The sequence below is a fragment of the Lampetra fluviatilis genome, chromosome 54, assembly GCF_964198595.1.
Source record: "Lampetra fluviatilis chromosome 54, kcLamFluv1.1, whole genome shotgun sequence".
NCBI classification, from domain to species: Eukaryota; Metazoa; Chordata; class Hyperoartia; order Petromyzontiformes; family Petromyzontidae; genus Lampetra; species Lampetra fluviatilis.
In genome coordinates, this window is record NC_136328.1 from 1,625,001 (window position 1) to 1,726,169 (window position 101,169).

At 51.3% G+C, this 101,169-nt stretch overlaps 2 protein-coding genes across 3 annotated transcripts; one reads left to right on the forward strand and one right to left on the reverse strand.

Moving 5' to 3' along the window:
• The first annotated feature begins 1,529 nt into the window (after positions 1-1,529).
• SCRT1 (scratch family transcriptional repressor 1) lies at positions 1,530-7,442 on the forward strand. Its single transcript, XM_078879542.1, has 2 exons — positions 1,530-2,252; positions 6,216-7,442. The coding sequence occupies exons 1-2, from the start codon at positions 2,093-2,095 to the stop codon at positions 7,115-7,117; spliced, it is 1,062 nt and encodes a 353-aa protein (XP_078735668.1). The 5' UTR covers positions 1,530-2,092; the 3' UTR covers positions 7,118-7,442.
• A 23,164-nt stretch (positions 7,443-30,606) lies between these two features.
• Positions 30,607-93,874, reverse strand: CPSF1 (cleavage and polyadenylation specific factor 1). Of its 2 annotated transcripts, XM_078879551.1 has the most exons (39): positions 93,720-93,874; positions 92,110-92,278; positions 91,230-91,257; positions 90,836-90,969; positions 90,067-90,147; positions 89,716-89,867; positions 89,101-89,247; positions 88,010-88,149; positions 87,155-87,265; positions 86,547-86,640; positions 85,575-85,662; positions 84,942-85,061; positions 82,413-82,461; positions 81,045-81,139; positions 80,838-80,912; positions 78,701-78,781; positions 78,307-78,408; positions 77,696-77,707; positions 77,376-77,492; positions 76,136-76,277; positions 71,584-71,759; positions 69,728-69,867; positions 68,421-68,613; positions 66,925-67,134; positions 66,432-66,521; positions 65,711-65,875; positions 64,768-64,920; positions 62,837-62,953; positions 61,814-61,904; positions 60,881-60,965; positions 60,015-60,156; positions 59,018-59,170; positions 56,248-56,424; positions 55,549-55,615; positions 52,162-52,209; positions 48,352-48,510; positions 44,877-45,006; positions 43,973-44,111; positions 30,607-32,890 (listed from the first exon to the last, which is right to left on the reverse strand). In XM_078879551.1, exons 2-39 carry the CDS (start codon positions 92,251-92,253, stop codon positions 32,843-32,845), a joined length of 4,395 nt encoding a protein of 1,464 aa, XP_078735677.1. In that variant the 5' UTR covers positions 92,254-92,278; positions 93,720-93,874; the 3' UTR covers positions 30,607-32,842. The 2 variants fall into 2 exon arrangements, with proteins under 2 accessions (XP_078735677.1, XP_078735678.1); XM_078879552.1 differs by lacking the exon at positions 77,696-77,707.
• Between the last annotated feature and the right edge of the window lie 7,295 nt (positions 93,875-101,169).

Consider the following 101,169-nt stretch of genomic DNA (forward strand, 5'->3'; position numbering starts at 1 on the left):
TCACGGCCATTCACGCGTAGCTGCTGCCACCCTCCCCCCCCCGTATATATCCCAATAGCAGCGCATGTCGGTGGCTGCCGCAGTACAGATGGATGAACCTCTGCGGTGCGTGTGTGTACGGCGTGTGTGCGTGTGTGCGTGTGTGCGTGCTGTGTAGTAGTAGTAGATAGACTGCGTGTGTAATTACCAAGCTCCCGAATGTTCCTCCTGGGGATGAGCGTCCCAGTGGTCAAGTGAAGGACATTGTGTGTGTGTGTGTGAGAGAGAAAAAAAATAGAGAGAAAAAAACCCCACGACTATAACGTGAATCAATATTGCTCGGATAGAGAATGACGGCGCTAATGACCAAAAATGTGCTTATTCTCTCAGTATTCTAATTTTTTTGTACGTCCTTGGATAGGATGATGATGATGGCAGTGGTTATTACGTACGCAGAATCACTCCTCCTCCCTCGGATCCTCCGCTCTCCGTTTATTGGTCCATAACCCCGCGTATATAAAATGCCACTAATGTCCAACTCAATTCAAGGTCTTTCCCGCGGCTAACAAAGGCCATGTGGGGGGGGGGGGACGTCGCCTTCGTGTCACGGCGACTCGGAGAGAAGCGATGACGTAACCGGCGAGACGCGAGGCTTCGAGGGCCGTGAGAGAGACTCTCTGCCCTGATGGATACGGCGCGGAAAGGGGGTAGTGAAAGAAAACAACAACAACAACAACAACACGTGTGTGTGTGTGCGTGCGTGTGTGTGCGTTGTGTGCGTGTGTGTGCGTGTGTGTGTGCGTTTGTGTGTGTGTGTGTGCGCGTGTGTGTGTGTGTTCCGTTGTGCCTCGCATCCGCCGGAACACGTGCGGCGCGTTCGCGATGGATGCGCGGCGGCTGGCGGAGCGCGCGACTCTCCAGAGCCACGCGGCGACGGAGGCGGTGGAGGCGTCAAATCAAAAATAAATATGAAGCGAGCGACACGCCACGCACGGAACGCTAGACGAGTAAACGAGCGAAGGTGGTGGTCGTGGTGGTGGTGGGACAAGCCAGCGCTTTTAACGTCCATAGCCCCGAGGCCGGGTTCAGTTATATTGTAGTCGTGAGTCTATCGATCAGGTTAGCGGAGCGCTGCATTTGTGTAAACACCGCATAGCGGCTTGCGTGCCGCTACGAGAGCGTCCTACAAAACAGGGCAATGAGCGCCGCCGCCGCTAGCGCGCAGCAGCAGCAGCATGTACAATGAATGGCTCTGCAGATAGACTCCCCCCCGCTACATCCACCGCCCCCCACATCATCGCCATTGGAGCAACGTCACATACACCCAGCAAGCAATGCCTTCCCACTCACTCCAGCCAGCCAGTCAGCCACACATCAAAAGCGCCCCCACCCCACTCTACACCCCCCCCCCTCCACCACTTTCTGCCCCCCCACCACTCCCTCCTCCTTTCTCACTCCACCACCACCACATGCACCCTCCCCATCCTCTCCTCTCCCCCCCCCCTTCTCCTCCTCCACCCCCCCCCCCCCACCACCACTGCCGCCGCACACACTCCCTCTATAGCCTCCCCGGCTGGAAGATCGCACGCTCCCATGGGACATTTGATGGATTAGAGTTAAGCATTTCCATTCCGAGCCTACCACCTGATGGCAAGGCGGGTATATAGGCTCTGCCGCTGACATCATCCCCGGCACAGTAACAGACGTAGGACCGCAGAGAGGGAGAGAGAGAGTGGGGGAGAGAGAGGGGAGAGGGAAATAGAGGGAGAGAGAAAGAGAGATAGAGCGGGAGAGGAAATCGGAACGTACACACACGTCCATCTACACGCACAGGGTCGCGCAGAGGAGGAGGGGGAAGAGCGCTCTCCTTGGTGCTGAACGCAGCCCGTGTCGCTGTCCGTGGTGCTGAACGCAACCCGTGTCGCTATCCGCTCTGCACGCCCCGGGTGGCTGTGCCTACTATCACGCAACCTTGCCTCGTCAGCACAGCAGCAGCAGCACGGGGTAACATACACGTAACGCGACAGCAGACAGACAGCAACAGATCGGCAGAGAGCAACGGCGGAGAGACAGCACAGGCGGCAAGAGGCACAGCACGGGGCGCCGAGTCACAATGCCGCGCTCTTTCCTCGTGAAAAAGGTGAAAACGGACGATTTCCTGTCGTCTTTCTCCAGTGCCATAGTGTCCGACAGCAGCCTCGATGCGCCCTACATCCACTCCCGCTCCTTCTCCGACACAGGGACCAGCATCAGCGTCCGCGTTACGCACAATGGTGAGTGCAAGCGCCGTACCCCGTACCCCCCCCTTACTGCTGCTACTGCTGCGGCCCCGACACAACGCAAGCCACATGTGGGTAGTTGTCAGAGACCCACTGTGTTTTTGTGTAGAGGTCGCAGCAGCCTTAGTAGCTGTTCGCCGTGTGCGCGCGTGTATTGTTACGGCAGTCTGATGGAGTGGTGGCGCAGTGGTTAACACACTGCGCTACGACCCCCCCACCCCCCAATCTGAGTTCGATTCCTGGCCGCGGCTAATATCAGTGGTGATTCTCTGAACCGGTATTGAGCCTGGCGGAGGTCAATTCAGCCGAAATTCAGTGTCTCGTGAAACGTGTAAACACCAGTGCTGGGAAGACAAAGGCAGCCGTGCGTGGATTAACATTAACATTAGATGGTGAGTGATACCTAAACCAGCCCGCCCCCCTTCATTTAAAACCAACACGCATTGACCAGCTTGGTGAAGTATGGTCAAACCACTCCCCCCACCCTTCATCCAGCAGTGGATAGACAAAGGAGCTGTCGATGTTAACGAGTTCCAGTACCACAATCATGCGATGCCTCTGTCGCGTGAATCCATAAAATTCCTCAAGGCCCCTCGCACAGGAGGCTGCTGCTCCACAATGTTTGGCCATTCCCCTTGGGAGTCGCCGGGTTCCCGATGTCAACGTGTTGCACACGCGGACTGCATGCGGACTGCATGCGGACTGCATGCGGCGCGCGTGCGGCGTAGCGGTGTAGCACACAGCGCTACCAACCCGGCCACCCGAGTTCGATTCCCGCTCACGGTGACAATTATCCCGCGATTGTCTGAACCGGTCCTGGGCCTCCGCTAGGTCGACCCGGCCTCAAATGATTACCCAGGGCGGTGTGTAAACATCAGCACGGTGGAGACGAATGCGGCGGTGCGGGCCACTCGCTCCCCTCGTGTGGGCTGGCCGTGCCGGCGCGCTCACTCACACCACTTGCGCCAACGGCGTGTTGTTAAGGTCCATACGGGGAGAATATGTGTCGATGTACGAGTGAGCGAGTGCGTGGCGCTGTGCGTGCAATCGCACACGGCTTGTTTGGCCAATTCCCCGTCCGATCGGCGCGAGTATGTCCGCATGCTCCTCTGGGCCTCGCGAACGCCACGAAACCGCCGCGTCGCTTTGTGCACTTGGCCGCTGTCTCGGGCCTTGCGCGGGTGAAATGCGCATTGACGTGCCAGGCTCACGGCGTGGGCAGTTGGTGGCTGTACACTCCCGCTTACGTAACATCGGAGTGCCCGTGCCCTCGTGTGCGTGTGTGTGTGTGTCTGTTGGGGGAGCGGTTAGCGCGCTGGGCTCCGAACCCGGCGACCCGAGTTTAATTGCCGCTCATGGCCAACAGCAGTGACAGTGATTAACTAAATTTGAGTCTAGGTAGACTCAGCCTCAAATGAGTACCTGGTGTGGTGTGTAAATGTCGCCACTGGGGAGACAAAGGCGGCCGGGCGTTGTGCTTTCCAAACACCCTGTCGTGTGCCGGTGCCGGCCTTCATAGGTGCTCGCTAACAGCACTTGCCCCAACAGTCTGATAAGGCTATACGGGGGGTCTTTGTCTTTGTCTTTGTGTGTGTGTGTACACGTGTGTGTGTGTGTGTACACGTGTGTGTGTACACGTGTGTGTGTGTACACGTGTGTGTACACGTGTGTGTGTACACGTGTGTGTGTGTACACGTGTGTGTGTACACGTGTGTGTGTGTACACGTGTGTGTGTACACGTGTGTGTACACGTGTGTGTGTACACGTGTGTGTGTGTACACGTGTGTGTACACGTGTGTGTGTACACGTGTGTGTGTGTACACGTGTGTGTACACGTGTGTGTGTACAGGTGTGTGTGTGTACACGTGTGTGTGTGTACACGTGTGTGTGTGTACACGGGTCAGTGCTACCCTACCCACCCAGCAGAGACCCGAGTTCGATTCCCGCTCACGGCAAACATCGGTCACGAATATCTGAACCGGTTCTGGGCCTCTCGCCTAGCTCGACTCGGCCTTAAACGAGTACCCTACCCAGCGCGGTGTGTAAACATCAGCTCCGGGGAGACAAAGGCGGTGCTGGCCACTCACACCTTCTCGTGTGCCTTCATAGGTACTCGCTAAGACACCTTTCCCTCAAAAGTCTGTGAGAGGCAAAATGGGAAATGTTTATTTGTCTACTGCGTAGCTTCCGTGCGTTTATAAGTTAATATTAACGTCGTTGCGTTGTTTGTTATTTCAAATTGTGTTGCTCTATGTGTGTGCATTCATACCCTGTGTGTGTGCATATATAATCTGTGTGTATGTGTGCATACACTCTGTGTGTGTGCACACATCACCTTTAACTCCCGTCTCTGTGTCTGTGTGTCCCATGTACGTATACTGTATATGTGAGTTTATTAATCGTAAAATTTATTGTTGTTGCTGCTGTATTGTTGTTGTTGTTGTTTGTGTTTACAAATCGTGTACCAGGTGGTTGTGTTGTCCTCGCCTTCATGTAGCACGCGTGTGTTCCTCTCATCGTCAACGCATTCGCGCGTGCGTGAGTGGGTGCATCATTGACGCATATCTGAACCGGTCCTGGGTCTCCCCTAGGTCGACTCAGCCTCAAATGAGTTCCTGGTGCGGTGCGTAAATATCGCACACTAGGGAGGCAAAGGCGGTCGGGCGTGGGGCTGGCCACCCACCCCCTCGTGTGCCGCTTCGGTCTTCGCTAACAGCACTTTCCACAACAGTTAATCAAGGCTATGCGAGACGTCTTTGTCTTTGTAGCAACAATGGCTTTACTACGACGCAGCTACTCTTGTTGCTGTTGTTGTACTGTTGTTGTTGTTGTCCTGTTGTTGTTGTCCTGTTGTTGTTACACTATTGGTGTTTGTATGAACCAACTGTGTAGCCGGCGATCCTGGTTTGATTTCAGGATGAGGATAACTTGGGTGGCCAATTCTCTTATCAACCTTGTCCCGAAGCCTTGCACGGAACGAGTGCACTGACGCGTAAACACCGACACTTAGGGAGACAAAGGCGGCCGTGGGAGTGTCGTGACGCTGTCACCCATCGCCCTCCACATCGTGTGCCGTCCCGGTCTTTAGATAGGTGCTCGCTAACAGCACTTGCCCCAAAAGTAGGCTTATGGCTATCAGGGGGAGCTTTGTCTTTGTACGTTCATGAACCATAAGTAGGCTTTTCAACAATTGCTGTTGGTCTTCACCGTATAGAATGCGACGGCTTTGTTATCTGTATACTATTGCAAATTCCGTCGACAAAGGCGAAGCTACTCTCTCGCGAGTCTGAGTACTCGCTGTATATAAATAATATCATAAAGACTAAAATGTATCGCCATGTACTTCTGTGTGTCCAAGTCTAATGGACACGCCGCGCTTCGGCGAGGAAGGGCCATGAATTATTAAACGTGCGGAGGCAGAGCAAGCCACGTGCAGCGAACACGTTTTGACATCTTTTACGCTCTCTCTCTCTCGTTCCATCTCTCTCTCTCTCGTTCCATCTCTCTCTCTCGTTCCATCTCTCTCTCTCTCGTTCCATCTCCCTCTCTCTCGTTCCATCTCTCTCTCTCGTTCCATCTCACTATCTCTCGTTCCATTTCTCTCTCGTTCCATCTCTCTCTCTCGTTCCATCTCACTATCTCTCGTTCCATCTCTCTCTCTCGTTCCATCTCACTATCTCTCGTTCCATCTCTCTCTCTCGTTCCATTTCTCTCTCTCTCGTTCCAACTCACTATCTCTCGTTCCATTTCTCTCTCGTTCTATTTCTCTCTCTCGTTCCAACTCACTATCTCTCGTTCCATCTCTCTCTCGTTCCATCTCACAATCTTTCATTCCATCTCTCTCTCGTTCCATCTCCCTCTCTCTCGTCCCATCTCTTTCATTCAATCTCTCCCTCTCTCTCCTCCTCCGGTGCCGTTACCACCATCATCACCACCACCACCGCCACCACCACCCAGGCTACATCAGCGACTTCATCGCGCCCAGCATGTACGGGGGAGAGGCGCTGGACGGGGTCAAGATCGCGTCCCCCGAGTCGGCCTACTCGACCGCCAACAGCGACGACTTCAGCAGCGGCGAGGCGGAACAGCCGGACAGTCCTCGCTCGGACGCAGCGGTGTCTCTCATCGACGCCGACACCGCGGCGAGTGACGGCTACGCGATGGACGCCTTCTTCATCACGGACGGCCGCTCCAGACGCAGCAAGTGCAACGTCGCTGCCTGCGACGGTAGAGCAGGAGGAGGAGACGGCGGCGGCGGCGGTGGTGGTGGTGGTGGCGACGGAAGAGGGGGAGACGGCGTGAGAGGAGTCGGAGGAGTCGTCGGAGGAGGAGGAGCCGGAGTCGGCGGTGCGAGGAGTAGCGGCCCATCGGCGGGAGCCAACAAGGAGTTGGGCGGCGGGACGCAGCTGAGACACACGTGCGGCGAGTGCGGCAAGACGTACGCCACCTCGTCCAACCTGAGCCGGCACAAGCAGACGCACCGCAGCCTCGAGAGCAAGATGGCCAAGAAGTGCCCTACGTGCAACAAGGTGTACGTGTCGATGCCCGCGCTCGCCATGCACGTGCTCACGCACGACCTCAAGCACAAGTGCGACGTCTGCAGCAAGGCGTTCAGCAGGCCCTGGCTGCTGCAGGGCCACATGCGCTCGCACACGGGCGAGAAGCCCTTCGGCTGCGCCCACTGCGGGAAGGCGTTCGCGGACCGCTCCAACCTGCGCGCGCACATGCAGACCCACTCGGCGTTCAAGCACTTCCAGTGCAAGCGCTGCAGCAAGACGTTCGCGCTCAAGTCCTACCTGAATAAGCACTACGAGTCGGCGTGCTTCAAAGCCGGTGGGAACAGCGAGGATGACAGCTGAGAGAGAGAGAGAGACGACGCCGCACCGCTACACCAGCGGTAGCCGCAACAGCCACCATCGTCACCGCAGCCGCCGTTGCCGCTGCTGCTGCTGTGAGAGATGATGAAGCGATGATGGAGATGGGAGTGAATAACAAGCAAGGAGCGACACCCGCTGGGAAGTTCTGTTGACAGCAGCAGCAGCAGCAAGATGATGGTGATGATGGTGGCGGTGGCGGTGGCGACAGAAGGAAAACAGATATGCAGTTTATATTTCAATCATTATCTTCCAAAAGAGCGTTCTTCCTTTTTGTTTTGAGTAATCGAATCAAATGACACAGGTCTTCCAATGGAACCAAAACATTTTGGTTGTGTGCGTGCGTGAGTGAGATAGAGAGACGGAGAGTTCGTCGTTTTAATTTCGCATTCCTGATTTTTTTTTTAAATCAACTTGCAAACAGTCCAAGTATTATGAATTTCCGAAGTCAAACAGCTCCACCCGTCGGGCTGCCCGTGTTGGGTTACGAGCAAGGTTCCACCACTGCCCGTTTTGTTTTCAAAGGTGGACTGGTAGACTTCTCTGGTTCGCGGATATTTTATACTCGGGTTCAACTCGTAAACCCCCGGTCTTGACTCAAGGCCACGTGTTTTTATGAAACGGAACTCTCCCCCACCACCCCTCCCACACCCACCCCCCCCTCCCCGCAATACTTCTGCGCGTGTAGTTGTGTGAAAGAGTCTGACTGGGCAACGCTCCCCAGCGTCAGTCAGTCTCATCCAGGGAATGCTCAGCATCGCGTAACCTATACGTCCATCACTGCTCGTACCGCTGTATATTGTACGTTGTGTTGACAACGGGAATATCCGTGTCATGTGTCTATCCCTGCATCACAAACAACCTCACCACAACCCCCAACCTCTCCATGTCAGCCTCTCTGTCCCTATTGTCTGCCTGTCTGTCTCTCTACCATGCTTTTGTCAGTCTCTCTGTCATTGTCTGTCTGGATCTGACACCGTCTCACCTCTGTCTGTATTTCAACATACATGCCTGTCTGTTAATGTCTCTGTCTCTGTGTTCCTCTAACCCACAGAATCATTTCACCCTCACCCCCAAGCCTCACAAAATGTTTCTCTTTTAAGGGGGCAATTTGAGCACCCCCTCTCCCCTCCTCCCTGTACTCCACTCCCCCGATCGCCCCGTCCCCCACCCTCTTTTTATAAATGGCAAGCCGTGTTAATGAGCAATACAGATAATATGTAAATGAGTGCGTGCTAAGCGTCTGTTCGTTTTTTTTACAATAGACGCTACGAATAGGGTAACTCTCCATCGACTGCACTTTATGTTACATTTTGCACCGGCGTTTATTTCCTTATCGAATGCTATTTATTTATTTCGTGTATTTATTTATTTAACATTTATAAGAACAAAACATCGATTACGTTTCGTAAAGCCAAAACGTCTTTCAGTTGCGCGTGGAATGCCTCTAATATAATATCCGTATTGTTTGTTTGTTTTAATATACAAACGCGTGAATATGACTCTATGTTTGATTTAGGTGATTAAGCATCTTTCGTGGAGTTCTTTAGCAACCACGATTTTTCTTTTTTTTTGCAAAGCGTATTCATAATCCACGTGACGTTGATTTCGAGCATTGAGTCTTCCACGGCTGTTGGCTGGCTGGCAAAACAAATAAAAAGTAGCAAGCCTGATCCTTTTCTTCCAATCCTATAATTTGAACTCCCCTTGAGAGGGAAGAGTTCCGATTATTTGGGTGACCAAAAAAACCCACCATTCTTCCAAATGCATCGGCAGGTATTCATCCCCCATATTTTAACCGTTTCCTACAGATTAATTCATTGATTGGTCACCATATTCTCGATAATCGAGTGCAGCCGCGTACAGTGAAAAAGAATTAACTACAAATGAAAGAGAGAAACAAAATCAAGAGAAACATTTGTACATACTTAAGGGCAATAATTGTGATGTTTACTTTCTTAAAAAACCTTACGGGGGAGAAAAAAAAACCTAAAATTAAACAAAAAAAGATGAAATGACAAAAAAATTATAATCAGATAATTGAAAAAAATGAAACCTACACGCTTTTTACAGTCACCAGCTCTGAATGCAGTATTTATTACAAGTTGTATAACCGCCACATTTAAAGTTTACAGCAATTGCTATGTTATTATTGTTGTTGTTGTTATGAATTATTGTTACGATCATTATTATCGCTGGCTGTACTTCAATTAATAAGCATTCGGTCCCCGCAAATAAAGGGGAGGCGTTTACTTTGTATGCCGATATAGAAGTGGTAGCTCCAGTGTGAAGGGTTCAAATATAAGCAGCATGCGGAAGGCGTCTCGACCCAATGTGATGATGATGATGAAACGAGTGGCCTGGTCCTTATTAACACCGAAGAACAGCTGACGTGTAGACCAGGTATATTCAGTATGGAATTTTAAAAAAAGAAATGCACTTGTAATTCATCCGAATGCCTGTGGTTAAGTCACAGTTCCCCCGTTTAATATAACGCGTACACGTAACGAGCTGTCCGTCTCCTAGCATGCTCTATCGTATGATAATGTGTAAATACCCTTTCACAAATGCATATCAGAAGAAAAAAAAAGAGTATGCCGCTAATATACCTGTTGTTAATGTTCAACCCGTTTGGGAATGATATCGTTTGGGGTTTGTTTGCGTTCGTTTGTTTTTGTGTTGGGCATGCCATTCTACAAGTATCTTTGTTGCGCTGTATATCTGTGAACTAGCGTCTGTTGCGCCTATATTTGTCGATACTAACACAGGGTTTATATAGACCCCCCCTCGCCCTCCCGATCTCCCGCACCCCTACCCCCCCCTCCCACAAAAAAAATGTTTTCGCTTCCGAGGCAGAGATGGTTGTCAACATCACCATCACCACTAACCCACGTGTCTACGCGTCGCTCGAGGCAATGCAGCCGACATGAGTTCGCTCTCTGTCTGTCTGTCTCAGAACCAAACTGGTCTCCTAAGCGATGGTTCACCAGCCCATGCCTCCCTTCATTCATTGCCACACGATGGACAACCTCCACAGCTCAACAGCTGCACCACGGCTGCCTGACGACTTAATTAACTCTCTAATACCATAATGACAATACTTTTAAGCGGGGTTTTTTCTTGTTGTTGCAACAATCAGCTTGTTATTTATTTAGTATTTTTTGTTTATTATTATGAAGAGTTCGAGCTGGTATTCGGTGTCGCCATCTGGTTATTTTGACGCATTTAGATCGTTGCCATGAATCGGACGCCCCTTGTTCCGCTTGGGGCCCTGAGTCATCTTGCTTCGTGTGATGTCGCCAGGCGCCACCAACTGAGTGCCCTCACTCCCTACGCCACATCCCATGTGCAGGTGGCCCCCTCCATCACCCCTCGCTTGCGTTGGTAATACTTACAGACAAAGATTCCCCGTAGAAGCCTTAACAGACTGATGGGGAAAGTTTGCTGTTAGCGAGTAGCAGCACCTATGAAGGTCGCCACGGCTCACGAGGGGGGTGGGTTGCCAGCACAACGCTCGGCCGCCTTTGTCTTCCTCGTGGCGACGCTTGCACATCGCACCTCGTCTGAGACTGAGTGGAACCTACGGGCGGCTCAGGAACTGGTTCAGATAATCGTCGCTGGCGTTGACCGTGAGCGAGACTCGAACTCGGGTCTCCGTAGCGCAGCGCGCTAACCATTGCGCCACCACCCGCTTAGAGAGCCCCCCACACACGAGCGAGCTGATCTCCACACCGACGTAGATTATATCACATAACATACATAACACTCTGTAACACCATTTTTGTCTCTGGGTAGTGTTATTTTTAAATTGCTAATGCCTAAAAAGTATAGAAAATGTATATTTTTCCCCGCGAACTTTGCTTTTGTGACCAGGACTCTACGTGAAGGAATGACACAAATGCACACCACGTTTTCTCATTGAAAATAGGCACATTTCAAAATATTACTGTCCTGGTCACAAAAGCAAAGTTTGTGGGAAATAATAATAGCCATTGTCTGTACTTTTGACGCATAAGCAATTAGGAAATAACACTTTGTACCAAGGAACAAGTTGTTGTTTTGTTACACAGTGCTATACTGTCCTTTCCAGCTGCCGGCTAAACGTGACGTGCATCATCATGCCTCAGTTGAGTCGCTTATTCGTCCGCTTGATAAAAAAAATATATAACGCGACACACCGATAACAGAGCAATTGTGACTTAAAGGTTTATTTTCTTGTTTCCCGCTATGGAATCTGCTGAGCCCGTGTTGATTATCCGAAGGCAAAGATAATCCCTCCTCCCTCCCCTCCACTCCCTCCCCTCGTGTGTTGGGACGCAAACTGAACGCGCGACGTGCACGGCAGGAACAAGCTCGCGTTGCCGCCTGGTCTCGCTTGGCCACCCAGCCCACCCCCGGCCTTCAGCAAGGGCCCCCTTCGTGTTGCCCGAAGGTCCGCTTGTCCTGGCTGGAAATCTAGAAAAGTCTTCCCCGGGGAATTATAAAACATCCCGGCTTGTTATTAGTAATAATGATAACAACAACAACACCGCCGCCGCCGCCATAATAATAATAATGCAGCAGCAGCAGTATTCAAGGCAATGTCATTACACGTAGCTCTTCTCTCTTCCAGCACAACGAGATTAGTATTATTATTATTCATCTTCTTCCAATGATAGGTCCAGGTTGTTCTATTGTTGAAGGACCTCAGAGGTGGCAACCCTTACTCGGTACACAAGAGGCGGAGCTCACGCCATGGCCATCCAGGTGTTCGGCCACTCAAAAATATCGGGAGGGAGAATCAAGGACATTGAAATCAAATGCGTTTTGTTTGCTCGTCGTCGTCGTTGTTGTTGTTGCGGTTGCGGTGTGGCCACGAATGGGGATTTGTTGAGTGGCGCGTGACCGCTATTTTGTATGTGAACCCGTGCGAGGATTTTCCACTGTGTGAAAGCCAAGTTTTTGGTCACGCAAGTGCGTATCTACACAATTGCCATGCACGCAGGGTATAGGAAACGGTGGGGGGGGGGGGGGGTATAGGTAATGGAGGAGGGGGTGTCGGTAACCTGTGGGGGGGGGGGGGGAATTTACAACATGCTCAGAAACAAAGATGACGTCGCCAGCCTGTGAGTTTGTGTCGAATATGGACAGATGACGCGCACACGAAGACACACAAAAGACACAAAAGACACAAAGACAGACAAAGACACGCAAAGACACACACAGACACACAAAAGACACACGAAGACACACAAAATACACAAAGACACACGAAGACACACAAAGACACACAAAGACACACAATGATCCCTCGTATAGCCGTAACAGGTTGTTGGGGCTGGTGCTGTTAGCGAGCACCTATCAAGGCCGGCACGGCACACGAGGGGGTGGGTAGCCAACAACCACGCCCGGCCGCCTTTGTCTCCCCCAGTGCTGATGTTTATACACCAGGCACTCATTTAAGGCTGAGTTAACCTAGGGGAGGCCCAGGACCGGTTCAAATGTTCGCCACTGTTGTTGGCCGTGAGCGGGGAATTGAACTCGCGTTTCGGGGTTCGTAGCGCAACGCGCTGACCGCTGCGCCACCGCTCCTTGCCAGAACACACAGATCTCTCATTAGGGGCCGTCCATAAATGACGTCACGCACCTAGGGGGGGGGGGGGGTCAGACATTTGTGACGATGTGTGACGAGGGGGGGGGGGGTGAAAATGTGACGTCACATCAAAATGCACAACTTTAAATAGCTATAGACGACACGTTCTACTTAATTAAGTATACTTTTTAATAAAAGTTTTCTACTACAACATCAGAGTGCAACGCCACATTAAATACGCACTACAATGACAATAGTTTAAAGCGATTTAAACGCATGTTTTTTTTGGGGGGGGGCAGAGCTTTGTGACGTCATATTTGAGGGGGGGGGGGGACTGACTTTGTGACGCCGTGTGACGAAGGGGGGGGGGGTAAAAAATCGTCAAAAATCGCGTGACGTCATTTATGGACGGCCCTTTAGCAGCAAGGGTTGTTGTCTGGTGTTGTTCGCTCGGCCGGCTTGAGTCACGCACGCGACTCCACCCCCCGGCGTCGCCTCCTGCCGCTCGCTGAGACAGATTCTGTCAAAATTGGTCCCACGAGCATCGCGGGGGGCGGGGGGCGGGGCCAGGGGAGGTAGGGGGCGGGGCTATGAGAGGTAGGGGCGGGGCTAGAGGAGGTAGGGGGGGCTAGGGGAGGTAGGGGAGGGATAGGGGAGGTGGGGGGGGCTAGAGGAGGTAGGGGGAGGGATAGGGGAGGTGGGGGGGCTAGGGGAGGTGGGGGGGGCTAGAGGAGGTAGGGGGAGGGATAGGGGAGGTGGGGGGGCTAGGGGAGGTGGGGGGGGCTAGAGGAGGTAGGGGGAGGGATAGGGGAGGTGGGGGGGCTAGGGGAGGTGGGGGGCTAGGGAGTTAGAGGCGGGGCTAGGGAGATAGGAGGCGGGGCTAGGGGAGGTAGGGGGCGGGACTAGGGGAGGTAGGGGGGGGGCTAGGGGAGGTAGGGGGGGGGGCTAGGGGAGGTAGGGGGAGGTAGGGGGGGGAAGGGGCCCTTGTTGTATCCACACCGTCAAAGTATTTTTGTTAAAATAAAACGCCAACCAAGTGTTACGTTAAAGTCCGTCGTCGTTCGCAAGTCGTATTCAGCATCCGATGGTGTTTGTTGTTTGTTGTGTTCACAGTGGAGGGAATACGACGAGCTGTTAAAGCTCTTCTGTTGCTTCACACGTGTCCAGGAGTGTCACGGATGCCCGGTGTTCTTTCTTAATAACGCGGCGTGATGCAATGTGCACGATGTAAGGGTGCGTCTGTGCGTCTGTGTGTACGTGCGAGCCGAGGTGATGTAATAACGCAAATAATAAGCCTTATAATAATGACAACAACGATGCATTGTTATGGTAGTGTACATCCATGTGTGTCACGCCACTGATGGGTGAAGGCCTCCTGCCCATCCTGCTCGTGTTTGTCATGGGGGGGTGTGTTTGACCATACTTCACCATGCTGGTTGGTGGTGGTGGGGGGGGTGATGGTGTAGGGGGTTGGGAGTGGGGGGGGAGATGCCCAGAACCAGTTTCAGATGTCACTCACCACAGACCGGAGCTCTGCCCGGGAATTCGAACTCAGGTTGGCAGTGGGAACGCTGCATTGCCGCTCCATGCTATGCGATCTCATCGCCCCCCTCCCCCTCCCACTAGCCCGATGCAGTACACAATATAGACTGTAGCTGATCCAGGCCTCGTCACGACCCGAGCCCACACTTAACCCGATCCGCCTCGCCGGTGTCGCTGCGTGCCGGCACGCGTGTGCGACGCAGAGCGATCATCGTGCGGAACCCATCCGTCTGCTTCCATTGGTAAACGCACGCGCGTTACCATTTGTTGACACTTTCAAGCAAAAAAAAAAACTGTCGACGGCGTAGCGCATTTTTTCTTAGTTTATTTGTTTACAAAATAACGCAAAAGGCCGAGATCCCTGCCCCGTGGAGCCGTTTAGTAGACTCGAGGCAAAAGCGATGTTAGGGGCTAGCTGCGTCTTCACACGGAGGAGTGCGGTGCCTTGCACCACGCCCGGCCGCCTTTGTCTCCCAACACACTGATGCTTACACACGCCGCCAGGTACTCATTTAAGGCTGAGCCGAGGCTGAGGATCGGTTTCAAAATAATTGCCACCACACACACACACTCATTTGCATGGCCTTATAATTGTAATCTTTTTTGTAAGAGTGTGCGTGTGTGACCTGGTTCCAGCGGTCGCGCGTTGGCCGCTTGTTGACGAGATTTCGCGGTTCGAATCCGAGAGGCATCCCCTGGTTAATCCCTAGCGTGGTATATCGACCGTGAGATAGGTCACAGTGACGTCACAGCGGAGAGAGTCCGTGACGTCGTTCAGTGCGTGCCGCGACCTCGTGGCGTGGCACACGATCTGCGCACGGTCCGTTCGACTCAAGATTTGAATGGATTCAGATTTTTTTTTTTAAAGATCCAGTCGACAACCTTGGCTAGACATGAAAGCAAATTAAACTGCAGTACTTATTCTGGAAGATAACAAATTACTGATACGTTTTCTTTTCGCGGTTGTTGCCGTTCCACCTCTCTCCGCGGTGTTTTAGAGTTGCACCACGTGCTTGCTCGCCACGATGTGCCGACGTTTCGCTGCACGTGTCGGAAGCTTCCCGAAAAACACGTGGACAGCGGAACGTCGGTCATCACACCAAGCAGCAAACGCGATACAACTCCCCCCCCCCCTTCCTCCCCCCCACAAATAATCTCAAAATCTATAACTACATCGAAGAGATGACCAGACAAAATTATCCAGCCCAGGCCAATCTGTGCAAGTCGGATTCAAACGGACTCGTGACTTCCATTCTCGGCGTGGATACCCTGGAGTTAGAGAGCGAGATTCTGTCGGAGCGAAGTGGCGTTGTCGTTGTTGATGATGATGACGACGACGGGCAAGAGGCGAGAGCTGGAGGCTGGGCGCGTGGTGTGGCCGGGTGAATGGCGAGTGGGCTTGCTAAGGAAGAAGTAGATGCACAGGGAGGTGTTCACTGTTGTGGTGCAGTCAAGCGGTGTGTTAATTGTGAAGCGGGGAGTGGGCTGGGCTGCTGAGTGGGTGGGAGATTGGATGTAACAACCCACCCCTCTGCGTCTCCTCCCCCCTTTCTAATTAACATGAACAATTAGAGAAAAATTGCACGGCTTGAGCACGTTTCCTTATAAGGGCTGTCCCATACACACGCGCCGTGCTCGCGTGTAGCCCCGTGCCGCACGCCGAGAGGGCCTGTGGAACGTGGGACGCATTTTCAAGCGGGTAGGTAATCACCCCCCGAATGTCAATCTCCGAGCGTGCGAATTGCGTGCGGCGATTATCTGAACCCGTTCTGGGCCTTCCCCAGGTCGACTCCGCCTCAAATGAGTACCTGGTGAGATGCGTCAAACGGCGTCACTCGGGGAGACAAAGGCGGCCGGCCGTGGTGCTGGCCACCCATCCCGGCGTGTGCCATGCCGGCCTTCATAGCACGTGCCCCAAAATTATGTTAGCGCAATGCGGTGGATATTTGTCTTTTTGTGAGTGAAATGTACCTCGCCATTATTGGCTGAAACATTTGTATTTAGTTTCCGGAGCACAGCCCGGCTGAAACTGAATCTCTGTTCCATGATATTTTTTTTCAAATTATGATTAAAACATAATTAACGTTCCCCGCTTATCGCTTCGGGTTTTGATTCCCCAGGAGCCAATTCTGTCGACATTGGCCCAAAGTGAAATCGACTCGTGCGTCTGGGCGATTAGGAGCGAACCCCTTCGGGCGCCCACATTTCAGCCGAGCCGGGGGTGACACCGCCACGGCCAGCGACTCTGATTGGCATTACCGTACACCACTTGACAGCCGCGCATTCGCTTATAGTGCATCAGAGACACAAAGAACCCACCGCCCGCTGCCGCATAACCTTGACAGACTGCTCTTTTACACGTCGCACCAAGCACTCGTTTGAGGCTAATTCGAGCTAGGGGAGGCCCAGGACCGGTTCAGATAAATCGTCACTGAGCGGGAATCGAACTCGGGTGGACGGGGCGGCTGAGCGAGCGGCGTGCTAATCGCTGCGCCACGGCTCCCCACACACGCGCAGGGGATAGCGCCGTGGTGCAACGCTTAGCGCGCTCGACTCGCAATCCCGAGTTGAGCCCGTTTCGATCCCATACCCCGGCGCTGCAGTCGAAACGGGTACAGCGCGGTTCAATCGGTCAGCAGGTCACGTGTGGTGGGGTAAAGTGTGGGTGCTCCCACGTCCCCCAAAATGTCTGACCAGCGTGGAAGAGTAGGCCAAAATGCCCTCTACAGGTGTTCTCCGCTAAGAGCTCCCTCTCTCTCTCTCCCTCTAGTGGAGGCCACTGCCGCCAACAGTGGCGTGAGCAGGCACTTGCAGGGCTGCGCCTTCGCCTTGATTTATTTAAATCACAAGAATGGCATCATAAGTTGAAACAATCATCCGCGCACGATTTTGCAACGCGTTCGAATGAGCGTTTGTCTTCACAAGTATTTAATTAGCAATACCGTAGCCGACAGGTAGCTGCTGTGAGGAGGGGGGGAAGATGCGTTTTCATGTTTGCAACGTGCAGGTCCTGCACCTGTACACAGCGAGTCCTCGCTTAACGCGGTAGTAGATGCGTTCATGAAAAGTGCCACGTTAAAAGCGAAAAACGCGTTAAGCGAAAACAATGTCCTCATCACTAATGTAGCCATGAAGTTTGTCGAGATACGATGTATCACTTCGCACGCCACAGAGTGAGGCGGCGGGACAAATAACTGAGGGTACACCGCCGCGTTCCTGTATCACTACGCGTACTGTAGCGCTCAGCCACGCAACTCAAGAAAGTAGATCGTCGTCGACCGCTCAAATACCGCATTATAACGGTGCGCGTTTCGCGTTATAACGGTGCACGTTTGGCGTTATAACGGGCGCGCATTTCGCGTTATAACAGACGTGCGTTTCGCTTTATGCCGGTGCGCATTCCACGTTGTACGGAAAGTGTTCCCGAATGGAAGAGCCACCGCGTTGCGGCGAAGACGCGTTGCTGTGTGAACACCGCGGAGTGCCAAGCGAGGACTTTGTGTTTACACCGCTCACTGGGACACAACAATCAACGGGCACCTCCCGCTGTGAACGCGACCCACCATGCTGCCACTGTTCGCGGTGGTAGTGTCTTACAAATTAATTGAGGCTTTCTCTCCCTCTCTCTTTTCGTTAATCGCGTCTGTTTATTTATTGCTGTTCATGTTATTGTTGTTCTTTATGATGATGATGGTGATGCTGTTGTTGTGTTATTCTCGACTCACTTTGTATTTCGAAGCAACACGTTTTGCACTGTTCTGCAGGGATTGAGCCCCCGCCCCCAATACCCCCCTACCCTCCCCAATTTTAGCCGGGTCGGATAAATACGCGATATGAAACAAAACGAAAACCTTGACAACACTGCCATAACAAATATTGCCATATAATGCACGCGGTGCTTCCGCTCTCCGACACCGGAGTTGTGTAAATATGATTCTCTCTCGATATGCCATACCATGCCACGTGACCACGGTTAATTTATTATCGGGTACAAATATTTATCGGGGTTCCCCCCCCACCAACCCCCCCCCCCCCCCCCCCATTTGCCTTCCCCCCAACCCCCTCGCCCACTCCCCGGCGCCTCGACAATAATATTTTCCGGAGCTCAGCACCAGACCGACGGACAGCTCCGGCGATGAAACGTAACCGCTGCATGTTTAAACACCATTGCAAGCGCCTGCCACCGCCGTTATAAAGCCACAGCATTTCAGCGTTGTCAGGTTTCGGTAGAGTCCGAACCTCGGTGTCAAAATAGTTGCTTGGATGTTGCGCAAATATATGCATGAACGTCACGGGAAGGGAGCATGTGTACGTGGAAGGGGAGAACGTGTGTACGTGCGGTAGCCCTTTTGTAAAAATCCACTGCTGGATGAGGGCCGGCACGCGGGTGCAGACGCCGTTCGGTCGCCGGGGGGAACGTTTGACCATACTTCACCACGCCGGGTCTGTCAGTGTCGGGTTAGCGAAGCTGGGGGCAGCAAAGACGTTTGGAGCAGAGCGACGCGACTACAGTTCACGCTTGCTGCACTGCCTCTCTGCTGCCCACAATGTATCCCCCCCCCCCCCCCCCACGGCCGTTCATAGCAACCTTTGGTCGCCCGAACAAGCAATAGCCAGGCTCAAGACCTGCGTTGCCTTCTGCGCACTCCGGGTGATCGACGTCGTGGAGGGGAAATGTGGATTTATGGATCACGCAGAGGGGGAAAGGGCCGTCGTGTGCGCGTGGCAACGAGGTGGCGTTTTCAGTAGGCAGTACAGCAAGTGGGAATATCGACAAGAGTCGCGTCGAAACGATTCGGATGTTTAAGCCTCCTCGAGCGCGTGGGTGTTTTCTCCGGGGGGGGCGGGGCGCGGGGTGGGGGGGAGGGGGTTTGGGGGGGGATGTTTCTGCCCACTTGCAAAAAAATATATATTCGTGACAAACAAAAAATATGGAACTGGCCAAACATCCCAACGCAGGAGCCTCTTGATGAACGAGTCACGAGACTCAGAGAGGTTCCCGTGGGTAAATTGTTGCTTAAAAGTAGAATTTGTACTGACGTCTTACGTTGAGAGAAAGTGAAAATGCCATACATAGCACTTGCACGGTCAGAGTTGATCGATTTGATTGAAAGTGTACAACACTCGGTCAGATATCTGTTGGGAAATCGAAATAAAAATCACGACCATCGTTAACTTTACCTTTGAACAGAAAAAAAAAACATTGTTGTGCTGACGTTTCGGGCAATGGCTCTTCTTCAGAGTTTTTAAAGAGCGGGCACAAAGCCTGGCGGGGCACCTGGGCGAGCTCTTACGCTCACTGCAGTGCGATGGGAAGTGTAGTCAAGGTTGACATCTGTTTTGTGAACGAGGGTCATTGCTCGAAACGTCAGTACGCGTCGGCGAAGGGGGTTGGGGATGTGCGCGGGTGAGGGCTCGCGAGGGCCCATGACGACGTCGCGATGTCACCGCTCGTCGCTGATGTCAGCAGCCGCTTCGGCTCGGCTGATTCATGTCGGTAGTGCGCTAACCACTGTCCCACCGCTCCTGTTGGAAGGCCGTGTTAATTATGACGAACGTGGAGGGGGGGGGGGCTTCAATCGCCCACCGCGACGCGTGACGCCGATTCGCATTTGACATCCGCGTGCGCCAAATCGCGTGTCGTGAAACCCTCCTCCACCCGACGCACAGCCCGGCTGGCAAAAGCTGTCGCCTGGCTCGGCCACTGTGCCGATGTATCACCGCCGGCGCTCTTTGAAACACATCGGTGGCGTGTGAACAGATCACGCGCGCCGGGGAGACAAAGGCGGGTCGGTCGTGGTGATGACTACAGCGGCCCCCCTCCCAACCCCGCCTCGAGTGCCGTTTTGTCCTCGATGGGTTTTCGCTAACGACCAGTGCCGGATTAAGCAAGCGCGGGGCCTGTCGCAAATATGTTATAAAGGGGCCCTAAATGTTAAAACATCAATATTAAAACACAACGTATTTTTTACTTGCACAGTGAAGTTATTCTATTTTTTTATTTGCTATACAGCCAGATAATGCGACAAATCGCTAACTTTAAACATCCAGTCGTTCATAAAAGTTGAAGGCGGTATAGTACTATAGTAATACAGCAAGTGCAGAATCACTGAACCGGAATTGATAGCTTGAAAGCATTTAGCGCGGGGCCCTTGAAAGTGCGGGGCCCGTAGTATATGTAGCTACATGTGTAGCTACTACATGTGTAGCTACTACACATGTAGCTACTACTTGTGTAGCTACTACTTGAGTAGCTACTACACTGGTAGCTACTACATACGTAGCTACTTGTGCTACGAGGATAATCCGGCACTGCTAACAACAGCACTCGGAACCGAATCGTCTGTTGCCTGTCACGTGCTCTTTGCGTGTGCTGTGTGTGTGTCGTTTTGGTAAAATCCATTGTCTCACAATGCTGAGTCTCTAAGAGCAATACAAGATAAACATTTGGCGTCCACGTGGACTAATGAGTAGCCGAACAAATAATGCCTCCTTCCCATATTTGTCCGTCCCAACAAAGATAACGAGATATCTTTTTTACACATCCCATCAGCCAAACGGCCTTGTCCAGCCAATAGGGTTCTTGTCGATAATAAAATAACACACGTGGCAGCTCACCAGCATCGCTTTTCAAGTATATCCTGGACGCTGCTGATGAGCCGATGTTGAAGTGCCAGTTTGCTTGGAATGAATCAGCGCTGCTGCTGCTGCTAAAGTCGCGCACTGCCACACACAAGGCCGTGTGGCTTGAACGAGTCGTGTAAAACAAATATTAAATACTCGTGGAGCACTCCTCTGTGTGTGTCACGTGGTGTACTCCTGTGTGTGTCACGTGGTGTACTCCTGTGTGTGTCACGTGGGGTACTCCTGTGTGTGTCACGTGGTGTACTCCTGTGTGTGTGTCACGTGGTGTACTCCTGTGTGTGTGTCACGTGGGGTACTCCTGTGTGTGTGTCACGTGGGGTACTCCTTGTGTGTGTCACGTCGTGTACTCCTGTGTGTGTCACGTGGGGTAGGTACTCCTGTGTGTGTCACGTGGGGTACTCCTGTGTGTGTCACGTGGTGTACTCCTGTGTGTGTCACGTGGTGTACTCCTGTGTGTGTGTCACGTGGGGTACTCCTGTGTGTGTGTCACGTGGGGTACTCCTGTGTGTGTCACGTGGTGTACTCCTGTGTGTGTCACGTGGGGTACTCCTGTGTGTGTGTCACGTGGGGTACTCCTGTGTGTGTCACGTGGGGTACTCCTGTGTGTGTCACGTGGTGTACTCCTGTGTGTGTGTCACCTGGGGTACTCCTCTGTGTGTGTGTCACGTCGTGTACTCCTGTGTGTGTCACGTGGTGTACTCCTCTGTGTGTGTCACGTGGTGTACTCCTGTGTGTGTGTCACGTGGGGTAGACCTGTGTGTGTGTCACGTAGTGTACTCCTGTGTGTGTCACGTGGGGTACTCCTGTGTGTGTGTCACGTGGCGTACTCCTGTGTGTCACGTGGTGTACTCCTCTGTGTGTCACGTGGAGAGACAAACATGGGGGAGTATTTGTACTCTCATAACGTCATAAAGCCCTCTTCGACAGGGCAGTTTTTCGTTAAAATGTTCAATCAAAACGAACGCATTGATTTACACACGCGTGTACAGTATTTATGAATTGCCTGCGTACTTAATGTGTGTATTTATTAACCGACTGTGAAAAAAAATCACGGCGCTGCGAGTCAGCACGACTTCGTGGCGATATCGACTCTCTGTACGCGTACGCGCGCGCGTGTTTACGTGTGTGTGCGTGTATGTGTGTGTACACGCATGCATGCGTGTATCCGGCACCCCTACGAGCGCGTGTGTTGCTGTATACGGTTTGTCCAACTCGCATCATCATCATCGTCGTCCGCGCCCTACATTACTAAAACAACACGAGCCCCAAAATAAAACCATAGCCGAGCTTGACCGCCGCTGCTGCTGCTGCTTCTCACGCGACCATCACCGGCGCGGAGAGCACGTGGGCCAACTGGAGTCTGTGTGTCAACACACTTCGAAATAATAAATTCGTTGATAATACCTTGAAACAAAATGTGAATTCTTTACAAAACGAAAAAAAGAGCGGACAGCGTTAACTTCACTGTTGACATTCGGAAACAAAATTTTTGTTGTGTCACTTATACAAGTTGTTTGGGTTATTTTTGTGTGTGTGTGTAAAATAATGTCACGAATATAACAAACCTTGGGCGTTTATTGTACCAATTGGATGACATCACCGAACTGTGTGTTAGTTGCGTGGGTTTCCAGCTAAAATGCTTCATCAGTTATGTCGCTCTGACGTCAGCATGTCTCCATGGATTATAACGAACTATGTGTTAATCAATATTATATCTACAGTATGATTATATACCCTCTCTCTCTCTATTGCGCTCTTAGATCCTCCTACCTCTGTTGGTTGTGTTTCTCTGTCTCTCTGTTGCTTTCCGTGTGTGTGTGTGTCTCTTATATATTCAGATTTCATTCATCTCTGTGTGTCCTGCCTCTGTTCCACGTGTCTATCCGGATGTCTTCCATTTGTTTATCAGCCAGTCTCTCTCATTGCATGCCCTATGTATGTCCGTCTTGTCATACACGTCTGTCTGCAATACATAGGTCCGTTTGTCTCTCTGCGATATCAGCTGTCTCTCTCTCTCTGTGTGCTGATATCCGTCTGCCGTTCTGTCCGTCCCATCTGTCGATATATACGCGCCTGTCTCTCTGTTATTGTCTCTTTATACATTAATCCGTCCATCTGTTTGTCTGTTCGCTTCTCTTCATAAACATGCCTTGTCTCTCGTCATTGTCTCTCCATCTGTCTGTCTGTGTGTGTCTCTCTCTCTCTGTCCGTCTCTATTTCTCTCTCTGTCTGAATCCAGAGGCCTCAGAATGTTTAGCACGCAAACTGTTCCACTCACCAGCATGTTGTTAGCGTGTATATTTTTCAGTTTTAATCGGAACAAATAGTAAAAAAAGTTTTGCCATTGGTTCAACAACAATGCCAAATAAACCCTTTTCAACCCGAGACCCATATCCGCTGCTCTGTGATGTTGAGACATTCTGGTTCTGGGTGAGTGGGGTGGGTGACTTATCACGTCGTAGCGAACACTCACGCAGATGACTCTCAGCTGGTTGGCGATAGGCGCAGCACCTGCAATTGCCTGCGAGCGCCACTGCCGGCGAAATGGCCTCCACTAAGAGAGCTCTGCATAACCGCTCTGCATGTTGCGCGTGTGTTTTTTGCCTACTCTTCCACGATGACCAGGCGTCTTGGAAGAAGCATGGATACCCACACTTTTCCTCACCACACGCAATCTGACGATTGACTAAATTCGGGCCCCCCCCCCACACACTGGCTGCTGTTGCGTGGGCAGAGGCTGTGGGGGTGTGGGGGTGTGGGGGGGGGACAATTTAAAATCTTCCCCCATTGTTTTCAACTGCCGCGCCTGGAGATCGGTCGACCTCTCCATTGTTAAGTCCAGCGCGCTGCTAACCATCATTGCACCGCAGCCTTACAAATCTAAATCATCATCATCAGCAGCAGCTGCTGCCCCGCCGGTTGTGGAGGCGAAATCGACGCACGCCTCCCAGGCACGTGACCCCGGCCACGCCACGAAGCGTCGTCGATTGCCGAAGCTGGGCACGCGCACGCACGAGCACGCGCACGCGCGAGCACGCGCTCGCACGAGCACGCGGCGTGAAGAGGGGGGAGGGGAACGCGTGGACCAGAGACGTCATCACATTTGACTGCTGCCCAAAGTGAGTGGTGCTTGGGCAGGGCGCACGTCACGGCTAGGAGAGGAGGGGGGGGTAACGATGATTGACCCGCGGCTCTGTATGCTGAACTTCTTTCGCACCGTACGTAGCCAACCACGCGTGGAGCGACGACAACCAATCGAAGGCGAACGCGCCCGCGAGATCCCCGTGGGAATTTGGTCTGTTTGTGTTTTGTTTTGCTTTATAGACCCACGCCGGCCAGACGTCTCGGGAGAGGTGACGGTACCCACACTTTACCCCACCGCGCGCTACAGGACTTGCCGTCAGGACGCGCTTCGCGGTGCGCCCCATTCACACCCTGCCGGGCGGACGAGGGGCGGTGCGGGTGTCATAAACTCGCCCCCCCCCCCCCCCCCCCGTCGTTTCCATCTGCCGCGCCGCGAAATCCGAGCGGCGACGCCCTGAACTTCGCAAGTCCGACGCGTCGCTGGCCGTGTCCGTACCCAGTGACGGACACCACGAGGCGTCAGTTGGGACACGGGCGGCCGCGCCTGTCGTGCGGAGTGGCGTTTGTTGAATTTCAAAGGGCACGTTCGCAAGTACGCGGAGGGAGCCGCGGCAATTGTGCGTCCATCACCGAGTGCGAACTATCTTCTGGAGTCAAAGATGTGTTAGAGGCTGCGCGCGGTCCGCCACTCGGCTGAGTCGTGGTGTCCTCTTCAATTAATGGGCTCCTGTGGGCAAAATGGGATTTTAATTGAGACCGCGAATGTGCGGCAGATCTTGGCCGTGGCCGGTTATCTCAGAGATCGTGGGGCTGATCCTGAGATTCAAATGCGGGTCTCAGTCGCACCCGCGGTTCAACCGGGCGCGCAAATTGCTGAGATCAGGCGGTGGTCGTCTCAGTCGGGTCACCAATGACTGTACACACAGGAGCGCGTGGGTTCGATCCCGACCCCTGACGCCTGCTGCTGCTGCTGTATAGTTGGAGTTTGCGTGTCTCTCTCCCCGTGGTCGCGTGGATTTTTCTCCGGGTTCTCCGGTTTTTCCCTCCACATTTAGAAACACAAGTATAGAGTATGTGGCTGATATACATTTCCACGTGATGAGCCACTTCGTTGAGCTGTCATTTGCGATTGCCAGGTCGCTTCTAAAAAAAAGAGCTACCCACGTGTTGACATCTCTCTCTCTCTAACCAGGTAGAATAAAACAATTGTTTTAATTTCAATTGTTTTAAGTAGGCGAATTGCAGCTCTGAGAATAGAAATATCGGTTTGACTTCTCATTCGACGAACATCGATCGCTGTCACACGGTGGAGCGGGTGAGAAGTGAAAAAGAGCTTCATAGCTCATCAGATTTCATCAGGATGAATCAATATTATTAAATTTCGATTTAAAGGTTTCGTGACTGCAGGGATTCATCTTCTTGGTTCTTTCGGTAAAGTCACGTAGAAGGGAATTATTTGATTACTTCCCTTCTACGTGACTTTACCGAAATAACCAAGAAGATCAATATTATTACTCTAAAATGCCGCTCTCTCCACTGTGTGTGGACCAGAGGGCGCCTGAAGAAGGGGTCTCGGATGTAGCTCTGTAGAGATCCACTTCCGTCGGCCGTTCACGAATAACGCGAAGGGCTCACGCGGCTCTGCGAGGGATCTGAAAGGGAAACTGCGTCCCGTGTCACGACACACACAGCAAGAACAATCGGAACAAAATCGGCAAGAGGGAAAACGCCAACAACAACAACAAAGCAATTTGCCGACATTCCAGTTCTGAAAGTGGAAATATCACACCGCCATGGGACAAGCAGACCGGCGCTCACGCGATTGCCTGGCTTGCCAGCTTACTCGGAATTCTATAATCCACGTCTGAGAACCGAGAGGCGGTCACGGCTGTTGGGGGGGGGGGGGGGAGTTGGAGGGAGGGTGGAGGGGGAAGCCTTCCCTTGTTTCCCGGCGTGTGGCTTCGGTGATAACTGAGCGGTGGCGCAATGGTTAGCGTGCTTCGCTGTGAAACCGGCGAAACAATAGTTTCGCGGTGGTCTATAGCCGAACGTTGGCGCATCCTTAAAATGAATACCTTGGTGCCGTGTTTGGGGAGACAAAGACGGCCTGGCGTGGTGGTGGTGATGACCCTCCACAGTCGTATTGCGCCGTGCCTGGCTTGCATAGGCGCTCGCTAACAGAGCTCTTGCCCGAGCAGTCTGTGCAAAGCTGCGCGTGGTGGTTGGGGGTGGACGAGTGGATGGGTGGTGGGGATCTTCGTCTTTGTGCCGTCAGAGTGCACGGAGGGGGGGGGGGCGAGTCATTCCAGGGGGATGCTCCATGCATAATGTGGCCAGATGATTGCCGTGGCCTGCACGCGGGGCTGACCCAGACACAGAGGGAGCAGGAGGAGTGGGAGGGGGGGGACGGTTGCGATGGGGGTAATCGGTGCATTGGGGAGGAGTGGAGTGTGGGGGAGGGGTGGGGAAGCGGTAGTGTCGTGGTTAGCGCGCTGCACTTCTGACCCGGCGAACCGAGTACGATTCCCGCTCACGGCCAACATCAATGACATTTATCTGAACCGGCCCTGGGCCTCCGTTAGGTCGGCTCAGCCTCAGAAGCGACCTGGTCATAAATCGTAGCTCAGCGGAGTGGCTGCTAATTTATAGCATCAGGCCAATTACTCTGAACGCGTAATGTTGAATCTGAACGTGGAGGGGATACAACGACAAAAACATCCGCGTGACCGCGGGGAGAGAGGGACACCGCGAACTGCGCGCGCGACCCAGGGCTCAGCTGATATTTGAATTTGGCGGTGCGCTCTGACCGAGCTGCACTGACCGCTCACCAGAGTTCCGTTTGACACCGCACGCGTTTGACTTTGACTGTCAGAATGTAGACGGGGGGGTGGAGGTGTGAGCCTTGGGTTGGGTGGTGGGAGTGGCTCAGCCTCCCCCACCTCCTCCTCCTCTCTCCCCCACCCAGCCAGTTGCGTGAGCGGCTGCCCCGCGGCGCTCACTGGGGGCCTTCTGTCGGGGACCTTTTGTGCGACGAGTTTCGACACCCCTGGGGCTATGGGGACGAAATTATTGTTACCAACCCACATTGCGCTCCTTCTCGCTGGTCCCCGATCCTGCACGTTACAGATAGAGCACAACAATAATAACAATAACAACAACAGGGTCAGACAAATATCAGCCACTGTTATTGACAGCCCATGGTCAACTCCGGCAGCGCCGCAAGTGTTTGGTTCACGGGGAAAGTGTGGCGGCCAAACCTGGCCCAACCACCACCACCACCACGCCGGTCAGTGCGTCAGCCAAATTTGTGTTAAACTGATGATTATTATTACAATGCAAACGTGGTGGCATTCCGATGGCTACAAAATAAACGGACTCTGGTGACTTACGGCTGGCCTGGTCTGAATCTAAATGAACTCCCGGTGCAGTCAGTTTCGCCGTGTTCACACTGGCTGTGCGTGACGTCTGTGTCGTGGTCATTGCCCTCCGCCGACCAAGTGACGATTGTTTCAACGGTCGTGGACCTTCCCCTAGGCCGACTCAGCCTCAAATGAGTACCTGGTGCGGCGTGGAAACATCGCCACCGGGGAGGCAGAGACGGTGGGGCGTGGTGGTGGTAGTCACCCCCACCCAGTCTGTTGAGGCTCTACGGGGGCGATCTGCGTCGTCGTGTGTCGTTGGGGAGCGGTGGCGCAGTGGGTTGGTCATAGCGCACTGCGCTACGAACCCGGCACGGGTTTCCGAGCTCGATTAATTCTCGCTCACGGCCAACATCAGCGGCGAATATCTCCCTTAGGTCAACCTTTGAATGAGCGTCTGCTTTGGTGTGCGCGCGCATCATCGGGCCACCCGGGAGAGACAAAGGCGGCCCCGGCGCGATCGCTGGCCACTCCCGTGTGGGTCCCTCGAACGTTGCGCGTCCGCTAACAGCACTTGCCCCAAACAGCCAGTGCGGGCTACACGGGGGACCTTTGTCTGTGCGTGCCCGTGAACAAATACGTCGCCTGGCCGCATTGTACATCACGCTGACGAATGATCGCCGAGCGCGCGGCACCTCCCACGGTTACCATTGGAGCCCGTCTGTTCATTATTCCTGAACGCTCCACTTCACGTTAATCAAGTAATCAATTAATAATAAAGCGTTTACTTAATTATACACGTTGCTGTTTCGTTTTTTTCCCCCCTTCTCTTTTGCAGCTGTCTGGTGGCCTTTGCGATCTGAATTGTGAATGGATATGCAGTACTCCCACGCACTCTCCGGTAACATCGTCATCATGAGCCATGATCAATCCACTGCTGGATGAAGTCCTCCCTCCCGCACCCCCACCCCACCCCACAGGTCGTCACCTGCTGCACACGAAGCCAATCTCATCGCTCCAGCCACCGCACACCACTGGCACGCGTTCCGAGTCCACGACCTGAGTCATCCCGAGAAGCGCATCGCGACTCCCTCTGTTGTCTCACGCTGGCAACAGCACTAACACCCAGGCGGGGAGTCACACGCGCGACGCCTCTCTCCTCCTCCTCCCTCCCTGGTCGAGAAGAATCTCAGCAGTCGCCTGGAATATCGAACAAAGGACGCAAAGATCCCCCGTGTAGCCTTAAACAGACTATATTCTCAGGTTTTTTCGGTAAAGTCACGTAGGTAAAACATTAAAAGTAATGAAAGTAAAATAAAACAAAACAAAAATAAAATTCACGACGTTTCGGAGGCAACACAAGTCTCCGTCATCAGGTGGGACCGTCACAGCCAGATTAGCTGCATCAAGGTCTTGATGCAGCTAATCTGGCTGTGACGGTCCCACCTGATGACGGAGACTTGTGTTGCCTCCGAAACGTCGTGAATTTTATTTTTATTTTTGTTTTGTTTTATTTTACTTTCATTACTTTTAATGTTTTACCTACGTGACTTTACCGAAAAAACCTGAGAATATGAATCATTGCAGTCACGAAAGCTTCAAATCTAGACTTAAACAGACTGTCGGGGCAAGTGCGAAGGCCGGAACGGCACACGAGGTTGGTCGCCAGCACCACGGTCTAAGACCGTTCAGACAGCAGCCACTGGTGCTGATGGCATTGAGCGGGGATCGAACTCGGCTCGCCACGTGGTTGCTGCCGTTCCCGCTGAAATTCCTCCTCGCGCCTCCGAATCGTTTTCTCTCATCGAGAGCGCGGGAACACCGCGCAGCGTGTTACAAGTTGAACGTCAGCATCGTCACTCGTGATCATTCCGCTGCTGGATGAAATGCCTCCCCAAGCTCCCGCCGCCATCTCGCATGCTCTTGTGATCTAACCCTTCCAGCGCCAACACGCGAGCTGATTTCATCTCCCAATCACCGCGATGACAGCCAGTGGTCAAGACTCACATCTCGCTACCGTGCGGTGCCACGGTGGCTAGGAGATGTTAACTACCTCGCCCGGTATACAGGAGGTCATGGGCTCGATCCCGACCCTGACGCCTGCTGCTGTATATCGGGAGTTTTCATGCTCTCCCCGTGGTCACGTCGATTTTTCTTGGGGTCCTCCGGTTTTCCCCTCCACATTTAGAAACACGCGTTTTAGAGGACTTGGCGGCTATACATTTCCAGATGATGCCAAGCCACCGCGCGTTGGACTATCGCGTGGACAGGTCGCTTCTGAAAAATAATTTTGCTTCGGGGGTCTTACCTAGTAAAATAAAAATGCTTAGTTTAGTTTACTAACACAATACTAACATCGCCTGCCCGCCCCACCGATCATTTGTTTAAAAAGCTCACATTTTATCTTGGCCATTCGCTTCCTCTTCCCTCTCATCGCCCCTCCACTCCTTCCCGTCCCTCCCTTACAGCCCTCTCGTGATCCCCAAGTCCACCCCCCCTATCGCGGTCACCCATTCCTCAACCCTTGTAGCACGCCCCTGCCATCGACACCATTACATGCGGTCGCCGCTTTGTAAGCTCCGTCAAGCGCCTCGAGTGAAGGCGCTCAGTAAATATAAATGGAGATTAGATTCCAGTGCGTTGGCAACTGCTGAATGACGCAAGCTTGCAAAATGCCTTCAACGCGCGGCACTGGTCAAGGGTGCCACAACGTGCGCAAAGAAGCGTGTAGAGGTTACACGCCCGGAATTACAATGACGACGGGAAGGACAGATGCGGGGAACAAATCAGAGAAATGATATTGACTTGAGGACAGCAGGACAGCACCGATACGTCGCTAGACCGGGCGATGGTCGATGGACAACACTGGCGAAAGAATGACAGCGGAATGAGGAATGAGTGGACAGCCATCGTAGACACGGAGCGAAGTGATGAGCTCGTCTGCAGGATTGAGATGGCTTTGTGAGACTGTGAGAGATGGTGTCAGCATGAACAAAAAAAACGGAACTATTTTTTATTTTACCGGGTAAGCCCCCACCGAGCTGCGATGTAGCTCTTTTTCAGAAGCGACCTGGCCACAAACGATATCTCAATGAAGTGGCTGATCATGTGGAAATATATAGCAGCCAAATACTCTTCAATACATGGAGAGGCCTTCATCGAGCAATGGAAAAAAACAATGGCTGGTGGCTGGTCTGAGATGGCTTCACTCATCTCAATAGAAACATCCGTAAATGTTTATAAATCCAGCTGCACAAGAACGGAAAGATCGGTGCAAGTTTCAGCCACACAGTTTTAATCCGTTCGGCAGCAAACGGCCGTCATACAAACAAGGTATCAAAATGACAAGATACATCTTTTTTCGCGAATAATAATATTCACAAGCAACACAAATGACCGCCGACGTATCGGCGCCTGCCATTTATATTGACGCTGCCCCCCTAAAACAATCACGGCTCTCGCGGTTACACTTTCGTTCCGACCCCCCTTTTTGCTTCCAGCGATTCATCGCAGAGCTGGAAACAGCCGTGCGTTCAAAACACAGATGGCAAGCGAATTCTCCCCCCCCACCCACAACCCCCAGCGCGCGAGAAAAATGAATTCATCCAAAGACAGAGAGAGAAACGACACGAGTTGCCGGCGACGTCTCTAAATCTTTGTTTTGGATTTCCCCGCAATTGAATTCAGTGCGCCTGGCCAGAGCGTAACTGGACGCGCTGTGCCCTGCACACTCGCTCGCTGTGGAACATCGCACACGGAGGAGGAGGCCACGAGCTCGGCCACTCGCAGGGGTCGTGCCGACGGTGGGACGGAAAACGGCAACCAGTTTTTTTTTATATCGATACACAAAAAGAGCCACGCGACATCCGTATGTACACCACGCACGCGCTGCACGCGCTACTCAAGTACGTTGACCAGCAGTGGGAAGAGTTGCCGCAGGTGCCACTGCTGGCGGCACGGGGGGGGGGGGGGGGGGGGGACTTGCGGTGGAAGAGGTCCGCACGTTTGACCTGCGCGGCACGCGACAGTCGAACCGGGGGGGGGGGGGTCGAGGTTTCCCACCACCTTTGTCCAACCGGCCGTGTAAGTTGGTGCACGAGTCGAGGTCATCGGTAGGCGATGGGGAAAAGCGTGGGGGGGGAAACTCCCGCCTCGTTCTTCCGAGATGTCTGCCCGGCGTGCGTGTAGTCGGCCAAAGTGCGATCGACAGAGGGCTCTCTCTCTCTTTCGAGCTCCCTCCAGCGGAGGCTCTAATTGCCAGCAACGGCGTGAGCAGGCTATTGTAGGGCTGCGCCTTCATCTATTCTCTTTACAGCGAGAAACAAAATTGAAATTACTCACTTCAGAGTGATCCTGTTCAATGGCAAAGCCACAGACTACCCCCTGCCACGAGACGTTTGTCTAGCAGAAAGGGTTTTAATTTTGCTCGCAACAACAAAAAATCAACAACCACCGTTTGCAGGAACCGCGGCAGCAGCTGTTCCACTTTGCTTAGGAATTAGAGACTCGATTAAGCCACTGCGAACGCACCCTTATATATACACACACACACACAAGCTGTGAATTCATTAAAAACGGCTGTAAAAAAAAATGACACTAAATTGCCTTTTTTTCAATTCACGAGCGACCCCTTGCGTGTAAGCCGATTTGCGGAGTCACCTGCCGAGGCCGCGGCGTCGACCGCGGAGCGCGAATGTCGCTACGACACCCGCACACCGCGGTCGGGCTCTCGCGCGCGGCGCGGCGTGAAAACGCAATCCAGATGACCCCCCCCCCCCCCGTTGCGACGGCCACCGCAACAGCCCGGAAACCCCCCGCTACTCCGCGCGCCGCAGCCATTGCGTACGCCCCCAACGGAGAGAGAACTCGTCCCGAGAGACGGAGCCCGTCCCGCCGCGGAGACTGAACGGCGGGCGGGGTCGCGCTGCGGTTGGTCAGTTGGATTGCGTGACCGTGGGTGGGGAGAGCGGAGGGCAACGGTGGCGACTTGGTGCGGCCTTCATCCAGCAGCGCATTGCTCACGGCTGCTGCTGCTGCTGCTGCCGCTGCTGCTGCTGCTGCCGCTGCTGCTGCTGCTGCCGCTGCTGCTGCTGCTGCCGCTGCTGCCGCTGCCGCTGCTGCTGCTGCTGCTGGCGATAACGACGTCGACGACGAGGACGACGAGGAGCGATGCCGACCGCGAACACGCGCGTCGCGGGCGCGCAACCCCGACACATTCGGACAGACGCGAGTCCCGTTGGCGTAATCGGGATGAGACGCCCCGTCGCGTCCGAGGAGGCCGGAGTCGAGCGTCCCCCCACGAGGCCCCTTTTGCCGCGTCCGCCGTTAAGTCGTCGGGCGCGATGCGTGTCCAGGCGCGGGCTCGGCGGGAGGCGAAAGAAACCGCTGGCTCAGCAGCGGTCACCGCGCCGCTCATTACCATGCCTCCCACGGCGCCCCCCTCCACCCTCCGCTGCCACTACCACCCTCCCGCCCGCCCGCCTGCGCCGCGGCGGCGGCGGCCACAGGTTAGAAGTGAGCCGTCACGCGGTCGATGTCCAAAATGTCTTCAATTATCTGTTGAGAAATAAAATACGCGTTTAATCAATTCCGTCAATTAATCAATTATCTTCCGACTCGCTCCCACCACTCCACCGCACACACCCTGCCACCCCCACTCCTCTTCTGTGGGGGGGGGGAGGGGGGAGCAGGGGAGGGAAAGACGAGGTTCTCAGACACTTGATTTGTCCCGTGTGTGTTGTGCAGTTAGTGAGCATGTGAGGGAGGGTGCGTGCGTGCGTATTTACGTGCCGTCTGTGGTGTATGCAGTTGTCTGTGGTGTGTGTGGGGAGCGGTGGCGCAGCAGTTAGCGCACTGCGCTACGAACCCGGCGACGACCCGAGTTCCATTCCTGCTCAGGGCCAACATCAGTGACAAATATCTGAACCGGTCCAGAGCCTCGCCTAAGTTGGCTCAGCCTTAAACATGTACCCGGTGGAGTAAGGTAGACATCAGCACTGAGGATGGTGCTGGTCACCCACCATCACCTTGTTCATTTGCCGTGTCGGCCTTCAGAGGTGCTCGCTAACAGCACTTGCTCCAACAGTCCGGTAAAGGCTATATGGGAGATATGTCTTCATGTGTCTATGTATGTATGTGTACACGTGTGAATGACTGAAAGCCAATCTGCGTTCGTGAGTGGTAAACACACACAGGTGAATCACTGTGCAATACATTAATCCTTTCTTCGTTTCGTACACCTCGCGTTTCATCATTATCACTTAACGATCATAGAACATGGATACGCATGCGGCTGTCCCTGTGAGGCACAAGGTCAATGAAGTAGCGCCGGGCCCGCGAGCGAGTGTTAGTCAGCACGGGGGAGACAAAGGCAGCCGGGCATGGTGCTGGTCACACCTCCGATTAGCACAGTTGGCTATGTTCGGTGTGAGAGAAGTGCAACATAAAGTCAGTAGGGCGGGCAATGTTGCTTCCAAGATAAGTATTTTTTTCCGAGAAATTTGATCACATTTGGAAAATGCAGATCGTGACGCCGGCAAAGATCTGTTTCGAATAACGTTGCCGTATTTTTGCTTTAACGTCCGCTGTGAAAGCAGGCGGCGCGTCTTATTTTTGTCGGATGCAACATCCCTGCAGTATTAACCAGGGCGGCCGCCGGGCTCGAACCGCACACCGAGACAACAAGCTGGGAAACCGAATCCCGCCAAGCTCCGAAAAGGGCCCAGGAATGTACCCAGATGCCCACCACCCTCCCGTCCTACAACCCCCGCAAACATCAGGCCGAGACGGATCAATATCGGACAAAGTGGAGCGATTCATCCGCGCTTGCGATAAGCGGCGGAGGAGGGGTGGTGAGTTACGAGGGCTTGGGAACTGATGAAGGTGACGAGAGCAGCACGGCCGAGAGCCGCACCCCTTTTCCTGGTGCGGCGAGGGAAACTCCGGCCGGAGGTGGGGAAAAAAGTCTGCGAAGAGTCGCCCTCCGCACGTCTGTCGGCCAGAGGTCGCAACCGGGTACCCGATACCCGAACCCTACCCGATACCTGGCTACCCGTACCCGGTACCCGTTTGCGACCCTGGTGCGGCCGGGTACGGGTAGGCCGTGAGTCACTGGTGAGTAACTGTTTGTCACTCATTTCCCAACGTCTTGTCTCTTCTCACAATTCAAGTTCCTAGAATCAACCCACCCGCGCCTGCAACATGGCTTCATCCCAGAGGTCGCAATCGGGTACCCGTACCCGTACCCTACCCGATACCCGGCCGGGTACGGGTAGCCAGGTATCGGGTAGGGTACGGGTACCCGATTGCGACCCTGGTGCGGCCGGGTACGGGTACGGAATCAAAACCCGTTTGCGACCTCTGCCAGGGGCTGACGTCCGTCCTTCGTCAGCTGGGCCAAGAGCCTCCGAATGCGTGGCTAGGTGGTGGTGCTTAGAGGCGATTTATCGAACACGTCAGTGGGGAGGGGCTCGTGTAACCCACGCAAGCAGATGATCGGTTTGGTTCCAACACCGAAGGGTTCGAGCGAGGGAGCCGTGCGGTCATGGATGGGTATTGTGTCCGGGGGAGGGGGGGGGTAGCACCGGGGGGCTGACGGGTGGAGGGTGGCCATGAGAAGACCTCGGCACAAATGGAGAAGGCGCCCCCCGCCCCCCCGCCTGTCTGCCTATGTGCCTACCTCCCTCTCTGGTTTCATCATTCCATCCCTTCTATCCTACCTCCAACTCTATCTACCTTGTTAATGTACCTACATCTCCCTCCCTTCATCCTCAGGCAGCGCTGAGCTGAGATCGTGGGGTTAGAATACAGGCAGCGCTGAACTGAGATCGTGGGGTTAGAATGCCGGCAGCGCTGAACTGAGATCGTGGGGTTAGAATGCAGGCAGCGCTGAGCTGAGATCGTGGGGTTAGAATACAGGCAGCGCTGAACTGAGATCGTGGGGTTAGAATACAGGCAGCGCTGAACTGAGATCGTGGGGTTAGAATACAGGCAGCGCTGAGCTGAGATCGTGGGGTTAGAATACAGGCAGCGCTGAGCTGAGATCGTGGGGTTAGAATACAGGCAGCGCTGAACTGAGATCGTGGGGTTAGAATACAGGCAGCACTGAGCTGAGATCGTGGGGTTAGAATGCAGGCAGCACTGAGCTGAGATCGTGGGGTTAGAATACAGGCAGCGCTGAGCTGAGATCGTGGGGTTAGAATACAGGCAGCACTGAGCTGAGATCGTGGGGTTAGAATACAGGCAGCGCTGAACTGAGATCGTGGGGTTAGAATACAGGCAGCACTGAGCTGAGATCGTGGGGTTAGAATGCAGGCAGCACTGAGCTGAGATCGTGGGGTTAGAATACAGGCAGCGCTGAACTGAGATCGTGGGGTTAGAATGCAGGCAGCACTGAGCTGAGATCGTGGGGTTAGAATACAGGCAGCACTGAGCTGAGATCGTGGGGTTAGAATGCAGGCAGCACTGAGCTGAGATCGTGGGGTTAGAATGCAGGCAGCGCTGAGCTGAGATCGTGGGGTTAGAATGCAGGCAGCGCTGAGCTGAGATCGTGGGGTTAGAATGCCGGCAGCGCTGAGCTGAGATCGTGGGGTTAGAATGCAGGCAGCGCTGAGCTGAGATCGTGGGGTTAGAATGCAGGCAGCGCTGAGCTGAGATCGTGGGGTTAGAATGCAGACACAGCTCAAGGTCAAACTGGGTTCTCGAGTGTAACAAGTTAATCGGTGTTCTCTGCCTGGTCACCACGAAGTGCGCAATTAAACTGCGTTATGATATTTTTTGTATGAATCCGGCTAAATTCCAGCTCTAAGAAGGAACAATAGCGGTCTGAACATCACGTCGTGGTAGAGCAGGCGGGAATTACTGGCCCCCGAGAAGTGTGACCTATCGAAGCGAAGACGGACTCAGTTCGATAAATTAACACAAAGCACGTAGTTTAGTAACGGCATCTTCTGGAGCCGTTTCTCCGAGGCCAGGCGATGCTCTGCTTTCCTGCTAGTGTTCCGAATGGAGACGAGTTCACCTCCAGCGAGACGATGCCGAGAGTGCGATTGGAGAAAGAAAAGAAAAACTGAACTCGAACCACCTGCTGATTGTGAAATGGAAACCGATTGACATCAGCATGCGAGTGGGTTTCGACTACGGTGATTATCGCTCATGCATTTTAGCTTGCGGGCACTGTCGGAAATGAAACGCCACACCTAGCGACGGGCCGCTCGTTCGACGCGAACAGGCTCGCCCCAGGCGGAGGGGCGGCGCAGTGGGTGGCAAAGTGGTTGGCACTGTGGTCCCGGTGACCTTGGTTCAATTCCTGGGCCGTGGCTCATCAGATGCCATCAGAGGTAAACTGAACAGATCCCCCCCTTTCCACTCCCACTTGCCCCCACCCTTCCCTCCTTCATCAACCCGCCACTGACCAGCGCGGTGAAGTATGGTGCGAGCAAGCAATTGCAGGGAAGCACCTTGACCGTCTTATCCTTTAGTGTCCGAAGCCATGTGCCCCAGGCTGTCGAACCCGAATAAGAGAAGCTTCATTCACTGGACCTTTTATTGGTGGCACACTCTGGTGACATCACCAGACAGCTGCTAAAAGTCAAGAGAATGTTTCTGTTTGACCAAGGAAGCTCCCAAGAGGCGGAACTGCGGCGCGATAGATCACACGCACTGCACCACAAACTTCGCGCCTTTGAGGTTGATTCCTGGCTACGGGTAACGTCAGTGGCCACTGACAACTAAACCCGGTCCGAGGTGAACCATCGCCCAGCCCCTCACTCTCCACCAAACCGCATTGACCAATGTGGTGAAGCATGGTCAAACAAACACGCACTACTCACAAGGCAAGTGGGGGGGGGGGCGGGAGTGGGGAGCCTTCATCCAGCAGTGGATTGTAAGGTTGGTTTGCCGGGTTCGTAGCGCAATGCGACAACCGCTACACTACCGCTCCCCACCAAATCCCACTCGCCCACACACAATCACACCCACGCACGCCACCCACCCACCAGCAGCAAGGCAATGCTATGGGCTGTAGGGACCGGCGGGGAGTGGGGGGGGGAGAGTTCGGGGGGCAGGAGGCCTGGATTGTCAGAGGGATGTAAACTATTACGTTATTATTTAGACCATCGTGCAATTAGCAGTGTTGCTGAATAAGCCATCGAGTCGACGCTCGGCTGAGCACGCGCTCCTGGGACTGGCAACGCAAGGTGGTGTCGTCCCGAGCGTGCCGTGCGTGCTTCTGGAGAGGCTCCCCCGGGCACGTGGAGCTGAAACGTCGGGACGTTGTCGCGCCAACCGACGTGCGGAACGATCCGAACGCCGCACGGGAAGCCGACGCAGCGGTTCAACCTTGGGGAAACCTGCGTGGTGGCTCTGTTTTATTGTGCACCCGCTCATGGTCGTGACACTAGTGAGCAACTGTTGCGATGACGGTCACATCTTGGATCCGGTGACCAATTCGAATGGAGGTGTCCCTCGCTCTGTGCGTTCGTAGCAGTGTATTAGTAGCAGATGCGTCCCAAACAAAAGGGGCGCACAAAGCGAAATCTCGTGGAGTGGACCGCACGCTCACCCGGCCCACAATGCACCGCGCGAGGAGACAGCTGCCTGTCGAATAGCACACACAGTACACACACACAGTACACACACAGTACGCACACAGTACACGCACGCAGTACTAGCACGCAGTACACACACACAGTACACACACACCACACACAGTACACACACACCACACACAGTACACACACAGTACATACACACTACACGCAGCACACACAGTACACACACACAGTACACACACACAGTACATACACACACACACTACACGCAGCACACACACACAACAAACGGAACAAACAGTGCACCCACAGTACACACACACAGTACATGCAGTACACACGTTACACACACAGAGTACACACACAGTACACCCACAGTACACACACAGTACATGCAGTGCACACAGTACACACGCAGTACACACACAGTACACAACGTTGTCCCACGTCCGACCGCATAGCCACGTGTAGAGTGCATTGAAACCAACGCGGTGTAGAGAATTTCTGGGTAGAAATAGGTTAGCCGCGTGGACGACGCAAAATCGCACAGACCGAACCCGCGCAGAGCGAGGGAAACCTGTAATTGCCGCTGCGCTCTTAACCCTGAACCCTGCCCTGCCCCCCTCCCTTCAATGGAAGGGGGTGGCAGGGCAGAGTTGTCAGTGTTCTGCTCAGAGACCGCACTGTGCCCCCTTACTCAGCACGGCCTGCATGACGGTCAATCGCCGCAATTCGTATGCAAATGGGCCCACGTGCGTGTGGAAAGAGAGCATCAATTCGCATGTTAATCAGGCGCAAATTCGTTTGTCAATTATGTCGAGACGCACTGAATTATCGTTCGGGGGGGGGGGCGGTGGGTGGGGGGGAATTACGGGAGGACGCATTCAGAATATTTGTTTGGCTCGACTTGCGCGGCGATCGGCGGGGGAGAGGGGGTCATAACCTCTCGTCCTCACGGTGTCTTCCGTCTCTCCCGCAAAGTCACCGGGAGTGCGGGTCAACGTCAGCGTGACGACAATTGGCACGCTGCCCCCCCCCCACCCCATCCAACCCCACCAACGCAACACGGAGGAGTGCGTTCCACATCGAACACGAATGGATGATGGCTTCGATGGCTTCGATGGCTTCGATGGCTTCTCCCCCCACATATTCATAAGTTCGTCAGAACGCAGGTTTCGGCTGAATTCATATGTGAGAGCCGTAAAAGCGCCTAACTGGGGGGCCTTTACGTTGAGTGTGCAGCGCGGCAGTTTGCGTGATTCGTTTCACGGGAAATAAATAAAATAGCAAAATCAATGAACGCCGGCGGTACGAACGCAGGCGATGGGACTGCTGCAGCGCGCGCGCGCGTGTATGTGTATGCACGTATGTGTGTGCGCGTATGTGTGTGCGCGCTCGTGTGTGTGTGTTTGCGTGCGTGCACACGGTGTGCTTATGCTGCTTGCAAGGTCACTTTAGCAAACACCTCCGCTGCACTGCTGCGGGAATTGGGCTTTGACGAAATGTGTCTTTTGGACGAGTCTTCTGGGACTCATCGAGCACCGCAGAAATGCGGTTTGTAACGACATTAACCATTTCGCCTACGACGCTGCGTGGTGTATGGGTGGGTGGGTGGGTGGTGGCGATTTGACTGCGCCGAGGCAATGCAACACTTGTTTTTCCTGTGCGGACGCCGCGTGACCTTTACGTGTGCGAAAGGCGGGCACAGACACATCCGGGGATGGCGGTTAATTAAATAAGCAAATGAATCCGCGGAAACGCAGCCCGCGGAAAGGATCGCCGGGGCGTACACCGCACGGCACGAGAGTGAAGCGGTCGACACTTCTGAAGGCGGAAGGGTTAATCTTAATAAAAATATGTATCTCCCATCAACCGCCCCTCCTTCGCAGAGATGGGGCTGAGAAAATTAATGGAAGCTGTTTATGTAAGAGTTTAAGCGCGTAATTTAAGAACGCTTCCTCGGGGGACGCAATAATCGACGTGGCCAGGTGTTCTAATGGCCGAGAGGTATTCGGCGATAAAACTTTACGCGTTTCCACGTGAAAAGTGTAAAGTAGAAAAATAAACAGCCTCTCCTGATTACATAAACTTTAATGTGTAATTAAGAAGGTTCGCGTACAAGTGCGCGACGGTTTAACGTGCGGTTTAATTGGGCTGCAATAAATAATTGACTCGTAATTAAAAGAGCAGACGGGTAAAGGAGTCAGACGTGGGTTGCGAGGGTTTTCGCCGTTATCCGCGTCGAGGAAAATGAATCGGACTGCAAGAGGGGGAAAAAAAAACCCCGAACCAGGGGCCTGGCCGATCGATAACGTAGCCAGGGCACGGGGAAATCATTCCGCAATTTGCCAACTTTGTGCAATTGTTTCTGTCACCGGCTCGCGAGCGTGCGTTAAATTCCCAGGCGGTGAAGCCTCCAAGCGCACACCCACGCACGCACAGGTGCACGGATGCACGCACGCACACCCACGCACAGGCAGCGGTATGGATCTCCCACCGGTTGGCCTGTTGAGGCAAGCGCCTGAACCGACATCTATTAGGGTCAGTCACGGCTCGATGTGCGGTGGGGGGGAGGGCAGAGGGGCGTGGAGCCGGGACTTCACACGCTCGGCTGCCTTTGTCTCCCCAGTGCCGGTGTTGTTGAAACACCTGCACCTGGTGTTCAATTGTTAGGCCGAATTGACCTAGGGGGAAGGCCCGCTTTGGGCACAGACACCAATTTGGCGCTGATGGTAATTGGTACCGGGAGGAATTGCGCTTCGGTTGCTTGGGTAGCGGCAGCCACCACGGCGTCGCTCCCTTGCAGACGGCCGTGCACACACGCACACACGCACTCAATCACACGCACTCAAACACACGCAGACACGCACACACGCACTCAAACACACGCAGACATGCACACACGCACTCAAACACACGCACACACGCACTCACGCACTCAAGCACACACAGACACGCACACACGCACTCACACACACCCACTCAAACGCACACACGCACTCAAACACACAGACACGCACACACGCACTCAATCACTCAATCACACGCAGACACGCACACACGCACTCAAACACACGCAGACACGCACACACGCAATCAAACACACGCACTCAAACACACACGCACACACGCACACTCAAATACAGGCATCCACACAAATGCTCACACTCAGTTGCACCACATGCACACACTCAATCCCATTCAACAATGACAAAGATCCCCGATATGGCCTTTTAACACTGTTGGGGAAAGTGCTGTTAGCGAGCACCTATTAAGGCATGCATGGCACACGAGGGGGTGGGTCGTCAGCACCACACCCAGCAGCCTTTGTTTCCCCGAAGGCTGATCTTTACACACTGCACCAGGTCCTAATTTACGTCCGAGTGCACCTAGGGAAGCGGTCCAGGACCCGTACAAATATTCGTCACCGATGTTGGCCCTGAGCAGGAATGGAACTCGGGTTGCCGGGTTTGCAGTGCAGTTCGACAGCCACTACACTAGAGCTCCCCACTAAATCCCACACACACACGCACACATAACACGCAACATTCAATCACCAACATTCATACACACACACGAAGACAAAGATCCCCCGTATAGCCTGTAACAGACTGTTAGGGCAAGTGCTGTTAGTGAGCACCTATGAAAGCCGGCACGGCACACGAGGGGGGTGGGTGGCCAACACCACGCCCGACCGCCTTTGTGTCCACACCGCACCAGGTACTCATTTGAGGCTGAATCAACCTAGGGGAGACCCAGGACCGGTTCAGATATTTGTCACCGGTGTTGGCCGTGAGTGGGGATCGAACTTGGGTCGCTGGTTTCGTAGCGCTAACCGCGACACCACCGCTCCTCAACACACACACACACTCACACCCACACACGCCACCCACCCACCAGCAGCAAGGCGATGCTAGGGGCTGTAGTGGGGGCTTGCGTCAAGGTGGAGGAGGTAGGGGGGAGTGGGGTGGGGGAGAAGATCTTGCGGCGTCTCCACACCGACGACGTGCACCGCTTAAGCGTCGTCGCGTCAATTCCGCCACGCGTCAAACCCGAGAGGAGGCAAGGGTGCAGGGGCGTTAAAGCAAACGCTGCGCGAGTTAGCGGGGCCTCCAATGCGCAGCGCTGCCCTTAGCTCCGTCGGTCTTCTTTGCGCACATTCGGCGCTTTGTTACGGCTGCACCGATGCGACCGTCGGAGGAAACGGTGCAGTCCGAAGTTCAATCTGTGACACTTGCGGCACATCAGCTCGCTGCCCTGTACCCGGCTGAAAAGCCGCACAGATGAATTGTTTTTCTTGTTTGGACGTGTACAGCACACCCCCACCCCCTACGTATTCAGCCAGGTCCATATGAAGAAGACCATCGTGAGGGAGTGGGGCGGGCGGCGTGAGCGGGTGTGATTGTTTCGAGCGCGGGCGAGTAGCCGTGGGGGGGTTGGTAGCGTAGCGGGTAGTTAGCGCGCTGCGCAACGGGACCCGGCCACCCGAGTTCGATTCACGCTCACGGACACCAATACCAATGACGATTATTTGAATCGGTCCCGGGCCTATCCTAGGTCGACTCAGCCTCAAATGATTACATTGGAAAGTGTGTAAACATCGCCACTGGGGAGACAAAGGCGGTCAGGCGTGGTGCCGGCTTCATAGGGACTACTCATTAACAGCACTTGCCCCAACCGTAAAATAATACGTTACTTCATTCTGATTCTTAGTGCAGCTAAAGGCTCAATGTCACAATATGTGTTGCACTGTAGACCATGCTGTTCCTCTACTCGGTGAACTCCTATAATTGTTATTACTCGGTTTCGTTTTAATTAGTTTAACTCCACATTTTAATCGACCGAATTTGACGTTCAAGTGCGCTTTAATTTGCTGAACTTGCAGCTGTTTGCGGTTACGATGTCTGCAAATTATGACGGTTACTTCTGTATTTTTACTTAGTGCAAAATAACACTTTTCTGTGACTGTCAGTTCTCGAAAATCCGGAGTAATTAGTAGAGGGGGGGGGGGTGTGGAGGGTGGCCCAGATGAGACCAAAACATAAATTATGCTAATCACACGTAAATGAGGCCGTAAAAATGTTTATGATTTACCTCCAATGACCTGAGGTTCTATTTTTTGCGCACGACAGCAATATACTGAGCAAATGTGTTTTTTTTCTGCAAACATGGTTAATCTGCACCCAGATAATCCGCCCACAGACAATCGACAATTGACCGAATGTTGGATTTTATTTTACTCAATGGGCTCTTATCCGGTTTTGATAAGAAATGGAATTGAAAAAGTTAATTTGTGCATGAAGACACTTTGACCTGGCCGTTACTATCATCCCCGCAAGGCCATTAATGTTAGCCTTGTAATGAGTCATTCCTGACACAATTTCATGAATTTCAATAAAGGTCACGCATCGATTCATAACCTGCTGCGTTAGATTTTCGTGGCCGTGCTGCTGCATGGCTCTTCGTCGCGTTGTTCGGATTGTACACGATGCCCATTCGGTTTCTTGCAGAAGCTCACGGCGCGTGGCGCGAAACGTCGGACAACGCACGGTACCAACCCGAACACACGTCGAGAAGGGATTCATCAACGGAGTTTCTGAATATTGTGGTGCATAGAGAATCTATAGTGGTTTAAATCTATGTGTAATTCCAATGCTAGACGAAGTCCTGTGTTGGTCAGAGTTTTTTGTTGTTGTTCAACCAAATTTAGTCAGGATAGCTTGGTGAAGAACGAGAAGGCATGATCATTTCAATTATCACTCGCCCATTCATGTTGGCTATGGCAGGGAATTGAACTCAGGTATGTGAGTTCACAGCGTAGTGTGCAATCCACTGCACCCCCCCCCCTGCCCCCACACACCCGCACAAGGTATAATTCAGTTGAAACACGAAGCAACAAAAAATTATAATAAATGAATCACGTGCATGATTCAATGCACGGCATTGTGAGCATGTTAGTCAATTTCAATCAATGAATCGTTACGTCCCCCTAATTAACGTTCACCCTGGAGACGCGGGAGGAGGGAGACGTGGGGGGGGGGGGGGGGGCGGGGGGCCGTGTCCTCCGCAGAGACGAGGCGAGCCTCACCGTGTCGGGGGTGGTGCCGATCTTCTTGGCCAGTTCGCTGCGCTCCATCGTGCTCAGGTGCAGGTACTTGAAGAGGAGCTCCCCGTCCAGGACGTTGCGCACGGTGTTCTGCAGCGTCCGCCGGTCCGAGTGCAGCATCCTGCACGGGGCGGCAGGCAGGCGACGGCACAGCACGTGGTCAAGGGGCCGTGCGCGCGATCAGCGTGACGAGCGTGGGGGCAAGGGGCTCCACTTGACAACCACCATGAGAGCTAATTCTAGATTTGAAGTTTTCGTGACTGCAAGGATCCATACTCTTTGGTTCTTTCGGTAAAGTCACGTAGATGAAAAATATAAATAATAAAATGAAAATAACTAAATTAAATCACGACGTTTCGGAGGTAACACAAGCTTCCGTCATCAGGTGGAACAGCCAGAGCAAAATGACTTGTATTATTATTTCTCATTTACGTGACTTTACCTAAAGAACCAAAGAGTACCATTGGAGCTGTTGTGGGGAGCGCCCCTACAGCGTTACATTTTTGAGACCAGGAGCGTAACGATGCGATGAGGTAAGAGGAGCCGCGATATATAACAGCCTCTAGGTGCGACCGTGCGAGACAAATTAAATGCGCCACGGTGCGGAGATGTTAACTCCCTCGCCTGGTATGCAGGAGGTTGTGGGTTCGATCCCGACCCCTGACGCCCGTATATTAGGAGTTTGCATGTACTCACCGTGGTCGCGTAGATTTTTCTCCGGGTTTTTCCCTCCACATTTAGAATCACGCGTTTAGAGTAATTGGCTGCTATTGATTTCCACGTGATGACAAGCCACTTCGTCGAGCTATAATTTGTGATGTCCAGGTCGCTTCTGAAAAAGAGCGACACAGCTCAGTGGCCTGGGCGATGGTGAGCGTCGCCGTACCGGAAGGCCTTGGGGTTGAGTCCGGCGAGGTGGGGCACGAGCGTGACGAGGGCGTTCTGCAGCATGAGCAGGCGGCGATACGTTTTCTCCGCCATGGGCAGCAGCAGCCCCATGCCCCCGTCCAGCGAGGCTGCGAGACAACAGGAGAGGCATGACGGTGACGGCAGAAGAGGAGGAGGGCTCGCGGTGGCCGCTACTGCACCCCAATTTTCCGCTGAGCACACACACACACACGAGCCGAGGCTGAGACCGAAACACGGGAGGCCGGAAGGCGGAGCGGCATGGGTGGTTTTTAACGCTGGCTGTAACCAAACTACGATGTGCTGGGGGCCTCATGAGACACCTGAATCTGGAATCGGTGGGGTGAATAAGAATTTTTTTTGTTGGACGAAAATGATTTGATGTTTGACGTCCGCATCTCGATTCGCCGTCTGCGGTGGGGCTGGCTCGATTGCAGATACTATGATAGCCGAACCGACCCACATTGACCAGAGTGGTGAAATATGGTCAAACATCTCCCATGACCGTAATGGCATTTGAAGGCCTTTATTCAACAGTGGATTGACAAAGGGCGATCTATGATTACAATGACATGTTTACGCAGCTAATGACAAAAGCCTCTTATCTGCTGTGACGTGTACATTCAAAAGCTCATCACATTCACGAGGGAAGGATGGACGAACAATGAAATGAATGGAAATGAATTAACCGGGTGCCGATATGTGCTGAATTTTACGGGCACTTTAAAGTGAGCTAGCCACGCCGATCCGAAAAAACGAAATCCGGGATAAAATCGTAGGAAAGATTCCTGCTGAAAATGTTTTTTTTTTTTACACATTAGTAAGCATAGGTGAGCCTTAAAAACTTGAAAAGCCAGGAGCGGATCGAGTGTGTGTGTGTCGCGCACCAGGCAGTAAACAACACGGGCGTGCAGAGCAACACGGCTGCATGATAAACCGGGCCAGGCTTATACGCGGCGGTGGCGCGGTTGAGGCGAGCCATTAAAAAGACAGAGCGGGGATGGCTTGTGATCGATCCCGACCGCCCGGCACACACTGAAACGTCGCAAAATACTTTTCCAGGCAACTATTCCTTTTGGCTGAAAGGGAGAGAGTGCGGAGGGAGGGGAAAAGGAGGACAAAAAACCCCATTATACGCAATTGTCTCAGCCATCCAATTACGCAACTGCCAAAACGCTAGATTTACCAACGCAATAAACAATATTTGCTGTTGCGTTCATAAAACAGCTTATTCCCGCGTGCGTCGCTAATCCGGCGACCGAGCCGCCAGGGTTGACGTGGAACGTTGGCCACCACGCACTGTCGGCACGGTCTCAACGTACGTGCAACGTTCGAAACGTTACCCTCGCAAACAAATGACTGCCGCGCAAAGCCAGTTGGGATTTTTTTTTACGAAACCTCCCGTCCGGATTTGTGCGGCGCATCGGCCGCTCGAGCTCTCGCGAATAAAAGTGAAATTAAATGTCACCTGTACATCCCACCCCTCCCTCCCGCAAATTTTTTTGTCAGTCGTTCAGCTTGCAAAACGCACATAAACATAGTCTGTAGTATCGCCATTTCGTGTGTGGTGAGGTAAAGCGTGGGTACTCCCACGTTTGTCATGACACAGTGTAGAAGAATGGGCCAAAATACCATCCACTAGCGCTCCCTACAACACTTCCACATCCGCATATTAACCGTCAACTATCGCAGACAACTGGAGTTGATTGGCGAATTCACCATTCCGTCAATGCTATTTTCGCGGAAATCAAGACGCACAAGAGAGGAGTCAAATGAAGATGAAACAGGATGTCGACTCCACAAGACTGCTCTTCGGCAAAGGAGGTCTCACCCCACAGCCCCCCACCCCCCTCGCCAACCCCAACGACCGTCAAAGTCAAGGGGCACTTTACGGTGGATCTTAAGAGGTAGCTCTGTGACATCCGCTTCCGCGCGCCTTTAACGCCAAAGGGGTTGCTTGCGCTGCATTGCGACAGATCCGAATGGATTATTTGTCTTGTGACGGGACGCCGATAGCGCCATCGGGATAAAATTGGTGGCGGTAAAAACAACAACAAATGTAACACCACACATATATAAAAAAAAGAGGAGACATTTCACTGCAATAGCACAATTAGGACAAAAGCAGTGACAGATCCCAGCACGTTTAAAAAAAAAAATAACGCCTTGCTGCACATAGGCAAAGCGTCCGTGTGTGTGCGCGTAAGGCTGGAACCGCGGGAGGTGTCACCACTCGCGTTCAGAGTCGGAACGTTTCATCTCAACCACAGCCTTAGGTCTCGCCGATGACAACCTGCGGAATGATGGACAAGCGTTGTCGCGTGTGGATTTTATGTCGTCGTTCCGTTAGTCGCGTCGTCGATTTAAAAAAAAAAAAGCAGTCGGGCGTTAATCCAACACTAAGTTATTCAACGTTGGGGTGAGCCGCAGGCAATTCCTCCACGCCCACCCTGCCTCCCCCACCCCATATATGGTTAGGTCATCCAATCATTCAACTTAGAAAATACTTTTATTAACCATAAATAGCCAAGTCACATCTTTGGAGCTCGTCGTTGCACTGCGGCCTCTGTTAACGTCTCCATTCAGTTCGTCTCGTCACGGTCCGACGTGCTTTGCTCTGTTGTGTGTACGTATGTTGAACTTCTTTCACACTGTACGTAATCAACCGTGAAACCTCAATCTGCTGGTCAATCTCCACGACCAGCAGGTGTTTGGCAAAGGGTTGCAAATTATCATTCGTGATACGTCGTAAAATAGTGCATCGCTTGCTTAACATATTCAATGCAAATTGATTCAACATCTTATATATAGAGGACCTGCAGAGCTTGGGCTGGAGGACAGTCAAAATCATCGTCCCTGCTTGATAAGACTTTGTCGACTCACTGACAAGCAATCGCAGCGCTGCACCTTTACCTTCGCCATACATACATCGTTGACAAAAGTTTCACACTTTGTTGACGAAGAGTGTTTTCGCCACTAAATTACTAAATTACATTGCCAAAATAGGCACCGACCGTGCCAAACGTCTAACAAACTGTCGAGATGAACTGCACTGCCTGACTGGAACTTGGCCGAGAGGGCCCAACAATAACCGCTTGGCTTTGTGGCCCCCTAACGGGCACGCCACTTTTCATAAACGACAAACTGCCGGGGATTTATTAACGGAAACGTTCGTGTCATTAACCCTATCAACGATGAATCCACTAACAAAATTATAATAATAGTTTAAATTTGTAAAGGCGCCAAAGGGCACATCGTTCACTCGCTCACAAGAGAAGAGAGAATGACTCAAGAGGCACGACGACCCACACACGTGAATGAAGAAAGGCAGCAACCGGGCGGCGAGCCGGCGTACAATTCCCCGCCCCTCAAAGGCTCTGCGTTCCTTTATACACGAAGGTGATATCGGCCAAAACTGAACCCTGGCGGCGTGGGCGTGGGATGGAGGCGCTCACCGAACCACGTGACCTGCTTGGTGTCCCACGAGGAGGCGCCACGGCGGCTGGTGTCGGTGGGCTGCACGCGGCACGCGGTGCGCCAGAGCGTGTTCACGTGCGCGCCCACGTTGAAGTCGGCCCTGCGCAGCAGCCTCGTGCCCCCGTAGCTCTCGCGAGCTGCGCACATCAACAACGACAGTAGTAGGTTTTTACCCTTTCATCTGGTACAAAAACTGACACCTTTATACAAGGCATCATGTTTGCAATAACCACAACACAAGCAGTCAAAATGCAAGCAAAAAGAAACAACTCTGATGATGATAATGATATGCACTGTCCTTGAAGTTGATTGGTCCACACCCGAGACAGCTTTTCTTAGAGCCTAGTCCCCATTGGTGTTGGACCAGATGACGCCAAAAGGCGTACAACTCAAAGACAGCGCACTACGAGACCTCCTTTACCAGTAGCAAAATATAGTAATATGTTTTTGTACCAGTTACTATATTTTGCCACTGGTAAAGGAGGTCTCAGTGTAAACGGCAACGATGTCGTCGTCAACAACAACAACAACGGCGGCGGCGGTCACCGACCACTAGGTGGCGGTGACTTTACTGCGGCACGGTCTTGCGTATCCAGCAGTGACTAGACCGGGACTGTTGACGATGGTGAATGAGGGTGACAATGACCGGGACCAGTTCGAAACCACTAAGTGGTGCAGCCTAATCGTGGACATTTACAGCCACCCGTCTGTCAGTCCACTTCTGGACGAGGGCATCCCCACGCACGCTGTGCGGGTTCGTGGGGGGATATTTGACCATACTTCACCACGCTGGTCAGTGTGGGTTGGCGACGCTGGCAGGAAATGCGGAACAGCAATTTATTTTGCTGCACGGCCCTCTGCCGAGCACTACGCCTCCCGCACCTGTCTCTTGCACACGGTGGGTCGCCCGTCCTGCAAACGCTATCCTGGCTCAACCCCGCTTAGCAAGCCAAGTCTGATGGGGATCGGGCACGCTCCGGGTCATTTGGTCACAGGCAGCCTCGCCGGGCGATGCCAAGTCTACCGACGGCGGATGGATGTATGGAAGAGGATGATGACGACAATGACTCTTGTGCCATCGATGAACATGATGATGATGGTTGTGGTGGTGGTGGCCATGCTGTGGGCAGGGCCGTCCATGGAGGAGGGAGGGGGGCAAATCCCACCGTGTGGAGGCCCTCCCTTGACGCCTTCAAACTCAATCTGATAGCGTGACGTTGAAGCGTGGGGCCCCCCAGAGCGTGGGGCCCGGGGCAGTCACCCTGATTCACTGTACTCCAGGGACGGCTCTGGCTGTGGATAGTGGTGACGATGATGATTACGATGGATCTGTGCTGACCCCGGCTCCCCCCCAATGAATGAGTGCGCATCAAAGTCGCATACCATATAGTACAGTTGCATATTTAAGGTGTACATTTCATAGCACATTACAGCATTACAAAGCGTATAAACAACAATATCTTGGAACACACTGTGCGGTTATTAACACACGAACGGTAAGGGGCGATCAGTATCTCAAACTAGCGCAGCTTTAAAAAAAATGTGTCGCAGCCGTGCACGGATTATATATTTTTTTCCCCAGCTTCAAATGGCAGAGAGTAATTTATCTTAGTCTAATGAGTCAACATCTCACCACCCTTCCCCCCCCACCGCCCCTCCCAACCCAACCCCCCACACCCCACCCCCACGCTTACGCACACACACACAACAGCGCTTCGGCTGCGACATCTTCAAATCTCAATTAATTGTAGGGCGCACGCGCCTGGGATAAAAATGTGCTCAAGTCAGCAGCGCCCCCCCCCCTTACCCTTAAGACAGCAGCCGCTCTCACGGCCTGCCAGGCCGCAAATCATTAACAACAGCAACAAAATAAGGCCACCGCCAAACGAAAACAATCGAACCTTTTGGTGATGCGCCGGGCTCGCGTGCGACGCTTTGCCGTGTGCCACAGGGAAAAAATCAGGGCGTCCCTTGCATTGCGTTTTTAGCAGTGCCCATTTGCGCTATCTTGGCAGCACAAATTCTCGGCGCTGCGGCGAAGGTAAAGCTGCAGCCCCCACAGCCCCACAAATCCTGCCGAATTCCCGATTATTATTGGCGCCACGGTGGTGAGATGTTAACTAGCTCGTCTGGTATACAGGAGGTCGTGGGTTCAATCCCGACCCCCACGCCAATATATTTGGAGTTTGCATGTCTCTCTCTCTGTTTTTTCTTCTCTGTGTCCTCCGGTTTTTCCCTGCAAATTTTGATTCAACGTGCGTTTCGAGCATTTGGCTTCTATAAATTTCCACATGATGATAAGCATCCTTCTTGACCAGGTCGCTTCTGAAAAAGAGCTATAGAGCTCAGTGGGCGGTACCTTGTGAAATAAAAGAGTTAATAGTTAATAGTCTTTCCTGTGCCACTGCTGCTGGAAGAGCCCCTCCAGAGGGTATTTTGTATTTCATTGAATGGGGTTTCTCGCATTGCGGTGCCATAGGAAGCTTTGCGTATTAATCAAATCTAATTTGGACTCGCACAGCGTCTCTGCGTGTGACTGCGTCGCAAGATGCTGCGCTTTCTGACAACGTTTGCAAGAGGTGGGAGTAGCCCGCACTTTTCCCCACACCACACAGGAGCCTGCTGATCGACTGTCGGCTTTCGCGACCAAATATTATCCATAATAGAGCTGCCACCTGATGGGCTGGTTGCAATTACCGGTGAAACGTCGTACTCGAACGGTAAATGTTGCGGTGCTGAACTAGTAACGAATTGGCGTGTTTTGTTTACGTGACAAACCGTACTAATTGGCTGTGTCGGGTGGTGGCGGGTTTAACTACACATTTATATTTACACGATCTAATCCAAAAACCTCTATTTTCATCGACTAACTGTGGTGAACTCCGGGAGATTGAATGGAACCGGTGACCTCTGCATTTGTAATCCCAGTTCGTCAACCATTACAAGTAAATGATAACAGGATGAAATTTTCCAATCAACTCCGTTCATCTGTGAAGGTGCACAGTTAATAGGCGGATGTGGAGTGTGTAGTGTGGAAAACGGTGTGACTGCAGCGTAAAAAATGACATCGTCATCTTCAATCATCGTGGTCATGATCGTCTTGTCATCTTCGTCATCACCACAATCATCATCGTCATTGTGATCACGAGCCACTGCACACCCCACGCCCTTAGCCCTCCCTCGCAGCTTCTCACTCGCGCACTCCCAGCTGCAGCCGCAGCAGCATTGGCATTAGCGGGGGGGGGAGCACGGCCCAGGGCAGCGGAGCAGAGCGGCAGAGTGTTGCGTCTGGCGTGCGTCACGACCCGGCTCATTATAACGCGCGGCGTCGAAACCACAAACCCCCCCCCCCCGCCCACCACCTCCCCCCCCACCCGGGCCCCCACCCTCCACCAAACCGCAGCGCCGTCGCCGCTTCGCGCCCAGCGCGGAGCATCAAACGAGACGCGCCGCGATGCAGCGCGCGCGTCAGCAGTATTTACAACCGCCGCCTCCCTCCTCTGTATCGACACCGAGGAGGCAGGCAGGCAGGCAGGGAGCCACGCGCGCCAATCGATGCCCCGCGTGCGGCCGAGTTTGTTTTGCGTTTTTATTTTATTTTTCCCGTTACTTTTCTTGAAACTGCCTCCGCACCACAACCGACGCGCACCATCACCCCTACCCCCCCCCCCACCACTGGTTGCCCCCACCCCGCCCCCCACTGCACAGCGCATTTCAAGAATCCGCTCCGTTGCCCTTGTTATAGTTAAAAGTGCTTAAAAAGCAACTTTGCATCGATTACCACTCACCCTCGGGCTGATACGTGTAGATTATCAGATTTTTCTCTCGGTCGGACACTGAAACGGAGAGGAGAAATGGGGTGAGACAGGCTTCAGGTGAGAAACATCGCATTTTATTTTAATGTCAACACTTGCAGTGGTGGTTCTTCTTCATTTTATTTCACATACCACTACGGTAAGAACAAAACACCCACGTGCATACGTAGCACGGTGAAGGGAAAGGCTCACAATGGGCTCAGGTGGTGTCAGTGACACGTTGACTTTGTTGTTGTTGTTGTTGCTGCTGCTGCTGTCGTTTGTTGTTGCTGTTCAAAGGATTTTCGCTGGAGGATAATAATAATAATAGGGTTTGGCTGGCGTGGCCTGTCGGCTCGCCGCTTGTGGCAGAGGTTCGCGATATGGAATCCATCGGCTGCCCTGGTCATGCTTGCGGTGCGCAATCACCGTGACGACACCGCAACACCGTCTGCCACTCTTACCGTGGGTGTTACAGATCCCCTGAGCTTCATTCGCAAGAGTAGATAAGCAGGTGGATAGGCATGTAGGTAGGTAGGTGGGCAAGTAGGCAGGTAGATGGGTGGGTGGTTAGGTAGGTAGGTGTATAGGTAGGTGGGTCGGTACGTATGCAGGCAGGCAGGCAGGTGAATGGGTAAGTAGGCGGGTAGGAAGGTAAGTGGGTAGGTAAACAGGCAAGTAGGTGGATGGGGAGGTAAGTTGGTGGATTGGTAGGCGAGTAATTAGGTAGGAAAGGAAAGGAAGTAGCAATTTGAAAGGCACATTTTTCAAACCGAGTTTATCATTATTATCATTAGGTGGGTAGGTAGGTGGGGTGGGAATTAGGTAGGTAAGTATGTACGTAGGCAAATAAGCAGGTAGGTAGGTGGGTAGATAGGCAGGCAAATATGCAGGAAGGTAGGACAGCAGGTCGGTAGGTTAGTAGGGACGTGGATTGTATATTTGCGTCTATTTTGGCTTCCACGTTCTCTTTGCCGGCCAATTTGTGTTGCGCTTGGATCTCGTGGTAAACAGCGCACACGTGGGAAGAGGCAACGTTAACAGCACGTAGCTCGTCGTTACTAATTGCTCTTTTAATAATCCACGCAGGGAACAAAGGGTTCCTTAGGAATACACAACAGAAACTAAGTGCCTATAACGAGCGGAGCCCACACACTCTGCGGCACAGGAGAGGGTATAACAACAACAACAAATGCTCACGGAGGGGGGCAGGGGGAGAATCAAGCAAACTTCTAGCGGCTATGAGATACGTCTCCTGCAAACTCACGCGTTTTTTCCCGAGGAACTGCGCGAGAGAGAGAGAGCGCGCGAGTGTAAATTAAAGCCATCGCCGTCGGGCCTCCGCGGCGCGGGATTACGCCGCGACGAGACTCGCGCGCTTTATTTTGCCGTCTCATTAGTCTGAGATTCAGCTCGAGCACGACCCGCTTTGCTCCAAACCTCAAACGCCTGTCGCGGTCCGACGGCTGCGAGGAGGAGGCTGGGACCCCCCGTCCGGTGACAAAGCCTTCATTCACCACCCCCCCCCCGCCCACCCGGCTCTCTCGCCTACCCCGCGCCACTTCACACGCGAGCGATTATTATATTTTCTGCAGTGGCCACGGCTGGCTATGCACGGTGCCGAGTCTCATTACGGGCCCCACATCCCTACCTGCCGCCGCAAGGAATTTGAAAAATCCACACCAGCTGACGCTGCTGCTGCTGCAGCGCAACGCTGCCGCAGACGAACAACCCCACACCACCCCCACCCGCAGCCCACACTCCCCGCCGCCACACCGTCTCCCCCCGCTCCCCGCCCCGCCAATCGCGGCCCAGAACTCCCACCGCTTCTCACCAGGGGACAGCGGCACGCAGACCTGACCGGCGTTAAATCCGTGACGATGGGCAAGTAAGCAATTTGTTGCCCAAAAGAGCAGCGGTCTATTTGCGCAGTCGGTAGACTGGCAAAAAAAAGCGCGCGGGCAGCGAGCGCGCCAATAAGGTGCATTAGTGCAGGCTCACGGAACCGGCCCCCACACCCGGCCCGGCCGCACCGCTCCCCCCCCCCCCCAACCGGGCTGCCCGGCTACCCCCCCCTGCCTCCTCCCCCTAGCGAGGAACCTTGACCCTGGTTTTAATTGCCCGAGCTTTCTAAAAAGAAAAAACGCGGCGGCCGTGGCCAGAGAGCTCATTCGGAGCAGGGTTTTATATTCCTTCGGCTTAAATGCGCGCACGCGCACGCGGAGAGACGGAGCTGCCGGCTCAACATCCCTCTGCGAGCCGGACGCGCGCTCTGCGATACCCAACGCTGCTGCTGCTGCTGCGGCATCATCCATCACCGCGGTGGCTCGCGAGGGCCGCGAGAAAGCAGGCGCAGGGGTTCGTCTTGGCGGCGAGCGAGCGAGCTTCCGCACGACCACCTGACTGCCAACCACGATCACCGGGGAGCTGAACTTTCCGTGATTTATTACATCCTCGGTATATTACTTAACGCACTGCAGGCTCCCAATATCCACGGTGCACGGTGGTGCCTATAATGGTCCCCGCATCATTTTGTGATATTCTATTGTTGCTACTTTCATAATCGTTAAAGTGCATTACCGAAGAGCGACTCGCCGGGTCGTAGAATTAACTCACTTCCGTAAAATGTACTTTTCGGCACGTTTGGCCAATCCCACCCTCTTTGGGGATCGTTTTGGCACGAGGTTGTTAACGCACATCGATCCAAGTGTTCATTCCACATTCAATGCAGAAGCTAAGTGCGTATTGTATGTCATACAGGGAGCGGTGGTGCAGCGGTTAGCGGACTGTGCTACAAACCCGGTGGCTCGAGTTCGATTCCCACTCATGGACAACACCATGAGCCTTCTCTAGGTCACCTCAGCCTCAAATGAGTACCTGGTGCTGGATGTAAACACTGCCAATGGAGAGACAAAGGTGGTCGAGCGTTGATGACCCTTATTCATAGCACAAAGAGAGCCAGAAAAACGTCGCCCATCATATTTTTCCTTGCAAGGCTACGGTGTTGCTGACGAACGCGCGAGTCGCTCTGTTATTGTTGCTCGCGCAACACTGCCAACACAGCAGCAGCAGCAACAGCGACATCACCTAATAATTTGAAATAAAATAAGAAGTCTGGGAGTCATCAGAAGCGACGAGTCGTGATTCAGGAGCAGAGAGGCGGTGGGAAGCGTTCATTCAGCCGCAACAGCGACGACGTGCGGACGAAACGGAACCCGGGGCAACAGTAAAGATCCCCCGTATAGCCTCAACAGACTGCTGGGGCAAGTGCTGTTGGCGAGCAGCACCTGTGAAGGACGGAGTAGAAATGATTGGCCACGAGAGTACGGAGCCGGGGAGGCTACGTACGCTCGCGACTGACCGTTTGTGCGCGTCGCTCACCTAAGAAGCCCATCTGAGAGCTGTCCACCATGAACTCAATCCCGTACACCTCCAGCGGCTTCACATCCTGGAAGGCCACAGGCAGAGTAGGGCTCATCAATTATCATTCGTCAGCATCAAAAACCCAATCCTGTCAATGACTTTAAAAACCCGCATCTGTTCATTTAGATGCCATGTGAATTAAAATTGAAAAATATATATACGGAGTATGTTGCATTTTCTTTTTATATTAAAGATACATTTTTTTGTTAGACTGTTTCTCCCGCTGATATAGTCTGTCGAGAAGACGGTTGTTCATTTACCAAGGCAATCCGTGGTGTGATTTCCTGTTAAAATTGATACGCAACAAATGACTAAATTGAGACCATACATAGCAATTATCGCTCCCTACTGGCAAACTAATGCCCCAAGTCACTTTTGCAAATGAGACTCATCCAGTCGCGAGTTGTCACTGTTAAACAAAGTAACACAAATAAATGCAAAAATTACTATTATAATGTTTAAAGAAAATATTCGACTAGAGAACGGGTTATTGTCGGCAGCAACGGCTCACCTCCTGGGCTGCCTTGCAGCTCGTTACTATGCTTCTGCAGCAAATGTGAGATGCGATTTGCATGAACGATGCCGTATTAAACTAAACATTATTAAGATGATGAAATTATGATGATGATAATGACGATGCTAGCGCGGAGACCTTACCCGGCTGACGAGGGAGAGCGTCTTGCTGTCCTCCTGGTAGCGCAGCAGCGAGACGCTCTTCATGATGTCGGCGGCGAGGATGAAGTTCTTGATGCTGATCATCTGGTGGATGTAGAGCTGCGTGTCGATAAAGGCCATGCCCTGCAGCTCGTTGTTCTTGAGGCTCCACAGGAAGATCTGTCAACAAGTGGCAACAACAACTAAAACGTCAACATCGCCGTCCGCGTCGTCATCAGCCATGATCAATCCACTGCTGGATGAAGGAAACCTCCCCCAAGCCATTTGCCACATTTTTCCATCCAGCGACGCAATTGATTGCCTTGCACCCACGCGCAGGACGATTTCATCGATCCGTCTCATCGGTGGACGTCCTCTGGAGGAAAGCAAGGAGGGGGGGGGGGAAAGTGGGGGCAGGTGGGGAGGGGGGGGGCGGTGTGCAGGGGGGTGGGTGTTAAGAAACTTGGCCATTATTTTAACTGCTGCGCCAAGAGGATGAACCGGCGACCTCTGAATTGTTACGTCGAGCGCGCTTACCGTTACACCAAGACCACTTCCCTTAATAAACTGAACCAAGGGGAAATTATTGGTTGGGGGAACATATCGGAGGTGGGGGGGGAGAAAGAAGGGAGAGGGCTATTTCTGTGCACAGTCCTGGGGGGGGGAGGGAGGGATATATGTTCAGGTACAAACACAGACTGGCCACAATCATGTCTGCATTAGAAAGGATTTAATATGGCAGGGTAGAAAGCAATGGGAACTTAAGTCATTGATTTATCAATTATAAATCACTTCTTGTGTTTACGATACATTCACCCAATCATGATGTTGAAGAATATTTACAATTTACACAAATTATGTGCAGTGGCTAATTCGTGGACTGCGCTACAAACCGCGCTACCCAAGTTCGAGACCCGCTCACGGCCAATAACAGTGGCGAATATTTGAACTTGTCTTGGGACTCCCCCAAGTCGACTCGGCATTAAATGAGTATCTGGTGCGGTGTGTAACCATTACCACTGATAGCTCCGTGCCACTGCTACAATCAGTCGCGTGTGATATCCCAACCCACACTGGGCAACGTGGAGCATTATGGTCAAAAAGACCAAAGGTCCCCCAAATATCCCTTTAACAGACTGTTGTGGCAAGTGCTGTGAGCATCTATTAAAGTCGGCACGGCACACGAGGGGGTGCCCGACCACCTTTGTCTTCCCGGTGGTAATGTTTACACACTGTACCAGGTGTACTCAAGTACGGGAGGCTCTAGACCGGTTAGATCATCATCACTGCTGTTGGCCATGAGCGGGAATCGAACTCGGGTCAGCGGGTTCGTAACGCAGCGCGATAACCACATACACATGCAGGGCTACGTGCGATTAGTGTCATTCTGAAATAAATTAACAATTCAAATCATTCCACGTGGGCGCCAACACCTCTCAGCCTTCCACTTTGTTTCCGCGGCCCGCTCAGGCCGGGGCAGTCGCGGCTCGTCGTCCGCGCCCTACAGCAGCACACTCTCGTCGCGTTCCTGCTCAAAGCGCGAGCCACTGCGCGCGTGCTCGTACAGCGGTCGTCCGTCCGGTCGGTCGCCAACCGCGATAAACAAAATAAGGAACGGCGAGCTCCGAGCGAAACCCCCACCCCCCCCGCACCCCGAGCGCGAAACTCACAAGGCTCTCGGCGGCGTCGCCGCGCTTGGCCGTACGCGGCACGGCCCAACAATATTGGGGATCTGCCAGCCTCATTGTTTATTTGGCGCTAAGCAGACTCCGCAATGCACACAAAAGTCAAATGATTAATGTGTTGGCAGCGGGGCAGGTGGGTGGTACGGAATACTTGCACACGAAAATGTTGCGTGCTCGAGCGGTGGCGTGGTTTTCATTGTAAGTTTTCGAGGTTTTTTTCCTTTAGAAGGCAGTCGATATATTCTCTCGACGGTGTAAATATTGATGGGAATGCTGCGGTAATATGTCGTGCTAAAAAATTAGTAAACAGACAGGCTTCCTCAGAAGACCAAGAGGAGAGCCGTGCAGACCAATGTATAACTAATTAAACAATGCCTTATGTTCATCGTCATCATCATCCGCCATGAACTATCCACTGCCGGATTAAGGCCTGCACCGACCAGGGTAGCAAATTAACGTCAGAGATGCGCCGCAATTGCCGTTGGGGTGTGGGGAAGGCCTTCGTCCCACAGTGAGTGGATTGGCAAGGGCGATGTTCAATCAATCTTGTTCATTATTTACGCAGGAAACCTGCACTTGGGGTCTCCAGGTGCTATCTCTAGTATCCCGCTTGGTGCATTTGGTCAGCTGCCATTGATTGGTTTCATTGTATGGGAAGACATTCCCGTGATAAAAACTCGACAGGCAGATAAACAAAAACTGGCTCAGAGGCACAGCAGGGCCAGGGTCAGGGGTGAACGAGGCGTGACATCAGCCAGCACGCGGCGTCACCGCATCACCTACACGCAGCTCCATTCGTTAACTATCGGCGATATCAGGCGGTACAGTTCAGACGACAACGACAAGCCGGCACTTGCCCGAGCCGTGCCGAGCCAGCCCGGCACGAGCCAGCCCGGCACGAGCCAGCCCGGCACGAGCCAGCCCGGCACGAGCCAGCCCGGCACGAGCCAGCCCGGCACGAGCCAGCCCGGCACGAGCCCGGCACGAGCCCGGCACGAGCCCGGCACGAGCCCGGCACGAGCCCGGCACAAGCCCGGCACGAGCCCGGCACGGCCCGGTTTGTGCGGTGGAAAAGAAGCGTCCCCCACCTTCTGCCCGATGGCCGAGACGAGAAACCCATTGCAGTGGCAGAGTGCGGTCACGGGCCCCTTCTGTTCCTTCTCGTACAGCACCTTGAACTTGTTCTTGGTGATGGGCTGCCCGGGCTCCGGCACCACCTCGATCACGTCCATGATGAGAATCTACGGCGAAGGAGGAGGACACGGGGCCGCTGAGCTGCGTACACCCTGGCAGGCTCAATGCCCGTGTATAGGCCGGTGCCGTGGGCAACTTGCGCCGCACAGAGACAAGATGCCCACTGGGGGTCCAGAAACTTTGCTACACCGCAGCAGGGCACTGGAACGGATGAGCTGAGACGGAAGGTGCTCCGAGTCGCCGAGGCATCTCGGCGAACTATAAAAGCAAATCGAAATCCTTAAACCCTCAGCCCTCGGTTCCCCCCAAAGAGGCAAGACGTTTGGCAGTGTATCGGTCGATGGGGTGGGGAGAGGGGGCGGGTAAGGACGGATGCAAAGACTTTTACCTAACCAACTGAGAGAGAGAGAATCTTAAACAATCTTTGTAGGTGCTTGGCGATGTCAAGACGATGGATTCACTCACCCGTAAATGAGTACCCCGGCGTTTGAACATTTTTCCATGTGCTCCAGGAGTTAATGTGTGCATTGTCCCGACTGAAATGCAGCGAGTTTTATCGCGCATGCACGCGTGCGCGGCGACCCGAGTTCGATTAACGCTCATCTGAACCTGCCCTGGGCCTTCTCCCCTAGGTCGACTAAGCCTCAATTGAGTACTTGGTGCGATGTGTAAAAACACGAGGGAGACAAAGGCGAACGGGCGTGGTACTGGCCACCCAACCCCTCGTGTGCTTTTCCGGCCTTCATCGGTGCTCGCTAACAGCACTTGCCCCAAAAGTCTGTTAAGGCTATAAGGGGGATCTTCGTCTTTGTGACCCCCCTACTTGCCGGCGACCCTGGGAGGCCCTTGCGCTTTAGAAACGCGCAGGGGCGTCCGCCGTCCTGCACGTACCCTGCCTCGGCAGGTGACCTCCTCGCCATGAACCAGGCACGTCCCGGCCGCCAGGTACCCCTTGACTCCCGACACGGTCTCCTCGCTCTTCAGGGAGATGTTCTTGAGGCACGTTACATGCTCCCAGTCCTCCAGGTCGATTCTGGAACGCGAGGAGAGTCGATTCGTCAATAAAACAAAAATAATTGTAATCGACCGCTCTTTCTGGGGTCGGTTAAGCCTCGGGAAACCGATTGCGACCCGCGACCACGAACACAAAGCGGCTGGTGTTGATGTCACTCTGCCCCGCCGTCCCGTCACCTTCCATATATAGCGCCTACGCTATCACATGTTTTATTGATTGCTAGACAGATTGCTACGTGTTGATGTCTCTCCGGGTCCTCCGGTTTTTCCCTCCACATCTAGAAAACATGCGTTTTGAGCATTTAGCTGCGAAACATTTTCAGACGAAAAGACACTTTGTTGGGCTATCATTTGTGACCAGGTCACTTCTGAAAAAGAGCTGTAAAGCTCAGTGGGCCTTACCAAGTAAAATAAAAATAAAATGAAAAGTAAAAAATTGTTAAGTTTTACTTGAAACGAATGACGCAAATCCGAAACATACTAAATTATTATCACGACAGCGTGATTCTCAATGGTTCAGTGTTGCTCTTGGAATCCATGGGAAAACAACCCCGCACCTCCGATGAGCACAGTTGGCTGCATTCTGTGCGAAAGAAGTTCAACATACATGCGTACATACATACATACACTCACTCCCAGACCACCAGCTCCCAATCGCTGGGCAGCACCGATTCGTGGGAACCACGCCAACCAAGAAACAGAAGACGGCTTTCATGTGCCGAGCAGCGCGCTACGCTACGCACCTGGTGTTAGGGATGGTCTCCCAGCTGACGGGCGAAATGAGCTGAATGGAGAACTTCTCCTGGGTAGGGTAGATGAACCGCTCGTCTGCGAAAGGGAGGAAAACCACTCGCTGAAATCGTAATCGGCGCCAGCGGGTGTGTTCCCAAGTCTGTAGGGCCTCGGTTAAGGCGTGGAGCACAGACGTGGAAGCGTGGGATGTTGCTGCTGCCCTTTGCTGCCCACAACATAGCACCCCCCCATCATTATAACACCTGTTACACACGGCGGTCATATGCATGTATGTCGAGCTTGTTTCGCACCGTACGTAGCGAAACGTGCTAATCGGAGGTGCAGGGTAAGGACGACAAACTAAACAAGAAAAGCAGTTGTAAAGAAATGGGTTTTCAATCGAGATTATTCAAAAGTGCATAGCTCCAATGGCTTCCTAATATCTGTGATGCAGTGACCATCTATGTTCGATGGTTAGATATTGCAGGTGTAACCCCATTTGCAATTCTAGATCTGATAGCAAAACAATCATGAGCATCTTCGGGGATAATATAGATGATGTCATGTATTACAAATTTGCGTCACAAAATAACAACATACATCTTCACGAAAAGGTCCTTGCCTATAACATCTGGAAGCTCATAAATTGCATGCCGACACATGTCCAGAGTTTACCTGTACTGAACCAATGCTGCTGAAATTATGCAATCCCACAAGGCCTTGTGGATGATGCAAAGCGTGAATAAAAACCTTAAATTTGTTTGTGTCAAGTGGACATTGTCTGCTGAGGCCCAGGGCCAGTTCAGATAATCGTCACTGATGTTGGCCGTGAGAGAAAATCGAACTGGGGTAGTCGGGTTCGCAGCGCAGCGCGCTAACCGCCACACTACCGCTTCCCAGGACCACTCCAGTACACACACACACACGCATGCAAACGCGCGCACCTCTGTCCACCATCTCAAACTCCTTCTCCTCGCCGCTCATCCTCGGGATGCGGTTGCAAATTTCCAAAACGCTCGTGGTCACGGCGAACACCTTCGCACGCCGGCACACAACATCCAGGAGGACAGCGACACAGCAACGCGAGCAAGCCTTTGTCATCGATCGATTGATCCGCTGCTGAATGACGGCCGACCCAGACGCGCAGGCCGTGGCGGATATTCGACTGACCACACTCGGCCCGGGTTGGTTGGCGCGAGGTTGGCTGGGAGGCCCAGGGCGCGTCGACATGGGGGAGCACACAGAACCGCCCGACGGATTTGGCTGCAGTGCTGCCCCTCGCCGCTCACATCGTGGCACATCCTCACGGCCGCCACCTTACGGCAGCGAGTTTGCGCACTGCCGTCACACCCACGCAGGTGCTAGGCAGGCTCAAGCCTGCTGAGCTTCTGAGACGTGACAAAATTCGGGGTTGCATTTCAGGTGACTTGGTCGTCACCGTATGAGTGACACGGGGGCAGGGAATCACGTAGGAGTCGTGGGAAACTCACGCCAACTCCCGAGTGCAGTGTAAACAGCACTGTTTAAAAAAATCACCTGTTACAGATTGCTATGTATTACCAATTGCTATGCATTACCAATTGCTATGCATTACCGATTGCTATGCATTACCGATTGATATCGGAGATTTAAAAATCATAAAGGTGATCAGCTACACTACTCCAGTAAGCTTAGAGCAGTGTGCTCCGTTATCCGCACTGTTTGGGGAAAGACACCTAAGCAATGTTTGTGGTTAATAATAATAACAACGTACAGCCCATTGTCAATCCACTGCCTTGCCAAGTGGAGTTAAGTTTAGTTTCACCAGGTAGGGTGAGAAGTCACAAGACCAGGAGCAGCCTCATTTGAAAGCGTGACCTGGGGGTCACCAAAATTGATAAAAGCAAAACAAACCGACACAAAAGCACAGCAACGAAGCGAAGAGAAACCGGCGCAAAAAATCAGCGGCGCCCGGCGTCGTCGCGCACCTTGGACTCGACGTGGTAGACGATGTGGTGCGGCGTGCAGCGCAGCGGAATCTTGCGCAGCGGCCACGACGAGTCGTAGGAGAGGTGCGTTGGCAGGACGCTGATTCGCAAGTCTCCCTGCGAACGCAGGGCGCCGTGCCACGTCACTCAAGTGCCGTGGCACGGCACGGCCGACCGACCACCGACCGAGCGAGCGAGGCCGCAGGTTTTATTATACCAGAGACGACCGCGCAGTTACGACGGCAGGAGACGCCGTGACAACGCGCGGTGGAAATCCGAGAGGAGCAGTGCACAAAGCGCGCGTCCCAAACCGGCAAAACGACACGGCCTTTTCCACCCAATGTACGACAACGTGCAGGGCCAAAGAGGTCGTTCTAATTATCTTCTTGAATGAACCATATTATTTGATGCGTAATGTACGATGTGCATTATGCATAAAATAATGTAATGAACCATATTATTGTATGTAATAATGCATTTGCACGGCTGGCTAAGTACTGTGCGAAAGAAGTTCAACATGCATACATTTGAACATATACATTTCAAAAAGAAGACAAAGATCCCCCGTATAGCCTCAACAGACTGTTGGGGCAAGTGCTGTTAGCGGGGGGGGGGGGGGCGGGTGGGTGCCCGGCCACCTTTGTCTCCCCAGTGGCGATGTTGACACACTGCACCAGGTTAAGTCGACCTAGGGGAGGCCCCGGACCAGTTCAGATAATCGATACTGGTACTCACCGTGAGCGTGAATCGAACGCGAGTCGCCTTAAGCGCAGTGTGCTTAATGCTACACTACCGTATAATTACAGTATATGTCCATGTCTCCCGGTCACAACGCAAAATTAAAACATTACGCACAGGTACCTGTGTACTCAATAAACAGTACAATGTACTGCATCGCGCACACACGTACTGTGTAGTGCACTGTAAAAAAACGAACGATCATTGGATGTTTGGCTGCGCGGCATGAGAGAATGCGTTCCGTTAGCTACGCTCGTTACAAATGGGGGATCGTTTTAATAAGCACGATGTGTTCCAGCGAGTTAATATTGTAGATTAGTATACGGGGATGTTTGTATAGCGGGTGTGAACTGAGAATGACGATGAACAGAAAAAGCAACTTTGGGAACTGCCTTAGTGACACTGTCACTCATCGCAACGTGAAAATGCAACATGCAGACTGGAAAAAAATAGGTTAAAGAACAACAATAAAGAAAAGCATGTTGCTTGCAAACAGCGGGAATGTACGACTCCCATCACACCTTGCATGAATGTCATCGCAATATTCTCGGCCTAATCCAATGCGATTGGGGAGTTCCGGCTACCTTACCTTACTTTATATTTATAAAGCGACTTACTTAGTTCAAGGTGTTGTGCTGCTGTGTGTGAGCAGCACAACACCTTTGCGCGATGATGAACCAGAAATTAACAAGTGGTGGCGGCACCAGCAGCAGCAACACCAGCAGCACCAGCAGCAGCAGCAGCACCAGCAGCAGCACCAGCAGCAACACCAGCACCAGCAGCACCACCAGCAGTAGAAACAGAAACACCAGCAGCAGCACCACCACCAGCTGCACCACCAGCAGCAGCACCAGCAGCACCACCAGCAGCACACCAGCAACACCAGCAGCACCACCACCAGCTGCACCACCAGCAGCAACACCAGCAGCACCAGCACCACCAGCAGTAGAAACAGAAACACCAGCAGCAGCACCACCACCAGCTGCACCACCAGCAGCAACACCAGCAGCACCAGCAGCAGCACCAGCAGCACCAGCAGCACCACCACCAGCAGCACACCAGCAACACCAGCAGCACCAGCAGCAGCAGCAGCAGCAGCACCAGCACCAGCAGCACCACCACCAGCAGCACCACCAGCAGCACCAGCAGCACCAGCAGCACCAGCAGAACCAGCAGCAGCAAAGGCAGCTCACCCGCTTGTTGAAGTAGAGGAATCCTCTGGGGCAGTTGACGTTGTGGAAGGCGGCGAAGGACTCGATGGGTCCGTCGATGTGCATGGGGTGCATGCGGAGGGCTCCTCGCGACGTCATGAACACCCAGTGGGGGAAGGGCCCGCAGATGAACACCTGCCCAGAGCGCGGCAGCAGCGGGCGAACACGAGGGTCAAGTAATGCTTTTTTGTGTATTCCTCGCCTTAGAAAAAGATGAAAAATCACGCACGCAGGAATTTCTGTCGCGCTTTCTAGCGTGCATCTGTCCCCGGGAATGATTTAATTATTGATGTCAAGGACCATTCGATCAAGTCCCGGAATGGCAACTCAGCTTTATATGAATATTTCGGTTAAACTGCACAGGGCACCAGTAACATTTAGGCACCCAGCAGCATTTGTTCAAAGAGCCTGGCTCTGCTGATGAGACCCAGAAAGTAAAAAACCGGTCCAGAGTTTAGTTGCTTAAACACACACTGCTGGATAATGTGGGTTTGGGAAGCAAATATATTTGATCGCCTTTACGGCAGTTATCGTGCCCCCGGCATTACAGAAAGATGGCGCATCGACGTTTTGAACCCCAAGCGTTGAAAAAAAATAAAAGATTAAACTATAAAACTAAAACTTTATAAAACTAAACTATTTTTATCTTACCAGGTAAGGCCCACTGAGCTATGTAGCTCTTTTTCAGAAGCAAGCAGCAGGCGTCAGGGTCGGGATCGAACCTACGACCTCTTGTATACCAGGCGAGGTGGTTAACATCTCCTAGCCATCGTGATGATGTTGAGAGAGACACGCAAACTCCAAATATACAAGCAGCAGGTGTCAGGGTCAGGATCGAACCCACGACCTCCTGTATACCAGGCAAGGTAATTAACATCTCACCACCGCGGTGAACAAAAAAATCAAACACTGGAGCGGACCTCACCCCCGAGTATCCCGAGACGTCGTCGAAGGTGCGGAAGCGGACGACGCGGCCCCTCACCGCCGCCGTCTCGTCCTGTGCGCCGTCGGCACCGCCGGCCGGCTCCCCGTCGACCTTCCGGGAGGAGGGGCGAGCCTTCCGCTCGCGGAACGTGATGGCGTGCTGCACCTGCGGAGACCGTGTCGGGGCGTCGCTCCGATAAACGCCCGCGCAAAGCCGGCTTTTGGGCCAAAAAGGGGGCGGCTGGGCGACGTGAACTGGGAACTGGGCAGGAGACCTCCGGAGTTTCGAGGGCTTCGAAGCCCAGATATGAGGGGGCTCGTGGGAGTCTCGTGACGCTGGACCAAGGTCAATGAGCTCCCCCGCCACTGCAAACGCTGCTCTCCATGAATGGCACATTGAGCGTATGTGTGTACACTCTACTTTTTTTGTGCTGTACGTAACCAAAAGGTGTGGGCGGGGGGGAGGACAAGAAACTAAATACAACAAGCAGTTCTAAAGAAATTTTGTCAATTTCGATTTAACAGTGCAGACAGCTCCAGAAACCCATCTGAAAGAGTGCGATGTGGTGACCGTCTTGGTTCGATGGCGAGGCAAAAGCCGCCGCGAGGATGACCGGAGTTCCAGTGATGATGGTTTGTGCTCGTTGACGTTATTAAATGTCGTCACTTCATAATGCAGCTGGTCTGCAATTAAACTAACGGGGGGGGCACCTCCCTCCTACCTTTTTAAAGCGCACTTTCAGGTTGTTGATGGTGAGCAGCGAGTCGTAGGGAAAAGCCTCGTAGATGAGCAGCTCCTGGTCCACATACACCTGCAGGTATCACACACACACAGATACACCATCCCAAGACACTGACTACGCAGTAACGCCACGGTCTGCCGTGATCGATCGTCGGCAGCGTTTCCTGAAGCCGTCCAAACCGGCTCACTCGCCAACGTCGACACGAGCGTACAAATGTCACCTTCCAACCCCGCACCCCCTCTCCACCATTCGCACAGTTGGCAACGTACGGTGCAAAACAAGTTCAACACACATTAATAAATACCACACGAAACAAGAGCCCGCGCGTGGCCGTGCATTTTGAGGTTCCTTGTCGCCGGACCGAAGCCGAAGGTCACAACGCAGGCTTTAAAGTTACGGTCCAACACGTAACTACCTACGCGAGGGGCTGCCCCCTGCAAAAGGCGCGTCCGTTGGACGGCGCGGGACTCACGAAGAGGAAGGGCTTGGATTGGCGGTGCCCCAGGCCGGCGAGGAGCAGCTCGTGCACCACCGGCATCTCCCCCTGCCGCGCCGCCGCCCCCTCCTCCTTCTTGGCCTCGACGGCGGCGGCCTGCCCCGAGGAACTGTCCACGAGGACGCGCTGACCCACGGGGAAGTTCTTCACCAGGAACACGAGCCGCCACTCGGGCAGCTGGTAAATCTGCGGCACAGAGGGCGGGTGGGGGGGGGGGGCAGGCGGGAAGTTAGGACGCATGGGTGCTGTGGCTGGGTGGATGTTTCGGATGTTAGGGATGTGAACATAATCTCGTTCAGTTCTCAATGCGAGCGTGATTTCAGTCCTAGTGCTAGAAGTGGAGTCAGTTCTAGCGCTCTAGATCGTTGGGACTAAGTTACAAAATCTACGTATGTATGTTGAACGTCTGTGCTAATCTGAGATGGCCAGAGCTTACAGGAGATCTTCACGCACCACCCGTGCGGGTGTCCACAGGCCAAAGATAAGGCTAACCTCAATCGACTGTAAGACAGTTCGTTAAGATTTGTCAATACATAATTATTGGAGTTGGTTCAAGTTAAACTCGCCTCCGCATAGCGACCGACACCACTCGATAACGTTCCCACATTCCATTCTCGTGTCCTAGGTTCAACCATTGGTAACAGTTCTGTTCGAGTTCGGTCAGACTCATGTTGTTTTCATTGCAGATTCCATGAACAATTAATAGTCGTGGTGAGTGATGACGGGGGGGGAAGGGGGGTGACGGAGTCAAGAGACTGTGAGTTAGACTGGCGGTTTGGGCTGCGCTACGACTACAGAAGAACCCTCGGATGAGACGACGGACACAGCAATAACGGTGGTCATGTCAGGGCTCCGCAAATGAAATATGAGCAGCGGAATCTTGACCCCCTGTCAAGGGAGATCCACCATAACCCTGACGTGAGTGGCAGGAGGCGCTGGGGCCGACCAAGTGTTTGCGTGTGCGGTGGGGTCACGCGGCGGCCTCGTCAAAACAAATGTGCTGACGATTAAACAAAAAACGAAGAAAAATACTACAAATGTCAACTTTGTCCGCAGATGGGCCACATCCATTCTATCTGAGAGTTTTTCTTTTGTATTTTGACTTTTGCTGCGACCTTTTGTTACAAGTATTGGATAAAAAAATATATATATACGTCGGAAGAAGCAAATATTTGAATTTGGCTGCTCAAGAGGAAATAAAACTTGTTAAAGGAAGATGGAGGATGGGTGGATGATCAGTGGATGATCCATCGAGGATTGGTGGAGGATCGGTCGCTGATCGGTGGATGACTGGTGGATAATCGGTGGAAGATCGGTGGAAGTTCGGTGAAAGTTCGGTGGATAATAAGTGGAGGATTGGTGGGGGATTGGTGGCTAATCGGTGGCTGATCGCTGGCTGATCGGTGGAGGATCGGTGGAGGAGTTGTGTGGGCCTGCGACGACAGCCGTGGCGGCGCCGGACCGTCGCTCACCTCCAGGACGCCGCTGTCGCGCACCAGCGCGCTCCAGAACGTGGGCTCCGCGTGGCCTCGCGCCGCCTTCGCGTGCGCCCTCGCGCTGGCAGCCGCCACCTCCTCCGGGCGGTTGGCCTCGTCGCGCTTGCTCTGCCCGAAGACGGAGGCGTTCGACTCCCCGTACAGCATCTCCTCCTCGTCATCCGCGGAGCTGCGGGGGTCACGACGGGGCGAACGCCGCAGGCGGAAGGGAGTTGAGCGGAAAATAGGTGGTAGAGACGCGAGTAGAGAAGATGAGATGTGGATGGATAGGGGAGGGGAGAGGAGGTGGAGGGAGGGATGAAGGGAGCGAAGGAAGGAAGATGGGTGAGTAGGATGTAGGTAGAAGTACATTCACAAGGTAGATTTAGTTGAAGGTAGGATAGAAGGGAGAGAAGGAAGACACCAGAGAGGGAAGTCAGCACATAGACAGGGAGGCGAGCAGGGTGAGAGGAAAGTCAAATAAACAATAAAATCAACAGGCTAATAAAAAAAACAACCTGCATGTGTTCCAGCTCCATGATCACTGTGTGCTCATTATCTCAACTTGCCCGTGGAAATTGTGAATTCCATTGACGTGAACCAGTCTCCCGACAGCGCGAACGCTGACTCCCACAAAGCGGTAATCATTTTATTGACCCGAAGAAGGTGATAGGCCAAGTCAACCACAAAACGAGCAGCAGCTCTGGCAATCGCTCGGACACACCACCACCTTCTTCTTCTTTCGCACAGCTGCTGATGCAGATGCAGAGCAACAAACTACAATGTCACATTCAGGTGGCCAATCCCAGATAACCGAGTCAGGAGCAGCCAAGTAGTGTATCGCTGTACAATGTCTCCTTCGCATTTGTGAATCGGGCATCGCGTCATTACACATCGTGACACTGGCAGAGGGGGGGGGGCTCCACTCGAAAAAGAATCAGAATATTTATTTACACTGGAGGAGGAATCCGATGAACTATAAAGCTCTTTTTCACAGATATCCAAAAGGGCCGGGTAAGAACTTTACAACAACAACAAAAACACGGTAGTCGTTCAAAGCACAGGAGAGACAAATAAATCACCGAAAAAAACATACAAATGAAACTAAACCATACCCATCCTGCCAGGCAAAGCCCACGGAGCAATTAACTTTTTTTTCAGCGGCGACCTGGGCTGCAAACGACAGCTCGACAAAGTGGCTCATCGTGCGGAGAAATTCACAGCAGCAAAGGAACCTCAACAATCTCTGTCGAGGGCCTGCGGAAGGTTGTCTGTGGCCCTACAGCGGCGGGCAGCCATCGTACCTGAGCTCCGCCACGGGGGCGTCCTCCTCCGCCTGGCTGCACCGCGTGACGGGCGTCTCCCGCACCAGGGTGGCCAGGCTCTCCATGGTGAACATGCCGCTCACGTCACGGTACACGCACAGCGCCAGCACCTTGGATTGCTGGACGACAACCGCGGGGGGATCGGCGCACAAGGTTGGACGGCACGTCCGTTTGTCGATCGTCATCATCAAGATCGTCGTCGTCGTCGTCGACACGATCGTCCTCATCGTCGTCGTGATGAGGTTTGTTGTTATGGTTGTAATTGTCGTTTTACAAACCTTTTGTCAATCCACTGCTGGATGAAAGCCTCCTATCAAGCTGTGGAGGCTGTGGGGGGTTGTTTGACCAGGCAGGTTCAGATATCAGCCGCCATTGAAGTTAAACTAAAAACGAAACTATTTTTTATTTTACCAGCTAAGGCTATATAGCTCTTTTTCAGAGGCCACAAATAACAGCTCAACGAAGTGGCTTATCGTGTAGAAATGTATAGCAGCCAAATACTCGAATACTCAGATGTTAGCCGTGGTGGAGAATCAAACTCTGCTTGCCAGGATCGTAGTACAACCACGACTGCGACCGCTCCCGGCAATATCTTCAGTTAAGAGAAGCTACGAAACTCAATTAGGATTTTCTATAGGGGGACTCATTTAAGCCTGAGATTAGCTCTGATAACCTTGTGCAGCTGATGCAATCCACCCACAGCCAGGAGTTAAACCCAGCCTTAACGGACTGTTGGGGCAAGTGCTGTGAGTGAGTAGCACCTATGAAGGCAGGCACGGTACACAAGGGGGTGGGGGGGTGTTCAGCACCACGCCCGACTGCCTTTGTCTCCCCGGTGGCGATGTTTACTACACACCGCAGCAGGCACTCGTTTGTGGCCGAGCCGACCCAGACGCGCGCACACACACGCAAGCATGGAGCACGCGCACACAAGAATGCTTATGCATCCACATTAGCGGCCGCAAGCCCCATACGTAAACACTTTGAGCCTCTCGCGTTGAACGGAGCGTGCACTTCGAGCGTGCCGAATGCCTCCTGTGGGAATGCTCCGCAGTCAAATTGTGTTAACGTGGCTCTTAATCTAAAAAAAAAAAGGTAATAATTCTGCGCAGAGACGTGCACATCTAATAAGGACTCGCGTCAACAGTTCTCCCTACACCCACAAATCGTTCCAAAAATCAACACCCAGACGACGGGGCGAAGCCCGATGCCGTGCACGAGCGTCGTAAATTGCAGTTTGTTCTTTGAAAGTTTCGCGATCGTCGAAGCAGAGGAATTCACTCGTCAGAACTCTCCTCACAGCTCGCAGTCGTGACGTCACCCTGTGCGGTAGAAGTCACCCGAGCAGAATGCGACGCCACCGAATTCCCCGCAGGTTCCCCTCGCTCTACGCTCGTTCGGTTTGTGCGATTTCGCGCTGCATACGCGGCAAACCTATTTCTACCCAAAATTCTCTGTGTTCAGCGGTTTGAATTCACTCTCCATGCAGCTATGTGGTGTTACATGGGACAAAGTTGTGTACTGCGAGTACTGTGTCTGTACTGTGTGTGTGTACTGTGTGTGTACTGTGTGTGTACTGTGCGAGTACTGTGTGTGTACTGTGTGTGTACTGTGTGTGTGTACTGTGTGTGTGTACTGCGTGTGTGTACTGCGTGCGCTACTCGACAGGCAGCTGTTTCGCTTTGTGAGCCCTTTTTTTTTTTTGGAATGCATCGACCGCGGTCGCATCGGTCGAACCAGAACCGACCGTGGTGGTGCTTCACCCGCTGGAAAGGGCGATCGTCACGTCACCCAATGGGTGGGGCGCGGGAGTGTCTTGGGAGGTGAAAGCTCACCGAGTGCACCGGCTGCTTTGCGGCAGCCAGCCAGCAGGAGCCGTTCACTTTGTCCTCCTTGAGCAGCAGCTGCATGATCTGCCCCTCTTCGCTCAGGATGATGGCGTAGGGGTCGGCCGCGGAGCAGTGCACGATCGGGGAGCCCAGGTCCAGCGGGATGTGCTGCAGTTGCTTGGCTGGTGGGAGAAAATGTGCGCACGTGAGTTTGTTTAAGCGAGAGCCTCACAATTACTTCGACCACCCCAGTATTCCCACTCCTTCCACTGGCTCACAATCCAATCTCAGATCGATGTTAAGATGGTACCGTCTTCCAAATCCTCGCTGGACTCATCCCTTACTGCCCATACTCCCCTTTTATCTCACGCTTCTCCCCTCCACACACTCTCCTATCTCTTCCCTCTCATCTCACTCTACTCTACTATGCCCACTATCCAAAGTCGCCCCCTTTCATCTCACTACTCCCCTTCACCCACTATCTCTCCCCTCTCATCTCACTCTACTCCATTCCGGACACTCTCCTATCTCTCCCCTCTCATCTCACTCTACTCCATTCCGGACAATCTCCTATCTCTCCCCTCTCATCTCACTCTACTCCCCTCCACGCACTCTCCTATCTCTCCCCTCTCATCTCACTCTACTCCCCTCCACGCACTCTCCTACCTCTCCCCTCTCATCTCACTCTACTCCCCTCCACGCACTCTCCTATCTCTCCCCTCTCATCTCACTCTACTCCCCTCCACGCACTCTTATTCAACCCTCCCGGTGAACGAGCCAAAACAATAATAATCGGCACGTCGTGAGATGCTTGCGCACTGTGTGACGATTTTATTTGATTGGCTGTGTCGGGTGGTGGAAAGTTCCCAATGACACAAAGTTGGTCACAAGCATTACGTAGTCTAAACCCCGATCCTGAACGCCCGTTAAATATTTTAATTTGAAAGTTGCCGAATAAAGATCTCGACATAATTTGAACCGAATGACAGTTGGCAATGCGTAGGCTTAAAAAAACTAAAAGCCACCGCAAATGTGTAATCAGGTCGGGAAAACAGAGGCGGTTAACGAGTTTCCCAGTTTAGCGATACGCGGCGCAACATACGTGACAGAAGTTGCGCCGGCACAAACAATTTAACAGAAGTAATTTGCGAGTGTGCAGGCTACTTGTTGCCACTGTTGACACCACAAGCCAACATCACAGTGCAACTCCTGATTGCCATGAAAATAACTCCTCACTCACCGCGCCGATTGTATTCCAACTTTGCATCAGGGCACCGTGTATGTCACGGGGAAAAACATTTATTCCACATACTTGTGGCAAAACATGTAAACAAGTATGCTTTGATAATGTATGCATTGTCCTTGAAAGTGATTGGCCTTCACGAGAAAGCCTCTTTTTTGAGACTTTGTCTCACCGGTGCCATAAAGCAAAGAGCTCCAAAAGGCGCGCAGTACAAGGCCAATCCAAATGCCAACTTATTTATAGCCTGGGTTGAGCAGTTAACACAGGTGTTATATCTTAACACCTCCTGCGTGTCTGCTTTTACCGCGGCATTCCTTGATTTCGGCAACTGGTCCTCATTACGATTTAAGCTTTTGTTCGCTATTTATGTTTTCTATTGTGCGTTGCTTTGTTGACTAAATATCTTGGATATAGTATATATTCATTCGAGGTAAAGTGCACCTGAGATGCCTTTATTATTGCCGTGAAGATCGCGCTAAACAAACGAGACAACGATTGGTTGATTTGAAACATCGGCTGGGAAGCCGGAACCCGAGACCATCACGGGTCCCTTTTGTGCCCGAAAAGGCAAGTACTTTGTGCAAAAACAAGCGACCATCAGCAAAAAAAAACAAAAAACGACTGCCAACGCTAATGACTTTCTTTTCTTCTTTAATTTGTTTCCCCCGACTATCAATTTCTCACGATCAATGGACGAAAGTGAGATAACGCAGCCAAAAATGTGATCATTCTCATTGATTTCCCCCCCCCCCCCCCCATTCTATAAGCACACACAAGCCCTTCCATTACAGAACCCACGTGGTTCCAATCGAGATTACAAACCGTACCGAAGATAACCTACGAGGACAAAACGACTATTGCCTGCCACGCGTTTAATTAGCGATTTCCTTGCACTTGGCATAAAACGTGAATCACGTAAGTGAATGTAAAGTTGATACTGCCAACCGCGACTGTCGTCATCATCAGCTTCAAATGAACCGTGACCGGACGAAGGTCCTGCCCCCAAGCCATCGCTCTTGTTATTGCGATTCAACAATTCATCTAGCTTTGAAGCGTGATATTTTTTATTTGACCAGGTAAGGCCCACCGAGCCATTTTTCAGAAGCGTCCAAAGCCACAACTTACAGCTCTACAAAGCGGCTTATGGACGTGGAGATTTAGAGCAGCCAAATATTCTAAACGGATGATGAGTCTAAATGTGGAGGGAAAAATCAAAAAGGACCCAAAGAAATATCCACATGACCACGGGGAGAACATGCAAACTCCAAATATACAGGAGGCTTCGTGGTGGGGATCAAACCCGCGACCTCCTGCATACCCTGCGAGGTAGTTAACATCTCGCCACCGTGGCGCCCGTAACGCCGCCTCCGCAGCCGACATCTTCTTTGGATGCGTTCCCTCATTTGGCGGCCACTCCGTCGTTAATCTTTGACCACCGGAAATCAGCCCCTCGAATGACGAGTCCTGCCCAAGCCTTCTTACTTCGCTTAATTGTCAACCATTTGTTCCCTGCTGCATGAGTTCTTCTTTCTATCTTTCTCGCAGTGGAATTCCAAGCATTGCAAATCCAAGTCCTGAAAAGACGCACGAAGGATTTCGGCTGCCGCAGGATTTACGAAGAATGGTGATGTTAGAGCAAGGGCTTTCCACAAGCAGTGGACGGATCGTGGTTGAAGATGACTATTATTATAGTAAATAGGACTATGCCATCCAAGAACAATATTTAGCGGAAGGATACTGTTATAGTAATAATTAATTCCAGCCTCTGTTCATGCAATGCTGGATGAAGTTCTCATCTTCTTGAATATTTCGGTAAAGTCACGTAGAAGGGAAATAATAAAATAATACAAATAAAACATAATAAAATTATCACGACAGCTCAGTTCTTCACCTGAGGACGGCTGCTTGTGTTGTGGCCGAAACGTCGTGAGAATTTTAATATGTTTTATTTGTATTATTTTATTATTTCCCTTCTACGTGACTTTACCGAAAGATCCAAGAATATGAATCCCTGCAGTCACGAAAGCTTTAAATCGAAGTTCTCATCGTTTGCCATGTCGGTGAGTGAGCTTTAGTTTTTTTTTTTAACATACTTAACCACGCCAATCGGTGCGGGATGTCCTGGGAAGCCCAGGACTGGTTCGGAAAAATCACTCTCCCCTGATGTTAGTTGTAGCTGGGAATCAAACTCTAGCTGACGAGTTCATAGCATAAGCACGCCAACCACTGCACCGTCGCTCCCCACCATTCTCGTGATGTATTGCACATCGTTACCTCTGACCAAATTACCCGTAATATGCCAGATATCATGAGGTCTCAGTTTGAGCCTGAACTGCGCTTGGAATGGATGACCGCTAGGCACAACACGGGGAGTTGGTCATAGGGCGGGGTTGGCAAATCCATTGTCGCAAAGAACCACGCACCAACATCTGCACTCCTCGCCTTCACCGAGCCGCGCTGAGCAGCGTGGCGAAGCGTGCCCCAATAACCCCCAAGAGCCTGCACTGTGGGGGGTCGTGAGGGTTATTGGAGTGTGTGGGGAAGCCCTCATCCAGCAGTGGATTATTACAAAACGGCTGTATACGTGCACGTACACCTCTTTTGCACTCTCCACAGCCGAGCCGTGCCAGGAGGTTCCGGGTTGTTTTTCCACCACAGAAGCAGAGCCGCGTGCGCCACCGACGACACCCACGGCGAGCGAGCCGATGCACGAGCGCGTCGTGCGGCGACGCCGTGCCCGAGCGGCGTACTGAGCCAGCGTCGCGCGCGCGATCTACGTGTCGTCAGCCTCGCACGAGTGCCCCCCCGGCCCTGTTTGGCACGGAGCCCAATGCGGATTTCTTGTGCGGTGAGCAGCGCACACAGTGGGGAGCCGCGGTGGCAAGATGTTAACTATCTCGCCTGGTATACAGGAGGTCATGGGTTCGATCCCGACCATGACACAAGTTTTATATTTAGAGTTTGCGGTGTCTCTCTCCCCGTGGTCGCATGGATTTTTCTCCAGGTGCTCCGGTTTTTACCTCCACATTAAGAAATGATCAGTTTAGAGAATTTGGCTGCTAGAAATTTCCACATAAGCCACTTCGTTGAGCTATCATTTGCAGCCACATAACTTCTGAAAGAGAGCTGTATTGCTCAGTGGGCCTTTCCTGCCAAAATAAAAATGTTTTAATAGTTTAGTGGGAATCCACCCGTATCGTGGGAAGGCGGGGGGGGGGGGGCCTGCGCTGGCACGGCTCGGGATGAGCCAGTAGGGAAAAAAAAAGGGATCATCGCGTAAAACTCGAAACGCGCGTTTCCCCTTCTGCCACTTACTTCCCTCCATGAGCCGCACACCCATGGGCGAGACCTGCAGGATGTAGCGGTTGCCACCCAGGTTCCCCGCGAACACCGTGGGACCCTGCGTGTTGAAGCCGCTGTGGTCCAGCTCCATGATCTCCTGGCCCGTCTGCAGGATCTGGGACGCCGCAAGCACAGGCATGCACCTCGCGTTGTACACGTCTGTTCAATGTACGTTGAACTTCTTTCGCACCGTGAGTAGCCAACCACGCTAATCGGAGGTCACACAGACCCGAGGCTGTTATCATTATTATCCAGGATATAATGATGTATGTGGGGGGGGGTGTGTGAATGAATAGTCGGTGGTCTGACGCAGAAAATAGTGGTGCTATACAGAAGGGTGAAACTAGTCTGTTAAAAACAAACAGAGGAAGCCCATATTCGCCAAGGCTTACTCCCAGTGACTTCTGTACTTTTTTCCAGAGTTGAGGAATCAATTGCGGGGAGAGCATTTTTCTCGTGACAATAAAAACAATGCATTCTGTGAACGTGCGGTGAGAGAAAAGAAGAAAGAAAGAAAACAGATACAAAGAGTTCTTCTGGGTAGAGACAAAAGCCTTGGGACATCGATGGACCATGAGCGTTGCTCAACAAAACGGCCCACACGGCATAATAACGCACCTTCCGTAAAGGTCACTCGTCGCACCTTTCTCCGTCAGGGCCACGTACTTTTCAATCTCCCCTCGTGGCAAAAGCTACGTTGTTCTTGGCAGTGTCAAACTTAGGGAGCGATATGAGAGAGCTAAAGCAGCCCCCCCCACCACCCCACAAAATTACGCAGTTTCCAAATCTATATATAGAGGGGTAATTAAGTTTTTTTTAAATGTGCACCGACAATATGCTCGTGTATGGCACAATTACCCACAAACATCACCAACTGCCATTCAGCAGTGTCGGCGAGCTCACCGCAGCTCTCGTGGCCAGACCCGGGCGTATTTTGACACCACGTGAGGTTGCCGAATCACCGCCACCGCCACCACCACCGGCGCCACCGCCGCCCACTACCGCCATGAGCACCGCTACTACCTACCCAGGGCTCCAAAGCTGTGATTGCGCAATACCGCACAGGGTGATTGCACACTCGCAGCTCGGCTGCGTCTGGGAACACGCGTGGAAAGCACCCACCGGCCACCCAGTAACACACTCGCGTACGCCAGCGATCCGAGCAACAAGTGGGGAGCGGCATAAGAGAGGGGGGAGCAAAGGCCCACGGCACCATGGTGGAGTCGTCGCGGCTCAGGATGAGGAAGCCGTGCTTCTTCTTCTCGTCTTCCAGCGGCGCCTCCTTCTGTTCCTCCTTCTCAGGCTCCGCTTCCGACTCGGACTCCTTGCTCTGTTTCGTGGGGAAAAAAAAAACAGGAAGGAGGAGAATGAAGAATGAAGATTAACCACCGAATGCACTTGATCGTGACTTGATTCGATGCTGTTGTGTCGCCGCTGAACATGGATCACATTTTTAATTCGGGGATGGGTAAAGTTCATTCGGTGTTTGGCGTTGTTCAGGATGTTTATTCAGAATTTAACCCGTGAACTCACATGTCTTGACCTCTTGGACAGCAAGCAAAGGGAGGAAAACAGCAAAGCAGATTTACGTACGTAAAAAGAAAAATCAGCGGCAAGCAATTTCATTCTCTTAATTTGCCCTACGTGCGAACAAACTCCAAACTTAAAAACAAAGGCATGGCCCATATTTATATAGGAGGATCTTTATCTTTGTGTGTGTGCATGAGTTCGTGTTACCCCTTTTCCATTGCCACAACTGGGCCAGCACGGGACACTCATGACAGTGGTAGCTTTCCATCGGCCGTCTGCCGTGCTGCCGAGCCCTGAGCGGAACCGTGATACGTCGGCTTCCCAAGACACCTGAATATGGCTCGGGGCCAAGCAGGGCCAGGGTTGGGACTAATCGACCGTTCACTTCCTGTGACATTAGTCGGTACACAGCGAGGACACGGCGTCCCCTAAGCAACGTTTCGACTCAGTCACTGCAAGTGGCATCAGCTGGCACGGAGCGGCAATTGCGGTGGAAAAAAACAACCCAGGCTCCTGCTGACCCGAGCCAGGCTGGCTCGGCATGGCCTTGGCGCGGGTCAGCCGTTCAGTGGAAAAGAGGCAAGGGGTTATATCCGCGCCCCCACAGGCTGTACCTTGCCCTCCTCTCGCTTGTCGCTGACGGGAGAGATCACCGTCCACATGTCGTAGCATCCCGGCAGCTCAAACGTCGTCACCACCTGCGGCCGAATGCTCCTCTGGCCAGACAAAAGCAACGCACGCATCGCTCGGAATTATATGGGAGGACACGGCAGGTGCAGGTGTGCAGGTTACAGCCCTTTGCTCATCCACTGCTGGATGAGGGTCTCCCGTGCGGGCTATTGGGGGGGTTGTTTGACCATACTTCACCCTACTGGTCAGGGGCGGGTTGGTGAAGGCTGGGAGAATTACAAATGCGACAGCATTTTAAAGATGAGATTTTCTTGGATAATAAATGAAATATCAAAAAGACAATGATTATATTATTACAACTCATTTACAAGACCTCACCTGCACCACGGACAGAGCTCCATTTTTCCCATATCCGGAGCAGCAAACCAATTCCAAGTCCGGCTCCGGTCTGTTTTGAAACTTTTGCACACGAAACAATCAAAGATTATCGTCACATATTAACTCACAAAGTTTTAAGCAGTGGGTTAATACTAATTAACACATAGACGACGGTGTATAATATATACACTTTTTTGTCTAAATGTAATCGCTCGCGTCACTGTGGAGAACATATAAGTAACAAAAAAGAAAAGCACACAAGGACTCCATCCTGTTTCTGTCTCCCCACATACAAAAAAAATGTCAAGTATTCTCTAATTCTAGATTTGAAGCTTTCGTGACTGCAATGATTCATATTCTCAGGTTTTTTCGGTAAAGTCACGTAGGTAAAACATTAAAAGTAATGAAAGTAAAATAAAACAAAACAGTATTCTCTAAGTCAGAACGCATCGGCCTTCACTGTATTCTGGGAGTGAAGTGTACTTTTTTTACGTGGAGACACAGATAAATGACGAAGAAATTTGTCTCCTTATCACATTTGTTCTCAATGGGCCCTCACCTGGTTATAACTAAAGTTAATTTGAGCGTCTCTGTATTTGAGACCCGGGGTCAAATATAATTACAACTGCAGCAGCATTGTCACCGAAATTACAATTACGTTGTGAAAGCAAATTCATTACCAACGGCACAATTACAGCTGTAATTGACCCCAGAGGTCTGGTGTAATTTTACACCATGGTGCTAATGAGACATGAGTAAATGGATGGTAACACGGTGAGGCCTCATCATTACAGTTCCGTTTCTTGCCTTTTGCCGCATTAATCGTCTTGCTTTCAGCTTCAAATCTGAATTGAAGCAATGTGACATGTTCCCCACAACTAATCTCCGATACGTTGGTCTACACGTGTGGTTGCACATTCTGTCTCTCCGAGGAATTGGCTCCAGTTTTTTTACTTATCCGACAAAATCCTCCAAAAAATATCGGGAGTAGATACCACATTTTGGATGCATGTAAAATGTATGTTGAACTTTTTTTGCACCGTACGTAGCCAACCGTGATGAAAACCGAAAATGATGTCACTGATATGGCGTCGCTCCCAAACATTTCCCAGCAAAAATGGTGTCATGCAGCATCTCCAATTAGCACGGTTGGCAGCATGCGGTGCGAAAGCTGTTCAAAATACACACATACAAACATACTATACCATATCTGTCAACCCATACAGTTTACCCGTATTCTTGTACAGGGAAATTGAGTAAAAAAATGTAAAACAATTTGTGTTTCTCCCTTGTAATGGGACTGTGTAGGATGAACGTTGAGATTTAGAAGGGCACGGGGTGACCAATAAGGTCTGAATCGGTCTGTAATAAGGTAGGCACTGATCAGGGGTTGACAGGTATGACATACTTACAAACAAAATGACAATAAAATGACAAACGTGCCATGGTCATCATCAACTATGATGGATGAACAAGAGAGAGAGACACTTACAAACATACATACAAATACACATTATTGTTAGCAGGAAGACATTTTACAGTCATACAAAATGTCAACTATCCAAATATCTGACAAAGATCCAAAACTATCTTTAAAATTATAATAACCAAAATGTTTAATGTATCAATCTGAAACTCACTCCTGGACACACAACGAAACGATTTCCACACATGCTCAAGTTGTTGGGTTGGGAAATTATTCAGACTGTGCTGTCCCGCTCCACCATGAGGTCTCACTGTACTCCTCGTAGTGAAAGCTAAAGGTGCAGCCGTGCAATGTCTTGTTCACGCCACTGCCAGCGTAAGGGCCTTCCACCATTACAGCGAGCTCAGGAGAACTATTTTACCAAAAGAGTGCCCACACTTTACATCACCACACGGCGAGCTCCCGATCGGCTGCTGTGCGGCAATTTACACTGCTGGGTGGGCAGAGGCGGTGGGGGGGCGTGGGGGAGATTAAAGAATCTTGTCCATCATTTCAACCGCCGCGACGGGAGACCAAACAGAGCCGGCGACCTCTGGATCGCAACTCCAGCATGCGCTACTCATCACACCACGGCATCATTCAGCTGCTCACCGTAAAGTCTAAATAAACTCATGAACAATTTGATGTCCCTGGATACACGCAAACACTGACCTCCTCGGATAGAAAGGCCGGCTCCCCCATGGCTACATTGGCGCAGGGCCCGATGTTGAGGATGCTGTCGCACACCTGGGTGATAAAGGGCACACACGTGGGTCACGAAACGGTTTTAAAGTACGTTGAGTCATTGAAGCACACTCGGCACTGTACACGCGCGCTCGTGCCATCCATGCGCTCGTTGTGGCCGTGCGTTGACGCTACCTCGAAGGAGTAGGTGGCCAGCTGAGTGCCAGACTGCGCCTCGCTCCCGTACACCTCGATTTCATCCATGTCGTCGAGCAGTGCCACATTCTTGGCTAACGAGGAACAAATAAATAAGCGTAAACAAGAACAAAAATCCGCCGTGTAGCCTTAACGCACTGCTGGGGCAAAATTTGCGAGTGGCACCAATAAAGGCTGGCACGGCACACGAGGGCGGGCGGGTGGCCAGCACCACGCCCCGCCGCCTTTGTCTCCCCAGTGGTGATGTTTACGACACACCACACGAGGTACTCATTTGAGGCTGAGGCCCAGATAATCGTTAAAAGTATTGGTGGCGGCCCTGAGCTGGAATGGAAATTGGGTTGCCAGGTTCGTAGTGCAGTGCGCTAACCCCCGCACACGCACACACACAACTTACTGCTGATAAACCATTCTAGGTAAAACACAGAGGAGAGACCTGATTAAATTAATGCTGTGGCCTTGAAAGGAAAAGTACAAGGTGGGTGACGTTTCAGGTAATGGCCCTTCTTCATGGCACATAAAGAGAGAGGAAAGGAGGGCGACTGCCTGAAACGTCGCCTATTTATATTATTTTCTTTGAAGGCAGTGTTAATGACAAATGTTTACATTTTTTTATATCGTTCAAGAGATGGCCACAAATCCGACCGTTAAACACAGTCGTGCGATCTTAATCTCGCGTACAGTCGCTTACGTCTAAGGCACAGCAAATAATTTTTGCCCCGATGTTAAAAAAAGTTTGCGCCTCATGGTTTTTCTGGGACCCTACTTCTGCACGGCATAGCTGCCATTTTCTATCGGTGTTCAAATAAGTGACCTTTCGACCCATGCGCTGATACCTCAGACCTCGGATAGTCTGATTGAAATTGTTAAACTCTTACACCATTCTAGTCTACTTCAGCAATTGTTTCTTCAAAGAGTACTCTTACACCATGTTTATTTGACCAGGCAGGGCCCACTGAGCTATAATAGCGATTTTTTTGAAGCGGCCTGGCCACAAATGATAGCTCGACGGAGTGGCTTATCTTATATTCTTGGTTCTTTCGGTAAAGTCACGTAGAAGGGAAACAATAAAATAATAAAAATATACAAAAATAAAATTCTCATCACACTGATGATGATTGCTTGTGTTGCAATCGAAAGGTCGTGAGAATTTTATTGTTTAATATTTGTATTATTTTATTGCTTCCCTTCTACGTGACTTTACCGAAAAAACCAAGAATATGAATCCCTGCAGTCACGAAAGCTTTAAATAAAAAAGTGCCTTATCGTGTAGAAATTTATAGCAGCCAAATTATCTTAACGTGTATTTCTATCCGCGGTGTCGTACTGTACCGCGCTCTCTCTTACCCATCCAGTCTCCGGCATCCGTGCGTTTCCTTTTGTTGGGCGGCTCCTCCTAATGGAACACGTTATTCAACAATTAAAAGTCGAAGAACGAAAAAACTCGACACATTCGTCAGCAAAACCGCAGCCTTCAAATGAGAAATATATGGAATGGCGACATTTTGGTGCAATGGAACTTCTTCGTGGCACGTAAATGGAGATGCCAGAGAGAGAAAGCGATTTAATAGGAGTTGGATACTTCACTTTGTAACACGGGGGGGGGGCCTGATGAAACGTACTTTTTTTCTGACCAAATCACCCAAAATGCACACCCAATCTCCTCTCATCTCTCTCAGGAGCCAAGCAGGGTGTGAGCCTGGATGAGTGATTGAATGAGCAACCGCCATGCACACGCAAGTTGGTACATGTCGTGGGGGCTACGTGGTGAGCAGCAGAGGGCAGCGCAGCAAAAACCCGTGCTCTTTGGTGTACCTCGCGAACCCTGTCTGTGTTTCGCCACCTGCAACAACCCGCACTGACCAGGGTGGTGAAGCGGGGTCAAATAACCCCTAGGAACCACAAGGTGTGGGGGAGGCAGTGGATTGACCAAGGGCCGCAGGCGTCTATTCCTAAGGCAGAACTGGACGCCGGGGAATTCAAACGGTACGCAGGGCTCCCTTCTCTCCGTAGTTTGAGCAGATCTATTCAATCACGTCTCACCTCAATCAATAAGAGGCGAGACAGGTAAGAGCAACACGTTGGTATTGAGTAGATAATGGGAATGATGATTTAACAGCCCACTAGTGGGTAGCGAGCTCACAATCGCAGCCTGCCAAGCGAGCTCAGAGGCCTGGAGTTGTGCTGCGTTGGCGAAAGCCGGTTATAAGCTTTAGTGGTCGGCGAATGAGCTATCGAACGCTGATGAGTTATCTCACCTGGTTAAGCAAGAGGACATCAATGAGCCTCTAAAAGATCAGCTCTGGTTTTAACATTACCCAAGCTGTTTTTGCCAAGCTACTTGAGCATTGTTTGGACTGATTACAGTGAGCCTGAACAGTTAAAAAAGTGTTATTTCAAAGAGCTTGCTGCATGTGATGAGTACGCATTCATGATGGACTGGAGTCATAAAGAGTTCGCGATAATAAATGTTCAGACTCATGAGATCATTTTGCCGTAATGACAAAACAGGGCTCACTTTTTTTTATTTCCCTTTGATCAACACGAATGTTACGATATACAGACACTGCAGAGAGATAAATATATCTAGATCGTTAAAGGAAAAAGAAAGCCTATTCACCACAAAGCAATTGGACTATTGCCAATAACGATTAAAAACTCGCAGCTCCACACAACGTTAACAAGGTGGGTAGGAGCTCCCAGGGAGGAGCGTGCGCCTGTCACATCAATGGCATCGGCGCGGCCGTATTCATGATCGGCGGTCAATGTAGAGAGCACTGCTCGAAAAGCGGCCGGATGGCTCACGAGGTCAGAGCGTCGAGCCGGCACCGCTGAGGTCCTGGGCCTTCAGGTGTAGCTGAGTTGACGGTCTCAGCCCAGTTACCATCGACCGCGTTCAAATAAAACATCACACGCAAACTTTTGTTCGGCGATTAATATGGCTAAATTTCAGTTCTGAGAATTCAGTCTCTTATCGCGAACCCTACAGTCTTGTCCAGCTGGTTTTACCTTGCCAAGCCTTCAGTGGGCCCTTGCTGGATAGGTTCCAGACAAAGGGCGAGGTCGCTGTGCAGCCAAACCTCCGCCGTTGGGGCCTTCGTGACAACCCACACCACAGCTGTGGCCCCTTTACAGTGTCGCGTAATTTTATGGCTGTCCACTGACTAAATTCAGCAGTGCTCTACGATGACTACACATGGCCACCAAGGACGCTACCGCCTGGCCCAGCAATTACGCACCCACTGAATTAATATAGGTTTGTTATGCGATGGCCGTTACACTCACGTGCAGAGCTGGTGTGAAAGTACTACCCTCCACTGTGTGGACTACAGGACGCTTAAAGAGATCTCACAGGTAGTTCAGTGATATCCGCTTCCACAGGCCGTTCTCCAAACACGAAGGATTGCACTGCTCTGCGAGCGATCCGATTGGATTATTTGTCTCATGGCGTGACACTGATAGCCCTCAAGGGATAACGTTGGGAGAAAATGGCAACTTAAGTTTAAAGAGGGACGTGTTTGGATTCCTGCCACACCTTCCAACATGCGTTTATCCTCAAACGTATTAAATCTGCGATAAAATCAGTAGCGGCTCACGCCAAGGGCTCAGGAAAGAAGGCAACAGCGCTTACATAGCAGTTCTTCCAGGGAAGGCACAAGCAACCCTTTAAAATAATTTGGGAGGGTCTTTTTGCTGCTACATTATTCCTGAATAGGAATGGCAATTTATACCGGATTTTGTTCACATTGGATCGTCTTAATGGGAGTTATTGTACTCCACCACAACCTCCCGCCCCTCCGCCCACGTGCCCTGTTACACTTTCCACCGAAGCTGTAAAGTGCCAATATAAGTAAACGAAGGCGCTGCTCGGCTCACCGGTTTGTCTTTGCTCATCGTTTCGGCGGCCGACTCGGTCAGCTTCTCTGTGTACTTCAAGAGCAGCGAGTTGCCCAGCCGGGAGCCCAGGAAGAGGTAGCCGGGTTCCATCGTCAGCATCTGTGGACCAACCACCGGCGCCAAGGGCCGTGGCACCAGCGCAAAATTAACACCGACTTTGGAACACGTCACCACCACCACCGCCCCCCCCCCCCCCCCGCAGGGTTCGCTCCCGACTCAAAGAGGCTCAAGGAGGAACCGCGGGCACATCGGAAAGGCAGCCAGGTGGCGGAGCAGGTGCCAAATTCCACCCGCTCAAGCTCTGCACTCCTCTATATATCAAGATGGTTTCAGTCAATTATCAATTCCAATGCATGGCTTGACCACAATATCTAGCGTTATAAAGCGTGGCATATGAAATCGACCAAACGTGTTATATTCGCAAGCCATAGGGAATAAGGAGTTGGTTTGAGGGCCACTTTGCAGGAGCGGATTGCGTCACGAACACTGTGCTATGCACCCTGCGACAAAGGGATGATGTACCGATGACATGGGTATCATAAACATGGGCACCGGCGGAGAAAGTGGAAGTGAATGTGAAGGGCACGCGCGGATTTGAGGGGGCGCACTTACACACGTGGTGAGGACGCTGGCGGCCGCCTTGTCGAAGTGGAAGCTCCGCACACTCCTCATACCATCGATGATCAGCGTCAGAACGTAACTGACGAAGAAACCAAACACACACGAACCAGGCCGTCATGATTCAAGTCACAAAATCCTGCCTCCAAAAAAAACACGAGATCTTTTTTCACTAACTGTTCTAGGAGCTTTGACAGTGAGCAAAAATTATTTGTATCGTTGACTGCTCTGTACCTATCTAGCAGATGGATAGAAGACGCTTTCCAATCATCAGGCACAGTATTGGACATAATTCACAAGTTAAAGAGAAGATTTACAATGAACCATGGCAGAACCTCACTTCGTGCTAATTTAAAAGCGTTTGGCAGTATGCCATCAGGTCCGACTGAAGTATGAAACTGCGTTTTGGATAACATGCTCCTCTAAATGAGCAATCACTTCACAGAATTGGGAGTAAATTTTAACACAAGCAAACGTCAATTTAATTCTGGGCAGGCGATCACATTCCTTCAAAACGTCAAGCTACAAGTTGCGACCAGTGCAGGAAAGCGAGAGAGATATTTCCACTCCCGCATCTTATCAAGGAGCATAAATCATCACGCGAACTCCGGTCATCCTCGCAGCAGCGGCTTTTGGCTAGCCACCGAACAAAGACGGTCACCGCATCGCGGCGCTTTCAGATGCGCTTCTGCGGCAGCCTGGAATGCTCTTCCTTCCGATATTAAGTAGCCACTGGAGCTCTGCACTTTTAAATCTACATTGAAAACTCAATTCTTTAGAAATGCTTTTTGTGTTTAGTTTGTTGTCCTTCCCCCCCGCACCTCCGATTAGCGCGGTTGGCTATGTATGGTGCGAAAGAAGTTCAACATACATACGGCCATGGTCATGAGCGCACGCCACGAGACCGTCAGTGCAGCCCTCTTTGGACGCGAAGCACGCCAACGCGACGAGAGTTTTACGACTCACATTTCTCCTCCCTTGAGGGAGATGACGATCTTGTCGTAGGAAACAAACGTGGCCTGCGCGCAGTCCAGCGTCATCTTCACGCCATCTTGAATACCTGTCGCGCGCAAACCCGACGGCCGTGCTCCAGTTCATGTGTGTTTAACTGTAGTTGACGTCGAAATAGTAATAAGAATATAATTGAACATAAATCGTCGCGCAATAAAATTGTAATTCAAGATCAAGATTGAAAACTAATTTCTTTAAAACAACTTTTGCGTGTTAGTTTGTTGTCCATACGCCACACCTCCGATTAGCACGGTTGGCTACATACGGCGCAAGTGAAGTTCAACATACATACATGTGTACGACAATCAGCTGCTCAATATTATCATTACACGCATCAACATCCAGCCACCGTGACATTAAAAATGCACATTCGGTCCCCGGCTTGTCTGTCCCCCTCCACCCCCCACCATTAAACAGGACGCGTCGGGTACATGGGCCTGGCGGATATTCACGTGCAGTTGTTTTTTGTCGCCCAACCTTCTGCAGCAGACCTTTGTTGTTGTGCACAGCAAAAATGTCATAAAAACATGTTTTTAAATGCACATTCGGGGTAGGAGGCTCACGCAGTGGGAAGGCGGTGGAGCCGTGCGTGATGCTGTTGAGGGAGGCGCCGTACGGAGGGACGCTCTGGTTCATGTACAGAAGAGAGTTGACGGCGAAGATGACCACGCCACCTGTCGAGAAACACCGGCCCCGACTGGAGCAGTCTAGCCCGCCTCCGCAACCGCAACGTCCACTCAGCCCACCGCTCTCGTGGGATGTCAATAGACGTGTGTTGTGCAGCTCAAGCTATTTTAGCCCAACGCATTCGTCAATAATACCGTGCTAAAGAGTCACAAAAACATTAAAATAGGTGGCGATCTTTGGTCAATGGCCCTTCTTCGTGTCAGCGATGGACAGAGAGATTGAGTGGATTTATATTTAATATTTTTTCTCTTCACGGCAGTGTTATTGACAAATGAGTTGTGGTCATTATTTTGCTGGAGAGTTATTCTTATATTTTTAGAATAAATTCTAATTCAGCTGCTCAATTATACTGCGGTCCTTGATTGACTTGCGAGTAATTCCTATACTTAAAAAATATGATAACACTACGAAAATAATCATTTATAGTTCTGTCAATCTACTGGTGGATGAAGGCCTCCCCACGCTGTGACTGACCATCCTTCACCATGCTGAGCAGCGTGAACTATGAAGGAAAAATAATCCAAGACTGGTTAAGCCATTGCTCGCCACCGATGTTAACAATGGCCGGGAATCTAATTCATATCACCAGGCCCACGGTGCTGCACGGTGCGCCAACCCGCTGCGCAACCGCTGCACCCCTCGATATCGTCTAGCCCCATGAAGACAGGAAGTGACGTGTACAGCCTCCGTCTACAAAGGGGGTGTGCGGTAGTGAGATTATCCGTGCGAACCGATCGGCTTGGGGACGGCCAGGGCCTGCGTGCAGTCGAAGGGAAGGCTGCTGAGCGACCAGATGATGGGGTGCACCCTCTGGGCGATGTTGAGCGAGATGGCCACGATCCCACACGTGTCTTGCCGGACTGCCACTCGGCTGCAGGCGGTGAATGCATCAGCGAGGTACGTCAACACCACTCCCTCGACAACCGACACATGTTATACTAGATTTGAAGTATCAAAGGTTTGTTCATGAAGCCATCCAGATATACAAACACAGACATAACTTCAACCGAGAGGATGGATTCAAATTGAGCAATCCTTGGAAGGATGTTATTAACCAGGTAATTGCTTTTATAGCTTGCTTCCATACCCGCATTCCCAGTTTCTGTAGCACTCTACTCCCCCCCAGGCCGCTCAGGCATTGTGTCCCACCAGCCGTGTCTCAACAGGAGCTTCACCCCCCCCACTCCACACCCCCTGCCCCCTACATCTCTCCTCCCTGGCTCCTCCCCCCTCTTACCTTATATAATCGCTTGTCACAAACAGCTCTCTTTGCCCACTACAGTAATTTTTGTATCTTACTGTGGTTGTCCCACCTGATGACGGAAGCTTGTGTTGCTTCCGAAACGTCGTGATTTAATTTAGTTATTTCTATTTTTTGTATTCTTTTTTTTTCGCCTACGTGACTTTACCGAAAGAACCAAAGAGTATAACCGACACGTGGTACATTCATTGCAGGCGTCCGCAACGTCTGGGGCGCGGGCCAAGTGGCCGTGCCTTTGCTGCTGGTTGCAAAAGTTTGCGGTTCGGATCCGGATTATTATCGCGCATGCAAGAACCGTAACGAATACAAACGCAGTCAGTTCACCCGCAAGAGTAGGCCATTGTGTGCAGGCGTTAAGCGTCGCATTCTAAAATTACCCGTCGTTGACACCCTACGAGTACGGAAAGCCGATAATAAAACCAGCACGCATAAAGACCTCCTATTCATCCTTTCCTCAAGCACGACCAAACCTCAACGCAGCGGATAACCAAGAGAGCGAGCTGTGGAATAGGCCGGGCGCGAGCGAGAGACGTAATGGCTGCGTCGAGGCCGGACACTCACCCGGGCCACGTCTGGTTGGGCTCGAAGAGGATGAGAAGGGTGGGCTCGTAGTAGCCGTGCAGGAACTGCATGTCGAGGACGTTGAGAAGCTTCTCGTCCAGGCCCCGCAGGTCGATCACGTAGCTGGGGAGCAGGCTCGGCTTCTGCCTGCACGTGGGGAACAGCGCAACGGGGGTCACGGCGGCGGGTGGGGGTTGCAAAGTTAGCGAGCAACGACGAACAGACGGGGTAACGAGTCGCGTCCGAAAGCAAGACGCGGCTCGTGACCCAGCCAACGGGAAGGCTCTTCCAGGGTGGCAGGTCACTCCGAATGTAAACCACATGCGCAACGAAGGAGACACATGAATGTAGAATGGCTCTGTTTTAATCTTCCAAGTTGGTAAGCGTACTGTAATTTTGAGAGTTGGTTAACTATGCTAATTCTATCATGGACATGTTAATTCACCAAGTGTCCAAGTTCAACCAACAATTACATTTTGCTGCAGCACACTGCAGTAGTGTACTGGTGTAGTACATCGGTACATTCACACAGCACTCTGCAGTAGTGTACCAGTGTCGTGTACGACTGAGTGCATTGGACTGGTGCCCTATAAAGTGGTGGTGCACGGCTCGCACCCCTCGGAGACGCCCCCCTCGGCCTCATCGGCGAGCGTCTCACGGCGGAAGGGCAGCACAACGAGCCGCGTGCCGTACACCAGCATGGCGGCACAGCGCGCGTCCGGGTCCACGCGCACCACCGGCACGTGCACGTTGCCGTGGAACCCATCCTGCACACAACGGCACAACAACCGTGGCGTTACACACGGAGCGGGCACACAGTCCGGCCATAACGACCGTGGCGTAGCATACACGACAGCAAAAAACTCGAACTAAAACAAACAGGCCGTCACACACGGAAAGCACACAACTCTGAACAAAGAACCTGGGTGTCACACACAAAAGCGTTGGTGTTTGTAACTATCTTACCTTGATTTCATCTTCCTCAAAGTAATGTAGGGAGAGAGTTTTCAGATCGTGAGTTGCTGGATCGTACTCCACCACCGACAGCTGCACGCAATCACAACACAATTGCATTGGTCAATCCATTCATTCATTCTTAATGTGTACCACCAGGTCAGAGCTCGTTGGATCAGGAAGCCTATTTTGCAAGGCAGACCTGAAGTACAGAGAAGCAATGAAACAGGCTACAGAATCTGTGCAAAAGATAGAATAGGTGTGCACAAATGTTGAAAGGGTAATAGTAATAAGTTAATCCTTTTGACAATCCCCTGCTGGATGAGGGCCCCCCCCCTCATGCAGTGTCGGTCATTGGGGATATGTGACCAAACTTCACCAATCAGTGAAGGTTGGTGACGGCAGGGAGCAAAAATGCAGGAGAATAGAAGTATAGCACAACAATGGATTATATTTGCATTGCCCTCTACTGCTCAAAATCATGACCCCTCCCCCCAACATGTGCTGCAACCTACGTTGTTGTCCACTGGATAAGCACTGCCATTATATTAACACGGACATCATCACGCAGAACGTGGTGCAACTCAAAACCACATCGCATCAGAGATGGAATATCATCGTTTGTGGACCGTTTAAAAGTGGTCGACCTCGTGTGGCTGCGGCCCGTATGAAGTTAAGTTGCGGGCCGGCTAATGGCCAGCGAACGGCTCGATGGCGCTAGGTTCCCCACTCCTGGCCTACAAGGCGAAGCAGGGCGAGCATGTCCGTGGGTGCTCGAGACCTTCGCGTCCATGAAGGCCAGCAGGAGCGCGTCCCGCGACGAACCGCTGAGCCGCACGCTCGCCATGGACATGATGTTCCCGAAGAGTGAGAAGGATGACATGAACTCCAGCTTGTCCTTGCGAGGCTTTCCATCTGCAGCGCACATTTCATCACCGTCATAAGCCACGATTAATCCACTGCTGGATGGGGTTACCTGAACACGAGTAGTTCATTCCACCCAGTCATTCAAGTATCTGCAACAACCTGCACTGACCAGCATGACAAAGTACGGTTAAATATCTTCCTAAAGATAATCTTTTACAGATGAATCATACAGGTACAAACAAACACAATAATTTCTTGCAGAGGGAATGGAACGGATAAGTTACAGTGCATAATTCAGAAGAGTTTACCTGTTGGCTTTTCTCCTTTTGATACAGACTGCAAAGAAATTAACCAACAATGTTAGTCGTCGGAATGCAATATGACTTAAGTTACCATATGCTTGTTTTAGCGTGAAGACAGCTTGACTTTAAGACAAGAGAATGTAATTTTGCATGTTTGGTTTTGTATCTTAAAAATTTCAATAAATGCATAACAAATATATAATAGGTAGCAAAAATCGGTATACACGCACTATGCACTGCCAGAAATAATTCTGACAGCACATAGAAATCATGTCCCAAGTTATTTTAATCGTCATACCAGACGAGCAATACACAAGCAATGTGTGTGAAAGTAATTATCCAAGTAAATTACGTCAATCAACATTAACATAGAGCAAATCCACCTTTGTTTGGTAAAGTATGGGTTTCTCATACTTTTTCCAAGCCATCTTGCCAGCGAAAAAGGGCTCTCCTCTACAGCACCCTGGAGTGGTAGCCCTTTTGCCAGCCGTGACTGGAGCAAGAAAGTTCAGGACTTCCCCTTATTCCTTTAATCGTTTAATAGTTTCAACAAAAAGAAGTTTAGTTTATGATATGCTGGCAAGGTTCAATTTCCGGGCATGCCAGCCTTGGTCCAATCCCCAGGTGTGCCTGACAACCTGCCGTGCCAATAATTCGTGAACGAACAAAGCGCACATACTCTTTGGTTCTTTTGGTAAAGTCACGTAGGTGAAAAATAAAGATTTCTTGCTGTGGTTTTCACACCTGATGATGATTGCTTGTGTTGCAATCGAAACGTCGTGATTTAATTTTTTTGAATTTCTTTTACCGAAAGAACCAATGAGTATGGATCCTTGCGGTCACGAAAACTTCTAATCTAGAATGAACGAAACACAGTGGAGGCTACCTCGGTGTCATGGATGAGGCGGTAGATCTGCAGCTGAGAGCCACCGGCCACCACCAGGTTACGTTCTTGGCTCGAGAAGAAGTGGCAATAGACGGCGTGCTCCAGCCCTGTGGGCGGGTGCACCTTCCTGTGCACAGAGTACATGGCGGGGCCTGCAGCAGCCAAGAACCTGCAACACACAACACACGCCGCACAGCTTCAGAGGCATCACAATACCGACCCACTTGTGTGATTCATATATGCCGTTGCCCATGATGCACCACAGCAGCCTATATATACGGTATTACCCGACTCTGCTGTATGTATGTTGAACTTCTTTCGCACCGTACGTATGCAACCATGCTAATCAAGCTGGTCTAAACCATTCGAACCTCATTTGCCAGTAGCAAAATATGATAATTGTTTTTTTACCATTTTATCTGGCAACAAAACTGACACCTTTTTTACGAGGAGTCATGTTTACATTGACCACAAGACCTGCAGTCGGAATGCAAACAAAAAACACAACTCTGATAATGTATGCACTGTCCTTGAAATTGATTGGTCCACACCCGAGACAGCTTTCCTTAGAGCCTAGTCTCACATGGTGTTGGACCAGATGACGCCTTTTGGCGTCATCTGGTCCAACACCATGTGACGCCTTTTGGCGTCATCTGGTCCAAGACCATGTGAGACTAGGCTCTAATAAAAGCTGTCTCGGGTGTGGACCAATAAATTTCAAGGACAGTGCATACCTTATCAGAGTTGTGTTTTTGTTTGCATTCCGACTGCAGGTATTGTGGTCAATGCAAACATGACTCCTTGTAAAAAAAGGTGTCAGTTTTGTTGCCAGATAATAGGGTAAAAAACCAATCATCAAGCTGGTCTAAAGTTTACCTGCTTGAACACATACTGCTGGGCTCATGATTAAAGCATAACATAGAACGAAGGTAATGTGTATGTCTCCCATTCATGAAACGGATCTACTCGGACCAAATCAAACAAGCCCCACGACTGCGTGGGAAGGGGCCTCATCCAGCAGTGGAACGACAAAAGGACCCCCATGTACACTCCATCATAAGCATCAGCGAGTTATCGAGCCATCGGCAGCATTGCTCTATCCACTGCTGAATGGAGACCTCCCCGAGCCGCCTCCATCTCTCACGCTACCCGTCTAGAAAACCTGCTTGCACACGAGTCGATGATCTCATCGCTCCATCTCCGCAGTGGACACCCTCTCGGGCGTCTTAAAAAGCACATTATAATCAAGACAACCGTGGTCAATACTCTGGCAGTGCCGTATACACCACATCACAAGACGCGCTCGCCTCTCTCTCTCCCCGACTACGTTTTAGGTCAAAAGTTGCGAGTGCGTCTTGTAACACCGTCGCGGCTGCGTGCGATCGTATTCGTACGGGCGTGCTGACATGGGTAAAGGGTTTACGGGGTGCTTCTGACTCGAGTGGAGCGCCTTTTAATCGGGGAAATCTCTCGCGGGCGAATGAAGCGAGAGAGGCCTAAACAAGTCGAGCGGGGCTGGTGCACAGAAACTCATGGGGGGGGGTTTGTCGGGATCAATTCGAACCGTCGCAAATCCGCTCACGCGAGCAATCCGAAGCCCGTTGCCTCACCTTATCAATCAGCCTTGTTTTCAATGAGTTGTTGTTGTTGTTCCCTTGTACGTAGAATAAAGTTTACAACGCACGCAATCACCATTCAATCAGCCGCTACATGCGGCATCGCTGCTGTGCGCTGGGGGATGCACGCGCAGCGCGTGACGTCACGCCTCAACAACTTTATCGACAGCACTGAGGCGGCCTCATCCCATGGCCCGCGAAGTGACGTCACACTCCCCTCCTTCTCACTAACTTTATTGATGGCTGTGAAAATATTATTAATAAGTAGTATTCTTTTAAACTTTTTTTTCAAAAACGCATTAATAAAATGTACCCTAATCGTAATAGCAGAACTCTACGACTCCAAAAAGTGCCCCCAAGGCTTGCCATAACGTAAGGGGCCGTGGTGATTTACAGCCAACGTGAGTTGAGCGTTGACAATTAGACCCAAGCCGAAACATAACATATAAAAATGAATTTTTAAAAATACGTTTTTTTCATTTTTTTTTATAGAATATAGTATTGTCATCAGTATGACATAAGTATACCAAGTTTGCAGTCGATACCACATTGGGAAGTGGGTTAAAATTGAGTTACAATATATGCGGATACGACAACGACAAGCACAGAGTGAGTTAAATAAAAGCGTGTAAAATAATAATAAAAAGATGAATGCAGGTGGTAGAATAGGCGACGTTTCGCGAAAAGGCCCTCCTGTAAAAACGGTGAGGCAGGATTTAAATTTACATAATTTAATTCGTATCAGACCTCCATGGTACGTAAAGTGGTGTTTCCAACTTTTTTTTTTATCCACTCCACCTTCCTGGCTTCTCACATGTGCTGTGAAGAAGGCGTCATTGCCCGAAACGTCGACTGTTATATTTTATTTTTTAAAGCCATCGCAGTGTTAATGGCCAATGCGTCGAGTCTTAACGGTAGAGGCGTGACGTCATGTCACTTGAATGACAGCACCTGGTCGTGACTGCAGGGAAATAAGAAAAACAGTTTTCAATTTAATTTATTTGGTATAGCCCTGTGAGCCATTCGGCTGTTGAATCGGGTGCAACCGCAACAAATAAAAAACAAAAACACGAACAAGAAAACATCTTAAAGTGACTATGCGCAAACAGAAAAATCCAGGAAAAAACTGCAAAGTCTTCCAGAAAAAAAGCACCGTACACCAACGCTGTGCAAAAATCCCAGTGGGATGCAAGTCAAACAACAACAACAACCACATTACAACTTAGATTAAAGCCATCATTCTAACTCCGTACTACAACAAACAAACATGGCCAAACCAAATAGCGTTTTCGAAATCACCAAAATAAAGCCATAAGCAATGTAACAGAATCCGAATTGAGATTTGATTTCTCACCGAGCAAAGTCCGTAGAGCCGAGAATCTCTTTTTCAAGGGCGAGAGGTGGTGGCATCATAGAGATCTGAACGTGACGATAACACCTTGATCTTGTTCATATACATACCTGTCAACCCCTTATCAGTGCCCTACCTTATTACAGACCAATTCAGACCTTACTGGTCACCCCGTGCCTTTCTAAATCTCAACGTTCATCCTACAAAGTCCCATCACAAGGGAGAAACACAAACAAATAGACACAAAAAAATGTGTTGCCCGTATTGAAACGGATGTCCGCTGTATGGACACCTGAAAACTCTATTTCCCTGTACAAGAATACGGGTAAACCGTATGGGTTGACATCGTTCCGTGTCAATCACACTGTGGCTTCAAAGGGAAAATATACATAACATCTGACGTTTCGGGCAATGGCTCTTCTTCATAGCATACATGCCACCCACACCCTCGTGTGTCGTGTCGGCCTTCATTTGTGCTCGCTAACAGCACTTGCACCCACAGTCTGTGAAGGCTCTCCGAGGGGGTCTTAGTCTCTATCTCCAGGTCTGTCTCTTCTTCTCTGCTTATCCTCGCGTCTACGTTCTCTGGCTCTGTCCTCGCTGTGTTGTGTGTGTGCACACTCTCTCGTGTGTTCTGTCCAGTCACAAACTAAAGCCTCACACACCGAGTCTCACCCTGCCCGCTGCTGCTAAACAGACTGGTTGACCTGGTTACAGATGCCCTAACTTACAACCAAGAACCCCTGGACACCTTTCATTATTATTGCTACATTAAGCTCGTCGACCCAGGAAAGCCTCACCGAGTCTCAATAATTCTTTTCAGGAGGGTCGTGAAAAATATCCTGAGTATACGGGGCGATCTTGCTACGTGTAATCCCAACTGAGACATCTGCAGGAAAAATTGAAATTGTATTTTTGTTTTGTCAATCGGAGGAAACCAGAGAAACCTGACAACCTCCATGCAGAATAGGGGGAGAATGGACAGTCAACACAGACAGGCGGCCGAGTCAGAAAGACGTTTTATTTGTAAATGACCGTGTGAATTGCGCCTATAATTCGTACATTGACAGTCCTGTAGTTCTATCTGGCTGCGAGAGATATACAATTACGTTATGTCCTGGCTGCGAGATAGCTATATAATTGCTCACTTGACAATGAAGGCTCATGGCCAAAACTGTGAATTAAAATGATGTATGATACTTATTACAGCAACGTGGTAAAGTAATTAATTTTAATGACTACAAAGAACAATCGCTCTCTGATTTGTTTTCTGTTTGTACCACTTAATGTACCCCGTGATACCCGATATTTGGCTCCGCGTGCTGCGATTTTAGGTTTGATTTATTTCAGCAGCAAGGGCTCACGCTGCTAGGAGGCTCTAATTCACGGGCGTCCTGTGAATTAACTTGAGGCATCCAATAAGCTCCTAGCACATGGGAGGGCGAAGATCTGACACCATGTCGAACAAACTGTGATACAACCAGAAATCATCTCAGAGATAAGGAACTGCCATGTCATACCATGAACAACAAATTTAAAATACAATGCTTGAAATTCGTGAATGTCAGCTTTTACTTGCAGCTAAGACGCATTTTAGTAACGGTTAATAACACCTGCGGAAAGCTAATGAAGTTAAAGTTTTAAATTGGCAGACTATGTTCATGCTACGCAACATAAAAGGCGTATACGGATGCAGTGGAATAGATGCTGTAGTTCTCAAACGAAGCCGAGGCCCAGCCATCTCTTTCAATGTCCCACAGCCCTTGGCTTACAATCTGCATAAAAAAAGACAAGCGTTGATAAGCAAAGTCACGTTAATATAATTTTATTTTGTCATTTTCCCTCAGACCTATCCCAATGATTAGTGTCAGCGAACAGCCTACGAATGTGGATATCACAGAACTAAATATGGGATCCCTCAAAGTGATCTTTTGATCCATACAGGCGAAAACAAGCCTTTCCCACCCACTCTGCATATGAGAGGAATGTTTGGCGCACGGCAGTTAGGGTTAGTCCATACAGTAGAAAACATGACTTTTCTACCCATTCTGCATATGACAGTAATGCTTGGTGCACAACAGTAAAACCAATATTTGATTCTCCGACCTGGAAAGTATCCAAATTAAGTGAAGAATACAATTTTACGTGACTGGTTTTTTTTAGGAGTCATTGGTGACCTGGCTGAAACCACCAACTAAATAACTATACCTAAGACGTCGGTTCTAATCACAGGCTGGTCTCTGGATTCAAACCCAGAATTTCCAAGGTGGCCTGACAAGCCCTCTGACCTCTAAGCTGCCTCAACAGTCATATTGATGATTTAAACAATGAAACAAAAGATTAAAGTATTACATTTTCAAAGAAAAAAACTGTGCAATTTTCCTCTATTAAATGTTATCTAGAATGTTTAATACTGCTCAGTACCAGCAGTGACGACCAATTATTTTTGCATAAAGGTAAAACATTTCAAGAGAATAAGACGGTCATAAATAATTATGTTAGGCCTACAGCGATATCACATTTTAAAAATATAATTTGAATTTTTGTACTCGAATTAAATTGACTCGTAAAATCAAGTTCCATTACTGATATTTCTGGATGAGTCATATGCATTTCTAAGATGATTCATCCTTCCAAAATTCCCAGTTTTATTACAGTTTCTCTCCATGGTCTGGGAGTTTCTTCAGGAACTGATTTGAGGATCTTTCCATTGACGATCCTTGCCGCTGGCGAATCAGTGAGCTGCTCAATTTTGTTCCTCTGAAGGAGCTCTCAGCACGTGGTGAGAAACGTCGGACACCGTACTGAACAGTATTTGGTACATCATGGGACCTCCTTTGCCAGTACCAAAATATGAGAATAGGGTTTCCCCTTTTTTCTGGCAACAAAACAGGTGTTGCCAGAAAGAAGGGGAAAACCTATTCCCAGTATTTGGTACAACCCCAAAAACCCATCGGAGAGCCGTACAGCAAAAATGCAAAAACCTACACGGTACAACAGTATTAGTTGTACCGCGTGTTACGTATTCACTGTGATCCTAGGACGTTCACATGAAGGTCAACATTGAAAGAATGAGCATCTGAAAAATACATCACTCGTTGATTTAGAAATGTTATATTTCTTAACGTTCAGCTCATTCATCATTCACTTATTAAAAAACGAGGGTCCTTACCAGAACATCGTGTTTTTTCTTCTCGCCAATAAACATATTGACAATGAACTTGTAGCGGTCAAACTCAAACTGTTTCACCATCGCCAAGATGTCATCCGTCAGTGTCACAGTGAGGGAGCGACACACCTCTGAATCATACTCTACGTGAGCCAACTTATTCTGAAACAGAGTGGATCATATGCCAATTTGTTAAAGCACACACGACCGTACATTAACACAATCGATGGCAACCGTGAGCAGTGCCAAAGCAAAGGCTGAACAGCTGCAGCATATTCATGTCAACCAGTTACTTACGAGTCACATGATGTAACCCATGCCACCGCTCTCAAGCCTTACCATTCCCCGTTTGTTTTCCCAGACTCTTTAAAGAATCGTGAGGTGTGATTGTGTTCAAACATTGTACACGGTGAAACTCATTTTAATCGTTGGCCTGACCCAATCCGAGAATATTCCCATAACCTGCAGGGTTAGTCTTTCTGTTATCCAAAATGTATCTACAAGGACATTTGCCTCGCTGAAAAATGGCAACCCATAAGTATTACAGCAACTTCACCCTAGTATCTTAGCTCATGAGGATGATGACCGCCAATCAAATTCTTGTTTTTTTAAACACACAATTTTCATACAGTCCTCGTAACAATCCATAAAGAGGTTTTTTGGGTTAGATCTTGGAAATATAAATGTATCGTTAACCCCACCACCATCCGACACAGCCAATTAGTAAGGTTTTTCACGTAAACAAAACATGCCAATTAGTTACTAGTACAGCACACCGGTGTGTTGGAGATTAAACCCGCAACATTTACAATCTGAGTACGAAGTTTCGCTGGTGCAGCAACCAGCTTCATCGGGCGACAGCCAGAATTGTGACACGAACACTGTAACCACTTTCAATAAACCACCGCTATGCATTTTTTTTCGATTTAAAGCTTTCGTGACTGCAGGGATTCATTTTCTTGGTTCTTTCGGTAAAGTCACGTAGAAAGGAAATAATAAAATAATAAAAATAAAACATAATAAAATAATTCTCACGACGTTTCTTTCCAACAGACCTATTCTTCACCTGTGGACAGCTGATTGCGTTGTGGCCGAAACGTCGTGAGAATTATTTTATTATGTTTTATTTTTTTATTTCCCTTCTACGTGACTTTACCGAAAGAACCAAGAAGATGCACCGCTATGCAATTCGCAACGATCCCTGTCACATACACACACAGCCCCCCACTCATCTCTCACACACACACACACCGTCAGGATGCTATCGATTCTACTTGTGACGGGGTCTTCTCTGAAACGCCGGAAAGATTCCAGCTGATAGCTGGCGGTGGGTTCCACGATTGTCGGAGTCACGGCACATTCGGTTTTCTTGGTCACTTTGCGTTTCACCGCTGCTGCGTCCGCGTGAACCGTCTCATCGCTCTGCTTGTTCGCCTTGAAATGCACACGTGTTAAAAGGGGAAAAAACAGGCAAGAGAGTCCGTGTGCTACACAATGCAATTTGTATTGATAAAGAACCGTAAGAGACATCTGATCAGAAACATGGAACAGCAGATACGTGTGCCAAAAAGTAAACATTTACACGGAGACAAGAAGAGCAACACATTGATTCGAGCCCGTAGGCTAGAGACGTCAAATCGACTGTTTGAGAAAATTAAGCGGGTGGCTGTCCCAATGGGCTTGCAGCACCAGCGGACGAATTGATGAAATCAATCAGTTCGTGTGCTGGAGCTCGACTGATGGTTGCATCGTAGAGGAATGAGTCGGCCAGTAGCGAGTGGGCCATGTTTTGCTCCGTGTAATCACAATTTAGTCCTGTAATGGTATTGAACTCGCCGTGGCCGGCATTGGAACTTCCATGCGAGGAGTTCAAAGCGCAACGAGCTAACCGCTGCGCCACCGCTCCTCGCTAAATGTTTTGAAACTATTTAAAACTATACGGTACCTTGCAATGTGCAAAATAAAACACGGCACGGTACAGTAATAGCGATTCACTGCTGCGTTGTATTGCAGCAGACATAATACAGTACTGTCATAAACACGTAATGCAATACTACATTACTGAACATTTATAGTATCCGAACAATACTATTATAAAGACGGCATTCATAATATAGGTTTTTTGGGGAGTTAGATCGCGTAAATGTGTCGTTAAACCCGCCACCACCCGACACGGCCAATTAGTAAGGTTTGTAACGTAAACAGAACGTGGCCAATTCGTTACTGACGTGGTCAGTGGTGATGGCGATCACGGACACACACACACGGACACACACACAGGGACACACGGACACACACACACACACGTCAATTTGTTACGAATACAGCACACCAGTGTGTTGAAGACTAAATACAAAAAGTAAATATACAATCTTGAGTGCGACGGGGTTAGCGACACTTTATATACACACGCGATCTAACCCAAAACACCTTTATTATGAATTAGCAATCGCGAAAGCCTACGTGTTAAAAAGACGTCATTATAAATGTGTCTTCGTCGCGTTCCACTTGAAACACACGCATCAATAATAATAACAACAACAACAACAGTATCATGTCCATGCCCCTTTTACCTGGTTAGACGTCCTTTGTTTTCCAGCCGGGTCTTTCACGTTGACGCGTCTCGATGCCTTTAAAGAAGTGGCCATGGGGCTTGCTTCCAATCGCTTTATCCTTTAAGTCCCGCTCACGAAATTAAAAGCTGCCGTTTATTAATAAACACCGTGCAAGAATGTCTGCACCTGTATTTAATACGATTGGCTGCCGTTTATTAAACACCGTGCAAGAATGTCCGGCACCTGTGTTTAATACGATTGTTCAACGCGGCAATGATCGGTGGTGTTATTTGTACACAATCTGTTGGGTTGTGGGTTTTTTTTTGTGGTTGGCTAAATTAAAAAATCATTCGTCGGCAATTCTACCTG

What these genes read in the sequence shown, in the direction of transcription:
- CPSF1 (XM_078879551.1), bottom strand. Translation starts at nt 92,253, where the DNA reads ATGTACTCTGTGCACAGGAAGGTGCACCCGCCCACAGGGCTGGAGCAC. An exon ending in TGGCCACCTACTCCTTCGAG is followed by an intron (nt 80,913 to 81,044) that starts GTAGCGTCAACG and finishes TTTATCACCCAG; the next exon opens with GTGTGCGACAGCATCCTCAA. An exon ending in TCGGCACCACCCCCGACACG is followed by an intron (nt 32,891 to 43,972) that starts GTGAGGCTCGCC and finishes ATTTCTCAACAG; the next exon opens with ATAATTGAAGACATTTTGGA.
- SCRT1 (XM_078879542.1), top strand. Translation starts at nt 2,093, where the DNA reads ATGCCGCGCTCTTTCCTCGTGAAAAAGGTGAAAACGGACGATTTCCTG. An exon ending in CGTCCGCGTTACGCACAATG is followed by an intron (nt 2,253 to 6,215) that starts GTGAGTGCAAGC and finishes ACCACCACCCAG; the next exon opens with GCTACATCAGCGACTTCATC.